The 144179-nt window shown below is 39.1% G+C and overlaps 2 protein-coding genes across 5 annotated transcripts; both read right to left on the reverse strand.

Annotated features, from left to right (window-relative positions):
- Nucleotides 1–12443: 12443 nt before the first annotated feature.
- Nucleotides 12444–20196, reverse strand: Faslg (Fas ligand). Its single transcript, XM_027935018.2, has 4 exons — nucleotides 19506–20196; nucleotides 18898–18943; nucleotides 14923–14979; nucleotides 12444–13731 (listed from the first exon to the last, which is right to left on the reverse strand). Exons 1-4 carry the CDS (start codon nucleotides 19839–19841, stop codon nucleotides 13337–13339), a joined length of 834 nt encoding a protein of 277 aa, XP_027790819.1. The 5' UTR covers nucleotides 19842–20196; the 3' UTR covers nucleotides 12444–13336.
- A 26523-nt stretch (nucleotides 20197–46719) lies between these two features.
- Suco (SUN domain containing ossification factor) lies at nucleotides 46720–116287 on the reverse strand. 4 transcript variants are annotated; one of them, XM_071600304.1, is made up of 24 exons: nucleotides 116142–116287; nucleotides 96410–96524; nucleotides 94339–94449; nucleotides 92022–92176; nucleotides 90094–90231; nucleotides 89717–89867; nucleotides 87459–87582; nucleotides 86630–86754; nucleotides 86034–86101; nucleotides 82569–82676; nucleotides 80566–80671; nucleotides 78487–78507; nucleotides 78234–78289; nucleotides 77322–77413; nucleotides 76593–76658; nucleotides 69784–69852; nucleotides 68928–69018; nucleotides 64972–66138; nucleotides 63616–63703; nucleotides 60637–60741; nucleotides 58823–58977; nucleotides 58229–58320; nucleotides 50967–51022; nucleotides 46720–49907 (listed from the first exon to the last, which is right to left on the reverse strand). In XM_071600304.1, the coding sequence occupies exons 1-24, from the start codon at nucleotides 116201–116203 to the stop codon at nucleotides 49464–49466; spliced, it is 3765 nt and encodes a 1254-aa protein (XP_071456405.1). In that variant the 5' UTR covers nucleotides 116204–116287; the 3' UTR covers nucleotides 46720–49463. The 4 variants fall into 4 exon arrangements, with proteins under 4 accessions (XP_071456405.1, XP_071456404.1, XP_071456406.1 ...); XM_071600303.1 differs by having other exon boundaries at nucleotides 86630–86766; XM_071600305.1 differs by lacking the exon at nucleotides 78487–78507.
- Between the last annotated feature and the right edge of the window lie 27892 nt (nucleotides 116288–144179).

Consider the following 144179-nt stretch of genomic DNA (forward strand, 5'->3'; position numbering starts at 1 on the left):
CCCCAGCGTGGCCACTATTATAAATGTTTCTCCTCTCCTCCCTCCTTACCACCCCTTCCTCCCTCCCCACTGCCACCTGAGCAGTCTCATCCCACCACATCTCTCTTGACTGGAAGTCTCCCAGTAGACCTACCTGTGCCACATGCTTTGAAGACTTTTGTAAAATTCATCTGATTTCTGATTTCAACAGACTTTTGAAGAGATGTGTATCAATCAGGTCCAACCAGGAGAAAGGACATCGTTCCAAGTGCTTAAAATAGCAAACATGTGCACAAGCGACAGAGCAGAGAAGGCAAGGTGATGGTGGGGCACAGCCCCAGTAGCCGGGTTGACAAAGGAAGGAGGGTCTCTTACTGAGGCCCAGTGGCCTCTGGTAGAGCAGAAACCCTGGCCGCCTCTCAGGCAGTAGTGGGTCATGGAGAAGATGCAGCTGCCAGTGGGCTGCTGTGTGAGCCACAGAGCAAAGGAGGGACCGCCTGGACTCCTTTCCTCTGCCCTCCCACCACCCACCACGCCTCCAGAAACCTGGGGAGCACAGCCTGTGGGCTGAGGGCAGAGCAGGGAAAGGCAAGGATACCATCTGAGGGCAGGGAGTAAGGAGTGAATTGCTGTTAACGGATCTGCCAGTTGCCAGCCAACACCTTACCTCACAGCTGATAGTTTATTGCACACACGTGGAGAAAAAGCAAGGCCCTCCGAGGAGTAGTGCTGGCTGGTTTAAAGTCAAAGAGATGGGAAGCAGCAATGCGTAGGAGAAGAAAAATCCAGGCATTTTAAATGTGGTGTATTTATAAGAGGTTGCAATAAAGTGGCCAAATATAAAACTATAAAGTATATATTAAGAAATACGCAAAACCTATGTAAAGAAAACTATTAGTTTTCTAGAGGAATTGTTATAGTTTGGATATATGTGTCCCCCAAAGCTCATGTATGAGACAGCATAAGAATATTCAGAGGCAGAGTGACCAGATTATGAGAGTTTTAACCTCATCGGTGGATTAACAGGGTGGTAACTGTAGGCAGGTGGGGTGCGGCTGGAGGAAGTGGTCATGGCGGGCGGGGGGGAGGGGGGGAGCAGGGTGGACCTACCTTTGAAGGGTATATTTTGTCCTTAGTGAGCAGAGCTTTCACTTTGCTTCCTGGTCACTGTATTCTGAGCTGCTGTCCTCTGTTCTGCCAGGCCCTTCCGCCATCATGTGCTGCCTTATCTCGGGCCCAGAGCAATGGAGTGGACCAATCTTCATGGAGTAAGGCCTCTGGAACCCTGAGCCAAAATAAGCCTTTCCCCCTTTAAGTTGTTCTTGGCAGCTCTTTTGGCCACAGCAGTGCAAAAGCTGACCGAATCAGGAGTGAAGGCAACCTAAATAAAAGCTGAGCCACATCGTGTTTTCCCTGAAAGGTGGATGCCATAGTTGTAAAGCAGTCAAGATTTTTACAAATTGAATTATAATAACTTCCATGTACTTCTACTCCAAAGTTCAATGGGCTTTAGCGGAGAAGCAGAGGGGAGAGAGGGATGATTGACAAGTTTGTTATAAAGTCTACGGGAAGAGCGACTACGCAAAAATTGCCAATGATACTTTGAAGAAAAAAAAATCCTTGAAGACAATTATTTAAAGGAGACATTAGTCCAATAATAAATAAAAAGATGAAAATAACGAAGAACCAAACCCAAGTTTAGTCCACAGTGCTTTTATTTCAATGAATAAAAAACTAAAAAATGGTGCTGCTCTTACCAATTACCTGTTTTCAAAAACTCAAGCTTACCACCCTTCTCACACTGCATAAAAACGGGTTTGTAAGGACATCGTGGAGCACAATGAAAACTTTGTGTTGGAAGAAAATGTTTGTGATCATGGATGAGGCCAGTGGTTGAGGACGAGAGGCTCTGAAGGAAACTATACACTTCTTTTAGAAAACAGCACTTTTACACGGAAAAGTGGACAGATGCCACCTGGGAGGAAACGTGTGTGAAGCATGTAACAGAGTCAGATCAATGTCATGTAAAGAACTGTCGTAACCACTCCAGAGGACAAGAGCTGAGTTTTAAAGAACAAATTATATTACGTAATTCACAGAAGAAGAATTGCGAATGGCAACAAATAAAAATGCAAATCTAACTTCCCAAATATTTTTTTAAAATTCAAGTTGAAATCAGAGATCATTTTTGCCTGCTGCTGTTACAAAATTTTTGTATAAGTGACAATATATGGAATAGTACTTACACTAAAGAGAAGACGCTCTCACGTGGTGCAGGTGAGAGTATACGTTTGTACAACTTTTGAGAAAGCAATTTGATAATGTACCTCAGAAGTGATAGTGCAGAGTTTATACCTAGTCCTTCCAATCCAACCTTCTGTCCTAAGAAATATTAGCAGGAAAGTATAGCCATGTACATAAACATAATTATTGCAACACTTTTCTGAAAGACTCAAAATTGAGAACCACCTAAATATCTCCCAGTAAGAAAAGTGACAGAAAACGTGATGCTCTCTGCACACGCCCCTGAAGAAGAACAGGGTAGCTCTGTGTGTGGGGTGAGAGGTGACCATGGGGTCCCAGGCAGGTGTCACTCAGCACATTCCATTTTGCACCAGAATAAATGTAGACGTGGATCCGACAGGAGAAACAGGCAAATAGGAAAGAGCAGCCTAGGAAACAATTGCAGCTCGTGCTGTGAAGGAAACCGAGAAATACAGTAGGCGTAATCCTTGATTCATCTCTTTTCCATGCACCTAACACCCGACAGCAGACCTGAAAACTCTACTGTCAAAATATATATCAAAACTTTCCACTTCCCCTCAGTTCCTCTGTGATGCTTTTCAGTAGCCTCCCCTGGTATGAACACCGAAACCTGCTCAGCGGCTTACCAAGCCCTGCCGCCCGCTTCTCCACCTCGGTCACCCCCGCCCGGCCCTGGCCACTGTTCCTGCTCCACACCAAGCTCATTCCTGTTTTAGAACCGTCGTCCAGTGGTTTTCAACAAGAAGGGAGGAGGACGAAGGCCCCAGAGGGAGTCTGGAAATGAGCAGGGGACGTGTTCGGCTGTCACACTGCGGGGAGACCCACTGTCATCTGGATCCTAGGAATGACAAGCACTTTCCATGGGCATGACTGTCCCCCAGTGGTGCTTTGCTTCATCCAAGCACAAGAGCAGCTCACCAAACCCTTCCCTCTGACTAACTGCTCGTTCCCTAGTAATGGCAGTGTGGCTTTTCTTATTTACCTGTTTCTTACTGTGCTGCTGGGGATCAAGCCCAGGGCCTCGGGCATGCTAGGGGAGAGCCCCACCACTGAGCTGCACGGCAGCCTGCACTGTTACTTCAAATGACCCTTCCTCGGAGAGGCCTCCCTCTAACATGTTCTCTAGTCTCTCTGTTCATCTTTTCTCCCATCTTATTATCTATGTAGCTTTATCATCATCTGATAACTTCCTAATTTATGTACTTACGTGCTTGTTTGTCTGTTTTTTCCACTTATCTCCTCACCCCAACTAGGACGTAAATTTAAGGATAGTAATGACTATTATCTATTTTATTCTTCATTCTATTCTGTAAGTGATGCTCGGTTCCTCACAGGGACTTAATAAACACTGCTGAATAGATGAAGAATAAGCATTTTTTTAAAATGAGGCAATATGATTAAACACACCTGGTCTTGAATCCTACTCTGTTGCTCTGACCTTGGGAAAGTCACTTAACCTATCTGACCTCCATCGGTTTTTTTTTGTTTGTTTGTTTTTGTTTTTTTTCACTTACAGAATGGAGTTACTAAAAGTTGACTTAGGGGATTGTTATAGGATTAGTAAGCACAGAGTTTGGTGCTTTATGTAACTCTTACAAATAGGAAGTCAATAAAGGACAAGTATCATTGCTGCTCAGATACTTCGTAAGTAGACTCGGGGCAAGAATAAGTCTTGTAGTAAGTGTCCCATTATTGTTAAATAAAACAATAACCATCTAGCATGCCATAATGTAAACTTGGCTGTAAGGCAGAAAAAGTGTACCCTACTCACATTCCTTTCAAAAGTGAATCCCAGCCAGGCATGGGGGCACACGTTTCCAATCCCAGTGACTTGGGAGGCTAAAGCAGGAGAATCACAAGTTCAAGACTGGCCTCAGCAATTTAATGAGACCCTGTTTCAAAATAAGAAGGTCTGAGAATGTGGCTTGGTGGCACAGCACCCCTGGGGTTCAATCCCTGGTACTAAAAAAAAGTGAATCTGCTGCTTGGCCATCTTCTCCATCGGCTACTCTCTCTTCCAAAGTGGAAGCAATCTTTCATGTTATTTGGGAAGGTAGGAAAAGCTAGTTGGCCATCCAGTCGACCACATCAGGGGGCTGAGAACAGAGTGACAAAGGAAGCACAAGCATCTCAGCCCCTGCAATTCTGGTCTCCTCATCACCCCCTCCTGAGCCGTGCCTGGGCCTCCAGAATTTCTTAGAAGCTGGAACATGGCCCACCCCAGTGATGCACAGAGGATGCTGAGGTTGAGGTTGGTGCCCTGTAGCTCACACTTGAGAGTTCTGTTTAACACCTCACTCTCTTTCTCACCACCTCGTCAGGGCGGTGTCTCCCCCATGAAGTTGGGGCCAGGAGAGCAAACACTTTTCATGGCCCATGAACCCCCATCTCTAGACTAGTTTCTGTTGTGAGGGTCTAGAATTTTAGGTCATTTATTCAAGGACAGAGACAAGCCTCTGTGTAGCTTTCAGAATCATCCATCAACCTTTTCCTCCAATCAAGAACAACTTGTAAAACTCTTTCTTCCAGGAAATGTATCAAGTTCCCTTCTGCAGCCTGAGGTGGTGAGGGAATGGTGTCAGGATGCCGTGTTAGCTCCGAAACAAAGGAACCTACCGGAATCTTGCCTAGAGATGCAACCAAGGTGCCAGCAGATACCTATCCAATTCTCTGGGCTCATGTGCAATGGCTCTGGTCTTGCACACAGGGTCTCACGTGTGTGCACACTTAAGAGTTGACAACAAAACTCACAATGTTTTTGAAGTGGTTTACCTACAGAAAGCTGGGCTGCCGCATGAGAACCAAGAGGTCCTGTCCCCTTGTGGCAAGCCAGGCTGGAGGAGGGGACACCCCTTCCCATCTTGCAGGATAACCCTGCATTGACTGTAAATAAGGATGGCATTGAGTTTAAGTGCTGTTTCCCTAGTCAAATGCTTAAATATCAAATGCTTAAAGTCAAATGCTTAATAGTATTTCAGGAATTAGAATAGCTATCAAAATGGTGAATCATACCAGGCTGTGACTAGGACAGAATATATTCAATAAGTTCAACTAACATTTATACAGAATCTGATGCAAGCCAGCTGAGGTTATGTGTATTATTTTGTATTTAGAAAAACATTGAGGGCAAGAGGCACAAGAGAAATGTTAAAAGGCTATGTTAATATAAAATAGTATTCATTTGTTTTTATACCACAGAGGATGGAATTTATCTGTTCTTCCTACTATTTTAATGGCTGGTGGGACCTTATGTGTGGCAGGATTATGGATAATCAATTTCATGGAAAACTAAACATTAGGATTTTTTCACCAATGACTACCAGGAGCAGTGTGAGGAGCCCACGGTCCTGCTGGCTTCCCCGCGACTTCCTGCACCAGAGTGCTCTCCGTGTACTTGGCATTAACGACGTGCCTGCCCAGCTGTGAGGACAGGAGTTGGCCTCCTCGCTTAACGCTGCCTCAAGGTGTACACATGCTGCCAAGGCCACTGCGGAGCTCGCGGAATTATGGAGGCTGGACTCGGGCCCAGGCCTCCTGACCCCAAGCTCAACCTCTTCCCTTCTCACTTTACTAGAAGCAGGAGGCCATCGTGGCAGAGGGGCAACAGGGCAATTCAGAGGGACAGTGAGCAAGAGACAGACGAGAGACCAGTAACTCAGGAAGAAACAGGAGAAGAAAATCTAAAAGCCGCTGTCACTGCCGAGACACTAGATCTCTATCTACAGCATCACCCTCTTGGTCAATTTTCGGTTCCTACAACAGGACACCAGACTTGGCGTGTGGGGGCTGTAAAAGGAACTTGTGTAGCTCCCAGTTCTGGAACTGGGGAGTCCCAGGGCATGGCGGTAATGTCTGACGGGGGCCTTCGTGCTCCCTTGTAGCTTGGCAGAAGGTGAAAGGGCAAGTGACGTGGAGAAAAGAAAGCACACATCAATCTGCTTTTGTAACCAGCTGCTCTGGTGGAAATTCCCCCAATCCTGGGACAATGACACTAGTCCCTTCACAAGGGCCCTGTCCTCATGAACCAACCATCTCTTGTTAGGCTCCATCTCCCAAAAGCAGCACATCGAGGATCAGGTTTCCAACATGAGAATTTGGGGGACACACTCAGACCATAGCAGTCATGAGACCATATATATCTTTATTTATGTATATAATACATACTTATGCAATGAACTTCACGTATATTTCTATATAATACAGAGTATGGATATTGGGCAAAGAGAGACTGAAATCAAAATGCAATTATAACATTCACCTCTCATAAGAAGTGTCGCTGGAAATTAATGGAATGAGGCTCACGGAGAGAGCACTGTCATGTAGGTTCTAGAAGTCTCTTTGCATATGGAAACCCTAAGTGTTAAGTTTAGGGGGAGATGGCTAGGATCAAGTCCCAGCTTCACCATCTATACACTCTGTCCCCTTGAGCAAGGCCCATAACTTTTCCGTTTCAGTTGCTTTCATGCATGAAACAAGGGTAACAATCTGCAAGACAGGGCTGTTGTGAAACCTGAACAAGATAAGGTACGAGAGAGCTTTGGGAGCCATGCATAGCACGGGGGCATCCAGCAGCAGGACGCCATGGCCAGTGTGTGGAACTTAAAAACAGAGGAGTTAAAACCTAAGAAAGAACTTTATAAAATGCGATATCATCCAGTGCAGAAACAGATTTGCTCAGTAAGGCCCTTCTGCAGGAAGCTTGGAGATGAGAGTATGTGGCCACCTGGAAATATGGCGGAAGCACTCCTGGCTTGGAGGGGAAAGTCCCCGTTACTATTTCTGAGATCACATCTGAACCCAAGGTCTGCAATGAGTGGCATTCAGCAACTGGAACAGCTTTTGGTTTTCCTGTGGTAATCCCAACATACAACGTTTTCCTTCCTTCTGGAGGCTGTTACAAAGTCCTGTCTATGAGCAGACTCATGCAAAACCCAGAGGCTGGCCGGCCTCTGCCTTCCACCAGCTGAGCCAGCCCCGTGGCACCAACTCAGCAACACAAAGGAGGAAACAGTCTTCTGCCTCCATTCCAGACTGTGCCTCCTACCAAGGTCAGCACCCACCTCTGCCAGCTACTCAGATCAAAAGTCAGAGAATGACCCCTTCTGTCACTCCTGAGCCAGTGAATATATTAGCTAACTCTAATGTCCTCGAGAGCTGTCAACAGCACAGTCAGCAGCCCCCTTGCTCACACTGCTGCTGTCCCCCATTGGGCTGCTCAGGCAGCCTTCTTACCATCTCCCAGGTCAGAGCTGGACTGGCCACAGCCTGTTCTCCATGAACAACTGGATGTTCCTTTTACATTACGTGTTATCACCTCCCAGCTGTCTAGTGACTTTCCATCACAATTAGAATAAAACCCACAGACCTTTCCACATTTTCCGGGCCCCACATCATCTCGTTCCTGGTTACTCCTCCAATTTGATTTCCTACCGGTTTCCCCTAGCTCACCTTAACCAGCCCCCTGGCCTCAGGTGCCCAAACAGCTCTGGGACCCAAGGCTGGGTGTGGCGCTGTCTCTGCTTGGTGGGCTCTGCCCAGGCTCGTCTCCTTCCTGTCAGGCACCCTTTCTCCCTGGTGCTCTGCTGCCTGACGTGCTTACTTTTTCTTCGTAGCACTTCCTACCACGTCACCTGAATATTGATCTGCTTTTTTTTTTTTTAATTGTCACCTTCTCTCCATTAACACTAACTCCACAGAGGTTTTGTTTTCCCTTGTTCCACAGCACCAAGCACGGTTTCTAGGACCCAGAGGACACTGGAAAAGCACTTGTTGAGGAATGAACAAATAAATAAAGTGCCCCCCTCACTTCAAATAGGAATGTGGGGTGGCGTCTTCAAGGAGACACTTGTGGAAGATGGGGGAGTGGTGGAGAGAGACAGCTCACACACATGTGCCATAAGGTGATCTTTCTCCATTACCCCAAACCTCCGGTGAACTCCGTCCACACACAGCAGCTCGTGGTAAGAAGGCCTTGAAGACAAGAGAAGTGTCCCCCAGAGGCAGTGGTAGGAGCCCTGAGCGAGTGGCCACTGCTAGAGTCCAAAGCAGAACCAGGAAACCGGCTGCCGTGGGGACTGCCCAAGAGAAGGAGGGTCTCTCCTGAGTGTCCAGGGGCCTGGAGAGAAGACTGCACTTCCCGCAGAAGGCGGGGTCAAAGGTCACATCATCCCATTGAGAATCAGAAGGAAGGATGGCCCCAAAGCCTGAGAGACTGGGTGGGTGGGGGAGAGAGACATCTACACTGCCTTTTCTGCCCTTTTCCCAGAAATGTGGAGAGGGGTCTAGCAGGAGGGGGAAGACTGGACCCACGTGGGCAGCCCTCCATTGAGGAGGTGCGTTCCACCCACTGGGTAGACGCTGGGGCCCAGCACCCACCAGGTCCTCAGGCTGGCTGCCTTCCAAGCAAATCGCAAAGGTCCCCAGCACTGTCCATAGGTCTATTGTTTCTGAACAGGACTCATTTCTGAGCTCTATTAATCCTATTAGTCCTAATAGGAATCATTAATAGAATCTCCTTAATCTGATTCTGGATGATCCAAAACCTTGGAAAGTTAAAAAAAAAAAAAAAGTAAAATCCATCTCTATTAACACCAGATTTTACTCAGATCCCTAAAGAATGTAAGTTAACATGCTGCTTCAAAAAGGGACCAGAGAGGTTGGGGTTGTAGCTCAGTGGTAGAGCGCTTGCCTCACATGTGTGAGGCACTGGGTTCAATTCTTAGCACCACATAAAAATAAATTAAATAAAGATAGATATAATATGTTTATCTTTAAAAAGGGGGGGGGGGGCAGAGAATGTCTAGGACTCAACCCACCACAGAGAGCCCAGGGTCTGGCTTTGAGGGGCCTGGCTTCTCCCTTCCACTTCCCTCTTCCGATAAGTTATCATTGCGAATTTGTCACCCTCACCATGATGCCCACAGCAGAGCTCTTTCCTGTTCAGCTGTGGTAAGTCAAAACCTACTTCAGAGAACACAAAGTCACCACTCTGAGGGGCTAAGAAAAGACACGGGTTTTGTGTGTTTTTAGTTGTTTGAAAAAACAAAGAAAGAAAGAAGAAACCTCGAACAACTGAACCAACAGAAGCCTTTTTTGTGTGAAACCTGTGTTCTGCTTTGGGGTTAGCTTTTCACAGAGGAGCAACGGCAGGTCCCACCTTCAAGGAACAAAGGTCCTGGGTTTCTGACATTCCCTACGTTCTGGGTTAGAGAAAAATAGCTCAGTGTTTCAAACGAATTGTTAACACCTCTTCCCTGGAACCAGTCCTGAAAGCACAGTAAGCTATAATCCTATCTTCAGAGGATCCCAAAGGTATCCTAGTGCAGCTGAGGCTTGGAGAGATCTTGGGCCAGTGGTGTCACCATTAGCTGATGGCACCAAGTCGTCTCAGGATGCCCAGCTCCATCCCCACTGCCTCTTGCTGTGATACAAGGTACTATTATCTAGAAGGTACCATTGACCAAAAAAATCATACATATACCAGAAAACTTTCCATGACCCCTGCAACTGGCACACTTGATGGCTGAAGTCAAAACAGAAGGGAAAAGACAAGGAGGATTTCATCATGGTGGCTGGAAATGCGGATCAGCAGCCCAGGTAAGGGCAAAACCTCTCTGTCTTCATGAGATGTCCAGTCAGGAACCTCATCCTCCAAAGTAGATGAGTGAAGTTTTAGGAAGATTAGATGACACCTTCCAACCTGGAATGTTGGTTTTGTTCTTTAATTTATTCAACAAATACTTATTGACTATCTTCTAAATGATAGTTTTACTGAAGCAATGGTAATTTCCTTCAGCCCTCTCCTAACTAAACTCCTGGCACTGCCAGAAACCAGCTACATCTTTCTTATTTTCCAGTGCTGTGAATTAGTATGATTTAGTATCTGGAACCTCAAACTCCCATTGGATAATCTACTCAAAGCTGGATTATTCACATGCTCAGGAGATTGCATAAACATGGATTCCCCAACTCCTAAATCATACATATCCAAAGCTGAGAGACCCTTGCCTTATAATTAAGGTTATTTAGTCAACAAATGTTTATTGAATGCTTAATATGTACCAGGTACTGGGTTAAGTGATTTGGATAGAGGAATAACAAGGAAGAAAAGGCTCTGCTTTGGGAATTTCTATTCCAACAATGGAACATTGGAAAGAGAATAGGCCCTAGTTAGGATGGTCTGAGAGAAGATGACATTTGAATTCCATGTGAAAAACCCAAGCAGAGCATCCTGGAGAAGGCAGCGGAGGCCTTGAGGTGTCCCACCTGCTCAGCTGTCTGTACCTACCTGGGAAATGGGAGGGAGACGGAGGGGAAAGAAAGGTTCAGGTGCAGATTCATTCTGTTTGGTCTGGGTTGGGTTGTCTGTTCTGAAAGGGCTGCTTTAACACGAGTACTTGCTGTTAGAAATGATTTCCTAGATGGGGCTGGTCTGGGGGTTAGGGGACAGAGAAAGATACTGTAAGTGGCAAAGAAGGAAAGAGGAAATGTAAGCCTAGTGGCAAATGGATCGTTCTCTTCCTGCAACCAGACCAAAGGAAGAGGGGGTGTCGATGCAGATGGAATTGAGTTTTGTGTGGAAGGAAGGTTGCGTGGTGGGAGGTGGGGATGTGGCTGCTGATGCAAGAGGGAAAATATGACAGAAATGACTCAAAAAACAAAAGCCCATCTCACTAGGGAACCGAAGTGTTGAAGGGCCACTGGAGACCTGTGACCATGAATGTAAAGCAGTGGCTTTCAACCAAGGGTAACTGTCCTCCTCTCACCCCCAGGGACAATGTCTGGAGGTAGTTTTGGGTTGTCACATGTTGGGTGGGCAGATGGGGGATGCTCCCGGCTTCTATCGAGCATCGGGCAGGGATGCGGCTAAGCACGGCACAACTCCCAGGATGGCCCTCAGCACAAAGGATTGCCCGCCGTGGGATATCAGCAGAGCCCAAACTGAGAAACCCCGACATAAAGTGGTGTCAGGGTTATGTACACACCATCTCTGGAAGGCTGCACAATGAGACGGAGATCTTCTATGAAAGTAGAAATGGGGCCGCAGGACAGAATGAGAAGAAGACTTTCATCCTATATCCTTGCGTTTTCTTTTAAACTTTGTACCTGTACACGTTGCCTATTCAAGTCAATCAAAAGATAGAAATAAGTCAGTAAGAAGTCAATAATGGATGGGCTGACTTAAATACACAATAAATAAAAATAAGATCAGCCATCCTGTTTGGGCAGTTTTTCTCCAGCAACATGTGGCTGCTGATATGTCAACCGAAAGAAATGGATCCTTATGAGCAGAACACAAGGGAAGAAGGAATCATTCTGGAATTAAGAGTCTTTCCAAGGCACTGATTCTAATGGAAGGATGAAGGAACTGGGCAGAGAGGGAAGTGAAGCTGGGGAAGGACCAGATGAACACTTTAGGAAAAAGATACAGTTTATTAATTAGAGATCTCAGTATTTTAAAAATATTTTAGAAAAGAAAATGTTGGAGTAATTGAACTAGAACCATACGTGATAATGTTGTGAACAGAAGACACCAAAAACCAAAATCCAGAGGATGAATTTTCAATGATAACAAAGTCAAGGGAAAGGCCATGATTGTGAGTAGCTGAAGAAAACAGCAAAAGGTCCTTGTGAGGAGTGGGAGGACACAAGTGACCAGGTGTCTGGAGGCACCGCCCCAAAAGAGCTTCTTCCCAAGAAGAAAGCACTTCTCTAAGAGAGTTTATGAGCAATCTTGGGTACCATTTCTTGATGTCCTACAGCATGTCAGATACTTTGTGCACATATTAGCTCTTTTTGGCCCAAGAAAGTTCTAGTGATCTGTCTAGAGCCTGTGAAGTCAGTAGGTGGAAGAACAAAGATTCAAATTCTGTTTTTTTAGTTCAAAGTCTGTGCCCTTTCCACCAGACCATGGCTCTGCCCCAGGAAGACACCTCGTCATCAAGTATCTAGAAAGCTGGGCAAGCTTAGCACCAGCAATTACATTGATAATGGAAACTCTGGTTCACAGAGGACAGAGACAGAAAAAGAGGGAAGAGCCTGGCACAGATGAAAGGATTTGCAGCACAGTTCTTCTCACCTTAAAAAATTCTTCTTAATGTGATCTGAAGTCACAATGAAGAAGCCATAGATTAAAAAAACAAAACTAACAAGCAAAAAACCCAAATCTTGGTGATTTCCAAAACTTACACTCACAATACTTTTGTAGATGCTAAAGTGGAGCTTTTATTACATGTCAACCATTCATTAAAAATGCAAAAAAATAAATATTGGTTATATTAAAGGAAAACAGCATCAAGAGCTGAATGTCGGTGGGTGACAAAAATTTTTGAAGACTATTACACTTGGTTGCCAAGAAGCATTCAAAACAGTTTTTCCTAAATACATACTTCATGATCTCACATTTGCTCTATGTATGTGACTCTTTAGACTGATTCACACTCTCTCTCTCTCTCTCTCTCACACACACACACACACACACACACACTCTCTCTCTCTCTCTCATAATTGCACTAGAGATGCATATGGTGTAGGAGTGGACCAAGTCCCCCAAACACTCCTTTCGCTTCTCTGATAGCATGGCCTGGTAGCCCAGGATATGCATTTAGAAGTAAAGATGCCACCAATGGGGTGCTGACCTCCTTGGGTCTCTTTAGCTTATCATGCGTGCCTGGTTCTCCTTCCCCATCCCTGTCCATCCATGTTATAACCATGGATCTGAAGACAGCTTTCCCTGAGGTAGCAATTAGACCCACCCTGGGAGTTGGGTTCGAAGGTGTCCTCCTTTTCCAAGTAAGTTGTTCTTGGCCACTTAACATGGGTCTAGAACTCCAGGCAGCGGCTTCTCTATGTCCTGCACCTTTGCGTGGCAGCCCAAAGCTCTGTGTTCTTCAGCCATATTCCTCTTCCTCTCTGGCTCATGGACCTTGGGTGAGATGAGGAACTGCAGACCTGCTGGACTCTGTGGTCTCAAGGTCTTTGTGGTTATGTCTTTGCACTTGAACTCAATAGGCTTAAGAAGACCTTCATTCAGGCCAATGTCCCCAGTGCCCGTAACAAGGAACCACAGGGAGAGAATCCTCAAGTGCTTCTCTTAGAGCTTATATAAGCCAAAAAATGTCTTAGATTCCTCAAAATTGACCAGAGAGAGCTCAGATACGTTGACATATAAATGGTCATTACTGGTGAAGTTGAACACAGCCCCCAGATAGCTGCTGCGGGCCCACATCTGGCCAGTAGTGCAGTAGTTCATCATCTTGCCCTCCATCAGCACCAGGTCCTGGGGATACTTAGAGTTCTTCATGTAGACCTTGTGGCTCAGGGGCTGGTTGTTGCAGGACTGACCCCGGAAGTATATTTTGGAATACACAAAGTACAGCCCAGTGTCATTGATCACAAGGCCACCCTTCTGATACTTCACTCCAGAGATCAGGGAAATTCCGTAGGTGTCTTCCCATTCCAGCGGGCTGGACCTTGAGTTGGGCTTACCTGAAGTCAATCAGAGAGGAGCCGTCAGCAAGGAAAGCTCATGCAGCCAACAAGCTAACTTCCCAGGCAAAACTATGGGCCTTTCCTTCAACAAATGTTCTATCCAGAGTGAGGTAGCTCCCACCGAATGGGCGGAGGGGTCAGAACTTGGCCCATCACTGAATTCTCTTTGTCAAATTGCCTGTATCAATCTTATCATCTACACAATAGGGACAATAACAAATGCCCCCAGTCGACTGCAGTAAAAATTACTGAGATAATTCCAGCTATCTAAAACAAAGATTTTATGATCTTCAGAACTAGAAGCAACACTGCTAAGCTTTGTGGTCCCTCCCTGAAAGGAAAAGCCAAATCCAGGGAATTTAAAGATGGGTAGGACCTACATGGGTAGGACCTAAGGGATCCTTGCTCCATCTTCTCACCACAGCCAGGATTCTTCCACCCCTCTATTTGGGCTGAAATTCTCTATCCCTCACACCTCCCCCCTATGTCCAAACCTTAATCAAAGAACTCGCTCCAGTACTGAACTTATGGCTGTGTGCCTGTATTTCCCTATTAGATGTCAAGCTCCTTTGGAGGCAGGAACCATGAGCTCTCTGTCTCCATGCCCTCAAAGCTTGGCACACAGCAGGTGCTCCTTAAGTGTTTGCTGGTCTACCTGAATCAACCTACAGCCTCTGCCTGAGAAACTGCAGAAGCAGTGGCACAGCACACAACCTTGTGTGACCTTTGTCTACTTCTCCTGTATTCGTGGTTTCCAGTGGGAGTGCCCATCCCATCCCGACAGCCACCATTTCACCGCCCATTGTAATCCCACGCTGAAGCCCCAGGGCCAGGGCTGAGGCTGCCTCTCACTCCTATTTCTCCTCTGGAAGCAGAATGAAACTTCCAGAAAATCAGAGAAGCACTAAAATAGTTCACCACTCACTCCCCACTCTTCTCTGTGGCAGGAACCCCTCAGGGTCTTTGAAATGTTTGAAAAGAGTGGGCTCCCTCGGGTCTCATTCACTCCATAGCTCCAGTATAGCACTCGCCCAGAGCAGGGGCATGCGACTGACCCCCTAGAAAGCTGTTTCTTGGGTTCCAAATACTGTTGCTGGAAAGCACTTGTCCCCAGAACTGGTCACGGAAACCATTCTGCGCTTTGCCAAAGGCTTTCCCAGCCCCCACCCGGGGCTTGCAGACACAGACCTGTTAAATGGGCCGCTCTCCTCAGTGCCTTTTTATCAGAGGGTGAACTGGGGTGGCCTGTATCACAGAGAGACAAAAGACGTACGTAAAAATGAGATGCCAGCTACTACCATGGTGGAACTCAATCCCATTTGAATAAAAGATTTTAAAAGCATAAGTGGCAATATTCTGAGAGATTCTCAACAACAGTCTGTGTTTCAGAAACAGGTTGAACAAAGTAAACCAAATTGAAATAGACATATATATTCATTGTAATGTCACACTGTGCATAAAACTGTTGTATCAGTTACTTCGTTTAGAACTTCCCATAGTATTGGAGGTAGGGATTATTGTCCTGACTTATAGTTGACAAAATGAGCTTGGAAAATGGATGACTAGTCCAAGAAGACTCAGCATTCAGAGTCACAGATGGGACCGATGCCCAGTCTCCTGCTCTAATCCAGGGCTCTGTCCACTCTGGCTGTGCTGCCCCAGGGTCACAGAGAAGAAGACTGCTAATGTGTCTCCTGGCTACCAGGTCTCTTCCTACTGGCATTGTACAATCTGCACCCACATCAATCATTCTAAGTCCTCAGCCACCCATGTCACTGAGACCTCAGAACCTCTGTGGCCCCACGTGATTTCAGCCTCACTTCCTCCTGCTCACTCCCACTGGACACTGCCCCTGGTCCTCTGCCTGGGCCTGCACTCACGCAGTGCTGTCTGCCTGGATGCTGTCCCAGAGAGATTTCTGTGCCAAACTTCAATCCATTCTCTAAGCTCTATCGAAAATGTCTCCTTCTTTGGGAAACCTTCCCAGATTTAAAGTCAACTATGTTCTTTCTCTCCTTTGAAACCTAAGACCCCTCCTTTTTTACTTCTCCTGTCAGTTCTGACTCCCCTTTTCTAAGGAGATGTCCCCAATCAATTGCATTGAAAAAATTTGAGATAAATTTAGCTCTCTGAAACAAAGATCTTATGATCTTTAAAACTTGAAAGTTTTAAACTTTGTTGTCCCTCCCTGAAAGGAAAAGCCAAATCCAAGAAATTCTAAAGTTGGATAGGACCTTAGGGATCCTTGCTTAATGTAAAAATTGTCTTATTTCTCCCCCCCTCAAATAAATAGCAAGTTCCTTACTATATGCTGACTTCATCAGAGTGAGTTCAGCCTGGTTCCTAACACGAAGCGTGCCTTCAGCAAATGCTCAGCATATTAAATCAAAGGAGTTGAAACTGATAATATTTTCCTAACCCAGACACTGTTTCTCCGACCTTTAATATGTTAGCCAAGGTAGAAAGTTGTCACTTAGCTAATTAACTCAGCTAACTAAGATATTCAGGAACAACTCACAGGAAAGATGCCTATCCATCTCAGGCTAGTGATTAGCCTATGAAAGTCCCCCAGGTATGAAAATGGCCCTGTCCCCTGTGAACATTACCTGAGCAGTCGTGATCTCTTAGCACCCAAGACAAACCACCTCGAAGGAGGTGTGAGTGAGCAGGAAAGGCAAAACTGAGTTTCCTCTACATTCCCGTACCACAGCCATCCGAGCAGCTCTGTTAGCACGTGGCCACAAACTAACAGGAAATGGAACCGAAAACCACATGTTCGCATCATGATATCCTTCAGAGCCTAGTATAACACTCTCCTCATACAAGGTACTCACTCTAAATATCTGCTGGATAAATATTAGAAAGGCATCCTAGACAGTGGTGGGGACTCCTTCCTACACCAGGGCTTTCTACATGCCACTGGAAGCACCTACTGGCTTGCTCTTGTCTACCTTCCCACTAGTTGAAAGTGCCATGCGGACAGAACTGCTTGCCTCTCCCATCCTTGATCACCCCAGCGCCCATCCTGACACCCAGGAGGCACCACAAGGCCACCTGTGGGTGATCTAGCTGAGGGAAAAATGGAAAACGATAAAAGGAAATGAAGTGTAAATAATCCATGATAGTATCTCCAGGGAAAGTCTCTGTTAACACGCTGGGTGTGAAATGGCTTAGTTCTTTTCTGAGAATGTAAAATATTCACATGTGCTTTAATAGTCAGTAGTAAACTAAACACATCCCTCAGCACACATCTCTTCTTCTAACAATATAGAGAAATGCCCTCTATCTCATCTGAGACCCCCGTGACATTAAGTGTTCTTCTGACACACGGTCATCAGTTGGTATGGATTATGTGCTCACCTGAATACACCATATGTTTTTAACTAATCTCTTAAGAGGCATTTAGGTTTCTTCTGAATGTTTCTTATAAACAGACTTATGAAAAGGTGATAAATATCCTTGTAAATAAATCTTTGAGCCTAAGTTTGATTATTTTCCTAAGATAAATTTTCAGTGATGGGACTGCAAGGTAAACTAACAGCTTCAAGTCTGTGATACATATATTCCAAACTGCTCTTCAGCAAAGTTCTGGTAACTTCCATGCATACTGGCTGAAACTAAAATTTAAGCGGGTCTTTTCCTCTTATGTCTTTCTTTGCATGTTTTATATCTCTTATTAGTAAAGTTACTAATTTGATTTCCATATGATCATTCACCAATTTCTGGTCCATCTGGGTAGATGTAGAGAAGATAATTCTTTACTGCGGTTGGTAGACCTGACTCATCTTTTCATTTGACTTCAAAACACTAAAATAACTCCAAGAAGTGGGTGAAAAATGAATAATTAGGTGCCCATCTCACAAGCCACATTCCACTGATTTTCAAAGTGATTGTACTTTAGAAATCCTCCAAGAGGGTTCAGTGTTCTATCAGTGCCCCCCCCCCCCCCGGCTTGTGTACGTCTGGGCTCTCTAACATTTAGGAACTTGGACACAGAACTTAGGCCCAGACATCCCAAAGATGCGGAGCTGCCCAGGGTCAACGGCAGTAGGCACATTCTGGGTCTCCACCAGCTGCACTGAAGTTGGCCAGGGTTTGCTGTTGCCAGGAAACTTTCTACTAAGTTTCTAAGGATAAGATTTGCCTATCATCTTCGCGGGGGTATCCTGCTTGGCATCTTTTCCCCATTCCATGGCTATTACAGAGACAGGAGTTTCTCTATTTCATGAGGCACCAGACCATGTCCTGGAAGGACCTATAGGTGACAAGCCATCAGGAGACTTTCATCTAGCCCCAGTTCCATGCTGATAGTCTTGGGCATATTATCTAATTCATCTGTTGTTTCTCTTCTAAAAAATAAGATATTTGGACCAGGGAAGCTCCCTTCTAATTCAAACCAAATCTAAAACTTCAGTGAATCTGTGTTTATGACAAATGAAGAGTATCCTAAACTTTATCTGTCTACAGCTTCCTAAACTCTGCCCTGAAATCTCATGAGGTCAGTGTTTCACATGTCTTCTTCTTCCTGTCCCAGATCCCAGGCAAAGGGTTTTCCTTTATTGTCAAAGGCAGTTCATGAGTCTTCTGTGGGTGAAGCTGAACTTCCTTTGAAGAACAGCTGAAGTGTACCCTTGGGTCCCCAGTGACTTCAAAAGAACCCCTACTGTGGGCAATCGATTGTCCACTTTTTGAAATCTTTGTCATGTCCTATAAAATACTTTAAAATAAAGCTTAGCTCTAATCATTTCTAGAGAGTTTAAAAGAGTGGAGGACATTCCCCCCAAACATCTCCCTTTTTCTCCCATGGAGTCACAGCCACTACCCACCTGTCCCAGAACCAGGACACGTGAGAAAGGGCCAGGCCTGGGTCAGTGGTCTGGAGCTGGGGGCAAAGGCCCAGGTCTATTTCTCTTTTCAAAGCGAAGTGGAAGTTAGTTTGAATTATGAACAGTGCTCAGCTACCTGATTCTGAGCAATTAAATTCACTTAATATTTTTAAATAGTTTAAGGAACCATATTGACCAGAGATTCAAAATTAGCCAGGATTCCTCTCATAGTATTCATAAACCTAAGAATGGGACAAAATTCAAGACATTCCACCAACTTTGTTCAGTTCTGAGGATCATCTTTGGGAACTCAGGGCTCTTGTATAAAAGGACTCACCTATTTGCTTCTCCAAAGATGGTTCTGTATTTCTTTGATTGATTGACTAGCAAAAGAGAAAGAGAAAAGTTGTATAATTAGTTATCAAAGCAGAATTGTCAACTAAAGCAAGTCCCAGAAAGATAATTCAGACACCTCAAATCCTTGCCTAACTTAGACTTTAGCCAAGCAATTGTGCCTCACTGTCCCTCAGTTTTGTGTTTTGGAATAGTACCGACATTTTAAAAATCTTTTCAAGGAAATTTAATTTGGTCTATGAGTCAATTCCTTCTAAGCAAGACTCCAAATTATTTCAATTCCTCGAATCCCTAGTTATGAGGTGGTAAATGGCTCAACCGACTGGCCTGATAACTGAGAAAGGAAGGACTGTTTGCCTTTGATTCTTTACAAGAAAATATTCCCTTCACTTGTGTGAGCCAACATTCCCTCGCCAACAGGAGGGTGACGACAGCCATTGGTCCGGAAGACAGGACAAGAAGGTCTGAGGAGCACCTCACAAGCAGGGCAGGGCTCCATCCATGTGGCTCACAGCTGCCGGCCACCCGCACTGTAGCAGAGCCGTCTTGCCCAGCGACTCCTGGGCACAGAAGCCCCCATACCAGCCTTACCTCGCGGAGTTCTGCCAGTTCCTTTTGCAGGTGGAAGAGCTGATACATTCCCAGGCCCAGTCCAACCAGGGCCACCAGCACCATAAAGAATATCACAAGGAGCCACAAGCCTGTGTTGTGGTCCCTGCTCTTCTTCAGAGGCGGTGGTGGCAATGGGGGCAGCGGAGGCAGTGGTGGAGGTGGCGGTGGAGGTGGGGGCGGGGGCCTCCGTTGACCCGGCCTTCTGGGCACAGAGGACGGACAGGCGAAAACGGACTCTGGAGGGGCCCAGGAAGAGCTGGCACTACTGTCCACCCAGTAGATCTGGGGATACGGGTAGTTCAAGGGCTGCTGCATGGCAGCCAGTGGCTCGGGTCAGCCGCAGGGAAGGGTTTTGTTTCTCTCAATCCTGCGGGAGGCTGAGGTGTCGAGGTCGGGACTCCTGTTGCTGACTGCTCACGAGAAGGGAACGCAGCTGTCTTTATAGTGTTTCCATAACTGAGGGAAACACCTCTCTCTCCCTCTCTCTCTCTCATTCTCTTTCTGTTTCTCTTGAAAGACACCCACTCGCTTTGTATCTGAATCTAAAAAGCCTCAAGAAGCTCAGAGTAAACCCCTGGAAGCTTCCGCCCACAAGTTTCTGATGAAAGCCTTCAAAGCTCTGCTTGCTGTCAGCACCCAAAGAGCTGGGAGGCAGTGCCCACCGTGCTCTGGTCCAACAGAGCAGTCGGCACTGGGTGCAGCCTGTGGGCATTAAATGGGACCCAGCTGCAGAGAGACGGACCAGTGGGGCGTGTGCAGACCCTGAGGGGCGAGACCCTGGAGTCATGGCCAGAGAAGCCACCTGCACATCCTACCTTTAGCATGAGGAAATCCCCCCCACACTCCCCACACACGCCTTTGGTTTCCCACACCCAAGTGTGATTTACCCCGACATTGCATACCATCATAACTGACAGGTTAACACCTGCCCTGTCCACTCCACAGACCAGCTCAGAGGTGGTCAGAGGTTGCAAACCAGCTGCCCATTGGCTTTGAGAAGCCTCAGAACTGCTTTGCTTACACTACACAATCTTTTTCTTTCATTAGTCACCCACTTTTAAAACTGATACTGTACACATTAAAAATATATGTTTCCATTCTGTTTTGAAATATTAGAATATTGGACACTCTCAAGGCTCTCTCTGCAAACCCAGTAAGCTACCCTAGGAATGAGACACAGGTGCTCCAGGTCGCCCAGGGCCACGCCACTACACAGCCTTCCCCAGGCAGTAGCTGTTCTGGTCCCTGCAGGCATTTCTGCTCATAGTCCCTATTACAACTCCCAGATGAAATTCATGGTGCCCAGTTAATTGAATTTCAGATAAATAATTTTTAGGACAAGAATATCCTGAACATTGCATGGAAATAGTAAAAATTATTCATTGTTTATCATAAATTCAAATTCAACTGTGTGTCCTCCGATTTCTTGCTTTTGACTGAAGCTGGCAACCCTACTTGGGTAAACCTCGCCCTTTCCTCTGGCCTCACATAACCTTTATATGCCAATAACTTCTAAGAACTCAGCTTTAGTTCCAACCATTCTCCCATAGAAACCACAAACCTCCTACAAATTCTTATTTTCTATTTTATTGGAGTGCTCTACTTTTCAAATTTGATCAGTTTTTATACGATCTGGGAATTCTATGTGCTCATTCTGGCTTTTTCCACCTGCAGCAAATCAACACAGGACATATTATTTCCCTGCTACGTTCTGCCCATCCCACCCCACTCCCAACACAACCCCCTTCTCTCGAGGTCACTCCCTCTGGTGACAACCCCAGCTCCCCTCTCTGCCTCTGCCCCAGCCTTTGACTGGTGTCCCAGGACTGCTGAGGCAGTTCCCGTCACCCACCCACTCCCATCTTGCCAACCGCTGTTGCCTCTACTTCAGGCTGGGACGTCTCTGGTTTTCTAGGTGCAACTTCCACAAAAACTTCCAGGACTCTAAGAACAACGCTATATTTCTCATCTTCCTCTGCCCTGTGCCTCCTCCTGATACATTCTGTGACAGAGGAAGCAGAAGCCCATAGCTCCCAAGCAGGAGCTGAACAAAGTGAAGAACAAGTAAAGACAAAGAGGGCAACTTTAAACACTGGCATCAGGCTTGGTAATGCCAGCGAACGTCACGTGTTGGCAAAATCATAGAATCAACACCTGTACAAACAATAACAGGGCCCCATCAGCTTTTTGGGATACCTAAACCTTATTAGGAGAAATAATTAAAGTATATCTTTAGCTCTGTGATTGCTGAATTTATAAGATTTGTCCTCAAGAGCTGGACTTAATAAATCAACCAAGTAATAAATCAACCAAGGCACCAACAGGCTGGCTCTGCCCACCGCATCCCACACCTGGGAAACTCAAACTGGGTTCTTCTCCCAGCCCTTTCCCCACTCTTATTTGCACCCGCATCTCTCATTGCAGAACCAGAGTTCCTTGAGGAAGGTAGGAGAAGGATTCAGAGCTGCCCATCTGTTTCAGGAGAAGGAGGAGGAGTAGGCTGACCAGTTGCAGACAGTCACAGGGAACAAATTTTAGTGTAGGACCAAATCAGACAGCCCTCCTTGTACGGGTTGTGATGACTTCCTAAGTACCTTTCACTAGATGAAAATTCAAATTGTTTTTCTTTCTTTCTTTTTTTTTTTTTTTGAGAGAGAGAGAGAGAGTTTTTTAATATTCATTTTTTTTTTTTAGTTTTTTGGCGGACACAACATCTTTGTTTATATCTGGTGCTGAGGATCGAACCCGGGCCGCACGCATGCCAGGCGAGCTTGAGCCACATCCCCAGCCCTCAAATTGTTTTTCACTGTGGTCCCTCTAACATTGTACCTTTTCCTTCAGCAATTGTCCTAACCCTCTAGAAACAGGGTTGAAACATGCTCCCAAAGCTTTATGTGAGTCACAGGGAGGCTGGAAGGTCAGAGCAGTGAAGAGAAAGGGCTGCTCTTTCTGTCTGTCCAGTCCTGCAGAAGCAGACCAGGGCTCCAGAAGTGACTGGGCTGTAGCAGAGTGGTCCATCGTCAGAGAGCCGCTGCAAACCCTCCCGGACCTAGAGAAGACTCCCAAGAGCAGCTGCCGAGTCAGTAGAAAGGCCAGGCCTTGCAGTCGTCTCAGAAGTGACCAAGGCCCGGGTGTGTTCTGAGCCGGAGTTCATTCACTCGCAAACGTGAACCCACATATTTAATTTCACTAGGTCCTTCCAGACACTCATCTGCATGGTCGACCCCTTGGCACCAGCAGTTGCCTGAGGACTATCCTTCCAGTCTTCCTTGGCTTCCTACTGTCCACCTTTCTAGTTTTTGCCAAGTGTCATGGCTACAAAGTCCTATCTCAAGGTCTCCTAAACTTCTTCTCTGTGGCTCCTTGTGAGTTTGAAAACCTGGCCATATATCTGTTGGACATTCAAGTTTCCCTTTTTTGTGGCTACTTCCAGTTCATACGCCATGCCCGTTTTTAAATTGGGGTTCTTTTCTCCTTCCTGCTGATTTGTGGAATCTCTTATACTTTGTATTTTGGATATAAATCCACAGTGACCTTCAGATACTGAAAACGTCTTGTCCGTGCCATTGCCCATTTCCTCTTTAGGTCCCTCTGGAGTTTGCTCTTGTTCGGGAGATGAGCAGGAGTCCTTGTGTATGATTTTCCACGTATGAACCGGTTTTCCCAGCACAGCCCATCTTTCCTCTGCTGGATTCCAGTGGAGCATTTATCACACACCAAGATTCCTCTTGTAGCTGAACCACTTTACGGACCCTTGTTTCTTCTGGTACCAGGAGCACATAGTTCTCATGATTATGGATTTAAAGAATGTCTTCAGAGCTGGTTTCACAAAATCTTCCATCTTTGCTCTTCTTCTTTTTTAAATTGACTTAGCTATGTGAGTATATTTAATCTCCAACATGTTAGAACAAAAAGCTAACCTACTCCTAAAATATTCTACTGGACTATTAAGTACCTACAGTCATTTGAGGGAAGCGTTGTCCTTGCAATGTTTGGCCCTGTCTATATCACATCTTTTTTTATGTGTGTGATCTTTAATTTTTTTTCTTCAAAGTGATCTCATACATTTTTTCTTAGAGTCACTGCTTCATATCCTATAATTTTGTTGTGATTATAACAAAATTATTTCTGTGGCAGGTACCTCCAAGATGACTCCCACAATCCCCCACCTGGTCTTGCCTGGGGGCTGGACCTACGGACTAGCTTCTAACTAAAAGAAAACAGCACAGTGTTGGGATGTGCTCCTGAGACTGAGATCCAGGTAGAGTTATAGCCTCCGCCTCTCCCCCATCCACGCGAGGGGAGGCAAGCCTCTGTGCTGGGAGCAGCGTGGCCTCGGTTTCTAAGATGAGTGTGTTCAAACTTCCAAGTGCAGTTATTGCTCCCTGTATTTAGCATTTGATCATTTACCTGTTTTGAGATTCACTCTTGGGCACACCTATGTGCACAATGTGAGTGTGATCACAAAATCAGGATGCTCAAGACCAGCCTGAGAGCAGCATCCCTGGTGAGAGCTGAGGGGCCAGCCTGCAGGGCAACGGGTTGTGGGGCACAGCTCAGACAACATCAGAAGGCTGGAAATGCATGGCTCTTGTGGGTGGCCCTTTCTGATGCTTGAAATGCTTCACTGCAAAAACACATGTCATGGTGAGTATGTGGGAAAGCAGATCCACCCGGGCTGACTTAAATGTCAAAGTCGTTGCTTTTGTCACCCACTGTTTCCTTTGGTGCCTAGCATATGTTGGGGCATGCGGCTGGATGCCTCGAGAGACTTCCGTTCCGGGGGTCCCATAAGAAGGCACCCTCTGAGTCTGAGGTGTGGCTTGCTGTCTGTCACAGACCTTGGGACCTCAGTTAGTGACTCAAGAGAGCCATAGCTCTTGTGCTCCGCTGTTATTTCACAAGAAGATCTCTCCCCAGAGCCTTATTTGCCAACCAGCTGCAGCTCTGCTGTGTTCCTCTGCTCGGCTGCCACGACAGACTGTGGGCTTAACAGCAGACTGTTTCCTTGCACTCGTGGAGGCTCCAAGTCTGAGATCAGGTGTCCGTGTGGTCGGTTCTCCTGAGGACTTCTCGCTGCGTGCTCATGTGGTGGGTCTCTCTCTCTCTCTCTCTCTCTCTCTCTCTAAGGAAAGTAGGCCTCAGATTCAGACCCCACCCTCGGGATCTCACCTCTCCTTAATTTAATCACCTCCTAAAAGTTCTTTTTCCAGGTACACCTTGAAAGTTAGGGCTTCCACGCATGAACCCGGGAGGGAGACAGTTCAGTCCACAGCCACCGTCTACCAGCCTTCTGAAAGCTGACAGAGCTCTAGAATCTTGACCCTAGAGTAACATGGAGATCACAGCACCACGGACGTCCAGCCCTCTCCCTTATTTCACAGTTGTGGGCACTGGGCTTCAGAGGGATGAGCGGGCCCTCCAGGATCACCAGTAGAAGAGCGAGGAGGAAGGCCTGGCCTGGCTCCTAGTGCTGCCCACCACATCCTAAGTGTGTGGGATTGAAACCCATGGGTTTGATCTTTGTTCAAGTCCGTCCCACGCATCTCTGGCACCTGATGTGCACAAGGCAGCGGAGGATGCAAGGATGTGACCGGGTCAGGCACGGCTCCTGGAGGAGCCTCGGCGGGTCCTGTCCCCATGTTGCCTTCATGGTCTTTAAAGTCCACTTGCACTTTCTGTCCCTCATAATCAAACACTGATTCAGTTTTCCTTTGGGATGGTGGGAAGGAAAGGGGGACAGAATGATGCGTCTATTGAGCACCTGCTGGATGCCAGGCACTGTGCATGGACGTTGTATACCTTACCTTATCTGGCTCTCGAGCAGCCTTCATGATTGTTCCCTTTTTTTAAAATTTATTTTCATGCGGCGCTGAGGATCAAACCCAGTGCCTCACACATGCTAGGCAAGCACCCTGCCCCTGAGCCCCAGCCCCAGCCCCATTATTGTTCCCTTTTTATAAGTGATCCAGAGAAGCTAGGAATCCATGAAGAAGCCGAGCTTGGATAGGAACCTGGATCTTTCCATCAGGCCACAAGGCCACTCTTGGAATCCTTCCCTCTTCTCACAGTGTCCTTTCCTCCTGCAGTTTCTCATGTGTCCTTGGGATGTCTTTGACAAGTAACACATAACATCAAAATCCCTACTTACCCTCCCAGAGAATATGAATTCCAAATCACAGTGTCTTTCCAACCTTTGACCTCCCTGCCCCTCGCATTCCCACCCACTACTCTTCCGCATCTCCTGCTGATATTAAAAAACAAAATCCAAAACCACTCTCTCAACCGCTAGCCATATTTACTGCGCTGAATCTACTGCATTCCAAGCACCAAGCTCCCCTCCCCAGCAACAAGACAGCCCGGTGGTGTTGTTGATTCCTCAGGAATCTCTGTCCCCAACAGGAAACTCAGGAGGAGACCGCGGGCCACCCTCAGGGTCGTGCTCCCAGATGTCACTGCACCACACTGAACGCCTCCCTTCCTAGTCCTTTCCATTTCCATGGGGTCCCGCCACTGTACAAGGCCAGTCCTTGGTTCCTCCCCTCCGCTCACAGTGACCCCTCTTTTATTTTTTTCTAGCTTCCTGGTTTGGACCCCATGGCTCCTCAAACCGAAGAGTCCCTTCCTCCTCCTGGCAGACTCTTTCTTTCTAAATCAGCTCCAACGTTACCTTCCCTGCACAGCCACTCAGGCACAGGGACTCCCTGCCCCCTCAGAGTGCTGGTTGCAGCACCTAACACCAAGTCACCAGACTCTCATCTGCTTCCTAAACTCGACCTCCTTCACGTGGACAATTTCTTGTTAATTCTGGAATTTGCCATCTCCAGCCCAAAGGCCTGCATACAGTAAGTGCTCAGTAGGAATTTCCTGAGGATTCTTGACCATGTAGACCTTCTGTAGAACTAGAACCCAACAGTAAAGGTTCAGCACCCCTGATCCAGAAAGAGACTTAATGCCATCCCATCCAACCTGGAATCAAATCCAACTGACAAAACCAACTCCTCACAGAAAATCCGTGAAACGCCCTCCTTGGCCTGCCCACCTGGGCCCGCCCCCTGTGCCGCAGACCCCTTAGCCCTGGAGTCAACACACCGGAGCATCAGGCTTCAAACAGCAAAACCTGCACGGGAAACCGACCCCTTTGTGGCGACCCATCTCTGCAGAGCCAACTGTCTTTCCCCAAAACCCACCACACACTACAGGAGGTACCACTGCAGACCCAGAGCCCAAGCCCTAGGACCATTAATCTCCCAGGCAGGGAGATTACCACTGGTCCTGGCCCAACTTCACACCCAGGTTCTCATCAATGGCAATCATCTGGTGCCCTGGAATGTTCACACGGTCACAGGAGTGCTGGTGTTTCCAATGCATCCATTATGTCTAGATACAGAATCACACCCTTCATATGGATCATCACATTAGTTGTTAAAACAATCCAGCGAGGCATGTGTTGTAAACAGCCTTCTTAGCAGAAGAGAAGACCAGCTCAGATAGGTGAAGCTATTTGTTCAAAATTACATATACAACTTTTAAGTGACAGAGCTTGGATTTGAACCCAGGCTGTCCAGCCTCAGGACCCCAAACATGCCGCCATCCTGGAAAGGACTCCTATTTTCCATCCATCTGGGTTTGCTGTCCCCCGTCCCCGTCCATCCCTCTGAGCCAGGACCTGCCTTCTCCTGCAGTCTTCCCGAGTCCTGTTCTGCCCTAGAAATCCCTTCTTATGCTACTCGAGTTCCCTGAGGCAGTTCCCTAGTGGATACGCTGTCCACCTCCCATACACCTTCCTGCTGTCCTCTGTCACCCGGCCTTGCCTGTGGAGGCAGCCTCCCTCTGTTTTGCCAGCTTGAGAGACCCACCCCACCACCTCTACAAAGTGAGCCTTTGCCTCTTGCTGTCAGCATCTGGTCCCCTCTCCTGTCCCTCTGCCTTGCACCCATCAAAAGTAATTGACTGTAAAGACAGGGAGGCCTCAGTCCTGGGCCCCAGGCACTCCTCTGATGCCCAAAGAGAGCACAGGTGCAGGGTTTCCTTCTCCCTGGATTAACCCTCTCTGGTGGCTCTGCGCTTTCCTTTGTCCCGCATGGCTAGCACTTCTCTCGCCTGTGTCGTGTGTGTGTGTGTGTGTGTGTGTGTGTGTGTGTCCCTGATACAGATTCCTGCTCAATCTCCCCATGCCCAATGACCAGCACTGTGTGCTGGGCAGAGGAGGGGGAGAGGATCAGCAGACGGAGAGCAAAGGCCTATATAAGGACCCAGTTTCATTTCCCTGACACTCATTCCGACACAATTCTGTTTCAGCTCCAACTCTGCAGAGTGGGGTGGGGTGGGGGGACACTGAGGAAGTGGTCAGAGGGGTGGCAGGAGGCACTTCCTTTCACAGAAATCTTTGGGGCAGAAGCTAAGGGTCATGACGTCTTCGTCCTGCAACATAGTCTGTTTCGTAGTCTACAGACACCTATATTCTGTGTTCTCTGTTTTTTCCTCACCTTTCTACGTAGACTTATGAACTGCTTTCCCTTCGGTGTTCGGAACTGGAAGCAGTCCCAGGACTCAGGCACGTGTCCACCCTCATTCACTTCCTCTCTCTGTATCTATCATGCTCCCCTGGGCCGGGCCTGGACCTTACTCAGCACAGCATCATCACCCACTCTAACTTTCTCACTGGCCAGGAAATCTGAGCAGCCATGACGTTCCCAAACCATTATAGATGGCGGCCTGTCACTCCCAACAATGAAATGTCTCAGAGCAAACAGGAAAAGATTAATATTAAACACGCTAAACGTAGAGGTTTCTGTACACAGGTGTGTTTCCTACCCACCTCATGTTCTCTGGGCTCCAGGAATTCAGAGGGTACTGGACCATGGCTGGTGGGCAGCTTCATGTCACAGGGTCAGCAGAATCTAAGCATGATCCACACTGGATCTGAAGCCATCATAATGTCCCAGCGACATCTCTTGTCCTGAAAAAAGGGTTAAATATTATTGTCACTCATAATCTCCTCCCTGAATCAAGTGGAAAGTTTTTTTTTTCTTTGTGAATTTTATTTAATCCGTATGTCACCTAAGCCTCCCCCACCTGTGGCTCATCTCTATTGCCATGGTAGAGATGAGCAAAGATGCAACTCAGATGATTATGAGTTTTGAGTGTCTGCTAAAGATCAAACTGTTTAGAAAGATCACAGACTACCCTGAAGAGAGAGTATTGAGATCAAAACTTAATAAATACTGGGGCTGGGGCTCAGCGGTAGCATACTTGCCTGGCATGTGTGAGGCACTGGGTTCGAACCTCAGCACCACATATAAATAAATAAAATAAAGATCCAACAACAACTAAAAAAAAAATATTAAAAAAACCTTAATACTGAAGATGAGAAAACTGAGACCTGGAGAAGAAAAGTAGATTCCTCAGACGCAGCCAGCCTGCCTGTGCCTTGCCAGCATTAGAAACCCACCCCATTACCACTTCTATGATCAGGTTGGGCATGGCAGGACGGGGTGAAAACCTCCAGTCCCCCAGCACTGGCAGAGGCCCAGCGCTCCCCACAGCAGCTCCAAGCCGGAGGTGGGCCCAAGCCACTTGGAAGCTTGTTTCCCTTCCGGTGAGTCTATAATGTTATCTTTTCCCCAGCTGATTAGCTCTAGAAACTTTAGGTCCGAGGAGCAGAGATTGGGCTTCTTGATTTTTCTGGACTGCGGGGAAAAATTAAGTCACATTTGTCCTCTTGATGATATCCATTGATGATTCTTCAATGTAAGACTACGAAACTGCTTTTGATGAGGTTTCACCTCTCTGACTCCCACTACGCTTTCCAGGTCCCCAGAATAAACTTTAAATGTGAAATGCCTGAAATTGCCCAGGAGCCCAGACTGCCAGTCCCTTCACCTATGTGGGAGTGTCCGCAGGTAGCAGAGATAAGAGACAGACGAAGGCGGGCTCTCGTGGATCTCATCTGGGCATCTGATTCTGACTGGGCCTTAATCTGGAAAGTACATCCCTACATTTCATAAATTGTGAAAGTCACATAATTTTTTTTTTCATTTTTTTCAGGGTAAACCTATTTGAGTTGGGTCTTCATTGTTTGCCAACCAAAAGAAACCCAATGTACACCCCCCAACGGGACGCTGAGTGGATGCCTAAAGAGAACAGGGTTTCAGTGAAAAAAGCAGGAACAGTACTTTGGGCAGCTGTGGTTCTGCTGGTTCCGGAGAAGAGGAGAGTGAACCCCACCCAAAGGGCCAGGGTGCTCTGGAGGCAGGAGAGGAGAGCTCATCCTGGCTGACGTCTAGTCCCCACCCACCTAACATTCCACTGAGTTTCAGTGTGAGAATGTGAAACTGCTTTTGATGAGGTTTCACCCCTCTGACTCCCACAATGCTTTCCAGGTCCCCAGAATAAGACTTAATTTAGAGGCACCCCAAAATGCCTGAAATTGGAGTTCCTCAGCCACCTTTCTCTATTGCTAAAATCTGAATTTCCTCCAACTGTAATGGACATATGGGGCTCAGAGTCCTCCCTTCCCTTCGACTACTGGAGCTAAGTTCTCACGTAACAGCAACTACACTACAAGACCAACTGTGGAAAACACTTAGGAAGCCTCCAAATTAGTACTGGGTTGAAGAGGAGAGAAAGCATATTTGGACTGAGGCTAGAGGAATGGACAGAGTTGGGAGCTGAGGAAGTGTTTCACGGACGAGGTGAACTTTGAGATTGGGCTTAGAGAATCATTATCTCTATTTATTTTAATTTTATATTTGAATAAAAAAAAAAGAGAGACTTTGGCCCATTCCATTGGGGGGAAAAATCATATGAAGCAAATAACCAGTTCAATAGAAGTTGTAAATCTGAAAAGTGACCTGGATCCTCCTTCTTAAGGTTGCTCAGAACCTCTGGGCATTCCCGCCAGCCTGGTTTAGCCCGCTCATGGGACTGTCACCCCCACCCCAGTCCTCCTCTCAGGAGGTAAGGCCCACAGGCGCCATGCCCCTTGCCTCACTTCTCCTGGGCCACCTTCCAGGGTACTTCCCGGGCACTTCCCTCTTGCCTGAGGTGGCTCCCCTCCTCAAGCAGGGTCAACCCTGGTCACTTTCTTTCAGGGAGCTCTGACACAGCTTGAAAGTCAGGGTTTCCAGAGATGAGACAGATCAGAGGCTGATCTGCCCACAGCACCCTGTGGTTGGCTCAAGAGCTCGGGCGTTCCATGCGCAGCGGAAACGTGTGCACTCCACAAGCAACAGAAAGTCAGCCTCATCTTGTTCCACAGGCCAGCGACACACAGGGCCACAGAGCCCAGCCCCGGGCCTTCTAGAAAACCATGCCGGGCTCTAGGCATACCCACTGGGGTCCTCAGCACGGCAGACAAGGTTTTAGCCACTGGAAACTCAGCAGCAGGAGCCAGACAGAACCACGGAGCTGGAAGTCAGACGCTGAGCCAAGACAGAGCCACCCCAGAGCAGCTTTCCTGTTTGCTGCTGTCGGTTATAAATCTGCACCCTGCTTACCGCCTCAGACACAGGGACACGGGGTTCACATGAGCATGTGTCTAGAAGGACTATACCACTGTCTCACAACCAGGCGAAGGTGGCCTGTCTGATATAAGACAATATTTCACACTCATGAAGAACCTGCCCCCAACCTGAAGGACACTCACAATGTCCCTCAGCTTGGTTTTCCAAATAACCTCATGCACAGTTCTGCATTTTGACAGGAGGGGAGAGAATCTTTCTTACTGCATAAAAGGAAGAAGAAAACTGCCCAGGAGAATTTTTCTCTCACCAAGCAGGCCCCTCCCCGAAGACCTTCCCAATGAGGATTTCCCTTTGATAAACAATGATTCCCAGGAAACAAGGAAAAGCAGAAGACCTTAAATTACTCGCTATCTCGTGACATGAACTTAGAGCATAGGTCTGTCCACATGGAAAGAGTAGGCACAAACACCTGGAAAGCAAGAAGAAGGGGCACAGCTTCCACACTGGGGGGAGGGGTGGGGCAAGAGGATATTTCAGAGGTTGTGACACTCAAGTCAAGCCCCAAGTGACAGGTAGGAGGCGGCTACCCTGAAAGGAGAGGGTCATTCAAGGCAGACAGAAGAGCATGGCAGAGCAGGGAACACCCTGCCACCTGCCACGCTGGAGCTCAGCCTGCGTTGACATTTTCTACAGTTATTCGATTATAGATTGTTTCCCCCAACTAGAATATAAATCCCCAGAGGTAGAGACTTTGTTTTGTTCTCTACTATATCTCCAGTACCTAGAACATTCTTGGCACAGAGGAACAGTCAATAAATACTTTCCAGATGTATGCCTGGTGAACAGGCCTGATAACTGAGGCTGGGTGGTCAGGCAGGATAGCCCCTGCTGGCCCCTGTGTGCTATGCTGATGAGCGAGGGCTTCATCTTGGAGATCTAGAGCAGTGCTCACAAACTGGCAGCCTGTGGGTCCTGCTTTAGACTTTCCTACTCATACCTTATCACCTGCCTGTTTCAAGTATGTATATGAGTTTGTGACCTGAAGCCTGCATTCAGAATGTCTGGCTTGAAAGTGATAGTGAGCCTCCAAAACACCCTCCTAATGAGTCAGGCCTTCCAGAATATATTTATATCCTCTCATGTGAAGCTGAGCTCTTTGTGGTCCCCACCTGCAAGGGAAGGGACAATGATAATTCACAAGAAGCCAACCATCACATAAGAAGTCTGACTGCTCTGGGACCTCCATGCTGTGGGGAGGCCCAAGCCAACCATGTGGAGAACCACATAGAGAAAGAACATGATGCCGGTCAGTTCCCAAGTGTCTGGCCATCTCGTCTGATGTCCCACATGTGAAGCCCATCTTGGACACCCAGGCCAGACTCCACCTAACTGCTGCCATATGCAGTTGTGGGAGGAGAGATTCCAAGAGAGACCTATTCAGCTGAGCCATTCAACCCACAGAACTATGATAAATAGTAAAAAATTGTTTTAAAGCACCGAATTTTGGGTGGCTTGTGATACAGCAGCTGATAACCAAAACACGTAAAGATTTGATACATTATGTAGTGTCTTTAAGCTTCAATTTCCTCACCTTTCAAATAAGGATAACAATAGGACTGATCACAGAGATTATTGAAATTCATATTAGATCCCGACTGGAATATACACCGCCTTGAAAGTGGAACAAGTACTATAGATAAATCCTAAGTGCTCAATAATGGCTAATCACCATTTCTCGATGGTTCTTATTATGATTGTGGTTGAAGCTGGCCCATTGGGTGTATCTCTCAAAACTAAGATGCATAAAAGGGAGAAGAGGAGAGAAAATTCCAGAGACATATGGAGGAGCAGATCAGGCTTAAGGGAGTGTACATGGAGAATTAGCTTCTCAATGGGGTGTGAACATTTCAATCTCCCAAGTTTGGGGGGCCAGGCAACTGGCTGTTTACTCCATCTCAGTGTTCTGCACTAAGAATTTTGGACGCTCCTCCCAATACACAATTTCTTATTTCATAAGTCACTCAAAATACGTATGGAGCACAGATTGCATATGGCAGGCATTGTTCTGGGTGCCAGAGACAAAGCAGCAAATAAAGGTCCCTGCCCTCAAAGCAGCCTCCATTCTACACCAGGGAAGAAAAAACAAATAATTAACATATATAGTCTGGTGGATGGTGATAAGTACGGTGGAAAAAATAAGCAAGGCTGATGGTGATTGTAGGGTGGAAGAAATGGGGTTGTGATTGTAAATAGGTCTAGGAATTCCTCTCTGACCCAGCAGAAAGGAAGAGGTACCTGAGTAGGAAGGACACGATAATGCACATAGGAGAATCTAAACAAAAAGGAAGTTGGTGCATCGACAGGGGCACATACTGTCTATCATTCTGTTGTATATTTTCTGTTTGCTTGGTTCCTTTTTTATCCTATTGTGCTCTATTTCTCTTTTAAAACTCCTTTACATTATTTTTGGAACAAGGCAAGACAAAGTATTAATCAGGTTAAACCATGTTAGGGAACAGTTGCAAAACCTCATCGGTTTAACCTAGCGATAGTGTACCTGTTGTTGACATGGGGTTCATGGTGGGTGGCCTTCACTCAGGGATCCTGGCTGCCTGTGACCTCCCCGTCCCTGGTGCCAGTCACTGAAGCAGGGAAGAGGAAGGGGGAAAGTCGGTACCAGCTCTTAAATGTTTCTGTTAGAAGGGGCACAAGTCATCATCTTTCCTAGTATTTCATGGGCTGAACAGGTGTATATGACCCTCCTCATTTCTGGAAGAAAGAGGAAGTAGACGTTGAGTAAGTTCATGTCCACCATGAGGAGGCAGGCGGACAAACAGAAATGATACTTAATAATAAATGATAGAAAATGGGCTGTAGAAAGACAGATAATGGGTTGGTGATAGGTGCTAGATACATGAATTGAGGCTTAGAAATAGTGTATAATTTTCCATTTAGCCAAGCCCATGTCAAAAATATTTGAAAAGAAAAATTGTGTGAACATCTGCAGATTTGGGGGAATCCTAGAATCAATCATCCACAGATTCTGAGGAATGACTGCACTTTTATTTATCAATTACTATACTAAAATATTCTAAAGGATGCATTACAACATTACTGGTGAACAGCCAGATGAAGTGGTTCAAAGCTGAGGCCAGAAAGAGTTCCCAGTGCAGAAGTTCCTGTCCCACGAGGTAGGAAGGCGTCCCCCTGGGGCATGTGGATGCTGTTGGCACTTGTCATTTGGGGGTTTAGTGGGTGCTGCATTACTTAGGCATGATTGACTACATCCTTGGCCATGAACTCCACCTCCAGCTCCCCTTCCTCCCCAGAGTTCCAGGGAAGGGCTGAAAGCTTCCACCTGCTGGTCAGGCCTTGGTGCTCCTGGCAAACAGCCCCCACCCTGAAGTCATCTCATCAGCTCCCAAGGGACACTCATCACTCTGGAGATGCCATGGGTTTCAGGAGTTGTGTGCCACAAACCAGGAAAAAAATCAAATATTTATTTTATTATATCACACTCACCTTTCTCAGGCTACTTTTATTCCAGAGTATCCAAAACTTTTAGCTCAATGTGGAAACAATGATTAAATTTCAAGAACTGGACACTAAAGGGAATATGAGACATCTGAAAGAAATACATGTCCTCAATGTTTTAGAAGTTGTTCAATTGAATTGATTCTGGACATCAATATCTGAATGATTTTTATAAAGTTTGCTTCTTTGTTTCATAGAGTTGAGAATTAAACCCAGGGCCCTGTACACACTGAGTAAACACTACTACTGACTTGCAACCCAAGCCCTGAATGATTTTTTAATAGGTGGTGTGTGCATGGTTTTACTTTGTGTGTTGTAGAGATCTGAATTATATATAAATACACAGATCTATGTATGTGCATACACAGATTATGTAATATATAATATATATCTGTAATCTCTCTTTCAAAAAAGATTTGAGTTTTTCATAACTCACTGAACAGCAAAACCCAAATTTATGTACAGTATTTAAATCAGGGTATTTACAGTATTTTTCCCACTAGCATAAATATTTACATAACAGTCCAAATGGGAATTTGGATGAAATATCAGTTTGATCATAGAGAGCTGATCCAGATTGGCAGTATTACACCATATGCAAGATAGATACAATAAACTGAATGTGTTCCCATCAAAATTCATATTTTGACGACCATCTTTAGTCATGAGATCAGAGCCCTCATGAAGGGATCAGAGGTCTACTAGCTTGCCTGCTTCTTTCAGTGTGAGAACACAGTAATAAATCAGCTTCTACAACCAAGGAGAGCCCTCCCTAGGAACCAACCCTGCTGGTGCAATGTCTGTCGACTGACTGGCAGAACTGTGAGAAGTAGATATTAGTTGTGTAAGCCCCCCAGTTTGTGGAATTTTGTTCCAGAAGTCTTAGCTAAGACATCACTTTGTGCATCAATCCAAACCCAGAAAGTGCAGAAGGAAAAAGGACTTTATTTGGGGTCTTGGGAATTGTAATTTGGAAGACACCAGTGCAGCGAGTTCTGAATTGGTTTTCCAAAGAAGACAGAGAAAGTGGAAGCTTAAGTAGAAAAGTGATTTATGGTAAAAATACCTTTGTAGGAAACTTCCATTGCAATGTTGAGGAAGAACAGTGTCTAGCTGGGTGCTGTGGCACACACCTGTAATCCCAGCTGCTTGAGAGGTTGAGGCAAGAGGATCACAAATTCAAAGCCAGCCTCAGCAACTAAGCAAGGCCCTAAGAAACTCAGAGAGACCCTGTTTCTAAGTAAATAAAAATTTTTTAAAAAGTGTGTGTGTGTGTGTGTTTGTGTGTGTGTGTGTGTCTGTGCTCGCTGGGGATGTGGCTCAGTGGTTAAATGCTGCTGGGTTCAATCCCTGGTACCAAAAAAACAAAAACAAACAAACAAAATGGTGTCTAATGACTGAAAGAAGACAAAAAATGTATAAATAAAATGGAAATGTCCATGAGCCAACTGAGAGTCTGAGAGCCTCTTGGCCTCTGGGCACACACAATTTGGTCAGTTTGATCTTTCCAGACAGCACCAGTAAAAGATTAGAGGTGACCAAAGCACCCTTCCAGGCAGCAGCTGGTGACTGCTTCCTCCATACCCTCCATTTTCAGAAGCTCTTTAAGCCTGCTTTTATCATGATTTTTCCTTTCATTTTCACATCCAGTCTGTGATGAAAACGTTTTTTAAAATTCTGAAACACATTCGGCCCCAGAGGCTTGAAGCAGGCATTGTGACCTAGATTTTTATCATCTTTCCTGCTGATAAAATTGTTCAGACATTGAGCGCTAGAGAGCCACCCCCACCCCTGGTAATGACGTTCTTCTTCCCTGCCAGTCTGAGATGGGGTGTGGTTATTCTTCCTCCTCTCTGTCAGTGAAGCTTCACTTTTCCCAAATGTCTTTCTCTCTCACTTGTTTATCTTCCTCTAGAGAGAAAGAGACCTTCTTAGTCACCTGGCAAGCACTGCCTCCTCTCCTCTCTCCTCTCGCCGCCGGCTGGCCTATAACACTCTCCTGTATGTGGACATAAAAGCTCCTGCCTCTGCGCGGGTTCTGTTTGCATTTGAGCTGAAGTGAAGTGTGGGCCTCCATAGGTGCTGTCTCTTCATTTCCTCCTCAGACAATCGGTGATTTATTGCCAGAGAGGTTGAGGCAAGGTTGAGAACAGTCAGATAAAAGTTCTGTCTTCCAGATGTCTCTTTAAGCACATGTCGTGCAACATCAAAGGGAGGTTTCCTGTGCCTGGTCCCCACAAAGGAAGCCAGGACTCACAATGTATCGTAATAAACTGAGAGTTTTAAACCTGTTTGGGAGTGACAGAGCCCTTTGTAAAATTAATGAAAGACTCTGGTGAGCATAAGATTCCTAGGAAAGACTCCAAGAAAAGTAAGAATAAATTCAAAATTTTGCATCTTATTTCAGGTTTCTCAGTGTTTCATCTGCCAAACATCATCCTGAACTTGTACTTCTCAAAGGGGCCCTGGGAGGTACAGCAGATCCTGGAAGCACATTGCACTTTCTACCTCTGGGCTTCTGAGGAAGAAAGTCCTCCCAACTCCTACCCTTCCCTGACAGTTCACAGGGTCATTGCCTGGTGAACTCCTATTCATCCTTCAAGACCCAGTTCAAAACACAATTCCTTTCCAGGAGAACCAAGCCCTCCTTGCTTCTTAGCCTTGAATCATGCCACTACTAGAATACTTAAGCATGACATTATATTAGTAGCTGTTTATTTGCATGTCTTTGTCCCTCCTCACCAGGCTATGGGGTTCCTGAGATTAGGAACTCTTTTATATTGTAATGTGACACTTCAACAGCTTGGCCTGAAGCATCTGCCTTGGTCTTGGGGAAATGCAGTGGTTTCCACACGGAGATCTTAACCAGGACACGTGGGTCAGAAGTTTTAGCTGAACTCTCACATCTTTTGGCATGATTCTTGGCCTTTGCTTTCTCAGGACCCTCACAGGACTAGTGGGGAGGGGGAGAGTTGGACCTATTAAAACAATCCAATTAAATGTTAGAATAGAGGCAGGATGGGAGGTGAAGAGGATCAGAACCACTTTCTTAAATGCGCTTTAGACAGTGTGAAAGTCATGGGATACTTTCTTGCAAGGCAAGCGTCCACGCACAGATGGGTGTCTGCAAGGACCTGTCTGAGCAATGCATGTGAAAGGGGAAAGCTGGCCCAGACTAAGGCCGTGGCAGGGAGCCTCTAGGACTCAGCTCGGGCTGCATCCTGAAGGAAAGCGGACCAGACCTGACCCACCCAGCCGGCCCCAAGCCCTCTTTACACTAGAACACTTATTTACACTTATTGCACACTGAAGACTTTGAAGGACAGGGTTGAGCAATGGTGGAAAAGTTTTGCAATGGGTCAGGAAATAAAAGGTTTGCTCTTGAGGCCTTTTTTGAACTTAGGGCAATGAGTCAGTGACTAACAGTCTACAATTATTATTAGATTCCATAGAGAAAGGCCCTGGGACCTACATGACACATAGAGAAAGTCACCAGATTACAGATTTGGGGGGAATTAACTCACCTAATTGGCAGCAGAAGTTTGTGCCCCTGAAATTCCTCTTAGAGTTATGAAATGCAGGAGCCATCGATGTTCCTCAGTGACCATCCTAGAGATGATAAATCATTTCATTAAGTTCCATTTGATGGATTCTCTTTTAGTTATACGTCTCCTTTCCATAAATATTGCAGAATGGAAATAAAAAATGCACAGCCACTTTTCAAACATGAAACAATGGGTGATTTTTTCATCAGAAATAACGATCTGTGAATCACTGTGTAGAGTCACCAGAGGATCCACTAAAAGTGGTTGAGTTAGCACTGGGCTCACTTCTGGAATCATGGGAAAAGGCTAAATTTTCAAAAATAGCCAGCAGAAATGGCTGTAAATGAATCTGTACAAAGTAAAGAAAATAAATTCTGTAACATGTCCAGTTGTATTTCATACATTAATTAGGGAGTCAACAATGTGCTAGACCCAGTCCAGGGTAGGCAATATGATGGTGTGGCTAATTTTTCAGTTATTTCTGAGCAATTTGATAAGCTCAGTTGCTCTGAGCACAGAGACAGGCCAGATTTAACGGAGCCCAGGTGGGCTCACAGGACCCTCGTGAATGGTGTTCTGGGGCTCTGGGGAGAGAACAGAGACTCTCGGCAGAGGAGAAGAGCCACAGCTTCCATTCTCTGCTGGTGCTGCCAGTTGTTTTTTTAAGGTACAGCCTCTTTGATCTGATGCATATTAGCATTTCATGCTCCCTCAAATCAATATTCTTTTTCATGTGGGGATTCTGAGTCATTTTTGTACTTCCTCTTCTAAAGTTCCATAAACCCCAATAAATAAGAATTCTGATTGCCTGCTCCTGGGGAGAGCAGACTTCACTGCTAGTATAAAAATTGCTCACTCTGGCTGCTGCCTGGTTCCTAGAATCTGATGGTGCAGAATTCCCAAGCCTTAAGATTAGGAGATGTGGCAGACCTGACCCACCAATCCTGCCCATGAAATAAATACCCACTCACTTCACTGGAAAAACACCCCTTTATTCTCACTGAAGGATTAGATTCCCCGCTCTACACACTTTTTTCTAAATTGGATGTTTTCTCCTTAAACACTTTCTTCAGACTCCCAATACCCCACACTAGACATTTATCTTCTTTTAGAATTTTCCATTAAGAATCTGTTTTCTCTATTGTGTGCATGTAGGACTATGTGAAGCAATTTCCATCCTTATGTACAACTATAATGCACTAATAAAAAATGTGGAAAAAAAAAAGAAATTTGGTTCCCATAATCTGTTCAGAGAGCATTTTTTTTTTCCCCAAAAAGCACTACTAGGAAATATAATTTTGGAACTTTTCTGATAATGAATTTTTAAAAAAATAATACTCAATGTAACTCTCTGCCCCAAGAAAGCATGGAGTATAAAGTTAGTGCATTTCTGAGTTCTAGCTCTCACTGGGGTCTTATTTTGAATACAAATTAAGAACTTTATGGGACAAGTTCCTCTGACCCAATGCCAGAAAGATGCTGTGAATGGTCCACCTGAGGAATTCAAGAATGCAGTCTGCTGGACTCTGAATACCACCCAGAACACTTTAAGTCCACAGAAAGGCTACTAACCACTCTGAGAGCGTGAGCAGAGCGCTTACCACATCAGTCAGGCCTGGGATGCATTCTCAGGGATTGTGGGCCAAAGATGGATGGTCTCTGGAGATGAAATATGGACCACACAGGAGAACCTTCTGCAGGGTTGGATCCAGAACACTCCAAGGAGCAGTCAGGACTCTTGCAAAAGCAGCTGGACCCTGGGAGCTGGGAAAGGAACAAAGGATTAGCCAGGTCTTTGTTTAGGGAAAACAGGTGAGCTTCCTGCAAAAAACCCCAACAGTATCCATGAAGAAAAAGGAACACAAATCATCTTTAACTGTCTGCCAGATTCAAAGAATCTGGAGCCTTCACAGGACAGCACCAGGCAAGGAAGAGTTTTGTCCTTTGCCTCTCTTCTCCCTACTCCAACTCTAGAGGTGTCTGAAGCTTAGTTAGCAAGTGAGGGGACCAGGACTGGAAAAGGAGCGAGAGGTGCCGGCCTGCTACCTGTCACCAGGCTCCTCAGTTCTCCCCTGGGAATAGAGTAGCTCAATGCAAAGGAAATGGAAGTTTTGCTTATTGTCTGGGACTAAGCATTCTAAATGGTAGCTTGGGACTGTCTGTAACCTAAAGAAGGCAGAGCAATAATGAAGCCTGCCTAACTTTTAATCTGGAAGCCACGGAAGAACTAGTCCCACTGAGGAACTAATAAACAAACTTGCTGTTTTGATTACACTTTTAGTCCTGCTTATTAAGTATTAACATAACTTAAACATAAGAATTCACAACTTTCATAAGAGATGGCAGCTGAGAACTTTTCAAAATTTCCTTCGGTTGCTTACTAGCGTTCACCTTTACTCCCAGAAAAGGGGTCGTTTGGTGAAGTTCAGGATTTAATTCCTTAAGAGCTAAGAAGGTGAGTGGCCTCCAGAGGATTGTCCCAGATGTAGCACTTCCCGACTTTTTACTAAAATACCTACAAAGTTATAGGAAAATGCATACAGATTTGTATCTCCCTGGATTCCAGCATCAGTTTATCTGCCATTCTCAGTAACAGATGTATATTATCTATATAGTGTCCCCTTACCACCATCTATATGGCTAGGAATCATTTAAACAGAGACTACATGGAAGAAAGGAATTAGTTGTAACATACCTTGTAACTCACCCATTTTCTATGGGCTCACATAGAGTCAGTGCTATTTGGCACCTTTGTCATGCAGGCTGCTTTTTGAGATTGCCAACCACCTTTACACATCTGTTAGAGCATAGAAAACATCTGGAAGGGAAGCATATGATACACTTCCTTCTGGGAGGTAGAGAGCAGCGCATAGTGGAATCAAAATTTTTCTCATACTACATTGATTCAGAATAATCAATTGACTTAGGCAATCCAATAAGGAAAAATACTGTTCAGAGGAAAGCATCAGTGGAAGAGTATTGGGAAAAGGTATAGGTCTGGGAGCTTAGCCACACTGTAATTGTAAAAAGAGAATTTGATACTAATAGACAAAAAGAAAGGCATAACAATATAAACACTCAAAATGTTAAAATAACTGATTCTGAGTATATCTTCTCTCTTAACAAGAGTTAAGAGGAGTGTTTAATGTTCTGCAGAGGAAGGTAAGGAAAGAGTATCATGAAGATGCAGATACAAAATACATCTGCAGAAATTAAGCCCCAAACAATGTCTCAGGAAATTGTGAAATACACACTGGCTTCCTACTGAAGCACCCCCGAGACAGAAAGGCTAATCGAAGAAGGACCCAAAAAATCTGTAGAGACAATGACGTGCTCACCACGCTCCTGAGCATGATGGAAGGCTGTTTTCCAGATTCTCTTGCATTTGGTCAGGACTGTGTCACTAACTTTAGCATTGAAATGTGAGTGTCAATAATGTGTCATTCCATACTTGAGGGAGTTACAGCAAGGGAGTCTTTCCTTGCCCTCTCTCCCTTTTCGGGTGGGTTTGTGAGTCCTTGTGTTCCAGATGGCATAATCTTAAGACTAATGAGAAGGGTCAGCTGCTGATATTAGACTTCACGCAAGTGAGAAATAGATTTCATTGTGATATTCCACCAAGGCTTTGGATTTGATTACTTATAGCCCACCTAAGCTGATTAATACAGAACCAAAAACAAAATAGCAGATTTTAAAACCGAGTTGATTTACTCAAAGAATGTGATTGAGGATGGTTGAATGTTAGACAATCTATCTGGTGCAACAATAACTCTTATGTATCATTACACAAGACAGATAATAGCAAAATTGCTAACTCAGTAGATGCTCAAAAAGCATTTGATAAAATATAACACAGATGCCAGACTAAGGAAAAAAGCTTTTAGTAAAATAATTAAAATATCTATCTTAAACTAACAGCGATTACTCTTAATAATGAACCATTATAATATTTCCTATATTTATAGTTACTAACAAGAAAAGGATGTCTGCTAATACCACTAATACTTGCCATTATGAGCAGTGGAATCCCTGGTAAATGTAAAAAGAGACGTGAATGGAACCAAGGGTTATTGAGGATAATAATAACAATAAATATGAGAAATAAACAACACAAATTACAGCGCCTCAAAGAAGAGGCTTTTAAAACTTCAAAAAGTGCCAACAATGGTACACACCTGCAATCCTAGCTACTTGGGAGGCTGAAACAGGAGAATAGCAAGTTTAAGGCCAGCCTCAGCAACTTAGTGACACCTTGTCGCAAAATAAAAAATAAAAAGAGCTGGAGGTATAACTCAGTGGTGGAGCATTCTTGGGTTCAATCCCCAGTGCCCTCCCAAAAAAGAAAAAAAAAAAAAGACCAGTAAGAGGAGACATACCATAATCCTGGATAAAAAGATTCAATATTGTTTAACATAAACATTCTCCACATACTGATTTATATATGTTCAAAAGTCCAAAGGAAATCCTGGGGAATTTAGACAAAGTATTTCTCAATATATTCATTCCGATAGCAACTCCATTGCAGGAGGATCCAATTAACATATTTGACTCCACTCTGTCTCTCCTTGGCCTGCCCCTTTCTAAGTTGATCTTTCCCTCAGTTTAATTCAAGGATCCGTAAGTCTGAAAGATAAATATCCTGCAACCCCAACCCCTAGCAGTAGCAACTTCCTTGGTGTCCAAAAGACTGTGACCAGACCCAGGACAATGTCCACCCAGATTTCCACCTGACTAGAATCTCTAGCTATACAAGCCCATTCAACTTTCATCTTGTCCTTCCAGGAGTAAACTCAAGGAAACTGCGGAGCCCACCAAGACAGTTCTTAGCTCTGTCTTCCCAGTTGTGGACAGAAGGCTGTGCCCTAATCTGAGAAGAGAGTTTCAGGCTATGCCAGTGCCTAAGTTACTGTATTTTGTAAAGCAGTAGTTTGCCAAAAGTGACTCCATTTTTAGAACAAATGCCATGGTACAATGACTCTATACTTTGTTAATTCAAGTAAACAGTCATCATCTTTCCAAGTACAACCATAAGGCACAAATTGATAAATAACTTTTTTGGGCCAACTTATCAAACTAAATCAGGAGCACCTGGACACATGGCAGTCCCACATCAGAAACACCAGACACAGGAACTTATAAATCTCCCCAACATAAACCCCTCATTTACGACCCATAAAAACAAGGACTAACCCTGCAAGATGGACATGGTAGCACTGTGACCCCATCATCTGGTCACTCCTCATGACCCTTGCCCAGGAAAATCACCACATCGAAAAACCCCCAGTTACCTGTCTCCTGGCTTCGGCTCAGTGTTGCTCTTTCTGTCCATGACGACATGCATAGCCTGCTCCAAACTGACACCTAAGCTCATACCCTGAAACTGCTATGTCTGAACCTTCGCCATGGCAACTCTGCAGAGCTGGCTGGTTTAAACTTTTATCTAACCACCTCTTGTTCTTGGCACAGCATCTTGTAAACCTGAGGCCACCTTAACCCAGCTATACCATTGTGTAAAGCATGTGTGACTTGAGTGTTAATAAAATTTAAGATTGCAATGGAAGAAAAGAACTTGAGATTTTCCAGTTTACGTCTATCAGATGACCCATGAATACTTGGTGAATAGTGACCAACGATCATGGTATAGCTTGGTGAATAGTGACCAACGATCATGGTGTAGCTTGTGAAGTCATTGCTATTCAATACATTCTGACATTGTGGAAAGACACAAATGTGTTTGGTCTGTTAGTATTGGTTATTAACACCAATGTGGCTGCAATGAGAATAAATTCCTTTCCTACCATCAATTTTTCCATCCTGCTTTCTTATAGGGCAAGTGGCCAAATCTAGTCTGTTGGGATCTCCAGAGTCAGGCCTCTGGCACAGAACTTGAGTAAAGTAAAACTTCGGTAACACCATTTTTAAGGGAGATAATTAAATGTAGACATTAAGAGTGAGCATTGGCTCAGAAAAAAATATCAATTGAATAAAAGAGAAAACCCTGAAACTGAGCTATAAAAATGGAGCAATCATCATAGAAGTGAGCCACGGAGAGCAGACTTCCTACAATTGAGTTTGGGCACATCCACATTATGCCCTCTTACATGATTGAGGATTTATTTTTTGAGATTTGCCCCAATTTGAAAAAACTCCCAGATGAATTGCATAGTCTGGAAATATGGGGGGGAAAAAAACTTAGGATGTCAGAAATGCATAACATGATTACAGATAGTAGTCTATCTTAAATCATTTATTGCCATAAAATATAGAAATACGTATTATAAAAAGTTAAAATTATCAAAACGCACACATGTACAAGCACAAACTGTAGTGCTACTAATAAGCTGAGAGAAACGTAGACAGATGTAAAGATGCTGCATTAAGTCATTCATAATGGCATAAAATGAACTGTAGAACATATTGTGCTACTGTAATAATTTTGTAGCCACCTCTGGCTGTATTAAAACACTGAGATGCTTAAATCATCTCCTGTGAGCAGGGAAGTAGGGAGATACAGGAATGAAACTGATCAAATTTTGTTATGTGCATGTGTGAATATGCTACAATGAAATTCATTATTCTGTGTAATTATTATGCACCAATAAAAAAGTGACCTCTAACAGTTCTCACATATATTTCACTATATATATATTACATAGGGTCAATAGTAGGCTATCAGTAGTTAAGTTTTGGGGAGAGTCCAAAGCTAGTGGTGGGCAGTTTAGTGCCCCAGTTCATGTTGCTCAGAGGTCAACTACATTGCACCACGGGAACAATCAGCTGAGTTCAATGCTGCTTATGGGCCAAGAGGAGAAGAGAGAACTATTTTCTGGTTTTGACAACATGAGATCACCAATGCCCTTCACAAGGACAATTTCAATATAGGAGAGATCAATTGCCTAATTGGAACGAGTTCAAGAAAGCTTGGTGAGAAACTGGAGATGGACAGGGTGCCCTGAAGTGGAACACTTAAACAGGCAGCTAGAGAGAATGGGGTCAGAAGGTGTATGATGGGAGGCAGCAATGGCATATTAGTATACTTTTGGGAGAGCTCTATTTGAAAGGGGAAATGATAAAGCGAGAGACAGAAAAAATGAAAGTTCTCCCTAAATTAAGAATGAAATCCAGCCCTTAAGTAGAGTTATTAGCTTTAAGGAACAGAAGCAAAAGCAGATCACAGAGACAAAGGCTAGGAGGTGGGAGCTTGTTTGAGGGTCTGGGGTAACATCTAAACTGTATTTAACCAGGGTTTTGCTTTGCTGAGGCTCATCAAAACAAGAGATGGGAAGAAAGTTGAAGGTGTACGAAAGGGAGCAATTTTAAGGGCTGAGCACAGAATTCAAGCTAGATAAGAAGAGGGGTAAGGTCTTCAAGGGAATGAGGAACAGTGCATAAGTGGTATGACCAATGGATTGGAGGCCTTGGTGGGAGGATGGCATTGTTGGAGTTACAGTGTAAGAAAGCACGAGCTAGGAGATAGTAGGAGGTATGAAGGAAGGACCGTGGATATTGGTCATGACCAAATTTGGACATCAGATAAGTGGCCACTTACAGTAAAAAATCATGTAAAATAGACATTGAAATCAAGAATGACAGAAACAGTATTGGAATGAGTGACCCCAAGAATGAGGGTTAGAGAAGAGAGGGGTTCCTTTGCAACAAGGAGCTAGGTGAGATAATTGGTTGCTTTATGATCCAAAGTGAATTATTTTTAGAGAAGCTCAATGGGATTTCAATTTGTCCAATGCCACATCCAGCAAGAGGTAGAGAGCAAAACTCAAAAGTAGGCAGTCTGACTTCTAAGTACATGCTCTTAAATGGTGTCAACAACCACATCCTAGGTAAATGACTTCTTTGAACCATTCTTGGGCTAAAACTTTTGTTTGGATTTTACTATTTAATCTACTTGTCAAAAAAGAAAAACGAAGATTTGGTAGTCCAGAGTATGTGATTTCAAACCAGAAGTGATATCAACTTGTTGCAAACAAATATTCTAGACTAATTTTGAAAGTAATGTTTTAAGTGGTGTATGATGTAGGCTATGAATATATGCCTCAACGGGATGTGGGTTGGGATAAAATCTATGGTGATGTCATCATACCTCATTCAGAAAAGCTGAGCGAAACTGAAATGGTTCAGATGAAACAAGTATGGCCCTTACACAAGGAAAATAAGACAATCAAGAAGCAGTCTACTTTTTGACTGAACCCTGGACCAAAAAAAAAAAAAAAAAAAAAAAAGTGTATAAGGGCTGGCAACTGGGGAAATTTGACTATGGACTGCATATCAGTTATTATATAATTATTAATTTTCTTAGGTGTGATACTGGTATTATGGTCATGTAGATGAAAGTCCTTTTCCTATAAGAAAATACACACTGAAGTATTTAGGGTATTAAGTCATGATGTTCTTTCAACTGGTTCACCCCTAAATGTACACTATATACACAATACATATTTATGTAATATACAGACATATGCACACATTTAGACATACATATATAAAAATACCCATGGAAAACAAAAATGTTAACTGGTGAGTCTGGGTTAAGGTACATGAGTGTTCAAACATTCTATGGATCTGAAATTTCTTAAGGTATGAAACTGGAGAAAAGTATGTGAAGTTTTTAATAACAATCCTTACAAAATGTAGTTTAAAAAGCCATATTACTTTAATATACAGTGATTTTAAGCAGATTTATTCAGCTAGGTTAGCAAATACAAGTTTGTATCTATTTAAAGTTTGTGCCTATGTATTCAAATTAGGCCCACATCTAAAACTGGAAAATTGATAAGCAGCATTAAAAAGGTAGCACAAGAATTAGAGATGCAGAATCCAAAGAGGCTGCTGCTAGGGAGCAGGAATGCTTGGTGGGGGGGGGGGGGCATGAGCAATGGGCAGCAGCAGAGTGAAGAAGTGCTGTTTCTCAGAACACACCTTGTAGAACTAATTCTTTGAATGGTCTGCACGTAGAACCTCTAAAACCCTCCATTAAAAGAACTTTTACTTTGTATCCTTGTCCTTTCTAATCCTTCAGTTTGGGAAATTTAATGTAGTTTTAATGCTTTACCTAACATTGAACTAGAAATAAAATGAGGTTGGCCACTGGGGGACACTGAAAACCCATTAAACACACACACACACACACACACACACACACACACACACACACACAGAGATAACCAGGTTGAGTACTCCTTACAAAAAGCTCAGGGCCAGAAATGATTCAGATATTAGAGATTTTCTGATTCTGGGAATATTTAAATGCTTACTGAGTGGACATCCCTAATCTGAAAATCCCAAAACCAAAAGCTCCAAAAATGGTATAGGGCTCCAAAGTTTTGGATTTTGGTTTAGTGATACTCAACCTGAATAGTTTTGCTTCTTGCCAGATACAAATCTACTAATGGTAAGAATTTTCCAATGTATAACTAATTAGAATAAATAAAAAAGTTTTCACTCAAGTTACTTTTTTCCCCTTCATGTAGTTATATTCTGAGATGAAAAAATAAACCCCAAATTACAAAATTTTCTACTCTATTTAGATATAGAAAAGTTAAAAATTAGTAGTTTGCACCTAATAAAAGCACACACATACATCCTACTGTAGATTCAAAGCTATCATTTTAGGGTTTGAAAAGTAAGACTGGGGCTGTATGGGAACAGATGCTTATGTGAAGAATAATCTGCAGGGGCTGCCACATGAGCAACAGTTAAAGGATGCTATTATAATTAGCTTCAAAAGTGTCAAAACCTTAAATCTATGTTCAGAGCTTAGTAATACATTTGAGCATTTTCTTTCAAAGGATGGAAGAGCCAGTAAAATTAATAAACACAAGTGTTCAGATTTATTTGGAAATTCACAGTTTCTAATGGCACTACAGCTCCGTAGTTACAAACTGAAAGTCCTCTTTCCACAACAGATGGTGTGACTTTCCACTCTGCCTCTGCTCTCATCTGGACCTTTTTTCAAGGGCTTCTTTACAATCTGGCCCTCTTGCTCTGAATGGCTAATTGTGCAGACTGGACAAAAACAATTTAATCTCCTAAAACATACTGTTAACCTAAAGCAGCAACTTAAAGAAACAAAAAAGGCTTTAAATAAGTCACATTACAAACAATACCCCAAGAAAGGTATCAAACAAGTTTAAAAACAGTTATTACTAAAAGTGCTCAATAAGTTATAACTTAAATCTCACAATACAAAAGGTCAATTCTCTCCCTTTCAAAAAGAAACGTGTTCCACTTTCACTTGTTATACAGGCACACACTATGAAATCACTTTATTCAAATACAGTCACTGCCAATTATTTTTTAAAAGAAAAAAACACAAATGAAGACAAACATATTGACGTAACACAAACATATCTCTGCACCTTGTGGCCAATACAAAGCAAATATCAAGGAATCACAATCCCCTAGACTTGACCAGCCAGATTTGTGGGACAAACCCACTGGCAGCTCTGTGTGTGTGCATAGGTGTGTGCACAGACAGTGACCATGCCTAAATGCACTTGAATTCAGCTGCCAAATCTGCAGTTTCTCATATATTTGTACAAATGGAAAACAGTGATGTGAAAGTTTGGAGGATTAGTGTTATTGTAATATCTAATGAAATCTTCACAAGTAGTTGTGTTTAAAGTCAAATTTATAAAAACATTTGCAAATACTAGTCGTTTGCATGAAAAGAACTTGTTGCTTTTTTCCCCCCTCATTGAGTTTAGTAACTATGGAAAAAGTAATCCAGTCCAAATAAGATAAATGAAAATAACGTCAAGAGCATCACTATTTACCTAAAAGAACAGACTTAAAGTTCCAGCAAGTGTTTATTTCCAGTGAGTTTGCACAACAGACCTAGCTGGCAAGTCTTTAGGCTCTTCACACTGTCTGACCCACCCTGCTGAGCTTCAGGCACAGACCACCCCAAAACCTTGTAGTGTTTGCAGCTTCAAAAACCTAAAAAGTTATAAAAGAAATCAAATGACAGAAAAAGTTCTCCCTCCTCTTCCAGTGGCATTATAAATAGACAAAAGGCACATAAATATGGGGGAAGGTGCAAGAAATAGGAACAAAGCTAGAGGAAGAGGTTTAGGCTTTCATTCCTATCCCACCCAAGGAACTGGGCTTCCAAATTAATTTGTCCCAGTAATTAATCTGTGAAAAAACATCTTTATAAAATGTTTACCATTGTCCTTGTAGGAAGCGATCAGCCTTGTAAAACTGTAGCTCATTAACGAAGATTGACACAATCCCATCTATTTTTTAAAAAGGCAGAAACCATAATTTCTGAATACTTTTCCCAATGTTTCCTCCCCCCAACCCTTCAAATACCACAGACTGTTCTTCAAAGAACAACAACAAAAAAAGTCTTCAGTATGAAAAGTTTGATTAATTTAGATATGTCCCGAAACTGCTGTAACCCCAAATGTTCCCACGGCGAGCTCCTTGTTTCCTTTGATTATGTCGTGTAGGCTGGGCAATGATCCTGACTTAGTCTGTATGAGAGTCTTTATCAATTTCCCTTGGTCTTGGACTTTAGACCGCCTTCGTTTTAAAGCCCTCTTCTCAGTTTTTGTCTTTTGGGACTGTCCATTGCACAGACTTGTACAAGCTGAAATGCCACAAAAATAGGACTCTTCTGACTGTGATGAAGTTTCTGAGCTTCCCTCAGAGGGAGGGCCCTTATAAGAAGAGTGATAAACTTCTCCCATATTAGAAAAATCTCTCTGGTTCGTAAAAGGCCTTCTTCCTTTTATGTCTCCATTGGCTATAGGGTGCAATGGATCTGCAGGTTTTATGGTCTCAATTTTTTCAGTTTTATACTTGCAGCGTTTCTTCTATAACACAAATGAAAGGATAGGAATTAGACCGCCAACAGTTACCTTATTAAACACTAGAAGAGCAAGCTAATGGAGGAAAGTGCCACCACCTGGTGAAAAGTAAAACAGTATTTTTTATGCACACACACACGTTGTGTATAGATACTATCATTACCTTCCCATTTTATAAATACTACTCAATCAAAAAATTTTAATTGCTTATCTGCCACCGGTGAATACAGATTTAGGGAGTGACAACTAACATCTGAATATCTACTATGTGCCAGATATTTCACATATATCTTACTTACTTGTTTATTCTTGGTTCCTAAATGAGAAAACCCAGGTTCAGAGATTTGACTCCTGCCCAAGTTACACAGTGATGCCTAAGCTGGAATTGAATCTTAAGCTATTTGATTCTAAAACCCAAGTTCTTTCACCCAGAGCCAATACTGCCAACCAAAATGAATAGATTTTCTAATCAAAAAATTCTAAATGCATTCTGAGTTTTGCCACCTATCTAAAGGGTCATTGAGAAATCAAAACCTCTTCAGTTTTGTTTTCTCAGAAGATGGGGATATTGGTCTGGGCACATAGCTCCATGGTAGTGCTTACTTAGCATGCTCAAGGCCCTGAGTTCAACCCAGGTTCAACCCAGTGGTATTACCAGCGTCAACTTTAAGCTGATGTGAGGATGAAGGCACAGTGACACAATGTGCCTGACAAGCCTCCAATGCTCAGGAAACAATGACCACACAGGGAGTAGCCAACTTTTCCTGTAAAGTTTTAAGCTTTGCAAGACTCATACCATCACTCTTGCATATTCTTTTTTTATTTTATAGTCCTTTAAAAATAAGAAAATGCTTCTTGGCTCCCCACTTCAGGCCACAATGGCCTGAAGCACATTCAAACCATAGATAGTTTGCTGACCTCTGTAAACATTTATTTACACTATTACCATAAATGAAAATAAACAGTAAGTTAGGGACCACCTAAAGGCTATGTTAAACCTTTCAATCTATTTCTTCATTTACTATCACAAAAATCATCAATAAACTTCAAAAGAAACAATATTACCTTTTTTTCTGGAGAGAACTTGAGGGGCTCTACAATGTACAAATCATTTGGGTCCACTATAAGTAAGAAAAGAAAAGCAGTTATGAAATTAAAAAGTGGGTCATGCTATGATTAAACCCTAAAAAATATATCATTCCTTAGTGATTACTTTATTAAAAAGAACCAGTGGATTTATATTTAAACCAGGCTAACTATATATTTATGCATTTAAAAAGTCAAAAGAAGCAAGGTAGGAGAAGGTATCATTCTTATTATGGATGTGGTCAAAGTTATTTGAAGGTAACAGCCTTCAAATTAAGTTTTTAATTAATAACTGGCTATCAATCAGCAAAGAAAGGATACTTCTCTGGGGCCAGCCCCTCTTACCTGATAAAAAATATAACATAAGTGGTAAGCTAATACCAAACCAACAGAATGTTTTAAATTTTCCTGAAAAGACTAAACTATACTATGTCACAAAGGTGGGTTAAAAATGTGCAACAAGCATTGTGATCATGTATAGAAGCTAGTTAGAGGAACCTATATACAAAAAGAGATTCAAGAAATATTGTTCTAATTATCACTATGATTAAAACTATTAACTCCAAAATCTAACAGCTTGAACATGCATCACATATATATATATATGAATATGTGAGTGTGTGTGTGTGTGTGTGTGTGTGTGTATCTCCAAGCAATGGATAAACACTTCTAAGTTTATAGTAAATAAATTAGATCTAACTTTTAGATTGAAGTTTCTAAAATTTCATTATTCAAAGCACATTCAAGTTACTCTTAATTCACCTCTATAGTGATAAGCATACATATAAGGTAAGTCCTATTCAATCAGTTAAACCAATTTAGGACCTGACAGAGACAACTAATTTATAAGAAACAAATTCACTGTAAATCTTCTACTGATTGATGTCTAATAATGGTCATTATATATTCCTAAGATCAAACTCTCCACTGAATGCAAGTAAATATGACGGGCAAAACAAACAAACAAAACCACTAAAAGCAATGAATAGCTGCCAAGACAGTAAATACTACCTCTGGGCCAAAAGTAAAGGAAAACTAAGGGCCCAGATAGCCAAGTGGAATACAAGTCATTTTTGTCCTGAGGGCATTTGCCAATACACAAATACATGAACTTTGGTTCTGATGGTATCACAAACAAATGGAACAGAAATCGGATCCCTGGGCCAAATGGAAGTAGTAGTCATGGGGTACTCTCTCCTACTGAGTAGTAAGGTGGGAATAAAAAGGACCATATCTTCAGTTAAAGAATGAATTTGCAGTTTGGATGGGAAGTTCTCAATACCTGGTAGCCCAACAAACTTCAAGCCATGAATATAAAGCAAATACAAACACGTTACCTCTTAAATTAGCCTGACAAATCATTTTTCAAATTGGAGTAGCACACCAAAGACAACCAAATTCATGAACACATGTGATCAAGAGCCTACAAAGACAATTTAATGAACAGATTCTCAAATATTTAATGTTAGAATTGGCACAAACAGATGGTAAAGAAGCTTATGCTTACTATATTTAAATTAAAAAAGCCTGAAAACATCCACTGGAAATATAAAAGAAGAAAAAAAACTAAGATATTTTTAATGAAGCACTAAAAGAACTCCTAGAAAAATGAAAATGTAGTAACAGAAATTAAAAATTCAATGAATGAATGTAATAACAGACTAGATACAACTAAAGATTGTGTGGCCTGCAGGACAGATCAGGAAAAGAAAACAAAAGACAAGTAAAAACAAAATCCAGCTAGAAAGGCAAAAAGATGGAAAGTTTACATGACAAGACAAGATGTGGGGAGAAGTGCTAATACATTTGATTAAAAATCTGAGGAGAAAAGAGAATGGGATAGACATAATATTTGGGGGCGGGAGGATGACTGAGAACTTCCCAGTACTGATAAAGGACAACAGTTCAGAGAAACAAAGAGCCCACTAAGTCTCAAATACGATTAAAGGGGAAAAATGGAGATTAGTATTTCAGAGGTTTAAGGGGGAAATGATGATAAATGGAAGACCTTAGGGAAAAAGGAGTGAAGTCCAAAGAACTTAGTATGTAAATTTAAATAAATATTAAATGTAAAGCGCACCCAAAACAATGGAATTAAAATACACAAAACAAACATAAATCAAGCTGGAGAAAAGTAAGTTTTACAATCTTTGTACTTCAGAATGAGGTAAAGATATTAATTATAGACTTTGGTATCTGTCATTTCTAGGGTAATCAATAAAGAACAAAAACTACAATTTCCAACCTAATGGCAGAAAAAGGGAAACAGCCTGCTTCTTTCTCAACACGATACCATAATGAAGGAAGAAGGGGGAGCGGAAAGAACAGGAAACAGACAAAAAGGGGAGCACCTCCATACTAATGCATTCTCATGTTTAGAATAAATGAACAGATTCTTGAAATTTGTAATTTAAAATGATGAGGAAAAACCTCACTCCTATACACTGAGCTAAAGGTCCAAAACTCTTCTTACAAAGAAAATTCTATCTTCTCCAAAAAAAGAGAGAAAATTCTAGAACCACATAACTTTACTGATTCAAAAAGAAATACTTTTAATCTTAAACTCTTTCTGAGAATAGTCTTACCCATCTAATGTTTACAAGCCTTACATACCAAAACCACACACTTTAAATACATATCAAAAGAAAGCAAGAATAAATTTCAGACAGACCAGACTTTTTAAAAAATAATGTTTTTAGTTGTCAATAGACCTTTATTTAATTAATTTACTTACATATTGTATGTGGTGCTGAAGATTGAACCCAGTGCCTCACAATGCTAGGCAAGTGCTCTATCACTAAGCTACAGTCCCAGCGCCTAGAGCAGACTTTAGATAAAAGTAATGCATTCTTTCTCAGGAATAAAGAAGAGCATTACATAATGATAAAGGGGTCAAAATTCTAAGAGAGAAAGATCCTTTGTGTGTATGCACTTAATGACAGTATCAAAAGACGTGAGGCAAAAATGGTAGAAATGCAAAGATAAATGAAGAAATCCACTATTATAGAGAGACAGAGAGACTTTACACCACACCTTTATCAGAAATAGATCTGGCAGACATAAATTTAGTAAGGACATAATGGAACTCAACTGCACCAAAATCTTTTATTTCTACCTACCTGCAAAGCACATATAGCTACAGATACCAACAGAGATGTACTGTTCCTTCCCAAAGTAATCTGTAGAGTCAAAGTAACCTTAACCAAAAGCTTAATACTGTCTTTTTAATGAAAACAATCGGTGATTCCCACCCCCACCCCCCCACCCCCGCCCTGGGGATTGAACTTAGGGGCCTTCAAACACTGAGCTACAACCCCAGCCCTTTTTTGTTTTTTATTTAGAGACAGGTTCTCGATAAGTTGCTGAGGCTGGCTTTGAACTCATGATCCTCCTGCCTCAGCATCTGGAGCTATTAGGATGACAGGCATGTGCCACTGTGCCTGGCTTAAATGGTGATTCTAAATTTCATGGAAATTCAGAGAGCCATTAATGGCCAAGAAACCTGAGCTAACTGAATTCCATGTAAAATTGGTACCACTACACCAAACACAAAATATCAATTTCAGGCAAATTAAAGATCTAAAAATCAAAGATAAATATTTAGAACCTTAAGACTACCATCCATAAACGTGAAGTTAAAAAAAAAAGTTTAAGAGATAAAGAAGTTAGTACCATAAGGTAAAAAAATTCAGATTTGATTATAATAAAACTTTAAGAGCTTCCCTGTCTCATTTAATATAACAAGAGTTAAAAAAAAAAATAAGTGGCACATGCTTGTAATCCCAGCTACTTGGGTGGATGAGGCAAAAGTATCACAAGTTTGAGGCCAGCAATTTAGGCCCTGTCTCAAAATCCAAACCAAGGTAGGGCGGGAACAAGATAAGTCTCAGAGTAAAATATGATACCTACTACATATCTGACTGACCAACACAGAGAATCCAAATCCTAAAAATAAATAAAAGCCAGTCAGAAAAAGGCAAACAATCCAGTAAAAGAATTGGTAAAAATTTTAAAAGACCCAAGAAAACCAAATAATCAAAAGGCTTAAGATGCTCAATTTCTTCAGTGATCAGGTAAATACAAATTACAACTGCAATGAAGTTAACAAACACTTTAAAACTTAACAATTTCAAGTGTTAGTAAGAATGTAAAACAACAAAAATTCTCAGTACTGGTAAAAGCATAATCTAATAGGATCACTTTGGAAAAATTTGCCATTATCTCATAATTTGCCAAGAAACATACAGTACAACCCACAATTTTATATCTATGTAGTATTCCTAGGGAAACTCAAGTCACTGCATTTTTTTTTTCTGGGTCAGAAAACACACTCAGGCTTTATTTAATATAGTTGTTAACATATGTGTCTGCCTGATACCCTTTCTCCTCCTCCTTTTTTTACATGAGCTCTCTTCTTCTTCTTATTATTTTTTAACCCAGTGCCTCACAATGCTAGGCAAGCGCTCTATCACTAAACCACAGTCCCAGCACCTAGAATCTATGTAGTATTCCTAGGGAAACTCAAGCAACTGCATTCTTTTTTTTTTTTTTTCCCCTGGGTCAGAACACATTCTCAGGCTTAATATAGGTTAACATTTGTGTCTGCCTGATACCCTTTCTCCTCCTCTTTTTATTTTATTTTTCCCACAAGCTCTCTTATTATTTTGACCCAGTAACTCACAATGCTAGGCAAGTGCTCTATCACTAAGCCATAGTCCCAGCGCCTAGAGCAGACTTTAGATAAAGGTGTATTAAGAATTGTAAAGCAACTTCATTCTAATATGCAAACATAGAAAGGTTTATAGCAGCATTATCTATAATAGCCCAAACCATACAAAATAGTAGAATGGATACCCTGTGATTTAATCAGTTACTGAAATACTAAATAACACCGGAAATGGAATGTAATCATATATGAACTGTACAAATACAATGTAGAATGAAGGGGACCCCCCCCCAAAAAAAGTACACTTGATATAACTCCATTTATCAAAAGTGCTAGGGCTGGGGACATAGCTCAGTGGCAGAGTGCTTTCTTAGACAATTTGAGGCCTTGGACTTGATCCCCAGTAGTGGAAGAAAAAAAAGCAAAAACCTCAAAGCCAGGCAAAGATCAAATTAATTGTTGAGGAATCCAAATGCTGATGATAAAGCTATTAAGAAAATGAAAAATATGATTATTTCAAAAGTCAAGAAACTAGTTACCTCTGGGAGAAGGAATCTCAAGGATGCTAGCTAGCTATGTGCTATTTCTTGATCAGGGTAATAGTCACACTTTATAATGTTCACTTTATAATCATTCAATGCGTTGTACATGTTAGTTTTACAAACTTTTATGTATTTCTCATACTTCCCAATAAAAATGTGGTTTGAAATAAAAATAACTTTGGTTGCTAAGGCTGGGTCAACAAAAGAAATAGTTAAATATCAAAGTGTTGGGGCTGGGGCTATGGCTCAGTGGTAGAGCACTTGCCTAGCACAGGTGAGGCACTGGGCTCAATCCTCATCACCACATAAAAAATACATAAAATAAAGTTATAAAAAATATATTTTTTAAAAATCAAAAATATAAATTTGAGGAAGACAAAAGAAGGACACTAAAAGGTTTCATTCAAACAGGTGAAGTAATATGTGAATTAACTAGTTAATAGCAGATTCAGGATTAAAGTCAATCTCCTACCTACTGGATTCAACTTTTTTTAAGCCAAGATAACATCATTGCTTAAAATAGAAGTAATTCTATTATCAGAAGCAAAGGCTCCTCTATTTGGCTTTAAGAATTAGACACACACACAGAAAAAAAAAAAAAGCCAGAGTTTCACTTAAGACTTTACAAAAAAGGAAAATAGCACACTATATTTCCTAACTGCATGAATACACCTAAAATTTGCATAAATTCCCACCAGAATGGCTACAAGACACAAAATACTAAACATTTACTGGAATGTGGAACAAGGGGACTGGCAGACGGAAGGAAAAATTCACAAAGCACTCTGGAAGACCGTGGAAGTATTTACTAAAGCTGAAAACATGCACACCCTGCTTCCCACCACTCCATTTCCATGCATATATACAGCAGAAATGCACACATGTGTTTGCCAAAAGAGAGCTCAAAATGTAAATGAAAAATGTGTGGTCAATTTGTATAATAGAAAACCTCACAGCAATGAGAATAAACAACTATACTCAATGGCACAGTGGAGCAAATACTAGAAGTCAAATACTAGCTACCTAGGGAGGAAAAACACAAAGAAGGTTTTGAGGTGCTGAATAATGCTCTGCCTCTTAATCTCATATAATTTACACAACACAAGTGTGTTGAGTTTGTGAAAATAGATTAAGCTTTACACATGATTATACCTTATATACTTAAAAAAAAAATAAAAAAGACATATTAACCAAAAGAAAAAAAGGTGGGGAGGAGAGGGAAGCAAGCATGAAGAAAAAAGAGATTTACTGGCCCTAAGTAAATACACACATAATAGTTAAGCCTGGAAAGCTTTATCATAATAATAAACTAATAAAGCTCATGAATGAGTACTTGAACAAGTCAATCAACTAAAACATGCTGCTCAGTTACTAAAATCCTAACGAGAGGCAGAACAGCCAATGATTAAGAAAGCACTCCTAACTGTAATATATAATTAATTGGTTATTTTAATATTGGTATGAAGACAAGTTTCTAAGTTTCTTAATAAGCACTAATTATGAAGTAATAAAACAGGAAAACAGCCACTCAATATGCATCCATTCACTTAAATATAAGTATTTACTGAATGTTAGATAGAACCCAATTATAGACTCAGGCTATAAAGACAAGAGATCAGCTTTTCTTTTAGAAAGTGCCTCGTAGTCCTAAACTAGAGACAAAAGGGGTCCTACCTGTACAGGAAGAGAGGCAGATAAGCACAGGATGCTATGGGAGCACATTCTGGTTTCCATATCTGTTGAACTTTCTCAAACATCCCTTTCTAAAAAGAAATACTTCTAAACAGGAGCATGTGCAAACAAAACTACCAGTTGCTAATTAAATAAACCAGGCCCCCCCTCCCCACCCTTTGGGTTTTTAAAGAACAAAGAGATATGTGAAAGTGATAAAGTGGTTTTGACACAGCACAAACACAAAGGTTACTTGTATTCATTTTTGGTTGCAGGTGGTCATGAACACACTGACATTATATATGCCAGAAGCAGCTAGTCTCATATTTACATATACATATTACATAGTCACAACAATCTACCTTCTTTGCCAGTTAACTGTAAAGACTTGGATCTGATGAGTGGAAATGAAGTTCTTCTTTTCAAATTCATATCATCGTAGGAAGAGAAACACCTAACACATTAAGAAAAATTAATATTGGGCACAATGAGTACACTACAGACATAATTTTCTTTGTATTTGAGGTTAAATAGAAGCTACTGAGAACTGCACATACTACATGGGACTAAGTCTAAATTAATATACCAATTATTGCTTAGGTTAAAAAATTCTTGTCTAAAAGTTATTATATTAAAAAAAATAGTAAAGTTTAAAAAAAAGTTATTATATTGAAATATCTATTCTCCTCCTCCTTTGAATTCCATATCTGAGCACCCTTCTCAACCAAAATATTTCAAGGGTTTTATGCATTTACTATTAGTGTTTTCCTCCATTATAAGTCTATAAAGCTATCCAGGCACAGGACCATCTCAATGCCCTCAATGAGGTTTTCAACATTTTGGTTTTACATAATCATATGGAGAAAGAAATTACCTTAGGGTCCCTTCATTTGCTGAAAATTTTTCAAAAATATAAAAAATACAATGAAAATTGTGAAATATAATGCTGGTATTACCTTTTAGGGCTTGGATATTGATTACTTTTAGGAAGTTTTGACATATAATCTCCATCAAATTGAGAAGTGTTTCGACAACGTTGCATACAAAGCATCAGTCCCAATACAACACAGAGAACCAAAGATATGACAAGATAGCTTTGTCGATCTGAAACCTGAGATGAGAAGAGGGTTAAAGAATAATAATTATAATAATAAATCATATTATGAAAAATATAGTGTAAAACTCAAAGAAGAAATCATTTGTTTTTCAATGTGCTTCCAAACTATGAATGCAGGGTGTTCTCTGAAAATGAACTATTAAAATAATGGTTGTTTGTTTTCTGCTTTCTCCCCATCCAATTCTTTGTCTGAAAACCGTAAACTTAGGGAATAGTTTTAAAAACAGTACAATGAAAGTATTATGTCTTTCATCTGTGTTCAACTATCATTAACATTTTGTTACAATTGGTTTATCCTTTCATTTGCACTACCTCTTTCTCAGGGAAGCGGGGGGACCAACCAACATGTGTGTGTTTGTTTGTTTGTTTTTTTAATCCAGTCTTTCCCATCATATAAAACAGAATCACTAGTCATCCAGGTATTTAAGCCCAAAACCTGGAGATCATCCTTAGTTCCTTGTCCCCACATATCAATATTTTAGCAAGGTTTATTACTTTTCCACATCTTAAATATACCCTGAATTCACACTCTTCTCTACTTCAAGACAACATTACCTCACTCAAATTACTGTAACTAGCTCTTAACTGGTTTCCTTCCTGTTCTGCCCTTGCTGTTCCTCAATGGGCAATTCTCCATACTGCAACAAGTGGGGAGTTTCTTCCACATGTCAAACAATAATCCATACCATTTCTTTACTTACCATTTTCCAATGAATTGCAATGATAAGAATAAATTTCAAACTCTAACTTACCTACAAGTCTCACACAACCAACAAGCAGGTTCCTGCCAACATCCTGAATCCATTTCTTAGCCTCACTTTTCTCACACTGCTCCAGCCACCAGCTTTCTTTCTGACCTCAAATACATCACACACTGTTTATAATAATAAACCATATTATGGGTTCTTTGCCCTAGTTCTACTAGTACAGACTGCTAAATATTTTGAGCTCTCAGTTCTAAGGCCACTTTCTTAGATAAGACTTCCAAGAACAGCCTAGCTAAAACAGCATGCTCTGTAACTATCACCACCCTACACGCCTACATTTCATTCTTTTCACAGCCCCCATCACAGAGATTTATCATCTGTTCACATATTTACCATTTGTATTCTACTCCTTCACCAGAAAGTAAACCCTGTGAGGCCAGGAAGTACTGCACCAACACAGCACTGTGCAGCTAATGCTGTTTACATACATTGATCATTCAATAAATAGTTGTTAAATCAACCAAGTTTCTGCTTTATTGAACAACTTTATAAACCTTTTTGAATTGAAGTATGTGTTTTGACCATGTTGAAAAGTGTTTGAGAAGTGTTTCAACAATGCTGCATACAAAGCATCAGTCCCAACACAACAGAGAACCAAAGATATGACAAGATCACTTTGTCAATCTGTTACTCTCATTTTTATAAAAGGCCTGCGAGAATAGTCCTATTACTGATAGTATCTAAATCACAAAAGCCATGTTTTACAAAAATTTTGATAATTGATGTATTCCCAAAACTCTGAATGCTCTATTTTGATGTCTGAAAAAGTTCTGCATGACAGTTTTGTTTGGTTAAAGTTTTTAGTTCTCATGTTCATGTTTATAAGCCTGTATTTATAATATCCACATGGTGTACTGTGTCCTACAAGAGCAGCAATAATAATTACCTCCCGTTTTAATTCTGCTACTGTTGTTGATAAGTTTGAAACAAGTTGTGTCATGTTGGTCAGTTGTGCCTGTAGCAACTGGATGGCTTCAGTTTGCCGCTGATCCTATAATAAAATATTAAGTATTATTTTTCCTAGTTTGTAATTAAGTAATTATAAATTCAAATAAAACTTATAATCTGGAAAAATGCCAAGTTCTTCTAAAAAAACATACTAATAAGGTCTTAATAGATATTATAAACTTTGACCAAAGAACACTTCAAGAATCTGGGACTGTGTTCAACCATCTCCCTCAAAAACACTTTTTGTCAACTCACTGCTGCAATGTCAACTACTGTGTGACATTAACAAATCACTTTTCAACACATGTGGGCTCCATATGTATAAAGCAGCATGTAATACAAACTATCAATGTCAAATGTGTTTTTAAAGCAAAATGGTAGCAGAATGATATGCTGAAGTATCTATGAAGAATGTTTCTGGATACAAAGTAAACTCAAAGAGATTTTAAAATTTCCTTATATCACACCAATGAAAAAAATTCATCAGGGGCTGGGGATGTGGCTCAAGCGGTATCGCGCTCGCCTGGCATGCGTGCGGCCCGGGTTCGATCCTCAGCACATACAAACAACGATGTTGTGTCCGCCAAAAACTGAAAAATAAAATATTTAAATTCTCTCTCCTCTCTCTCTAAAAAAAAAAAAAAAGAAAGAAAGAAAAAAATTCATCAAAATTACCTATCTTTCCATTTTTTAGATAGTTCTGAATTTCAGAAACTTTCATCATTAACAAGTATGTTTTCAATAAAATAACGTTTGCAACCATATTTTAGGAAATTATGTATCACATAGTTATGAATCTTTGCTAGGTAGACTGTATAGAAAATTTGAAGCTATTAAGAATATGGGGAGGAGGAAAAGAAGGCAGGAAGAAATCAAGGAAATCTAAAACTCTAATTTATGCCTAATGCATCTACATAACCAGACATTATTCTAGACCTAAGTTTTTCAAATTAGTTTTAAGTCTTAGCTGTATATGTGGGGGAGAAGAAGGTATAAATAACAGGTTTCACATTCTTTGCTGTGATCCACTGTGGTAACTTCTATCCCATTTTTTTTTTAATGCTAAGGTGATTCATTAAATCATTTATTTTGAATTCTGACTCATATATGACACTGATAAGTTCAAGACAGTTATAAACATGTAAAGGCCAAACTCTTAAATTTAATAAGATAGTTAATAGTTCAAAGCAAGATTTACTTCCAATGGTTTTAAACAGTAAAATCACTGAAAAGTACTTATGTAAGTTTGTGAGATGCAAGATATAGCTGTTACAAATTAAGCAAAAAGAAAATGGCAGAGGAGAAATCACTGTATTAAAATTAATGAATTCCTAGGGACATACTATGTTCATGGGTCAGAAAACTTAAATGTTAACATGTCAATTCACCAGCTGGATGCAGAGGGAAGCTGAGAAAAGGAAGATTACAAGTTCTAGGCAAGCCTCAGCAACTTAGTAAGGCCCTCAAAAACTTTTTTTCTCAAAAAATAAAAGGGCTGGGGATGCAGCTTAGTGGTAAAGTACCCCTGGGTTAAATTTTCAGTATGTCTTTAAAAAAAGTCAATTCTCTTAAGTTAATCTATAAATTCAACACATTTTCAGTCAAGATACAAAGAGTTTGTTTTGACTTTCAAAACAATCTAAGAGAAAAAAACTTGGTGGTATAAGCATAAAGACAGATAACATATCAATAGAATAGGAATAAAAACCAGAAAGTGACCCAAATATATATGGTGAATTGATTTTTATCAAAAGTGCAGAGAATATTCAGTATAGAAAGGATAGACTTTTCAGCAAATGCTGCTAGAACAAATGGATATTCCATTCCATCCCTTTTCCCAAAAGAACTTTGATCTATATCCACATAAAGTTTAACTAAAATGAATCATAAACACAATGTAAAACTAAAAGTTATCAAACTTCTAAATGGAAAGAAAACTATCGTGCCTCTGCCTTGGGCAAAGATTTCATAGAATAACATGAAAACTGATAAATTAGGCTTCAACAAATCAAAACTTCTGCTCCTCAAACCATGCTGTGGAAAATGAGAAAATTAGTAATGGACTTGGAGAAGATATTTGAAAGCATATCTCTGACAAATAACTTGTATTAAGATGTAAAAAACTCTCAAATTTCAAAAAACCAATAAGGGAAGAATCACAATTACAATGTGCTGTGAACAGAAGGCAAGAGGCAATTGACTGAACAGCAGCTTGCATTCTCCTTGCCTCACCACCCCTTAAAAAACCCAAATATCCTTGGAAGTAAGTTTTCCAAGTACAACACTTCTTTATTGTGATAACATACTCACACATCATACTTGAAGGTACAACACTGTATCCCCTTAAAATCAACAGTATAGGAGAGTGACCACTATCATCAGTCCTACTCTATTACTACATAGCTCTAGCCAAGAAAGAAAAAAATAAAATGGTGTAAAAATTAAAACAAGAAATTAACCTGTTCTTATCTGTAGTCAATAAGATTATCTACATAGAAAACCATGAAAGGGGACTGGGGTTGTGGCTCAGTGGTAATGCGCTTGCATAGCATGCGTGAGGCACTGGATTAAATTCTCAGTACACATACAAATTAAAAATAAATAAATAAATAAAGGTCCATCAACAACTAAAAAATATTTAAAAGAAAAAAAAATAGAAAGAAAAGAAAACCATGAAAGATTTTAGGGTTTCACACAGTTGCAGAAAAGCTCACCAGACACACAAAATATAATATATTATGCTTAAGAACATTTTCTCCATAAGAGATAATGATTCTAATGGCTAGATACCTCCCCAAATGCTACATCACATCCAGGCTTAAAAGGGGAAAAATGAACCAACCTACTTATGCTTTTCACCTGTTATAGGCTATACAATTCAATGGGTATTTGTACAGGATGAAGGAAAAAAACCAACCTGTTCCTCTGCTATTCTTGAAGTATTCTGAAGTTTTACTATTGTTTTATTGAAAGCCTTCTGCATTTCTTCCATCTGTTTTCGGTACCTACAGAGTAAGAACTGGTTTAAGTTTAATTTCTTCTTCATTTATTACTGGAAGGGTGCTTCTAATTTTGATATATGACATAAATCCATTTTTCGTAAAACAACTCTTATTCAAGCTTATGCAATACAGGAAAACTTACAAAGATATAAAAAAGAGGTTTTTGAGGTACTGACTGGCTCCCTAAACATCAAGTCTATATGCATCTCATTGCTATATAATATTTAATGATTACTGTGGTTTCCTTGGGGTGCAGCAGGCATGAAGTAACTAAGTGGGTAGGCACACACACAACACACAATTTGTCTATCAATTATATGTATAAATTAGGGAGAATCCCCCTTTAGGATACAAGGACCACTTTACTGACATATCATCAGTAGCATTTCAACGTAATAGGAGCAAGAAAATGTGGTATTTTAAGAACTCTGGACCCCTGGTGCCTAGGTGATTGCATGATGTTAGAGGAGAAGCCCTGAGAACATTGAACAATGAAGGGATTAAAAAAAGAAAACAGGACTGGGTTATAGTTCAGCTGGGTTTGATTCTCAGCACCACATACAAGTAAAGGTCCATCAACAACTAAGAAATATTGGGGGGGGGAGGGAGGGAAAGAGAAAACAAGGAGAACCGTGCCCGAGTCTTAATCACTGTGTAAGTATATTGGCACTGCCTCTGACACTTAGGAGTAACAAGGGCATAAATTGTTACAATTAGAACTGGGATTCTATGACCTGTATAAAAGAGTACAGATTGCAAATGTTGCCTAATCATCCAGTTCAGTCCATTTTTGTGTTATGTATGTATCATCTTAAACGATACCTGGTCACGTCCCACTAAGAGGTTTAAGGCCTATATATTTTTTCCCATGTACTCTCTGGAAATCAAACAGTAAAAGAGGCTGAAGTTAAGCAGTGGGAGAAGAAAGGAGAAAGTGAACTTAGGTGTAGTGATGTGTGACTGTAGTTCCAGCTACTCAGGAGGTTAAGGCTAAAGAATCACTTTAGCTCAGGAGTTTTCAGATTAGCATAGCAACACAGTAAGACTCATAAAAAAGGAAAAGAAAGAAATAAGAAAAGAGTACATATATATAATGGAAAAACTGAACATAGGTGACACAAACTTGTTACAAGCCTAATAATAAAGGTGTGTGTCACTGAGTAGTACTTCTAAAACTTAATAAAATAAATTAAGCCACTGTTCAGCACCCACAGATCAAACTCTGCTACTAAATTTACCATGTGAAATGGGTTAATTCACAATAAACTTACCTTTGGCTAAGCTCCTCCAGATAGCGACCACTAAGAGACATGTTAACTTCTAAGGCTTTAATACGATTATTAAGTCTCATAAATACTGACTCCTTTTGGTTTGATCCATGTACAAGATTTCCATTAGCATATCCTAGATCTGTAGAGTTTTGTAATTCAGCATAGAAATCTGTAGCTGTCCTCTGTAACCCTTTCAAAAGGGCATCTTCTGGAGACTGTTCTTCCTCTTTTACTTCAGGCAATGAAGAAGAATCTATAACAGGAGTCAAAGTTTGCTTTGGTGTGTCGGCTGTGTTCATTTTGGTTTCCCCATCTTCACTCTCAGGCACAATGGCTGTGTTTATAGGTGGAACTACTGTTTCAGATAGCTTTGTAATAATTGGCAAGGAGGCCATATCTTCTTTTACAATATTATCCATAACCTCATTAACTTTATTTGTTTCATAGCTAAGAGATGGCTTTTCTATGTTACTAAAGCTCTCAGACTTCTTTTCTGATTCATCATCAACCTCAATAGAACTCTCTTGGGGAATCACTTGTGATGGTGTGTGCCCTGCCTCATGTTTAACAGATTCAGACATTTCCATTTTAGATAATGAATTGATTTCTGGAGTAATATCTAAGAAAAGAGACTGAGAATGAGTTTGAGGATGGCTTGGTTCAAGTTCAATCACACCCATAGTGTGATTCATCAAATCACCTTGTTGCATACTACTTAAGTCATCAAGAACAGCAGTTTCAGCTTCCCTTTCCATACTACTCTTGGTGTCCAATTCTCCACTTGGAGGCTGCAATACTGAAACATCTACTGATTCTTCAGGAAGCAGGAAGGATGGTGGAGCTGACATAAGATAATCTTTTTCTCTGCTCACTGCAGTTCTGCTGCGCTGCCGATAAAGCGCAATTCCAACTGAACACCATTTATATACATATTCCGAAAAACTAGAAATACAACAAATTGTGGTCAGTTCACTGCAAAATATTTGTGTCTCTGACTCAAACCAGGGTGATGATTCATCTTCTTGTTCGCCACTGCCCAGAAGGGTCACTGTGGATGGACCTGACTCCTCTTCTTCCTCTTGAACTAGCTGTACAATGGGACTCTCTTTTGGAGTTTCAGGTGTTGAAGACTCTGTGTCATATACATGTACTTCAGTGGTTACATACCTAAAATATATATATAGAAGAATTACAAATCACTTTAATTAGAAATCTAAAGCTAAAATATGTTTAAGGAATATAGATGTAACAGACATAATGTAAAGGGAGGTCTGGAAGTATAGAAGAAATTAAAACATTTGGATTATATTTTCTCCATCAAATAATTTCATTATAAAAAATATTGCTCAGGGGGGGTTGGGGATATAGCTCAGTTGGTAGAGTGCCTGCCTCGCATGCATAAGGCCCTGGGTTCAATTCCCAGCACCACACACACACACACACACACACACACACACACACACACATATCTTAGAAATGGTAGCAGAAAGTCTACTTGATCAGCCAGGTGACTCAAACCATCATATTACACTGGACTTTTTATGTCTATGAGCACCTTCCATTCCCTGAATGTACAGTGTACCTTTCTTTCCATAAAAGCTGACTAAATCTTTATAAGCTTTACTACCCTTTACAGATGAGAAATTAAGCTACTGAAGAGCTAAAACTATAACCCAGAATTCTTAATATTTATAAATGCACTTTGGGCTTATCTTCAAAAGACAAATTTCTCACAGACAAATAAATTTTCTATAGATAAGGAATTTCAACTCATACACAAAATTATCTGCTTTAGGGAGAATAAATACTTCTAGGCAAAATGATAATAATACCATCTGGGCCAATTTTTTATTATTAAAAGCCAAAAGGCAAATAATCGCTTAATAAAAATCCTGGCTTATCATACACTAATACAGTACCACTAACTTATGTTCTTCATTGAGCTGTGGTGTGGACAGCAGAAAGATAATTTTGGTGAGAACAGGGTTATAAATTATAATGCCTATGGTTCCTTCCAAGATAAAAACAAGTATTTTCTGGAGGTAGCCTTACAATACAAATGGCACATCCTGAAAAAAAAATAAAGTAACCTGAACACCACATTAAAAAAAACAAAACTAAAAAACCCAGTTACTTTCACACACAGATTTTCCTACTTTAAAAAATTATTACCAAACTTCAAATAAAGACTAATATCCTAATAGCAAAGGTACTAAAATACCTAAAAAGTGGATTTTCATTTTGTTGACAGTGAAACAGTAAATGGAAATGGAAAAAATGAAAACATCATTATGCCAGGCTTCTCTAAATAGAAAGATGTTTACAGTCAAACACACATGCACAGAGTTACTAATAACATTTTTTACATATTCATGTGGTACACTGCCTATTATCTACAAAATAAATTGTGACAGAAGGAGGAATTTCTGAAGGAAGAAGAAAACTGAAGTGAATCTGGTAAAAATATGTTGCTATATACTACTATATACTCTTATTTAGAGCTATACTTAAAAAAAAAAAAAAAAAAACTCAGAAATTCTGTGAGTCAGTTTTTCCTAACAACTCAATAGTAACATCCTATCATGGATTCTTACATTTTCATCAAAGAATTGCCATATAATCATTAAAAACAATTTAAGTTATAGAAAATGAGGAAATATTTTTTTAAAAATTAGGCAAAGATATCTATTAGAAAACTCTGTAAAATAAAGTGAAACTGCTACATTAGCCCAATGTGATTACATTTTCAAAAAACATTCTATATGTGTGTGTATAAACTTAGATTTAGTTTTGAAAAATAAGACATGCATGTGTTTATTAATTAAAGAAGGCTAGTTACAAAATCAAGAATAGCAATCTCAGGGCTGGGTTTGTGGCTCAGTGGTGAAGCGCTTGCCTAGCATGTATGAGGCATTGGGTTTGATTCTCATCACCACATATAAATAAATAAAATAAAGGTCCATTGACAACTAAAAAAAATTTTTTTTTTAAATAATAAAAAGAATTGCAATCATAGCTCGACATAATTAGAAATACCAAGAAAGTCTCCCTCCCTGGTAGATTCCTTAGGTTCTTCTAGGAATCAATAACACATATGCTATGTTTTCTTTCTAATCACCCAATAAGCATCTTCAATTGTTTACAGGAGTGACATAGGAGAAAGTAAATTTCTCACTATGCTCTTTAAAGCACAAAAATCTTATTTCTGAATCAGTGTAGTACTTAGGAGTTCAAAGCACACCCCGTGCAGTTCTCATTACCTACTACCTTGAACTATTTCAAGTTCAAATCTTTTCTTAAGTAGAGATCCAAAGAGTAAAGGACTTTCAAAGTTTTATAGGGAGTATAAAGAAATATACATAAATTAAATCTACAATAACCACACAAAATTATCCAAATCAATATAATATCACTACCTATTACAGATAAGTATAATTATCAAAAATGTTATCATATCTGATAAAAAATTAAAATTGAGTATATTATGTTACCTCTATATACATCCCTGACCAAAGTGCTCCACCACAACTTGGGGAAAGACCTATATAACTGAATTTGTGCAACAAATACATAATTCAAGAACCATTGCTCTAGGTAATTTATAGCTTTCTAAGGATACCACATATACATAATCATTGCTTTTAATAAAAACGGGCCTTCAAAATTTATCCTCAAGTTTACATTTGCACAATTATTCACAATAACGAAGTACTATTTTCTCAATAAAGACTCAAGTTGTGAATAATATATCCAAGTAAAAAGCATATGGTCTGGAATGAAGTGTATTCCTAGTACACACATACACTAAGACAAGAAGGAACGTAACATGCAAAGTTCTAAGTGGCTGCAGAACATCTGTTCTATGACCCACTTCACACACAAATCACAAGCTGCTGTACCAGTTCACTTAGCTCTCCATTTTAACAGAACTCTATTAATGTTGCAAGAGAACTTACTCAGGTGATGGAACAGGAGCTGAAACAGGAACTGAGTCAGGCATTTTAGGTGCAGCTGTGGCAGTGGCATTCTCAGATATACTTTTATTTCCTATTTTAAGAAAGATACCCATGTTGAGTTCAATTTTTAAAAGCTGTACCAAGAAAATATTTTACTTTAACAAATAAAGAACTTTAGTTTCTTGGGGGAGAAGGAAAAGAAGTCAAATACGTTTGCTACTGCAGACTTTTTAAAAAATCTCTTTTAGAAAGAAATGATCATACAAGATCACAACTATAAGCAAAGCATATCATTTAACTTCTGGTAATTAAAGCAAATCTGATTATTATAAATTTTACATGATCTTGATTAATATGCCTTCTGACATCTAAAAGAATTATTAAAGGCAATGAAAGGAAATAAATGGGCTATTTTTAGTATTTGGAGCTAACAATTTTTTAAAAAACATGAAAGCATGTTTGCTTCTTCTTGCTAATAATATTCTTACTTACTATTCCATAAGGAAAAAAATGTCTTTCTATATATGTTATACTCAAGAAAAGCAAACCTGAACTGCTAACAGGGCATCAAAATCTCAGCGAAGAGATGGGATAAAACCACAGCTCAGACATTAAAAACAAACAAACAAACAAAAAAACCCCACCAATTGATGAATTCTGTACAGATGAGATTCTTTTGTAAAAAAAGAATTTGCGACATTCAAATAAACAATATACAAGATTTTTAAGTTCCTTAGGGTCATTTCTATATTTCTATAGGAAAATTCGAGATTTCTTGGCTTATCCCTGGATTTTCCTAACTAGAAGGAACCATAAAGTGCCAACTATTTTAAAGACCCATAAGATGATTAGGTACCTTCTGTCATGTCTTCAGTTTTTGCTCCCAGAATATTAGCAGCAATATTCACCATATTTAGAATGGCATCTAAAACAAAGTTCAATCAGAAAAAAATACCAATAAACCTACGTATTCCCATATAAATTAATATCAGATAATTAAAGAACTATTATAATGGTCTTTTGCTTTCTTTCTTTCTTGACTAGTTACCTTTTTATTTACTGTTTAAGTCCAATGTAGGACCCAAATAAATTTCAGCCAAAAGCATACACATAAATTTGAATTTTGATATTCAGGAAGAATTTTAAACTTAAATTGTTATAAAGCCACCTCAAACTTTTTACCAAAACACTTAAAACACTTCTTTGGCACATTACAAAATTCAAGTATGATCCAATATACAGTCTATATTGAGACAGGGAGGAAATGTGATCAAATTCATATTTCAAAATTCAAAATTTGTTTTCTTTAAATGGGTTCTATACTTTTAAACAAAAGCAAACAAACAAACAAAAAAAACTTAAAGAAACTAAAGCTTTTCCTGAATGGGTGGCTATCATAGGTAAAAATGAAATGGGGAGATTATTATCCAAAGCAAAGTGGAAAAAGTTTTAGTATTTTTAACTATGCATACAGTAGCTATTTATAATATGGTTAAATTCCAAATTGACACTTTATAAAATTCAAATTTCTTTCATGATTTTAAAATTCATTGGCCAAAATAACAATGTTTCATATATAATTTAAAGCACACCAAGTTTTTTTTGTAATTAGGATGGGGCAAATTAATTAAAATCAAAGTCATAAAACTGAGTATAGCAGGTGAACCAATTTGCATAGTTGGTAATTCTGTTTTTTTCCAGGGGGATATTAAGATAATGACATTTAGAAAACTCTGTAACATAAAGTTACTGCTACAGTAGCCCAATGCGATTACATTTTCAATAAATATTCTATATGTGGAACAAACTTCCATTTTAATATATTTAAATATGAAGACCACAAAACGGCAGAACTCCATAACAAGCTGATACTGTAAACAGGAGGCTTCCTTGCAGTAATGTGACCTAACTTCAAGGAAAATAAACTTCTACCCCAATCCTTGAAGTTCTTTTAGAAGTTAATTCTTCAGTATCAGGTACTTCTCTCCTATTAAAATACTAAGATTTGGCAGGGGCTATTTATCAAGCCTCGTAGTTACTTCCATCTTATTTAGTCTTCTTTCCTAGATGAGATTCATAAGGTTTTCAACACTTTCAAAGAAAACCAGAGATGTCACTCTCCTGTAATCCTAGCTACTGAGAAGACTTCTTTCTCAAAACAGAAAATAAAAAGGGTTGGGGATGTGGCTCAGTAGTAGAGCACACCTGGGTTCAATCCCCAGTATATCCGCAACAACAAAAACGGCAAAGATGTGAAAAGTAGGAAAGGATATAAAGGAAGAAATCTAGCACATTAAGAAGGCTGGGAGCAGGCTGGGTGTGGCTCAGTGATATAGTGCTCAACTGGCATGCGTGAGGCACTGGGTTCAATCCTCAGCACCACATAGAAATAAATAAATAAATGTACTGTGTCCATCTACAACTAAAAAAAAAGAAAATTATATATAAATATAAAAGAAGGCTGGGAGCAATCTCCTCACTGTCACATGATCTGATGATTCTGTAAATACATTTATGCTATAAGAGAAAAGTAGAAGAGATCTTAAAGACTTTAATAAAAGATGATTACTATTTATTAGTTTTGATCTTAACATAACTAGGATTCTACAGTCAACAAAGTAGTGATACTTGTTTCCAATTATTAGTATAACACAAAAGCTTGACATTTGCCATTTTTAAATGCTTAAATGGCATTTTTTAAAAAAATATTTTTTTTAGTTGTTGATGGACCTTTATTTTGTTTATTTATAGTATGTGGTGCTGAGAATTGAACCAGTGCCTCACACATGCTAGGCAGGCGCTCCACCTGTATGAGCTACAACCCCAGCCCTTAATGGCATTTTTATATATCTTTGCCCTTCAAGCTGGCAAACTGAACAGAAAAGCAGCCCTAGTCCTTACTTGGGCTGAGGAGATGCCTTAGCGTAAGTAAGATAATGATAGGAATGAAAACTCCACATCTCCTCACAGAGCAAGATAGTAAAGAGTGGGAGCTTACTCCCTTGTAAATCCACTTTTTTCCCCATATTTTTTCTTTTTCTTTTTAGATTTACATGACAGTAGAGTGTATTTTGACATATTACACATACATGGAGTATAACTTCCTAATGTTGTGGATAAGCATTCTGATTCGTTTTATTGTCTTTCCCATTCCCTCCCTTCCCTTTGTCTGATCCAATGAACTTCTCTTCTCCAACCCACCCCCGTATTGTATGTTAGCATCTAGCCTATCAGAACTTCTGCTTTTGGTATAAACCCACTTTTAATGCCGATCAATACTGTACTACTAGATATGATCCCCTACTCATACTAAGGCGTGAAGTTCTGTCAAAGCTGAATGTTTCATAAAACCAAATTTTGAAATCAGTCTGTGCTCACTCTCTTGTGCTTCCCTAAGATTTCAAATTTTGGGGCTTGTATTATTTAAAAATTTAATAAAAGAACACAGGTTTTAATCTGTATAAAGAAATTAGCTTTGGAGTATTATTTTTAATATAAATTTTAATACTCGCCCTATAATAAAAAATATTTACACTATCCACCCTATAGAATATTATTTATCACCATCATTTCAGGGTATCAGAAACAAAACAAAAATTTGGCAAATTTCTACTTTCTCAGTCCACTTAACCAAAGAAATAATTTACCTGTGTTCACAGAATACTGCCTAACAGTCTTTTTGTTGGTTTGTTTTGTCTTTTTTGAAAGAAGCAGCATTGTGAATATTCTATTCTGATCATTATCAACTTGGAGCCAAATGCACAACAGCTTGTCATCAAAGTCTTTAGAGTAGATTACAGTAGTAACTTCAGACTGTTAAATTGGATAACTTCCCCTAATTTCTCTTGGATTGGTCAACTCCACTCACTTATTCATCCCAACTTACTCATCCCATCTCTTTCCTACAGGAATAAAATACTCCTAGAAATGTTTGTAGCTTAACTATTACTCAGTTTCCAGCATACAAAGACTCTTTTTGATAGAGAAAACAAAATTCCTGTCCAAGATGCTGAAGAGTTTATTTGCTACAGCACAAGCCAAACCAACAACAACAACAAAAATCTAATATGTGTAGTTATTTGGGTTTTTTTTTAATATTTATTTTTTAGTTGTAGTTGGACACAATACCTTTTTTTTATGTGGTGCTGAGGATCGAACCTAGAGCCTTGCTTGTGCTAGGCGAGTGCTCTACCACTGAGCCCCAGCCCCAGCCCCATGTGTAGTTATTATTTGTACTCATCTTCCCTAAAGCCTAGTTCCATTTCTTCTTTTTCTTCTAGAATTCTCTATATGTAGTTCTAGAATATATGTGAATTCCTGGGGAGGGGGGGAACCCATATATATGCATTCATAAAAAAATACTTAAAAATTCCTTGACTTGAAGCAAAAACTACATTTTATCTTAATCTTATACCTGGAAATTTCTATTTTTAGTAGAATTGGCAATTTTAACAAAATGCAGACCACATATCTATAGAAAAGGCAGACTTTCATCAAAGTAGAAGCCATCTGGCAAACCACATGACAAAGCACAAAGAAAGAAGAGTAATATGTAGAATTCTTATCGACGTAAAAGATTTAAATATTTTAGTTCAAGAATGCAAACAAAAGAATCAGACAGAGAAGGTGACAGAATTGCATATACACAAGCCAAGAATGCTTGCTCTAAGACAGTAGTTACTCCATTTTTAGCAGTTAAATAAAAAACATGATATCCACACTATCTAAATATGCAGTATGTATACTTTTTTATAACCATGTCTCATCAGAATCAAAAGTTCTAACTACAGATTAAGCATCCCTAATTCAAAAATCTGAAACCCCAAATCCAAAATAATCCAAAATTTTTGAGTGCTGACAGGATACCACAAACAGAAAACTTCACATGACCTCAAGTGCTGGGTCTCGGTCAAAACATGGGCACCCTACAGATACTCTATATAAATACCTTCACGAAACAAATGTATTTTGGGTTTAAATTTGGATCCCATCTCCAAGACATCTCATTATACATATGTAAATATTCCAAAATCTAAATCTGAAACACTTTCTAGCTCCATGCAGGGATACTTAAGCTCCTAAACTTACAACAGAAGGAAAAAGGAGTTTCTAAATGTGGTATATTACACAATTGAATATTACTCAGCCATCAAGAAGAATGAAATTATGGCATTTGCCAGTAAATAGATGGAACTGGAGACTATTATGCTAAGTGAAATAAGCCAATCTGGAAAAAAACCAAAGGTGGAATGTTCTGATAGGAAGATGCTAATACAATGGGGGGGAGGGAATAGAAGTTCACTGGATTAGACAAGGAAATGAAAGGAAGGGGGTGGGAACAGGATGGACAATAGAATGAATTGGACATAAGTTTCCTATGTTCATATATGAATACACAACCAGTGTAACTCCACACTGTGTACAACCACAAGAATGGGAAGTTATATTCCATGTATGTGTAATATGTCAAAATACGTTCTAAAAATTTTAAAAAAGAAAAGAAAAAAAAGGAGTTTCTATTAAGATTAAAATCATAGAATTCTATCTTGTATAGAAATCAAGTACATGTTAAAAACAAGAAGAAATAAATTAGTTTCAAAACAGTCCCATTTAAAACTAACACAGCAATATTGAACTTGGACACCTTAGTGCCAGAGACAAGCCCACTAGCCTAAGTCCATGCTCATTATTTACTTCTTAAGTGACATAACCTAGGAGGCTGTATGTAGTTAAGTCTCTCAGAACAGTTTCAAGTTCTTCAGAGAATACTACAAAGACACAAGTGTAGAAGGCAGCAGTGCTGGATTAGGTGTGACAGTTTCATGAAAACATAGTCTTAATTCTCAAATTCCTGTTGCCTCTCTTGCTCTGAACCTTTAAGAGATAGAGATCATTTTAAATCCCATTTTTCATGCTTATGCTCAGCTAACCACCTTCCACCCATCTGTCTCACTACACAAATGCGCTCAACCATAGCACACTGGGAGGTAAATGAACTGACTTTTCAGAGATCCATTAAGAAAAAAAAAGGGTAATCAAGAAACACACTAGTAAAGAGAAAGATCTAAAAAGTAGAATCTCAGTAAGATTCTGTTTAATAATTAAAATAATACATTGGTCAGAGAAATAATTACAAATAGGGCAATGTCTTCTACTGACATACAGTTAGGTGTTAATAACATACAGGATTCAATCTCTCATAGGAAAAAAAGAAAATTTAAAACCCAGAATATCAACATATTTTTGGAATGTGACCCACATCTACCTTAGGGAGGTTAAGTAATTCTAAGGTACTCTCACCTGTCTGGTAACCACCAGAAGCTACAAATCTTTTAGATTGGAGCTATTTTGTAACTCATTTAAAAAATGATAATTACTTAGGTGACTACTTTAGCATCAGTAATTTACTCAAGTGACAGAAAAATGACTATTATGACAAATATAACAAATTTAAGAATGCAAAAAAAAAAAAAATGAATGTCCAGACAGATAATATAGTTTTTCACTCCTAAAAACACTATATAGCAATAAATAAGACACTTATTTAAGTAATTACTAAGATCTAAAAAGTCAGAATACTAAAAATAAAGTAAAAATATACTGATAGATTTGAAATAAAGTTAAATATTACATGAAAGCCTTCACCTCCTGTAAGTATTTTTAACACTGCTATCTCCATGCCTAAACAAATTCTAATGAAGTCCACAACCCTCTATGGAGACGAGAAGAAGAGATGGGAAGAAAAGGAAAGAAGATGAAAAGAAAGAAAAGGGACTCTAACTAGATACACACAGCTGTGTAAAATGTCTACCCACATATATGCACTAGTGACTGAATATCCAAAAAAGCTTTAAAGTCAGTATTGACACCAAGATGAGTATTCAAGCCATTCAGTTCACTAATGAGTAAAAAGGAGCTAGTCCTGTATCTTACTAAAACTTACTTTTATTAAATTTGGTTATTAATATCCAATAGAAAACTCCTTCCAGTTAGTTTTATATTCTTCAACAATAATCAAAACTAATATTAGAATATACCTACCCACATCCTAACAATAATACAATATTATTATTTGCCTTTCCAGTAATCTCCTTAGGTGGCCTATCACTAGATCCACATACCACTTTGGAATGAAAACAGTCTAAACGACTAGGTATTTTAGTCATTTCTTTGATTTACAAAGAATAATTACTGCACTTGTTGGTGTGTGTGTGTGTATAAAATTATCATTATACCATAGCTCATTATTAATATGAATAGGAATAGACTTTATATTTTGTGATTAAATAGGAAACTAACCATACCCATAAAAACAAGTCCTCCTCATTCACTAGAACCTCACTGATGTGCTACACCACTTTAATAATTCTTCCCCCCTCCAGTAAATTCATAGCCCTTTCTCCACTGTAAAAATCTTCCCCAAAATGAGTGCTTGAGTAGAAGAAACACCTTTATTTTGCTTGCATTTTAAAATCTCCCCTTTTTTCACCCATTCCTATTTCATTTTCCTTAAAACTACTTTTCAAAAGCTAGTACCTTTGATTTCAACTCAAAAGTTCAAAATTCAGAATAGAATAACCCTAAACTATACCAGAAAAATCTGTCAGAATGAAAAAAAAAATAATAAGAAACACTTTAATAGAATGAATACCCAAAAATACTCACTTGTAGCAGAACCAAGAAGATTTTTTGAAGATTTATCTTCCACGGTATTATAATCCAATGGGTAATCTGTTAAGGAGAAAACAAAGTAATTATGCTAAGAACTAGTTACAATATGTTTAAAAACTCATATCCTGTTAAACAGACATTTAAAACATCCCATTATATGCTGATTATATATCTAAAACATATTTACAAAACAAAGATGAGATTCAGAAGCCATTTAACAATGTCAGCCAAGGAAAACAGTAGTAATGCTTACCAAATTTTCATTCTTTATAAGACTTCATCTGCGTTTTCAATATACTTTACTAACCCTTAGCCAATACCTTAATTTCTTTTATGGGAAAATGATAGAAGACAAGATTTAGATTATTCAAGCTATGTGTCTTCTTCTAGGCTCAGGGCAAATCAAAGAAATTAATGCTCATCTGAACTGTTTCAATCACCTGGTGTGTTTAGCATCTTTTGGGCCTGGCATAATGATATAATCATAATTTATAGCACTGATATGCTGCAAGGGAATTCCAGTAACAACTGACTGAAACTTGGAAAACAACATGATTTATAAAGCAATCATATTAGAAGTTTATGAAAAAAATTACTAGGGATAAAAACAATAAAAGAAACTAGTGACACCAGTCATTGATTTAAGTAACATCACCTATTACTATTAGATTTTATAAAAGTAAAAAGATAATCCTAATAGTTACCTATTTAAAAATCACCTACCATAGTCCTCATCAAATAGTTCTTGACGTTCTGACTGATACTGGGAATCAGCAATTTCTTCATATTCTTCCACCATGCTAGTGCCAAATACCCTAATAACAATTTCGTTAAAAATTTTCATTAAAACAAGAGTTATTAAGACTCATCTCTTCAAAATCTATGATAAATAGCAACTCTAGTAATGTTTTACTTCTGGACTTCAAAATATTGGCTATTTCTTGCATTTCAGTCATCAACTACTTCCATTAAAATATAAATCTGAGGGCTGGGGATGTGGCTAAAGCGGTAGCGTGCTCGCCTGGCATGCGTGCGGCCCGGGTTCCATCCTCAGCGCCACATACAAACAAAGATGTTGAGTCCGCCGAAAACTAAAAAATAAATATTAAAAAATTCTCTCTCTCTCCCTCTCTCTTTAAAAAAAAAAAAAAAATCTCTCTCTCTCTAAAAAGAAAAAAAAAAAGGTAAATCTGAAGGGATGGGGCTGTAGCTCAGTGGTCAAGTGCTTGCCTAGCATGTATGAGGCACTGGGTTCGATCCTCAGCACCACATTTAAAAAAAAAAAAAAAAAAAAGATACTGTATGTTCATCTACAAATAAATATTTTTTAAAAAATATAAATCTGATACATTTTAGGTACTTAGAAACACAGTGACAAAGCTTTTCATTGTGGTAAAATTTCAAGTAAGTTAAATCAAACATGTAAATAAAGTTTATTCTTTAACAGAATATTTTTTACATTTTTCCAAAACACATTCAAGATAAAGGTTAACTGCATCTATTTTTATGATAACTTACACGTGAGAGAAAATTATTTCTTCACTTTTAAATATATTAAGATTTTTATGTATTACTAAAACAACAACAACAAAAAAAAAAAAAAACACTAAGTAAATGCATTTTGTTCTGCCTTACCTTATAAGGCTTAATGGACAAAAGTGCTCTGACCCAAAATGTGATACCAATTCAACCTAAAAAATAAAAGCACATGAAATGGGAAGCCAGCAAAGTGCTTGTAAGAGTAACAATATCCTCAGTTTTTTCATTATAAAATTTCTAAAAATAAAGTCCTCATTTCCCCAAAATCAATACTTTCAAAGTATTTTTTAATAATGTATTAACATGTAATGCCCTGTTATTCAATATCGCAAAAGAGAAGGTTGCTAACCTTTATGTACTTGATGAACATCTGAAGCAAGAGAAAGGAAAAGAAAAAGAAATCAGTTCCAAAGTCTAGATAACATGCTATAAGCAATTGCAAGTATTTGTAAATCATACTGTATAATTAAAGTACAGAAAGCAATGTACCGTGATGGATAACATTGTAGTACTCTTAATTCTTTGCAGAAATCAAAGCAATGATTTAAAATTTTACCATTACAACTAGAAAGTATAATCTATGTAGCAATAAAATTAACTTTAGCTTAATAAGTTGAATAACCTAAATCCATTGCTGCTGTTTTGTTAAAAGCATTCTGAAATCAATTAATACTCTAAAAAGTCTTATATTACTTCAAATATCATCTTATATCACTTTAAATATTATAGCTATGTATCATGTATATAGCTACGGATAAATTTGCATATCAATACACAGATTTTTTAGTATATTATAAAATATTATTTACACTTGTCTGATAGTGTATGCAATATGTTTCAGGGCAAAAGCATTAGATAGTCTGTTATTTCAAGTATAACTTACAGAAGCAGAAGATATGTATCAATTCACTTTTAAAATATAAGTTATTAAAAATAATTTGTAAATTTGGATTTAACTCTTTTAGGATAAGGGGAAAATTAGATAAACATATATAACTACATAATGAAAACCAGAGTCAATTCTGATTGCCTGAACCTTTCTATCAACTTTTTTTTAATAAAATGAATCATCAAAATGCTCTATAGTCTCTTACCATACAAAGGATAAGGCAGGGATTTATCATACAACTTTTAATGCTGCCAATAAATTCTTCTATTATTAATAAGTAGATATTATACAGAATGATCCTCAGACAACTTGGTAACATTTTTACTTCCAAAATTAAATATAATTCTATCACCTGGCAAATGATTTTTCACAGCATAGAAAGCGTGTTATATAAGAAGATCTTTAAATAATCATTTCAGTACTCATTTTAAAAGGAACTGAAGGTGTTCATTTTTCTGAACTCTTGATTATTAACTGGAAATATCAATTATTTTCAAAATAGAATTTAGCAACTTTTATACTAAAACTAGGAATACTACAAGTTTACCCATTTTATAGAATTCAACTTAATACATGCTTTAAAAAGAGACAGTAAAATCCCAGAAGACAAAATTAACTATAAGTTCTCAAATTTAAAGAAGAAAGGACAGGAATTAGAACTTCTGCCATTTAAAGATCACATTATTAACACAATGGTATTTTAAAGTGTGCCATTTTTAAAGGAAAGCGGGGCAGGAAGGAAAGGAGTAGAAATATCCCCTATTTCATCCAAATCCAGTTTAAGAGTGATAATTCTACTTGATCATTTGGTGAAGGAAGCAGAGGGAACACTGAATATCAAGTTATCTTTATTTGAAACTGGTGTCTGCACACAGACTGTTTCACATGAATACACAAAAAATACAAAAGCCAAAATAGTGTCAAATAATTGGTTATTAAAATCGAAACAATCTAAGAATCATATTTCAAAAAGATTTAAAATTTGCTTTAAAGACTTTAGTGACAGCAATAATTGCCAGGCATGGTGGCACATGCTTGTAATCCCGGAGGCTTGAGGCAGTAGGATTGAGAGTTCAAAACCAACCTCAGCAAAAGGGAGGTGCTAAGCAACTCAGTGAGACCCTGTCTCTAAATAAAATACATATTAGGGCTGGAAAGGTGGCTCAGTGGTTAAGTGCCCCTGAGCTCAATCTATAGTACCAAAAAAAAAGACTAGTGACAGAAATCGATGTGAGCTTCTAAATAGAATACTCTGAAGATGACATTTTTATATAAAGTCAAAAGAAATTAAGAGCTACAATTTAGAATTTTTTTTTTCAGAATCACAAATAAAAAGTTGGTCTGGGTTTCCAGTAATACAAAAGGAAAGTAGCAGCATTTGACTCATAAAACAAAACATCCAAGTAAAAACTATTTTATTAAAGGGTATGCTGCAGTATATGTCCTCTTAAGAGTTTTCTGATTTCTAAATGGGTAAAGTGAATAAAATATGACTAATATTTTCATTATAGAACACGGCCTTATATACATAAACATTACCTTCACATATTTTGCATACATCTGTTCATCTAAAGGGAAACTCTGGACATTCCGCTCATCTCTACCATGGAAAGTACCCAGCTTAATCCATTTATTTGTGGGATATCTAGAAAACACAAAAATAAATGTCCTGTTCATTTTCTTCCTCTCTAGGTGATATATACAAACTTAATAGAGTTTAATAATAAATAAATAAATAATCCTACTAACAAATAGAAAGAAAGACAAGGAAAAGACAAAAGCAGGACAATCACTGCTTCTTAGGGTTCAGAAGGACTGTTGAGGTTTTAAAACAGAAAGGAGCCAAGAGTTTGTCTTGGAAGGCGGAGGTTGCCTCAACTTCCCAAGTAGCTGGGATTACAGGCATGTTACATTGCACCCAGCTGAAACATTTTTTTATACTGGTGATTAAAAGAAGTAACATAATATAAAGAATTGGGAAAAGAACAGCATTCCCGCACAAGCATTCTCTTTACATACTGACAATTGTGTGATGAAATACTGATGACAGAAAGCAAATCAGGAAGGAAAAAAAAATCTTTTAATATCATACATAGCTGAACCTTTTTTTTAAAAAAATTTTTTTTGTAGTTGTAGATAGAATGTCTTTATTTTATTTGCTTATTTTTGTGTGGTGCTGAGAATCGAACCCAGTGCTTCACACATGCTCTGCAAATGCTCTGCCACTGAGCTACAGCCCCAGCTCCACATAGCTTAACCTTTTAAAGGAAATCTAACATAAAATAAAAATACATTTTTAGTTTTTATTTATTTTTATTTTTTATTGTGTAGATGGACACAATACCTTTATTTATTTTTTATGTGGTGCTGAGGATGGAAGCTCATGTGTGCGAAGCAAGTGCTCTACCCCCCTCAAAATAATGATTTCTCTTTTCTCACCTTTAGAAAGAACATACTTTGTAAGAGCTAGATATATCCATCTGACATATAATAAAACTGCAGCTTAGAGAAAAGGAAGTGATGTGAGCAAGGTTAAGAACAGAAAAACAGATGGAATTCTCAAAAAGTTTTGAGGACTGATTTCAAAAACTGTATACACGCAATGCTGACTGTAAGGTAAGAGAAGAAATGCCATGGAAAATCTTTAATGATCAATGACAGAAGAATAAATGATAGCATCTTACCTGACATATCATGGGCACTCAAATGTATTTATGGAATACTACCTCCACTGAGGGGGAAATACTAGTATTCATTAAAAATGGTATGTTTAAAAGAAAAGGTATTCTCAGGATATAAGAAGTAATAAGTAAATATATTTTCTAGTAGAATAAATAAATGCATAGGAAAGACTGAAAAGAATGTAAAAAATGCTAACAATGGTTATCTCTGCTTATGAAGGAATGCCATTCTTTTCCAAACTCTTTATATTATGCTCCTTCTTTCAATCATACAAGTATAAAAAAGGTTTTAGCTGGGTACAATGTAACATGCCTGTAATCTCAGCTACCTGGGAAGTTGAGGCAAGAGGACCAAAAAGTCCAAGGCCAGCCTGGGAAACACAATGAGGCATTGGCCTAGAACGTACAAGGAGCTGGGTTCGATCCCCAGTATTCACCCCCAACCCCACATATAAAAAATATTCTTCACAAAAAATATACCTCATGATATGAAATGAAACATACTTTCTAAAAACTTTTAAAGAAATGCTTGAAAGCAATGGAGCATAATGATTAAAAGTAAAGACTTTAAAAAGTCACATAATCCTAGGTTTGCATCTTGGTTTTCCAATCAACAAGTCATGCGGCCTGGGCAAGCTACTCAAAACTCCCCTAATTCTGTTTCCTAACTTTATAAGGGAATAATTTGGCTGTGATGTACTATATATGAGTTAATAAAAGGAAAGTGATTAAGAAAAGTCTACAACTATTATTACAAACTGACATTAAAAACAAAATGACTAAAGTCAAAAGTGACCCATTTTAAAATTTTTACTCCAAAGATCCAACATAGACCCTATAGAAACCAGCTCTAGAACTTACCTGTCGCTGATAGAAACCAAAAAGTCTTTAGGAGTAGAAGAAAATAATTCATAATTTGCGATATCAAGCTGTTTTACTTGAATTGGCTCACAAAGTTCAATAACAAACCTTCAAAAAGAACAAGACAATTATTTAAATGGTTAAAATATTAGTTCATATTAAACATGGCATAACATTTTGTATAAACCAGATATCCATTAAAAATTACTATACCTTAATGGAGGAGGAGGATTTATAATTCAAGTTATCTGTAAGGGAATGCCTCTTTCACAAAGAATATCAGTAGTGAGGAAAAAAAAAAACTATAAAAATAAGATATTGACTTTGTCCCATCATATTTTTTAAGAAAAGATATTTTTTTAATGACAAAGCACATTGCCAGAGAAAGAATGACTTCACTAAGAATTGTCAGTGATTGTATAAACTGACTAGTTTAGAGGATAACTTGACATATATTGTCTTAAAAGTATCAAAGCCTTTGATTTAGCAATACCCTCTTAAAATCTTAATGCATTAAGTTTTCAATTCTGTGAATATGTCAATGAAATTGACACAGGTACTTTAAAATAGGTTGGAAATCATAACCTAGAGCTTACATACTCTTTTATATATTTTCTTGTATACATATGTAGTACAATACATATATTTCCAAGTGCTCTAATTATTTACCTAAGTTATCATAGGTGACATATTTGTTGCTCAACTTAAGTTTTTATGTGTTCCAGATCTGGGAAGATGAAACCTAATAGGTTAAGAAGGATGTCTGCCCTTATATTTACATTTTGCTTTATCAAAATGCAGTGTATAAAAGCAATGGTGATGGGGGGTGGGGGTGTCAGTTAATCTATTTGACTCCCAAACCTGAATTTCCCACAGCACCATAATATTACAGGATGGCTTCATTGATAACATAAATTAACATAAATGATGGTCCACCCAGACAAAAAAATAGCCAGTATCCAATAAGACCAGCTATAAATTACACATAACAGAAGCCTGGCCTATAACTGTTATAGGGAAAGATGGTTTGAGAGGGAGAAATTATTAAAAAGTGCAAGAAAACTTTTGGGAGTAATGAATATGTTCATTATCTTTTTTTTAATTTTTAATTTTTATTTTTTGTAGTTGTACACAATAACTTTATTTTATCCATTTATTGTTGTGGTGCTGAGGACTGAACCCAGGGCCTTGTATGCGCGAGGCGAGTACTCTACCACTGAGCCATAACCCCAGCCCAGTATGTTCATTATCTTTACTGTGGTGATATTTTCACAGATGTATAAATGTATAAAACTATACAATTTGACATGCTGCACTTTATTGTATGTCAACTAAACCTCAATTATGCTGTTTTTTTAAAAAATAAAGTTAGTATAACTTAGTCTCAGAGCATGTGCTTAGAATACGCAAGGCCCTAGGTTCAATTCCCAGCACTGAATGATGCTAGAGATTGATTGTTTGACATGGAAAGATGCCATAAGTATTGCCACTAGGAAAAAAGTACAAGTATAACTCTATGTGCATAGAATACAATTGTATGTAGCATGGTACTTGGGGAAGAGAAATGCTTGTGACACTTAGTATTCTAATTTGCTTTAACAAACTATATATTTTGGTTCCAAAACCTGAACATTTTCTACAGCACCAATCACATGATGAAGGGAAGAACTAAAGGAAATCAGACTCAGACTTTTATTATTTACTTTGGATAAAATAAATCTATGAGTACTGAGAAGAAAACAAAAAGCTAATTGCCCTTTACTCCTTTTTTTTTTTTTAACATACAATGTTCCTCATCTCTAAGAAGACATAACTTACATTAATATCAGATAAAATAAGCTTTCAGATAGATACATCACCAAGTATACAATGCTGATTCACTTGGAACACATAAGAATTCTAAAATTTGTATGTAACTGATAAATCGCTTCAAAATATGTAAAATACTAATATAAAACTAATTACTCTGCATTAAAATTTATTTTAAAATGCCTTTCAATATCTTTCTGCCTCATCTCTCATGTTTTCTTAGAAACACAGAATACAGTATGAAATTAGTAGAACTTTGTATAAAATCAATAAGTTAAACAATTTCAATTATACTTAACTATTTACGACTCAGTTTTAAAAGATTACATTAAAGTTACAGAGCTGAATATTAACAAGTAGCTTCATAAAACACCATGAATCAAAATTTAGGATAAAATTAAGAAAATTTATAACCTTAAATATGTACATTAGAAATTTTTTTAAAAATTGAAGTTCAACAGACTAAACTTAAACAATGTAGAGAAATGAAAGTTTTATGCAGAAATTCATGAAAGAGAGAACAAAGATATAATGAAGTGAATTGATAAAGCCAAAACAGATACATTTCTGTGGAGATTAAAGGAGGTGGCATTAAAAAAAATTAGGAATTTTTTAAACACAAAAAATCTCTAATGCAGAAGAGATTTTAAATAATAAGAGAATTCTGAAAACAACTTTATTTCAAAACTTTGAAAATAGAAAACAAATTTATACAAAAATATAATTTACCAAAAATAGCACAAAAGGAAAGAAAATAAAGTCTTATTTCTTTTAAATCATTTTAAAAATCTTCCCAAATTTTCAAACAATTAAGATAGTGCATGCACAAGCTTACTAATACTTGCAAAAAGATCATAAACAACACAAACATCCAATAAGTGAGGCCCAGTTAAATATCACTCAAACCATAAAAAAGACTACTGATGTATTATAATTTTATATAATAGTGGGAGTCACTGTTACATATTCGCACACACACAATATATATATATATATATAAAAATAAAATTTGGTCAATTTTGTTCTCTAGTACCTCCCAGCTTTCTCTTCTCTTCCCCTGTCCCCTTCCTCTACTGATCTTCCTTCTATTTTAATGAGAGCTGCCCCGCACCTTGTTTTTTTCTAGCTTTTTTATCTTTATTTTCCATGTGAAACAAAAACAACCCTTGACTTTCTGAGTAAGGCTCATTTTCCTACTTGAGGAAAATCGCCACCATAATTCTGATCTACTAGAATGAATGAACTAATTAATTGTGTGTGTGTATATATTTAACTTAAGGAGACACTTCTCAAACTCTGAAGATTGTGACTACATAGACACAGAATACTAAGAAAAAAATATGCTACTTTTAAAGCACTGTGACTCCTTCACCTGCCATTTCCTATGAATCCTTCCTTTTCTAAGAAGCTCCCTTGCAGTTATACATCTTCTAATACCCTTTCAGCAATACATTTTATATCATTTCATAACTGTTTAACAGAATCTGTCACTGGTTTTCTTTTACCTCCTTAAAAGGAAAGGCATTTTGTCCTCAATTTTGCATGGTACCAACATTAATCATAAATACTTATTAAATGATTATAAGTCAATCTAAACTTTTGATATAAAAGATTAACATATATAGAATGTACTTTTAAAAATTTTGTATTCCTTACCAAATTTTAGTGCTGCAAGGATTCAACATATAAAGGTCCATGTTTTCTATGAGAATAGCAGATGTACTCTATTTCAAAACAAGGAAATGGAATCTATTACTTATGGAAAAATAATTTTTAAAAAGTATTTCAATTCTGAAGTGTTCTAAATGTTTCTGTATTTTTAGATCTTACAATATACGTAAGACTGAAACATACACTTGGGAAGGAAAAACATAAAAGGGACTAAAATCTACTAGATAAGACTACAGTTAAATTATCTTTGAAACAACCCATTTTAAAATTCAATGTCTATTACTGTAAAGGAAATAAATTTCTATTAGCTATTTTCTTTTAAAATTTCTTTTTCATACTCAGGATTGAACTCAGGGGTGCTTAACCACTGAGCCACATCCCCAGTCCTTTTTTATATTTTATTTAGAGTTAGGGTCTTGCTGAGTTGCTAAGTGCCTCACTAAATTGCTGAGGCTGGCTTTGAACTCACAATCCTCCTGCTTCAGTCTCCCAAATAGTCCCCAGCATACTAATGCCTATATTTTATTAATAAAGTGAGTAGTCTTCTATACTTATAAAAAAGAAAATTTATTCTTAAGTACCTTGGCTTCTGGATTAGCTGCCAAAATTTTGGCACCACATTCTACTGAGGCATAATTATTTCGATTTTTCTGGACTTTTTTGGTGGCATGTGGCCCTCCATTGGAAGATGGATGCAATGACTGACCTACAGACAAACCTTATTAGAAATATATGATGATTATAATTGAAAACACCCCCAGCAAAACAATGATCTCAAAAGCAACAGACTGTCTTCTAGAGAAGGACAGGTTTTAATGCTTAAAATAATATTTTAAAAATCTGTAAGAAATTCAAAATAGCTTTAAAATACCCCAATAGCTTTAAAACAATACCAGTAAACAAAGTAACTACAAAAATGCAAGTGTTACTTGATTTATACCTAAATACTAAAGTCAGAAAATGAAGTATGTCCATTACAATAAAAGCTTTTGGCATATATATATTATTCTACCTAAGGATGAATGTTATCTTTCTGTGTGTAACAATTTTTAACTGAGATTCAATCTACAAAAGCGAGGGGGAAAATAGTAAAAGTAATACTTTGCATACATGGTTTAAAGTTTTCTGACTCTGAACTTTCTATGCCTCAATTTTCCTCTTGAAAACTGAGATAAAAATCACTGCTGTTTTCCTTATTGATCCTCAGCTAATAATTTACACGAATGGCTTTTAATTAAGATTAAAACTGTTTATAATTGTAAATGGCATGGTAGCAGCAATTTTGTAAATTTCTCTTTTAAAATGTTTTCTAAAATAAGTTTTGTTTTGCCAATTAAAAAAGAGAAAAGCTATGTAAACCACTCAATTAAATTTAAAAAAATTAATAAAAGAATATCAGTGCTTCCTTACTTTTTTCTTTTTCTACTTCCATAACTTTCTTCTTCCATTCATCAAATGTTGGTATATCTTCTGGATCTTTGGGATTTGCTACAGATGTAGGGTCAGTTTCTCCTGGTTTTGTAATATCAGCACTCTGTAAGAAATACCAAAAAAATAAACAGACTTCAACCTTCAAAGACTAGATTAATAAATAATAAAAGTAAAAACAAATGTTTCTGTCAAAAGTCTAACTTTGTAATGAATAACATTAATAGAAAAGTTTCAATTTATTTAAAAGCTGAATTTCTCTTAAAAGAACTGTAATCATTTCTATCTATGTACCACAACACCACAAGATATTTTCCTTCACATGTTAGTGATATAAGCATAGGTTGTTTTATAAAAACTGTAATATATCCTGAGCAAACATTACTCATATACAAAGTGTAGAAATTAATAAATTTATACCTATAGTGCATATATGTTAAAATCTAAATTAAAAAACATTTATTAAAGGAAACTAATTTTAGATGGATTATATATAGTTTCTACAAAATTCATAACAAGCACTTTCTATTCAAAAATTGAAACTTAGATTTAAAAATCTAAATATTTAAAAAACTATTTCACAATTTAAAAGTAGAAAAAATATCTTTATGACTCAGGGTGGTAAAAAGATTAACAAATACAGAATGCATTTTTAAAAAGCTGACACATTTGACTAGATTAAAAATTTAAGAATTTAAAACATCTTAAGACCATAAATTACATGAAAATAATAAGCCAAAGACTGAGAGAAGTATGTGCAACACATTTAGCCAACAAAGGATTACTGCCAACTCCTAAGAATGCTTACAAATCAATATGAGGGAACACAATAAAAGCAATAAATTCAGCAAGAAAAATACAATCAGAGTAATAACAACTGAATGCAAATGAAAACCAGAGATACATAAATTATACCAATCATATGGAGAAAAAAGTGAGTTATTGTGTGGGAAGTCATGGCTTGTCTATCGAATCATGGGAAATCTATCAGAATGCTGAAGTGATTAGAAACAATTCAAATATGCATCAAATGAAGAATGGACAAATTATAGTAGTAGAATAGCTGTAAAAAAGTACTGAAAGCAATGAATCTCAAGAATAATGTTGAATAAAATGCTACTTAAGGCAAGAATTCATATTTCAAAATATGCCAAATTAATAGTATGTACTGTTTATGGCTAACTAGAAAGCTCTAAAATAAAATTTCAAAAATCCAACAAATTGAAGATAATTCTTCTATCTGATGAGGAGGGAAGGGTATACAATCTGTGACTTATTTTTTTAAACTGAATAATATGTATATAGCTGTTTGTTATTAAATCGTTTTTATATTCCTAAGACTATGCTTAATGTGTTTATCAGTGGTCCTAAAACTGAAACTCTTCAGCCTGAAGTATAGTTAAGTGTAAATGCAAATTCACTGAAAATTTATGAAAAGAGAAAGAGAAAAAAGAACATCTGAAATTAAAAGGGAATGAATGCAGATGGGGTGTGCTACAGTTTGAATTGTTCTTTAACTGCACTTGTTTATCATCCCCAATCCCTTTTTATTTTTGAGACAGGATCTTACTAAATTGGGCTTAGGGCAAGTTTCTAAGTTGCTGAGGCTGGTCTCGATCTTGCTAGTCTCAATCTTACAGTCCTCTTGCCTCAGCCTCCTGAGTTGTTGGGATTACAGGCGTATGCCAGCACACCTGGCTGAAGATTCTTAAATTTAATAGTCATAACTTCTACATAGTTGAGAAACTGCTTAAATAAAGTCTTTCCGTATGTGGCAACAAATAGTTGATGGTGGCAGAAAACTCATTAAATTATATATAACCAAAGAGTCTACACATAGAACAATGTACATACAAATACTGTACTGGAACCAGGCATGGTGGCACAAGCCTATAATCGGAGCTACTCAGGAAGCTGGGAGTTGATGATTTCAAATTTGAGGCTAGCATGAGCAACTTAGCTAAAAAAAAAAAAAGGGCGAGGGACATGGCTCAATGGTAGCATGCCCCTGAGTTCAATCCCCAGAACTGCAAAACAAAACAAAACACAATTATATTGGAAGTAATACCATGAAATAACCACTTGCTCTCAGGAAGCACAGTTCATGTCAGTTCCACAACTGTCATTAACTACTTTATCGCCCTAATTTTGAGACAAATATGGTTAGCAAATTATAAGAGTAGCTAATAAAAGAATGCACTTTATAATAAAGTAAGAGATAGTGAAAGTTGTATACCAACCTCATTTTTTAAATGATCTGAAGCACTCAATGGAGATTTTGGATCATTGCTACCTTGTTCATTTGGTGAAACTTTTGATTCAAATTCTGATTTTGTTATCTTTCCTTTGCCATGTGAAGATGACACATTTTCTATATGTTGGCCAACAAGGCTATTTGAAACCAATAAATAAATAAATAAATAAAACAAATTATAGCTGGATAACAAAGTTTTAAACAATCTAAATGCCATAATTATTGCATTCAAACCAAGCAAAGAACAAAGATATCACCTCTCTCTCAATCATAAAGTCAAATTAAGTATGCACCAAAGTCCATTCAGACACATCACTGTCATCACTATGGTCATTCCAAGGACAAACAACTGTTCCCACGTACCTTTCAGGTGGACTGACAAAGGAAGGCTGTTCCACTGTTGCATCTGCATCCAGGGCCTCACCAACTTCACAGTCAGTTTCAGATTGCTCAGTTTCACTTGCCTTGGCTATTGGGATAGTACCAGCTTTATCTATTTCACTACAAGAAACAACAAAGACAATTTAGTAACTTAGTGGACCTAATGAAGCTAAGTTAAAAAGAAAAAAACCTATCAGTGAACTCCAAAACATAATGAAAAAATAACTTTACAATTCTCCAGAATGTGTTTTTAAGAATTCACTTAAGTCATGTAATGTCAACTACTAATAAATGTTCCTAGCAAAACATTATAGGTAAGTATTTGGTGTTATAAAAAATAAGATTTTTAAGCTGGGCGCAGTGGCACATGCCTATAATCCCAGCAGCTCGGGAGGCTGAGTCAGGAAGATCCTGAGAGTTCAAAGCCAGTCTCAGCAAAAGCGAGGTGGTAAGGAACTGTCTCTAAGTATACAAAATAGGGCTGAGGATGTGGCTCAGTGGCCAAGTGCCCCTGAATTTAATCCCCAGTACCCACCTCAAAAAAAAAATTTTTTAATTATTTATTCTAAATGTATCCTCTTTAAAGTTAAATTTGCCTGTTATATATACTAATTCTACTAACATTTCCTGTTAGTATATTAATACTACTAACATTAGTTGTTATCTATACCATCAAAATCATCTGTTATCTCAAGATATATCACTGAAGTTCTGAGGCATTTTTAGAATTTCCCTTTAAAAATATACACCCTAATATTTCCCTTGCCTCACCTATTTCACTGAAGTCATGGCTAATATATTGGAAAAATAGGATGTACTGTTCAGGAATACAATATCTAGCCTAAAGTTGTTTCTGAAATAATAATTTAAATTTCTTTATTTTATAATTTATGTAAATAATGTCATTATTTCTCAATACGTTTTCTGTTCCCTTGTGCCTTACTGGGGAAAATCCCTAAACAATAATTGTAACATCTCTGTGTACAACTCCCTGGGCCTGTCCCTTGCATTCCTGAGGAAGACAGATTTTTTTTTTTTAAATACCAGGGATTAAACCCAGGGGCACTCAATCACTGAGCCACATCTCCAGCCATTTTTGTAGTTTATTTAGTGACACAGTCTTGCTGAGTTGCTTAGGGCCTTGCTAAGTTGCTTAGGGCCTTGCTAAGTTACTGGCTTTGAACTTGCAATCCTCTTGCCTCAGCTGCTGGGATTACAGGTGTGCATCACCGTGCCAAGCCAGAAGACAGGTATTTAAAAAGTGCCTGCAATGAAAACTAGTAGTGAGGCTACTGATGATGATGATGATGATGATGATATTAGCTGAAATATGTATTCTTACTATGTATCAGACATTCCTCAATATCAACCGATTTAATAAAGAAAATGTTTAATATGGTATAAAGAGAATTGTTTTGTTTTTTGGAATACTGCTGGAAAGAGTCAGAAGGAATACATAACTGATGTTCTAAATTAAAGATCACTTATTCTTAAATATTCTGGTATTTAATATTAAATTTCAAAAAGGCAGCTCTTCACACACCAACAAAACTATAAATGGAATGCCAGGGATTCTTAAATAGAAACTAATAACTGATACGAGTTTTGGATAATTATAGGGAATTTTATACAAATAAACACTATGTTTCCTAAGTAGAACCTCACTTGGCCTACACTAGGCAGAGCTTCATGGCTGGGATCTAATCCACTTCACTGTATAAAGCAGCCAAATAAACAAATTCATTATAAGATAATTACATTCAAAACAAACACAAAATGCAGGTATCAAAAATTAGTTCTGCTAAATAGTTGAAATTTCAAACTGGAGCATCAAGTTGCCATATCCTATTAAATGATTTTTCCAAATTAACTAAGGAGATTTTTTTTTCTTCTTCTTTATAATGACTTACTCAAGCTTTGAGACTGGAGTGATTTCTGAGGTAGATGAGCTGGAAATATTTTCAGCATCTTCACTGTTCCCAACTGCACTGGAAGTATCTTCATGCAAATCAACTGCAGGGAGTGTCTCAACCACAGGTGGATTTAACTTTCCTGACTCTGTATGCTGTTTAAAAAGCCAGTTACATTTAATGTTGAGATAAACAAATTATCTCTTTTGCTGAGCAAGAGTTTACAAAAACAGAAAGCTAAAAAACAACCATAAAAGAATGTCCACTAAAGCACTTGTATAAAAATCCTGTCTTCCAACATTACAACCCTAAGGAATATATTTTATATTAAAATACAGGCACAACAACACACATTTTTCATAAATTTGCATAAAGCTCTTATCTCTTTCTCCCTTCCTACTTCCGATTTTGTATTAGGGCCTATAACAGGCTGGGGATATAGCTCAGTTGGTAGAGTGCTTGCCTTGCATGCACAAGGCCCTGGGTTCAATCCCCAGCATCACACACACTCACACTAAAAAAACGCCAAAGTGTATTAGGACCTACAAATATTTCCTCTTACTACAATTAATGAATGCTAGCAACAACTAAGAAATATATTTAAATATACAAAACAGTAAAACAAAAAGTACTTGTCCCCAAGCAGTTTAGGGGCTAGTGTCTGTCAATACAACAACAATATGGCTGTACAAAGCTACACATGATTCTTGCTGTTCCTTCATAGTCCTAAATGCCCTAGGTCACACACCTCTCAAAAACATAATCCGAAATATACCTGATCATATTTGAAAATTTCTATAGCACCCCTTGCCTTACCATAATCCTAAAAAGAATTAGCTTGCTCCATGCCACCATTGTTTCCTGTAGAGTCTTTATCACAGTATCTAAAAGATCTCAAATGCCATTATTTATTTTCCCCCTCCCTGAACTATACTGTGCCTGCGTAAGGACTATATTCACTCGATTACTGACAATTCTAATATCTAGCATTAAAGTATCTAGCATACAGTTTGCATTCAAATGCTCAATAAGTGATCAACAAATGAGAAATTCATACTCAATTCAAGGAAAAGAAACTATGAACTACTAAGGATTGAAAGAGATAGGTCTTAAAGAAAAGGAAGGTCAGTACAGGAGCAAAAACAAAACACAAGGCACAGAATCAGGAGAATATAAACTATAATCATTTGAATAATTACAAGGAAAAATTCACAAAGGAATATAAATGATTTGCATAATTATTGTTGAGAAAAGAACTATTACATTAATATCAAACACTGCATTATCATATCAACGTGCATCAATATTTTAAAAAAATGAGCTAGTTCATGTTTTTTTAAACCTAAACTCAATGTGTATTTTATGCTTCAGTAAATCAGTATGAACTAGCCACATTCCAAGCACTCAACAGCCACATGTGGGTAACAACTATTCTACTATATTATAGCACAGGTACAGAAGATGTAAACATTGCTAAGTATCTGAGCAAGAGCACACCAGAAAACAAATAATGGCAAGACTGTTGAAGCCAGTCATATAATTGGAAGGGTTACAGGTAACACTTTCCTACTCCTTTTCACAAAACTTTGGCAAATGTCTTCCAAAATTAAATAAAGTGAAACTCACTTTATCTCCTTTATATAACCCGGTAAATTTAAAGAGTACTGGCTATATTAACAAAAAGGAATTTTTCCTAATTCTGAGCTGAAAATATATTTTTTTAAATTAAGAGACAGTTTTTCCTTCGTCCCTCTGCCTCTGTTCCTACAACCATTACTGATATTAAATGATTTCCAGTTGCCTCAAAATTCTGATAGGCCTACAGTGTGCTCATTCCAGTTTTTTAATCTTTCATAAAGTTTGATGGAATGAAATACCCAATGAGATAAAAAGAAAAATACATTCTAGAATATTATGCTAGTTCATATTCCACATAAAATGGAAATATGGGTGTCAAAATACTCTTGTTCTACACACAATTACTTTCTTTTGTTGTAAATAAAGCAGTTTAGAAATAAAATCTTCTATATGAAAATCTGAAGAGACATTGTAGACATTATAATGAACCAATATAGAACCTAAGAAGAAATAAGGAATTACATTCAAACTTTTACTTCAAAGAGACTAGTCATATTTATTAAATCTGTAAACTTTATTTTATCAAAAGCAGTACTATTAGCAGATAACTAACATTAAGTTCCATTACATGGTACTTCAAAATTAAAAAATAACAATACAAATATGGTGAACAGAGGTATGCTATCTTCTGAAGTAGTTGAAAAGGCAAATTATTAAAAATCAAAGCAACATAGCTTACTTGTACATCCACAATACAGTCATCTTTTAATTTATTTTCTTCTGGAGGAATGGGCAAATTTGAACCCAATTTTCCCAATAATTCTGCATTAGTAGGTCCCTCTCTTTCATCCTATAGTACAACAAAGAAAAAAAGACTGATAAAATTGCTTCATATAACACTTAATAAAGACCACTGCTTTCTATATGCTAAAACCAAAAAACTGACCTTTATACATTTGACTCTACTTACTTTTATTTGTTTGCATACTTACTGTGTACTTTCCTATATCTCCTTTCTCATCAATACACTTAAAATGTACAATACACAAAAAACCTCATTTGATTGCTTAATAAGCACTTTACACCTACCACCCAGTGGTAAAACACAGTAAACTGTGATAAATATCCGACAAATGAAGGCACCCATAGTTTTTTTGTCTTTTTTACTCACATTCAAGTTAGAACTTCTAATACCTTTGTGTCTTTAAATATACCTTCTAGAGTATAAATACCTGAGTCAATCTGGCACAAATATCTAAATGTTTGCTGAAAGAGTAGTTTCCCTCCTCAGTACCTTTTCAGTGTATATATACTTTTTTTTTTTTCTTTCCTTTGGTACCAGGGATTAAATTCAGGGGCACTCGCCATTGAGCCACATCTTAAGCCCTATTATGTATTTTATTTAGAGACAGGGTTCTCACTGAACTCCTTAGCACCTTGCTTTTCTGAGGCTGGCTTTGAACTCAGGATCCTCCTGCCTCAGCTTCCTCGGCCACTGGGATTATAGGCATGCAACACCATGCCCAGCTCAGTTGACTAAATTCATTTTTATATTTTGTCTCCAAATATCCCATCAGAGATTAGACTTAAGTCTTATAAGACTGTGGGGAAAAGGATAAAATTATAGTTTCTTTTGAGAAGTATTTAGCAAGTCTTCAAAATTTTAAATATTCCATCCAGAAATATATTTCACATAACTTAAAAACTTAGTCTGTTTCAACTATCAAGCAAAAAAAAAAAAAAAAACTCTAGTCATGTAAACGTAATCATAAATCTGTGTGTTGACACACACAAGCACTGTGCATATTGCGTGCACACATACAGCTGAGAAACACTGCAGAAGCCCATTAGTAAGGAAATGATTAATAGAGTATGGTTTATCTGTGTGATGGAATGAAAATGCAGTCATTTAGAAGAACAAGTCAACGTGAAAAGGTGACATGTGAAGGAGGATGCTAGTCAATTTGCAGAATATTTATGTGACACTTAATGGAAATAAAATATTAGTTGTATGCATATATAAAGGTATATCTATACAAACAGAAAAAAAATCTGAACATGTTCATGAGAAACAGTAAACTGTAGTTCCTTTGGGGAGAATGATATATAAACACGAATATTCTGTAAACAATATAAATTTAAAATATGCTGAAGTTGGAGGCAAAAGCAAATAGTCAATATTTATCTTTTATCATATAAAATGGTGAAACGTGAGATCATATTGGTTTCTTTGGATTCTATCTATTCACTGTACGTATCTACAGAAAAGAAACTACAGTTGCCAACTACAAATTATCCTTGTTATACTCATTTCTGACAGTTTTTCATTTATAAGATTGGGGTACCTTTAGAAACCCTTTAAGTATTTAGGCAATAAAAAGAGAGCACTAGGGCTGGGGCTGTAGCTCAGTGGTAGAGCACTTGCCTCACAAGTGGGAAGCACTAGGTTCAACCCTCAGCACCACATAAAAATAAACTAATAAACAAAGATATTTTGTCCACCTACAACTAAAAAAAATTTTTAAAAAAAGATAGCACTAGTTTTTAGTTCTCTGAACATACACTCTTTTTTCTCCTTACTATAGGACCAAGAATGATCATGAAATTCCAAATACAAGCAACAAGTATCTATAAATCTCTGAGCTACCTTAATCCAAAAACCTGAGCAACTTCCCTATATTAAAGCAAGAAAAAATATAAATTTCCACCAAAAATTGTGGCAAAATATTTTTGAAGTGACTTTTATTCTAAATGTTTGGAGACAGTCTTAGAAAGCTGAGTACACAAATTATAATGTCAACTTAAAGTACCTTTTTCTGAAATTGTATGTCTTCATTTTCTAGCGCACAGTTGTCATCTTGAGAGTAATATGATGAAGCTGAAGCTGAAGAACTCTCTTTACAACATACACGCCAGCTGGGAAGCCTGGAAAACATCCATGGAAAACAACAACAAAGAGAGAGAGAGAGAGAGAGAGAGAGAGAGAGAGAGAAATTAAGTCAACATAGTCCCTATATGGGCTAAATTTGAGGTAATAAACAGGCTCCCATTCCAACACCCTTAAAAACTTAACAATTTAAAGATGAAGAATGCCCTAAGAAAAGTATAAACATGAGATCATATTGGTTTCTTTGTAAGATGCCATTATCAACATTCCAAGTAAGATGCCATTGAATCCTACAAAGGTACAAAAGAAAAGACTCCGGGCTGGGGTTGTAGCTCAGTAGAGCACTCGCCTAGCACATGCGAAGCCCTGGGTTTGATCCTCAGCACCACATAAAAATAAATGAATAAAATAAAGGTATTGTGCCAACTACAACTAAAAAATAAATATTAAAAAAAAAAAACAACTTCACAGAAACAGTACGTAGTAATTATCATCCTATCAAGGAAGGAAAGTCAAAGAGTTAACCTACTCAGAAAGTTCAAGATGCCAATAATATTCTAAATTTTGCCAGATATTTAAGAACAAATAACTCCAAAAGTTATCTAACATGTTTCAAAGCATAGAAGCAAAGCTTACAAATTATTCTTACATAGAGAACAGTGTATAAAAATTTAACAAATAGTGCAAGTTAACATTACCTATGAAATAAAATGCAAAACTTCTAAAGAAAACAATTAAAAAGTCTCTGGGAATATACCAAGGAGAAATATACCACTGCTGGATTAAGTAGTTTACCTCTGATATTCAAAACTGGTTTTATATAATAAAATCTATTTCTTTAGTTTGCTATGCATATCAAGAAAAATGTCTTATGATTAGTCCACTAAAAGACATCTGATTATATATCCATCAAGCATCTTTAAATCAATAATAAAGTATGTGTATATTTAGTATGGGAAACATACATAATACACAATCCTAAAAGTTAATATAATATTTAGTGAAGAAACCTAAAAACACACCTATATAGGTCTGAAACAAAACAAAAATATTCATATAATATTACATAGTATAAGGATAAAGAAGATGGCAAATGGAAAAGTTACAAAGTAAAATTATTGAGTTACAAATAATGAGTTTACCTGCATTAATTGCAGATAACGAGTTAATAGAAGTGGAAAATTCCAAAGAATTGCCTACATAAGGAAGTTCTACATGTAAAATTTAAGTCCTAGATATAGAATTAATACACTAACAGACTCTCAGTAGAAACAACACCAACAATTATAAATGTGATATTAGAAGAGTCTCCATTTACAATAGAAAAATAAAATACCAAGAAACAAATAGCAAGAAATCTTCTACTACAAAGAACTGTTTGAAATGGCTGGTATTTGATAGTTGTTTTACTTGAAAAGAATGTCAATTTCACACAATTCAAAATGGTACTATATAAGGAACATTTGGAAAACCACATACTGAAGATATAAAAAGGGCAACTTTTTATGTAAAAAGCAAGCCAGAAACTGTCAAAAAGATTCTGATATGAGGGAACTAGACCTACATGAAACAATAATAACAGCAATATGGTACTGAGATGAGAGAGAAAGAAAGGGAAAGCCCAGGGGGCTCTAGAAAGAGAAATCCCAGAGTGACAGCTGTAAACAAGGAATGCAGGGCAACCAGTCTAGATGGGAGCTACCAGAAGCTCTGTAAGAGCCTTGCTGCTTTAAAAAGATGCAAATGACAGCACTACTGAGAGATCTTTCAAAGTCTAGAATATATACTGGATGATATTCTTTATTATATGTTTTAATTAAATAGAAAACAAACAATAAAACAAGTAAAATATTAGTTCCAGGAAAAGTAAAAAAAAAAAAAGTGTAGAAAAGGAAAAATGATTATAGGTTCTACTACCTGGCTCAACTGTAAACAGCAAGTACTTACCTAAATCAAATTAGGATAGAACTCTATAGCAGCATATAGTTAATAGAATCACCTGTAGCACTTAGGTAAATACCAAAAAAATCAGCTAGGAAATGAAAGCAGTTTCGTTGAAAACACAAAATGAGGAAAAGGGGAACAGCTTCATGGTTGTATAGGGAAAAAGTAGGGGGCTTAGAACCAGACCTTTTACTTTTAGAACTGTTGACTTTTTTTTTTTTTAAATTTGTGGATCATTTTAATACTGATTTTTAATGAAATGAACACAAGTCAGGACATTTGAACTTTGGCTATAAAATTAACAATTTTATAATGCTTCCTAACAGGTCAGACAGGCAGGCAGACACACACACACACACATCATTTAACAGGAAAACAGTAATGACGCCTTAAAAATATGAAAAAACAACTTTAAGTGTAAATCCAAAAATAAATCAAATGCAATGTTTTAAACTCCATAATTATCCCAAATGAACTTATCTACTGATGAGGGTTCACTGTTTGCTTTTTAAGCCTCGAGCTGGTTGGCCCCAAAATGGTATAAAGGACATCCCTTGTGGACTGGAGGAAGGAGACCTAGATGTGTACACTGGTTCTGTGGTATGATCAGGACAGGCTGTCATCTGAAACAAAGTTTCACCCTCTCTCCTGCTCCAATAATCTACCATATCCTTCCAAGCTTCATAAAACTCCAATCTACAAATCAAAGGGGAGCTCTGGAGTTGTACTTCAAAGTTTTCACCAAAGAAGCTCACAATCCAGTAAAGAGGCCTCAACGCCTGTGCTCTTTTTGTCATGCCTGTTTTGGATCAACTGGCAAGAGACTCCAAACTATAGACTGAAGAAAACGAATAGTAAAAACTGACTTGACTGTCTAACCATGTGCCTGCAAATTCCAGTGGCAAGAGGAAAGTAAAAAGAGAAGAACAATTATACACATGGTGGAATATTATTCAGCCATAAAAGGGTGAAATCCTGTCATTTGTGGCACGTGGATGGAACTGGAGGACATCACGTCAAGAGAAACAAGCCAGGGACAGAAAGACAAATGGTATATATTCTTACTCACATGCGGATGCTAAAGAATGTTTTTATAGAATTATAGAGTAAAACTGGTGTTACCAGAGGCAGGAGGGAAATAGGTTTGGGATAGATTGCTCAATAGGTAAAAAGGTAGGTAGATGGAATAAGTAAAACCATGACTTTTTAAACTATGAATACATTAAAACTAAAAATAACAAAGGGAAAGAGCAAGCTACATATTAATATAGTGAAATGCTACCATGTGTACAAGTTTCTCTGGAAGAATCTTTTTTAAAAAATAACACCTTGGTCGGGCTCAGTAGCACCAGAAACTACATCAAGATCATGGCAATCTGTGAGCCCTGACGTCTTCCTTTGACTCAAAATAAGTGGCCACTCCTATATAACTTACTATTCTTAAGGTGATTTGTTCATATATATTTTTTCTTGTACTTAGAAAGTAAATTCCTCAAGAACCAATTCATAATAACTGTATCACTCCCTAAATAAATCAAAACTTGCAAAGATAACGTGCTTAATAAATACGAAATAAATAAAGAGTTTTCTGTGGGGAACTGTCCTGTAGCACAGAGCAGAGAGGAAATATAGCCATCTTTTTTCCTCTCCCATCACTATCACCACCACTACCATTACTACTCTCCCTCCACACCATACCCCTGCCACAAGCACATAAATTAAAAAAGAAAAAGAATCTGGAAGCTAGGAGAATATTTATCCTTTTCACCAATTCTTCCTCATAAACGTGGCATGAACTCACCATTCATACAGAAAGGTGTTAACTTACAGAATATTTGTAACAAAAGATCTTATTTTAAAACTCACATTTGAGTACCATTTAGGATACCAAAATTTCACACTTTTGGGTTGAAATAAGTCACTTTCCACCAGGATCATAATTATAGAGATAAGGCAAAGACCTAAGGAGGTGTTTGACATTACAAGAAAATATATTCAATCATGACAATTTACTAATAGGCCTAGCAAGAGAATTAAAAGAACAAGGACTAGAGTTACACAGTCTGTACAATCTTAGCCAATTTCTTAAACAAATATTTCTGTGTGTCTATTTCTTCACAATAATATTGGCTACTTCATGGAACTGTTTTGAGAATTTGATGAGCAGCTTAAATTTGCTTAGAACTGTGGACAGCACACTGTAAACACAAGACATTAGTCATTATAATGTTTATTGAAAAGAAAAACATTTTTGGATTTTAAGAGAAGGGAAGAAAATAGGTGATACTTTTTCCTGAGAACACAGTGACAAAAAACTAACAAACTAAACATGCGTACAGTGGGAATAATCAACTGAAGTAGACTGCTTTGAGTTAAAATACACTATTTTCTGCAGCAGTTTTAGGCTCACAGCAAAATTGTATACAAGGTAAAGATAGTTCCCAGATTCCCTCTGCCCCTATATATGTGTGGCCTTCCCCATGATCAATATTCCCTACCAGAGTAGTATATCCATTACAAGTGATGAACATACATGGATACATCATTATCCCCAAGCATCCATAGTTCACAGGGTTCTCTCTTAGTGGTGTACATTCCTATGGATTTGAAGAATGTAAAATGATATGTATTTACCATCACAGTATTATACATAATAGTTTAACTGCCCTAAAAATCCTCTGTGCTACAACCATTAATCTTTTTACTGTCTAAATAGTTTTGCCTTTCCAGATTGTCAAAAGATTAGAATCAAATACATGTAGTATTCTCAAATTCTATTTTTCACTTAGTAACACACATTTACACTTCTTCCATGTCTTTTCATGGCTTGACAGCTCACTTCTATTTAGCCCCAAATAATATTCCATTGTCTGATATACTTAAAAATGAAGTTTTACTTCTAAACTACAACACTGAATAAATGGTTCATTTAAAAATCCCTTTTAGAAGATTTCTATCTATTTGTACATGACTACTACATCAGTTGATTATCTTTGTTCAAAACTGGCTTTTTGCTTTGACATGAACAGAAATACACTAAGGAATTTAAGTCAGTTAGGTAGTTAGGACAGTACCCCGAACATGGAATTGGCTGTTTCTCTCCTCCCTCCCCTGCTTTCTGGGCTACCAGGAATAAGCAGCTTTCCTTCTTCATGCTCCTCCACCATGATTTTCTGCCTCATCTCAGACCCAGAGCAACGAAACTAGCCAACTATGGACTGAACTTCTAAAACCATGTTTTAAAATCATGCATCCTAAATAAACTTCCTTTAAGCTGTACTTGTCAGGTATTTTGGTCAGTGACAAAAAGCTAACAAACCAAACATACCACTTATGATATTTTAGTTATCAACTTCAGTAAATGTTACATTGACACAATATTTTATTATACCTTTTCTATGGCGATTTTGTCAAATAATCCAATTGTGTTGGATTATTTGACAAAATAGAATCCTCTTTCCTCCAGTGTGTCTCTTCAGCATCCTTTACGTTGGAATAGTACATGGCTTATTTTATGTGACCCCCACATTTTTCAAAGATACAGTCCCTTTTCTTATTAAATAGTAATGGTCCTAACATGCAGATTGTCTGATGTTTCACCAGGACCAGAATAAAGTTATCTACTCTGGGCCAGAGTCCTTCTGTAAGTAATGTGTTTTTCTCAGGTCATTACACCCAAAATCATATGATATCCATCTCAGCAGTTCTAATTTACTTTTAGGTACTTCTCAAGAAAAATGAAAACTGCCCATAAAATGTTTGTGTAAGAATATTCCCAGCAGTTCGTATTCTAATAGCCAAAAAATAGAGAAGGCAGTATATAAACAAACTGAAGTATATTCATAGAATCTATCACTGCTTGGTAATAAAAAGAAACTAACTAATGGCAAAGGAAATGAGAATAAATCTCAGAAACATTACAATGAATAGAAGAAGTCAGATGCATGAATAAAGACCATATTTAATTTAGATGTAGTTCCAAAACTGGCAAAACTAATCCACGGTGATAAAAATCAGATCAATGGCTGCCTTTAGGAGATTGTTGGAAAAGGGACATAAAAGAACATACTTGGGTGATAAAAATGTTCTATATCTTGATGGCATGTAGGTTACATTCCTCTGCATTTTCAAAATGGATCAACCTTCTGATGAACATGTGGGCATTACACTGTATGCAAATTATCTAAATTTAAATATACAGGAAACAAAAGTCAATATTCACCAGTAATTTTCAAATAGAAAATAGACTATTAGCAACAACGGGGCTGGGATTGTGGCTCAGCAGTAGAGCGCTTGCCTGGCACATGCAAGGCCCTGGGTTCAATCCTCAGCACCACATAAAAATAATAAACAAAATAAAGGTATTGTATCCAACTACAACTAAAAAATAAATATTTTTTAAAAAGTAACAATGAAGGCTACAAAATAATTTAGAAATTAACCTAAGAAAATACATAACCATGAACAAAAATTTTAATACTTGTAAGATTATTAAAAGAAGACAAATAAATGAAAGATATATTATGTTCATGGGTGGGTTGATGTAACAAAAATGTAAGACATCAATTCTCCCCAAAGTACTTCATCATCTCAAATATCACTGTCAAAATACATGCAGCAGCCTACTGGTATAAATATTATATGGAAAAAAAATGGTCCAAGAATACCTAAATGAAAAACAACAACAATAAAGGCATGTGATCCACCTTGCTAGATAATCAAGATTAAAAAACCATTGTAATTAGACTATCATAACAGGATAGCAAAAGACAGGCAGCTGGAACACAGTACTTCCAACTGAAAATTGGCAAAGAGACTTTCCTTAGAGGTAGCCTACCAGACTCAGCAAAACTTACTGAATGGATGGATGGATGGATGGATGGATGATTATCAAGCCTTTCTGAAGGCATCCGACACCTCATTAACTGTTTAGAATTCAGTTTGACAATTATTTTAGAAACTAAGTAAAAAATATGTGAAGTGGAAGAAAGGAGAAAGAATGAAATTAACAGTTTATAGCAGTCATCTCTCCTTAAGAACAATTTGCTTTCCATGGTTTGTTACCCAAGGTCTGAAAATACTAAATGAAAAATTCCAGAAATAAACAATTCATAAATTGTTGTTCATCATTCTGAATTAGCATGATGAAATCAACCACTGTCTCTTCTCTGTTTTGAATAGAAAAGAATCACTCCATGTGCAGAGTATAAGAGTTATCAGATCCAATGTGGTAGGATCTCAGTGCTCCTGTTCAAATAACTTTGGGTTTACTTAACAATGGCCCCAAGTGCTATTTTGGATATGCCAAAGAGAAGCTATGAAGTGCTACTTTTAAGTGAATAAGTGAAAGTTCTTAAAAGGAAAGAAAAAAATTAACTTGCTAAGATCTACAGTAAGAATAAAATCTTCTAACTATGAAACTGTAAAGCAAAAAGAATTGTTTGCTAATTATGCTGTTGCATCTCAAACTGCAAATATTGCAGCCATATAGTAGTATAAGTTCTTAGTTAAGATGGAAAAGTCACTCAATTATATGGTTCAGCACTATCAGAAGTTTTTCAGGCTTCTACCGGAGTCTTAGAACTTATCACCACAGACAAGGGAGGACTACTGTAAATTTATGTAAAACTGAAAACATATAAACAAAACATTACTATTTCCAAAGAACACACATCTAAATAAATGCACAGAAGGCTGACTGGAAGAACAGTATATAACCAAGTTATAACTAAATGCCAAGGATAAGGGTAGAAGAGTAAGATTGACGATAGGAAGATAAGAGTGGTTAACAGAAAACAGCAAAAGAAGGAATCCACACAGAAGGTAGCATGGTCTACTTTTACAAATAAGGAAACTAAAGCTCAGAAGTAACTTGCCCCAAATCACTGTTTTTGACTGTACACTTAGATTTTTCTCTTTCCAAAGCCTATGATCTTTCTGTATTGCTATATTTCATGCTTAATAATTTTTCAACAGATAAAAGCTAAGAAAACAACACTAATCCATTCACTAGAGAATTGGTGGTATTAGTGAAGGCCATTTACAGCGTAAGACAAAATTACAAGAACTATTCTCACAAAGGAAGAACAGTGATGTACAAAAATCAAAGTAGTGCTTTACGGTTATGATAGTCAAAGTGATAAATACAATGGCTGTATAGTAGTAGCTAGAGGAATAGACTCCAGAGTCAAAAAGACTCAAGGTTTATCTTCAGGTCCCCCTCTTATTATTTATATGGTCTTGATCTAGTTATATGATCTTGGAAAAGTTATAAGGTCTATATGCCACAATACTAACACTGTAAAATGGAGTTACTATGAGGAATTAAAATAAATGCATGTGCTCTGCTTAGCCTGACACAGAATATGCACTCAAATGTTAGTTGTTTTCATCCATGACCCCCCTTCTATTTACTTTCACTTACCAAATTTCAGAGCAGTATATACTTACAGGCTCAACTTCTTTTTCTACTTAGTGCTCAACCTGATGAAATCTCACTTCTGCCCTCATGATTATGAAGAAAGGTATATGGTGGGGCAAAATGTACCTTTGACTACTGCTTCCACTTGAAATCACCTCCTTCTTTGGCATGTCAAATAATATACCTCTGCTTTCATCTCTCTGACTCTGCTGCTTTCTACTCACTATTTAAACTCTGACGTTCCTGGGTTCTGTTCTGAGTCTTGCCTTTATAATCGACTTGAGAGATCCAGCTCTCACAGTTCTTAGCTGATGGCTATTAAAGATAGCCCTTATTATCTTCTCCAGAGTGATCCACTTCTTCAAACCCTTTGTTGAAAGCCTATATCCATGTTGAGAATGAATAAATCTCATATAAAGGTTGGATTTCTCTTTCTTCATGTTCCAAAACATTTCAAAAATCTCAAAGACAATCAAATCCAAAGTTGAACACATAATCTTGTTTTTTCCAATTCTCCTCCTCCAATATTCTTGAGCCCACCATGTGGTACTGCTACCCATTCAGTTCTCAAATTAGAAATCTGAAAAACATCTGTGACTTCTCCTTTTTCTTCAACTCATTTACTTCAAATTTCTTTTCTCAAACTTCATTATGGCCACCTTAACTCAAACCCTCACTTTTTATCTACAGCAACCTTCTAATAGATCTCCCTAATTCCTATCTTATATCTCTTCAAATCAATCCTTCACACCATTGCCAAAAATCTAACACTGAATTATCAGACTGTCATTCCCCTGCTTAAGAACTTTTATACACTTTTATACATCTATACTTGACAAAATTGAAGCTTCTCTCCCCATGATATTTAAAACTCTCTAAACTTCTGCAACCATGTTAAGCTTTGTATTTCCTGCCCCTCCGTGTCCTTACTGTATGTATCAATGATGCAGAACCATCAGTACCTGCATCTTGAACACAAACCACAACATCTTTGCTTCCAAATCTTTGGCTCGTGCTGTTCCTTCTTCCAAGAACATTCTGCCCCTGCTCCAGTTCCCCACCATTCAAAACCTGGTTAAATTCTTATCATTCTTTTCTTTGAAGGCAAGTACTAGGTTAGGGACAAACTTTCCTAATTTCAACAAGCTGTGGTTTGGTGGCCCCACATCCAAAGTGTCATAGCTCTTGGGCTTTCTCTATCTGAGCACTTACTACATACACTTTATTTTTCTCTCTCACACAAGATTGAGCACCTTTAAGGCAGGGATTTTCTGTCCTCTTCTCAGCAGTGATCCATGGCTCTTACTCTGATTATGGACTGGAAAAACTTCTGTAACAGCTTAGAGAAGAGCCCAGTAATCAGAGAATTTATGGTCAAGGAACTAAACTGGGCAATGAAGTATTGCTTCTTAAGTCTAAATTCAGATCTAAGCCCTGATACAGAAACAGTGTCAACCATTCAATTTAGGGAAGTGTAGCTAAAGAAATTATAGTTTTTTGAACATTATTGATTAGAAATTTGAAAAAAAAACTTAACAGTAATTCTACAGAGATATGAAGAGACTTATGAGAAATAGGTGAAAAACAGAAAGCCACTTTGATCAAACATGTGTAATAAAGCAAGACCAAGAGATGACTGGGCCTCCAGTGCCTTTGCTTAATAACCACGTTTTTTCTTTCAATTACAATGTTTTGGTTTTTTTTAAAGAAGATATTCTTAATCTAGTAACAGTTGCACTGAGGATTAAACCTAGGGATGCTCTACTACTCAGCTATATTTCTGTCCCTTTTTAATTTTTATCGGAGACAGGCTCTTGCTAAGTTGCCAAGGCCACCTTGATCTTACGATTCTCTTGCCTCAGACTCCCAAGTCACTGGGATTACAGGTATGGGCCATCATGCCTGGCAGTTTGGGGGCTCTTTTAAAATTATTTCTCTTCTGCTTATCTACCTGCTACTAGGAAAGAGGACTGAGGGTCCCCTTCTCCTTTCAGTTTTTATTCTATTATACTGCCTCAGCAATCTAGAGTTAAATCACATGGAACTATACAGTTAAGCTGAAAAAAGCTCTTTAATATTTGCTTCTAAGGAAACCTTTGAATTTCAGTAATTCTGATCCTTAATATTCATTCTGATGTGGGACTGGTCTTGGATTTTTTTTTGGGGGGGGGGGGGGGTACCAGGGATTGAACGCGAGAGTGCTCAACCGCTGAGCCACGTTCCCAGCCCTTTTTTGTATTTTATTTAGAGATGTGGTCTTGCTGAGTTGCTGAGGCTGGCTTTGAACTTGTGATCCTCCTGTCTCAGTCTCCTGAGCCACTGTGATTGCAGGTGTGCGTCACTGTGCCCAGTTTGGTCTTGGATTCTCAGTTTAAATACCCTATGTACCAAATTGTATTAGAAGACTGATTACTAAATTGGCCTATAATTTCAATGACCCAAACTGGGGGAAGCACTTGCTGAACACTGAAGTATGCTCAGTTTTTAATAACTTACCCTACGATTAAAATCTGGTAAATACAACTTGTCCCAAAGCTACTAGAAATAATCACATACTAAACTTTCTTGAAATAGTGTATTTCAATAAATTGTGTAAGGTGTATTTATTCTATAAAACTTAAGTCACTTTTGCTATGTTAATTTTTGATTCAAAACTGCAAAGACAGTCTCCAAATAAATTAGTACCAGGCTGACAGGTTAGCCAGGCTAAAGCAGGAAGTCTGCATAAGGAAAAGTGGAATATATAGCTATAAAACTAGGTATGAACCACACTGCAGGCCTTTAACATCAGGGTTTAAATTTTCATCCTTTAGGCAAAAGGGAGCATTTGAAAAATGCTTATCTGGTACTGACATAATCAAAGTTGACTGTTAATAAGACAAATCTTGTAGCACTGTATACAAGTATGAAGCTTGAAATATGCAAGCATGAGGCCACTTACCATTTTTAAATTCAAGTACTCTTTTTCTTTCCATACAAATGTGTGAGAACTCATGCCTACCAGCTCTCCAAATACCTTTTATTTCCACTCTCAATCAACAACTTCCCTTTGTTGAACACAAGATTATTTTACACAGTTTTCAAGCTCTTCAGCCTTAGCTAAGACCTTTTTATACTGATGACATTCAAATGACCTCCTTCAACCTCTGTCCATCTTTGTTTTTCAACTTCCTCCTTCCTTTCAGGGTTTTACTTTGCTTGGCACTTTATTTCAATTATCTGCAGAAGCTCAATGTTCTATCTCAGAAGTAAAACATTCTATTTCAAAAATGATACGCTCTATAAAGACAACTCCAACCCAAATCGTATCTGCACAGAGGCCTGCATTTGTCTTTATCTTTATGATGTCTCCAGTCGGATATTCCACTCACCTCCCACTAACAGATCTTCCCATCTCAAATCCTTTGCCAACTCTTTCAATTCTTTTTTGAATACTATCAATTCTTCTAGTTGTATGAGTAAAAAACAGACTTTTATTCTTAAACTTATTTCATACATTCCTAATTTTAGATTCTAGAATTGAGTATTTCAACTATAGTACACTCCAAGAAAGCAAGTACTTTTTCTATTGTCAACCAGAATCCTGCATAGGATGCAACACACAGAATTTCAGTAAAAATCCCTTGACACTGAGTTGAATGACAGTAGGTGCTGAACAAGGGCTAGTTAGAGGCAAACTAAAACCCAGTTCTTTTGAATTCTAGCCCAATGCCTTATCTATTGTACCACATTCCCAGCTTGCCAATCTATCACCAAACCAAGATTATTTACTTCCTTAAAATCTGTTTGATGCACCCTCTTCATTCCTACTGCCAAGTCCTTGTTACAACAAATCTCAATTACTGCTTTTAAATCAACATGCCTTATATACAGAGATATGATAAATGGTGGTATAAAGGTGTATTAAGAATTATATGCAAAAAAAAAGAGAGCTCATGTATAATAATTTGGCATGAACATACTTTATATACAGACTTACAAAAAACTGTGCTGTGAATGGATAATCATGAATATAATGCACTCCACTATTGTCATGTATATAAGAAATAAATTTTAAAAAAAAGAAAAAATAATAACAATTCCTAAAAACAAACTGACTTAAACTAACATAAAAAGGAATTGAAAATCTGAAGATACCTATAATAAGAGAGTGAACAAGTAATCAAAAAGTCAATAACTAATAAATGACATCTAGTCGAGAAGTTAAGAAGTGAAACTATATTAGTAGAAAATATCGCTTTCTGTGTAGAAATCTATAGAACTTTTACAATAAAAATACTGCACCATGTTTTCAGGATACAAGAACAATAAATGTAAAGTAATTTCAAAAAATAAATAAATAAATATCATTCCTGCAATTCTTCTCTGAAATACCTCTGGCACAATGATGTTAAAACACTACTTCTCTTGCTGGATCTTGATCACCCAGTTCTATGACTTACCTTAAGAATCCATCATAACATCCAAAATACATTTTTCCTCAGGCTTGTCTGCTTACTACTACTCCCACCCACATCAAGTACATTATTTCTTATTCAGAACTTACTTTTTCATTGACAATTAAGTGCCATCTACCCAATGCAGGCAGGTGCACACACACAGAGAAGTACCTGTTATTTATATTAGCAGCACCAGTACATCTTATTTTAGCTCACAAACTCTGCTCCCACAGAAGCAGAGTTTATGAATCACATACATAATTTTCCTTAAAACCAAGTCCAGCTCTAATTTTTCCTTTCTTTAAATACCTATCATACAATTCAGCTTTTTGTATTGTTCCCAAACATCCTAATTAGATCTTTTAGAATGATGTATAAAAAGGTCTGAGTTCATTTAATAACATATGAATTTATGGATTCATATTTCTCAATTCTGATGCCTAAGCCATCCTACTTCTACAACAAACTGCCAAAGTACCCAGAGTGAACGAATAATAAGACTTTATATAACAGTACTTGCTATAAGCAAGGCATCATTCTAAGCACTTTATATATTTCCTCTCAGTATATTTCAAACACTACATAACAATACAAAATTAGCTTAGGACCAATGAGCAATGTTAATGCTCTAAAACATTTTCTAACAAAGCTGTATCAGTTTTATATAAAATGTGAAATTGTTTTAAAAAATTAGCAAATAAAGTCCTGGGACTGGAGGTGTATGTAGTTCAGTGATAGAGCACTTGGCTCAAATGTGGGAGGCCCTGGGGTCAAATGCCAGGAAAGAGAGAGAAGGGAAGGGAAGAAGGAAGGAAAAACGAAGGAAGGAAAGAAAGAGGAGGAAAGTCCTAAAAGAAAACAAAACCTTCTTTCAAAAAAAAAAATCATGTCTTTATGAAGCATATCCCATGGGATTAACATTCTTACACAGCAAATACTCAAAACAACTTCCAATTCCCTTGTGACACGTGCAATTTTACTTTCTGAAATTACTTTAAAATATTATCTTGAAGAACAAAACAAGCAACATACAACAGGCACTAAAGAGCAATCTAAAAAAAGATATAAATAATTAAATTTCAATACACAGCACTTTGTTTCTTTCCAGCTGTATATAAACCACTAAAAAGAGTTTAGGATATACATGTTTCTACCTGAAGACAAGTTTCTCCTCTTTGCATCACAAGTACAAAAATATTAGTTATAAACATCAACTAATCTTTCTACCCAAATTGAGAAAAGTGAAAGAACAATTTATGCATCATGAGCCGCCAAAAGATTAAATAACCAATTCTCAAAAGTAAGTTAAGGGCTGGGGATGTGGCTCAAGCGGTAGTGCGCTCGCCTGGCATGTGTGGGGCGGTGGGTTTGATCCTCAGCACCACATAAAAATAAAATAAAGATGTTGTGTCTACAAAAACTAAAAAATAAATATTTAAAAATTATCTCTCTCTCTTTAAAAAAAAAAAGTAAGTAAAGAACTGAATCTTTTTTCTTTTTCATTATCTGCTAATCCTATACCTACTTTCATTCCAACATATCTTCAAATGTTTAATAACTTAAAGGAGCAATATGGACTGCATCCAGCTCTTTTAAAAATAATTCAAAGGTTATTATAAAGAACTGTCACTCTATTTTTTGGATAAGAGTGCAAAAGCTTTACAGGAAGATGTTCTGTGTTTCAGAGACTGTTTCTTATAAAGGCAGTCTGGCTTCATCTAACTTATCTGAAGAGATCTGACACCCTTATCTGTGACCCAACATCTCTTGTAAGTACCAAATGCTTTCTTTGGAATGTATATCTTGGAGCAAAGATAAACTTTCCCCAAGGTCTTTCAACATTAAGTTTTCCAAAAAAAGAAAGAGAAAGAGACCAATTACATAAAAAAGTCATCAAATGATTTGAAAGGGTTATTTTATTCTTTTTAACAGTTATTATTTTATTCAGAAAATAGGTTCTCTTAAAAGCAAAATATTTCTCCAGATTAAAGACAGAATAAGAATTTTAAAATTTTCTATTCATCCTCTCAAGAAAAAAATCAGCTTACAATAACTACTAGTTTCTTATTTTTCTGCTAAGTATGCATATTAACAAAAGAACAAGAAACCAGCAAAATTATCTGAGGAATAAAGGGGTACCAAACTATAATTAAAACTAAGAAATAAACCTCTTTAGTCAGCAGTCAAAAGAAAACATACTTCTAAGGTCAGAAAGGTCAACACATTGATCTAAACATCTGTCAACCCTCTCCTGGTATGACCACTTCCTAGAGTTAGTTACCTGCCCTCAAAAATCTGTCCCTTCCAATCCATTCTACCCTCCATAGCAATCCAATTAAATAATCAGTGTGTCCCTCATTCTCTTCCTCTCCTATTTTAACTACTTCACTCTGTTCATCAGCTGCCAGGTTAAAATCAGAGTTCATCTATAAGATAAACAAATCCCTTCAATACCAAACTGTAGGGCAGGGGTTGTAGCTCAGTGGTACAGCACTAGCCTGGCATGTGTGAGGCACTGGGTTTGATTCTCAGAACCGAATATTATAAATAAATAAAATAAAGATCCATTGACAACTAAAAAAATTTTTTAGAAACCCCAAAACCTAATTGTGGCCTCCTTTCCATCTCTCTCCAGAGCTACACTCCAGATAACATACCAATAGGAATATTCTCTCTTCATGAAACAATATTCTCCCATTTTGAACTATCCATCCTGATAACCATTTATGGATGAGAATTAAGGCTCACAGAAGTCCCTTGCACAAAGGCATACAAATAGTGATAAAACCATAGCTAGAGTACAAATTCTTCCTTTGTTATCTCTAAAGTCCTTGTAAAAGTACTTCTATTATATTTTTCAAATGCGAACTGTTTAAATGTCTAGCTCTTCCCATCAGTACAAGTATGAATTTCTCAAAGATGATCCTTAGGGTGCAAGAAAAGATTCATTTAGTCTAAAAAAAATTAAACTTTACTGAGATGAGTATAAAGATTCATACTTGGTCTCAGCTGCACACACATTAGAAACACCAGGAAAGAGTAGAAGCTTCACAAGCTAATGGGTTTACTTGTAGCATGCCAAAATATACTATAATTTGTGTGCGCTCATGTAAGTAGACATAGGGATCATTTAGTTTTAACCAAACTGACCCTCATAATTCTCTGCAAGGGTTACAAAGATAAAATAATACAAGTATAAGCCAACAAGAAATGACAAGGCTAGATGCCTAGCCTGTATAAGTTATTCCTCATCTACATTATGAATGTAGGTCAATCACATAGCACTCACTAAAAATTATTTCTACTTTGGGTTTAGGGATGTAGCTCAGTGGTACAGCACTTGCCTGCCACCTGTGAGTCCCTAGGTGTAATCCCCAGCCACACACACAAGTCACAACTTTAATGAAAACAAAAGGTACTATTAACAGAAGGTATAAATTATTTTCTCTCTCATCTTTCTTAAAACATCTAACTTGTGTAGTTTATCATGTATGCTAACATACTAATGTCATATTAACACATGTATGTAATTTATAAACAATTAAGCACATTAAAGTTACACGTACAAGGTTTTACTAACTAGGGAACACACTCAGAATACCCACTGATTAAAGTACAGATCACATCCTTATCTTCTTCATGGTCATGATAAACCTTTCTAGTCTTTCCAAGAATGAGAGGGTATGATGAATAATGGCCCCCAAAGATATTTGCATCCCAATCCCTAAACATATAATAAAATACATATACAGTAAATACATAATACAGTAAAAGAGACTTTGCAGATGTCATTAAATTAAGGATTTTTGAAATGGGGAGCTCAATCTGGATTGTCTGGGTGGACCCAATGTTATCATAAGAGTCATGATAATAAGAGGGAAGGAGAGGTGGATCATCAGTCATTAAACATGAGGACTGAAGCAATAGGTTGAAGTCGTGTAAGGAAAGAGACAAGAATGCAGCCAGCTCCAGAGGCTGAAAAAGTCAAAGAAATTCTCTTCTCAGAGTTTCCAGAATGAGCCAGCCCTCCCAACAACTTAACTTTAACCTGGTGAAACTGAATTTGGACTTCTGACCCCAGAACTATAAAATAATATGTATGTGTTGTTTTGAGTCTCTAAATTTATAGTAATTTGTTACAGCAGTAATAGAAAACTAATGGAGGACTCTTGGAATATGGGACTTTCTGTATTTAAAAAAAAAACAAAACTGGTCATCTATCTTTAGGTTTTTCAATGCTCATAAACATTTGGTACACAATAAGCATGAAAAAAATCTCTTTGTTGAATGATTTTATAATGAAATATATAGATAAGATATTCTCACTGTTTTACAAAAAATCTGTCATATGTGTTATTTCATTTCCTTCCCTGTGTAGTATGAATGGCATTCTGAGAACATAAAAACTAAGGTTTAAAGGAGTTATTGTAATGTGTCCAAGAACACGTATCTAGTAAGTGATGGCACCATATCTTCAACATAGGCCTTCTGATTTATGGTCAAAAGATCACAGTAATCAGGAGCCTATATTATGAGTCAGGCTGCTTAGATTCAAATCTAAACTACAAAATGTAATAGCTAACCCTAACCAAGTTACTTAACCTCTCTACTTACTCATCTGTAAAATGCAAAATGAAGTTAATAATACCTACCTTATAGGGTTACTAAGATTAAAGATGCTAAAATGTATAAAGTATACATTACATGCCGGACACAGAGATAGCTGACTATCATTCCTCTGTGCTGCAGCTACAGTGCATTTATATCTAGAATACTCTACTCATAATTAGGAATCACACCAAGTATACAAAAGAAAAAATAGCAACAGGAATGAATAATGAGACCGAAGTATGATGTTTCTATGGAGGCAATTTAAGATGAATAGACAAACGCAGAAGGGACACATAAACAAGATCTATACAATTAGGACATAAATAAAAATAACAAGATACAGCAAAAGTGATAGAGAAGAAACCTTAGAAACTAGAGTATTATAGTATAAACTTGCAACACTACACTCAATCTATAAAAGAGAAATAATTCACAAAATTTGAGGACAATTTCTGAATGATAAAAATGGCTACTAAGAAGAGCTCACCAACTTTTATCTAATCTTTCAAAGGTTTTATTTAGGTACCTATTTCTGTTAGGGAGGATATGGATGTAGGGAAATGACAAACCAGATCAAGACTGTTAGACCTCTGTTTAAGTCAGTGATATCATTTCGATTTTCCAAGGAAAAAGGGTTTGAAAAGAATAAAATAGACATACACCACTCCTCTTACTCAATCTCATTCTTCATCACCATTCCAAATAACTCAAGCCTAAATATTCTATTTCAATGCCTTTTAACAGTTTTGCTAAAAAAAAAAAAAAAATTAAAATGTACTTAGATTGGCAGTTCAAACAAATCCCAAAATATTAACCCAAGTGTTTCTTCAGCTAAATTTTTCACTCTTTACTTGAACCCTCAACATATGCTTTTCATTTTGTGAGTCAACAAACTTAATAGATCTGACTACTAGGCTACCTGATCTTTTCCACTGACAGGTAGGTCATGACCTCCTCACTACTGCTGATGAAAATAAGAGGAAAAAATGCATGGGATTAAACTAAATAGCACAGTCCCCAACAATAGAAACATGACTAATTTCAAATTTACAAATGATTTCAAGAACCACATTCTAATGTTTGATTTCATTTCCACCACTGAACTGGAAAAAAACCAGTGATACTGGTGCCTATTAAATTCAAATGAAAAGTGTACCCTCTACTTTTATCAGTTATTTCAGGAAGTGCTGGTGAAGTAAAACCTGGTCTAAAGATGGGCATGATCAAGGAGAAAGCTGTTTGCAGAAACAACTAAGCAATCCCCAGAAAGAGGTGAAAATAAGCACAAGGTTTCAGTATCTCACCCACTAATTTAAAATTTGTAAGTGGATTCATCTTTTAGAGACCCTTCTTGGTATCCAACATAATACTAAAAATAGAAAAACGGGGAAAATGGCACTGGCTTTATTAAAGAGGTTCAAAATGAAAGATGAGGTCAACCTTTTTGTTCTCTAAAACTTCTATCATCCTTCTAACCCAAACTCGGGCAGTTGTTCTCAGGAGAGCAACAACTACCCCTCCGAGCTCTGGGCTCCGCCAGGCACCCATAGACGTGAAAACACTGCTGGTGCTAGTTTCCGGGGATTTTAATAAGAAAGAGCAAATTCCTATGACCGAGAAAACACCTTTTCGCTCACAAAATGTCACACTTCCCTTTTAAAGGAAAGAAAAGTCCCTGGAAGAATTTCTTCAGAGAAGAATGACTTTTCCAAGCCTACTGATGGCAGCACCCTTGGACCCACAGCTCCCGGGGCTCCCCCTAAAAATGCCCCACGTTGTTGGAGACGTACGGAGCGCTGCGGAGCTGCGGGGACAAAGCCGTCCTCCCGCTGGCAACACGGCCCTCGCCCTCCCGCGGCCGAAAGCCACCGCACGCACTCCGTCCGCGCAGCCTGCCCCGAGCCAACCGAGCGAGCGCCCCAAGTTTCCGAGCGGCGGCCCCACGTGCGACCGGCCAGGAGAAGGCAGGTGCGGACGCCGGTGCGCGCCGCACGGGCCTGGGGACCCCGCACATCCGCCACTCCGCACACCTGAGGCGCCCGCTCCGCCCACCGGGCCTCCCCGCTCCGTTCCACCGAGGCTCCACGCCCAGCGCTGCCCGCCGCGCGGGGCGGGCGCAGACCTCGGTCTGTCCCCAGCCGCGGGCTCCGGAGACCCGCACCCCGAGAGCCTGCGTGACCCGGGGGTGTGACTGAGCCGCCCCCTCCCCACCAGAGCTCCGCGCGGCCGCCGCTCCTCACCAGACCAGGGAGCACAGGGAGAGGCAGGAGGCCAGGGCCAAGGCCCGCTGGTACTTCTTCATCTTCTCCTCCTTCTTCCCCCTGCCAGAAGGCGGCACATCCTCCCGGCAGCCGCCACTGCCGAGGCCAAGATGGAGGAGCCGGAGCAGCAGCGCGAGCAAGGGCGCGAGAGCGCGAAGGGCCGCGGCGCCGGGGGAGCCGCTGAGTGGCGGCTCGAGTCCCCTCCGCGGGGCCCACGGCGGCGCCAACAGGCGCGCTTCACAGGCGGACTCCAGGGACTGCCGCTGCTGCTGCTGCTGCGGCCGACGGTTCGCCAGCGCCCGCCCTCTCCAGCCGCCGCCGCCGCCACTGCCGCCCCATAGCCCCCCCGCCCGCCCCGGCCTGCGCTCCGTGCTGCCGGCGACCAACGGCCGCCGCGTAGTCGCCGCTCAACAGCCAATCGCTGGCGGGGCCGCGACACCTCACACTCCGCTGAGCTGGAAGGAGACGCGTCACCCGCGTCCCGCGGAGCCCGCACCCCCACCAGCCTCCGCGCGGGCCACGCCCCCTAGCCGGCCCGGCCGCGCAGCCTGAAGAACAGGACACAAAGCTGAGTCGCCGCCCCGCCACCAGGTCTCGCCCACTCGCTGGCGCGCGTTCTGGAAGTCCCGTGACGCCCGGCCTTCCGCCGCGCGGCGCCCGCCCCCTCGCACTCTCTCCCCTAGTCCGCGCAAGGCCTCCTGGGAGTTGTAGTCGGCATTCCAGAACCCTCTGTCCCTGTCGCTCCTGGAATCCACGATTTCAATATAGGAATCTATAGTTTAGCTTCTCACAGCTTTGGAATTGTTACACTCGGTTTTCCTCTTTGGGGCACATTTTTGTGATCAGCCTAGAACGCCTCGGGGACGGGCAGAAGAAAGCGGCACTAATGAAATTTAAAAGGCAGTTTTCCGAAGTCAAGGGGCCGGCCCCCAAGTCAGATGCTGATTGGCAGATGGAAAGGGGCGTGCCGAGATCTTCTCTCATCTGATTGGCCGGGATGGAGAATCTGGCTTTTCCTCCAAGCCTGGATGAAAATTTACCTCCCGCCAGATGCGGCAGATAGGGCTGCTGGGGTGGTCTTCGTTTCGTTGGTTTCGAGCTGTGGGCTCGCTGCTGTGGGGTCAAGGGCAGCTGCTGTCCCTGTCAGGGGAGTGAGTCACTTTCACACGCTCCAGATTCTGGGGTTCACCCAAGGCCGTCAGGTCTACCTACCGACTGCTGTAGTCTGGGGCAAAAAAGTGAGCGCCGCTCCACACTGAGTAACCTGCAGCGTGTCCACCCCGGCTCTCAGAAGCTAGACTTTGAGTCCGAAACTCCAAGATCTGGACCGCTTCTCTTCCCCAGCTTACATAGCTTTCTTTTCCTGGAAGGTCGCTAACGTAGAGTCGGGGGCACGACCTTTCACTCTATGGAGAAACCACTTGGCCTCTCCTTTGGAAGCAATGGCACTCTTTACAAACTCTCACTAGGAGAAAGTTGGTCGTTACTGAGACATATTTCTTTCATTAGGTATATACAAGTATAACTCTGTGTGTTTCCCTTTTCGTCTTTGTTGTTGGAAGACTTAGAACTACCCTCCCTAGGTCATTTCCAGACAACTTGGGGGGAAGGATACAAACTGGAGGTGTGAGGCAGAGGCTACAGTTATTTGTGCCTTGAAACATGCCATAATGTTTAGTGTGAAAAATTTCTAACGAGGTGTTCCTTGTTCGTGAAAAAAACCTTCCTTAAAATGCCAGATTAACATATAGTTTTGAGCCATGGAATTTCTTCGTGAACCTTATGTGTAGCTGTTACTATAAGCCCAGGGAACTTAAGGGTTGAACCTACTCTATAATTCTTGGAAATAACTCAATTGGTTGCTAGAGCAATTCTACCAAGTATGGTAATTTGGGTTTTAGAGGAGTTCACCCTACTTATTTTTTCTGGCAATGATTAGATAACAGTTCCAATTATCTTTGATGTCATTCTTACTATATGACAGTAAAAACCTTCCATCTCTAGTCCCCACTGTAGGAAGCAAGTATTTACCTAAAGAGCAGTATCAAATGATTAACATGCAAGTTAAAAAGCAGGTAGAAGTAATAGAGGGATGAGAATTATTAGACGTTCGCTGTTATGTTGAGCACACTTTTCTTCCAACTCTAGGAACTGTGCTGTTCAGAATAGGGAACAGGTGAGTCCCAGCCAATCCTTAATAATTCACAGCCAAAGAAGTTTTATTAGAATTCATGTGCATCTCAAGCCTGGAAAGTTCCTCTCCCATCTCCTATCCTCATCCCAAACTCAGCCCATCAACTTTTAAAAATATATATTTTTACTTTTAATTGACACATGGTAATTGTACATATTTACGGGATACATTATGGCATTTCAATACATGCATACAACGTGTAATGATCAGATTGGGGTAACTAGCATATCTATCATCTTGGAACTTTATCATTTCTTGGTGTTGGGAACATTCAAAATCCTCTCTACTAGCTAATGTTCAATTAATTATTGTCAACCATGATTATCCTATTGTGGAAAACAAGTAATTCCTCGAATCCGATTATATTCTCCTCCTCCATCCCTCCTTCCATCATACCCTTCGCAGGCTCTAGTAACCACTATTCTAAACTGAGTTAGTTATTTTGACTTTCACATATAAATGAGAAGAACATGTGGTATTTGTCTGTCCTGTGTCTGATTTATTTCACTTAACATAATGTCCTTCAGGTCCATTGATGTTGCTGCAGATGATAGAATTTCATTCTTTTGTGTGGCTGAGTGACACTCCATTGTGTGTGAGAGTGTGTGTGTGTGTGTGTGTGTGTGTATTACATTTTCTTTATCCACTTATCTCGCTGTTAGACACCTACATTGATTCTCTGTCTTGGCCATCATGAATAGAGCTGCAATAAACCTGCAAATTCAAATGTTTCTTCAACATACTGATTTCAATTCCTTTGGATATATGATCAGTAGGGGATTGCTGAATCATATAGTAGTTTTATTTCTAGTTTTTAAGGAAGCCACACACTATTTTCCTACCAACAGTGTATTACAGGTTCCCTTTCTCTAGATCCTCACCCGTATTTTTCACTTTTTTTGATAATAGTCATTTTAACTGGAGTTAGAGTGTGAATTATTGTAGTTTTGGTTTGCATTTCCCTGATGATTCATTGTATTGAGCATTTTTTTTCATACACTTGTTGTACAGTTGTATATCCTTTTTTGAGAAATGTTTATCCAGGTCTTTTGCACATTTTTAATTGGATTACTTGGGGATTTTGTTTTTGCTGTTGCATTGTTTGAGCTCTTTATATGTTCTAGAAATTAATCCCTTGACAGATAAATAGTTTGCAAATATTTTTTCCCATTCTGTAGGTTGTCTCTTAATCAACTCTGTTGATTGTTTCTTTTGCTGTACAGAAGCTATTTAGCTTGATGTAATTCTATTTGTCAATTTTTGCTTTTGTTGCTATTGCTTTTAGGGTTGTATCTTTAAAGAAAAAAAAATCTTTGCCCAGACCAATGACCTGAAGCATTTATATTTTTCCAGTACTTTCAGGTGTTTGACCCATTTTGAATAGCCTACTCCCTTCTATTCCACCAAGTCCCTGCAATGATCTTTTGGATCATACAACTAATAGATAAATTTTCATTTATTTTTTTCCTCCTTTCTTCATTTTTTTCTGTAATTAGAGGATTTTGTTGCTGTTTGCAAATGGAGCTTTATTAACACCCTTGTGTTAATAAATTTTAGCTCTATTTCAATCAGTAAATATCCTTTTTTTTTCCTTTTTGCTAGTTTCATGTTCATGGTTTCATATTAAGGCTTAATCCTTCAGTCCTATAAACTTTTTCATTTTTCTCTTTGGTAATGTCAGTTCTCAACTCTGCTGTTGGTTCCCAGGTCTATATTACACTTCTTTTCAAGTAATTTCTGAACATATCACTTATTCTACTATCACTTGCAACTTTACCTGCATAAAATAAAACTCCCCTGTAAATTAGTTTCTTCACCTAGCTTTCTATTGTTTTCATTCTTCCTTGTTCTAAGACCTCACATAGAGAGAATAAGAGAAGTTCCATTTCAAAACTGGTAGAAAAATATATTTTTTCTACATGGCTGGTAAATGTGTAGGAAAAAATAAAGAGAAAAAATGTGTTATAATTCAACAGATATAGAGAAATACCACCATACTTAAAAGTAAAACACATGCCAAAGAATGGCAAGAAAGAATGTAGAAAAATCAAAACGTGCATAATCTTCCAGACTGAGGCTAAGTAACCACAATCTACCACCTCTTAACTGTTCTACAATGATCCTCAACTTGGGGCAGTGTGTCCTCCAGGCTTCAGACACTAGTAGTGTCTGAAAAGTTTTGATTGTCTCACCTGGGCAGTGTCTCTGGCATCTAGTGGGTGGAGACAATTAAGCAATTATCCACAGTGACAAAAAAAAACCATTTGATCCCAAAAGCCAAAAGTGCCAAGGTAGAGAGACTCTGCCATAATGGAATCTCTCAAATCAATAAAATCTACAACCACTGACCACACACATGATAATTCATGTTCCTGCAGATCCTTGGACTATTCTGGTGTTCACAAAGAACTCACCTGCATAATGAACATGAGTCCTCCCATTCCTTAAAGGGTTAACTACACAGAAACTCTGGGTAGCTCAAGTCTCTTCCTGATAAAGATCAGAAACTCGTTTTCTGATGGTGAAAAAGAACAAGCAGATCTCACAGAAGGAGCCAATACCTTCTGGCCATCTCCTTTATCCTTCATCTCATATACAAATCACAGTTAAGAAACCCCCCAAAAAGAACTCTTTCATGGGTAAGGTGGTGGTATTTATTAAGCAAGGTTTGGTATATTTTGATTTAGTTGAAAAATTATCTGTTCTGTTCAAAATTACAAAATACTGAGATAGTATGAATATAAGAAGGATCTTAGAAATAGCTGTTGCCCAGTGACACGAGATGTTTCCAAAGCAAAAGCCAGTTAGAACAGAAATATCCTGGAAATCAGTAGGGGTGGTGGGAATGTCATGGAATTGAGAATAGATTAATAGACAAAAAGGGGAAATGTGACAGCACTAAAATTTTTTACTACACATAAATATAGTCTAAATAGAACTTTTCTATTTTTCCCCACCTCATTTTTTCTCTATGCTACGTAAGTATGTGTATAGAATAGATACTCCCTTTCTTGAAGCAGTCTAAATTACCTTGCCAGGCTGTGAACATAGTCCCTTAAGGTCAGAGACTTCACAGAGTACCATGCTGGCTTGTACATTTCTATTTACATTGCAAATAACAAAAGGTAGGATTTCTGCTTAACAATGTATTTAGTAATCCAAAATCTAATCTTCTCTCATGGGGTTAGCATGCAAGTGTTTTGAAGATGCCCAAATTTAGTTGGAATCAACTAGACGAAAGGAATGATCGCCTATGAATGATGGCGAAGGAAAAATCAAAGATGGTCCAATTTTGAGACATATATCCTTACATGAATAACAAAGTCCGGAGTTCCAGGTATCTTGGATCATTTTGTGCTACTGTGACAATACCTAAGACTGGGTATTTTTATAAATTAATTTACTTTTTATGGTTCTAGAGGCTCCGAAGCCTGAGGTTGAGGGGTACATTCCCTTGCTGTGTCATAACATGGTAGAAGAAATTACATGGAGGGAGGGAGGGAAAAAGAGGGAGGCCAAACTCATACTCTTATCAGGAACCCACTTTTGCAATCACCTTTCAAAGGTCCCATACTTCAATATTGTTTCACCAGGGATTAATTTCCAACACATGAACCTTAAACCATATAGCACTTGGTTTGCAGGAAAGAAGATTAGTTTGATTTTAGAAACACAGTATTAAGTTTCTGGTGGACATTCCTCTCAAGAATTTACAAATATAAGATTCCAAATAGGGAGAGAAAGGTAGCAATTGAAGATAACATATGGGGGCTCTAATTGTTATATCCTTTTAACCTTGGGCCCTCTGTACAGTGGTTTCAGATAAAGCTTCCTCACATATTACCTTTATCTTGTCCTTGCTTTGATGCAGAAATCTCCTGTGCATCTTAAACATCGGTGGAATAAAGTCCTGCCCCCTTGGCCTGGCACTCAAAGTTTCCATCCTGCAACCCAGCTGATGGTTCAAGCATTAGCCACCATTTTTTCCTTTCACGACTCAACCTTCTCATCAGAACACATTGCTTGCCATGTCCTGAAATATCTATGCCCTTCTGCTACTATTTTCACTTAATGTTAATTTGTCTATGTTCTGTTTCCCCGAGCAGGGTATAAATTCCTTATGAGAAAGGTCATGTGTTTTATATGTAACATAGTGATTTTTTTTTCATTACAGGGCCCCCAAGAAATTATTTTTTAACTTAACTATTTGTTTGATTTGTCTAATCATACTGAACTAGAATCTGCTTTATAACTTAAATTCCTAGGAATAGCAAGCCCTTAAGTTGGGGCAAGTATATGCCACTGACTAGTTTCAACCCACTAGTCAGGTGTCACTTCCTCACAAATTGCCAGTTTCACTTTTTAGCACAACACTGTTTGATTTGTGTCTGACTGGATTTTTCTGGGTTCCAGTTGCTCTTATATAACTTGGAGAAATAAAAGTATTCAACGGATATTTATTGAAACTTTCTTGTATGTGAGGTACTAAGTCAAATATTTCCCTCCAAGAAATTTTCAATGTTTCAATCTTCCAGACTGTACCCTTTTAGTGGTTTAGCAAAGCCTGAGGATTTCTTCCCAGAATGTTTATAAAAGTAGAAAACCAATTATATTGAAATACAGTTATTAAAATTTTTCAAAGCAAATCTGTAATATAGTAATTGTGCTTTTTTTAATGAATGCATAAATAACAGAGTCCAGTATCAAGTCTGATAACTTCAATTATTTCAAAGTAGTGATGCTTATAAAATATATTTCAGGATATCTACAATATGCTTAAAGTGAAATGAAAATATCTGCTATTTCTATTGGAAACAAAGTTATAGTAGTACTGCTAGTACTAACACAGTTTGTTACCTACATTCATAATAAAGTGAAACCCTAAATTTCAGTAGAGGTTAATGAAGATAAAGATGTAACTGTTTTTTCAGCCAAGTTCATGGGCCAGTAAATTATCTCCATTGATCCCAGATTAAGAAACTCTGCACTAGAGCAATTGTTTTTAACCTGAGGGTCAAGAGATTAGTTTTAAGGGAGTCTAGCAGCACTTTTTAAAATGAAAAGGACTCTGGACACAGTGGCACATGCCTGTCATATAGCCACTCAGGAGATTGAGGCAGGAGGATCCCAAGTTCCAGGGCAACCTCAACAACTTAGTGAGGCCCTCTCTCAAAACATAAAAAGGGCTGGGGGTGTAGTTCAGTGGTAAAGTGATCCTGGGGTTAAATCCCCAATACCAAAAATTAATAAAAGGTAAAAACCATCATTTTAAAAACATTAAATTATGTGTCAGTAAGGGGAAGTATTTATTTCCTGTTTCTCTTATTTCAGAGAGAAAAGGAAAGGGTGTTGGGGGGAGAATATTATATATGTACAAGCAACTGGGTTTCAGTGTATAATATCTTTCACAATGTGAGTTGGACTCAAAGTAATTTGAAAGCCATTGCACTAGGAGAAATGAGATACATCAGACATATGAAATAAATGTATCAAAGATATAAATAGTGGATGTCAAAATTTTAAAGGAAATTAATTTTAAAGGAAAAGGAAATTATTTTGTTTTAGAAAATTATCAGGAAATATTTCTAAAGGTGGAAATATATTTCAGGTGGACTTTCAAAGATGAACATGATTTTCAGAGACAGGAGGAAAAGCTTCCTTAGGTACAGGGAACATACACTTTAGGTCTAATTCAGACTTGTTTTAACGATCCATACCACATGACTTCTAATTTTAGTTTACCTGATACTTCTCTGGTATTCTGTGTTTTAAATAAACAATGATGTTGTATTCTAATCAAATAGACAGGTATTTTTGAGTACTTACATAAAATACTTTACCTTAGGTCATGGGAATATTTGAAAGTCTTAGAGATTCCATCTTCTATGAAGCAAGGCACTCAAGGACCTTAAAATAACATATGTACAAGCACAAAGCAATCACGGCACGATAAAAATAATTAAATTTGGATGATGATAATACATTCATTTGACATGTGCAATTGCTTTTACTCACAAACCCATAAAACAACAGGAAAGTGTTGTGGGTATTTTTAAAATTTTTTTTAAGGATGGAAGATCAGATGTGGAACTATAATAAAGGAATCTGTCAAGAACAATAACAATGACAAAAAAAGATTTCTTGAGCTATGAAAGCAGAAATTTAAAATCTCAATAGAAGAATTAGAATATAAAGTAGAAGAAATTATCCATAAAGGACCAATCCAGGAGGCCCACTGTACTTAAACTAGAAAGAGAAAACGGGTGAGGGAATGGATGTCTTTCAAAACATCTTTCTAGAGTTGGACGATACAAGTTCCTAAATTAAAAATGTCCTTGCCTAAATGCCAGCACAGTGGATAAAGAATGACTGACCCTGTGGTAGGTACATGACTGTAAAATGTGAGAACACAAAGACAAGATCACAGACTAATTTTAGAGTCAGGAAAAATATTAAAACATACCCAAATATCAGGAATCAGAACAGTTTCAGACTTCTCAACATTCACACAGGAAACTGAAAGACAGTGGAGCAACCTCTCCCAAACCCTGAAGGAAGATTATGTCTAACCAAGAACTCTGTGTTCAACCAAACTATCATCAAATGTCAGGAACAGTGACATTGTCAGACAGGTAAGACCTCAAGAATTTTACCTGCTGTGGACCATCCCTCATGAAAGGACATTTTGCCCTATCAAAGCAAGGGAGAAAATCAAAAAAGAGGAAGCTGTGTGATACAGGAAATAGGAAGTCCAACACAGGAAAGAGGTAAAGGAAGTACCTAGTGTTCAGCGGAGTCCCAGCCAGCTTGAGGAGTCATTTAGAGAACTGGGAAGAGTTAGTAGAACTACTGAAAAGCACTGTCTTAGTTGAGCTGCTAAAACAAAATACCATAAGCCTGGTGGCTTATGAATAGTGAAAATTCTTCGGCATCTTCTTGCTGTGTCTTCACATGGCAGAAGAAATGGTCTGTCTTGGGCCTCTTATAAGGGCACAAATCCCAGGTGTGGGGGCTCTGCCTCATGACCTAATTACCTCCCAATGACCCAACTCCAAATATTATCCTCTTGAAGAGTAGGAGTTTAAAATATAATTTATATTAAATTTAAATGTAAATTTGGGAGAGACACAAGCATTCATTCCATAACAGAAACACTTAGAGAAAAAAATTTTTGGAAACAGCTATGCAGGAAAGGTTCATCTGTGAAAAGCATTTATATAATCTTATAAATCCTCATATAATATAGAAAGGATTCTAGGTGTCTATTGGAGGCATCGGTCAGGGGAAAGGAAAAAGAACAATTCCTCAGCTTCCGTTGCAGGAAGTCAGTAATGCCTAAAATGTGAAAAGTTAAAACAAGGAACAATAATGCATGCTTTTAGAACAGAAGTAAATATCAAAATAATTGACTAAGAGGTGGAAGCAGTCATTTTTTAAACAGAGAGCAATGAAAGGACAATGGTAGGGAGCTTTTTCATAACCTTGTTAGAATCATTTGATTCTTACGTGTGCATAGAACTTTGAACTTGAACTTTTCATTTAAAATGGTACATTTGTCAAGATGCTTTTGATCCGTGGCATAATAATTCATACTTTTCACAGTTTTTCCCAATTCATTCTGTACTTTGATAGAGAATATGTGGAGCAAGAAAACTATCTGCTATGATGTATGGATTTTGCAATTCTTCCATTCAGTCCCTAGACTTCAAAATCTGAAGAGAATGTAATAATATACAGCCTTTTGAAAAAGAAGTAGAGATGTGAAGGAAATGGAGAACATTTTGCTAAAGATTATTTTCTATTTTAGAATATCAAAGTGTTATTAGGATACTCCCTGCAGTACCTACATTCAGAACCATTTATTTAACGTTTAAAATGTAAAATTGCCTAAAAATTTCTCCTTCCCTCTGTTATTTATATGTCTATGTCAGAACCATATAATGGTTCTACAAAGTTAAGCATTTACCTGGCTAATTGAGGAAAATTTACTTTGCCTTAGTTATTCAGTCATTATCCTGGCTTGAGGCCTGAGCCGTGAAGATTACTATATGGATCAAGTAATTTCTTCTCTTCATTTCGCATGGGAGATAATGTGATATTAAAGGCTGTCAATCTATAAATTTTTAAAGAATCCGTGTGAGTGGATATTCAAGGTCAACTGGTATGACGGGCCACTGCAGTTTTCTTCCATTATACAACTTTCATTTAGTTACACTTAAATGACTCAGGCAGTGGAGTTGAACTCATCGGGAAAGCTGTTCCACAGGAAAACATTAAGCATTAATTATCTCACATCACCAAATAATTAAAAGGAGTAACAACAATGCCCCTGGGAGGTGGGTCAGTGGCTGTGGAAAATAAAGCAATTTTCTAGAAAGTTTTTGCAGGCCAGCTCAAAAGGCACTTCCTCCACTGAGTCTTTCCTCGTAGCAGCGCCTCCCCAAGAAGCCCTTCACTTTGTGAACTTCTATAATATGGTTTATCACATTCTAGCATGATAGTTAGTGTGTCCTGATAGGATGGGAAATGTGCCTTATTTCATCTCCACATCCCACACAGCACTTAGCATTGTTCCTGGTGGGAAGGGGGCATTCAATCAAGCCTAACCGTGAGGAGGATATTGATAATGATGATGGTGATGTATGAAGTGGCATGTTTCAGTTTCTTGAGCATCTTCTGTAGGTGGAGTTAGGGCTTTTATGTGCATTCTTTCAGTTTAAACTTAAAAAAAGATACCACAAGTAAGCAATACAATCTTCATGATGTTATTTGTGAGATAGAGCATTAAAATGCACGTTTTGAAACATTTTGGCCTTCATTAAGACCATCAATAGTTATAGTTCCATTTTCCAAGATAAAATTGAAAAGCAAAATTGCACTCTAGTTTGGAAGAAAAATAAAATACTTATTTTTCAAGAATAGGGAAGGGAAAGAAAGTAATTTGTAGTATCTCTAGGCAGAATTTAATATTTGAATTCCAGATTATCTTTAAAATAATTTTGATTAATTTTAAACATTGCATGTTTTTAATTTTACCTTTTTCCAGAGCCTAATTATGGGCTGAAAATGTAATACAATGCATTTGTCTGAATAATTGCAATTAACTATGTCCACTTTTCACTCATAGGCTCCCATTTGCTGGAAACATCTTGATAAATAGGCAGAATATTTTGAATTAATTTATTTTTTATTGTATTTATCTGCAATGTTGCCAAAGTAGATTTAATGTGTTGATTTATCTAATCATCTGTGCTTACTGTTTTTTCCTTTTATGGTACAAGTAATCTTGAGTGTTTTCATTCCTCCTTTGTTAATTACAAATTTTCCTAAATTTCCCCAAATTTGCCTTAAAATAGAATCCCCTATAAAACAGTTTTCTAAGAACCCCTAGAACCAAAGGATCAGTATCTCCAGGAGAATGACTCTGAAACCTATAATTAAAGTAGCTTTTTAAAAAACACATTTTTTAGTTGTAGATGGACACAGTGCCTTGTTTTATTTATTTTTATGTGGTGCTATGGATCAAACCCAGTGCCTCACATGCGCTAGGTGAGTGCTCTACCACTGAGCTACAACCCCAGCCCTAGCAGTGGCTTTTATTATTGGGTACATTTGGAAACTATTCTACAACACTCTTCCATAGCTCCATTTATATTACAGGGCTTGGTCCTCAGCTTAGCACTATTGGAAGGCAGTGGAAATCTTGAAGAGGTTGAGTCTTGTGAGAGATCTTAGGTCATAGTGTGGGGGGTGTCCTTCCAGTGGATATTGGAACCCTGGGCCCTCTTCTTCCTTTCTCTTTGCTTCGTAGCTCTCAGGAGGTGAGCACCTTGCCTCCATCATGCACTCCTTGCCATGACATTCTGCCTCTCCACAGGCCCCAAAGATATAAGGCCTACAAACTGTGGATGGAGATGTTGGAAACCATGAGCCCAAAGAAACCCTTTAATTTTTGAGTCTCTGAGGTAGTTTGTTATAGTAATGGAAAGCTGACTGACAGCAGTGGCCATTCTAGCATTTTGGGTGTAGATTTCTCTAAATTGAAAAAAAAAATGTCTTTAAAATATTGAATTAGAGCTTGTGAGGTCTTGGCAAGTTTCAACAACACTAACAGCTGCAGGATAAATGCCAAATAGAGTGAGAGCCAATCAGCATTTAAGAAAATGAGTGAAAATGGGCTTCTCTAAGATATGTGATCAGGACTGGAAGGTGACATCTCATTTTCATCTCTTCTCTCCAGTTACTCTCTCCGTATATGCCACCTCTTCTCCAGCCCCGCTCAGACATGCAGACTCTGTTCGGCCTCTTCACCGAGACACGCACGCGCACATGATACTTTTTCAAAGTCTGCTAAATTTTATCAGGAGCATCATATCTGATTTCAGTGCTGATGTGTTTTCATGGTGGAAATGAACTCTTGCCTGACGAGAGGCAAGTGCTACGGGTGTTCAGAGGACAAGGGGAGGAATGGGAAAAGCTGAGCTGCTTAAAGGTGGGCCTAGGACTGGATCTTAAAGGATAGCATGTTCTCCCTACCAGAGGGGACTCATGGTGCTCGTGGCAGGCTCCCAAACCATTGTGAAGTGAGCCCCGTTGACTGAGAATAGAAAGAAAATCAATTTGCCTTGAGAAGAGGTGACACATGTGTCAGGGGGTTGTAGGGGCAAGGCTGAAGAACGTAATTGGGGCAGGTTTACAGAAGGCCTTGAAAGCCCTGCTAGGCTCCTCTGCTCTGCCCCGTCCTCACCCCCACTAGTACCCCTCTCCTCCTTGTGCTGGGACAACACTCCCTGGACTGGTTACAACAAGGAATCAGTCCAAATTCTCAGCTTGAATCTTGAGAAAAACACCTAATTCATCTCCCACCTCCCGAAGACTAATGGGTGGTGAGTGCGCTGCAGAGGTGCTGATTTGCCTGACAGACGAACAGTCGACTCTTGGAGAAGAAATTAGTCATCAGAGAACCAGAAAACCCCCAGGAGCCTTCCTCTGAGGTGGTCAGAGCACTCAGATGTCATGCTTTCCGTCTTAATATCCTCATGACATTAGGAATCCTGTCCAGGTGAAAGGATCCGGGTGGAGAGGGAAGGAGGGAGAATATGAACAAGGGATGAAACGGAAAATGCACCATCAGGTAGCAGACCCTGGGCTCTTCCTTTTGCACCAGAAATGACTGGGGAGAGCTGAGGCTAGAGAGAAATGCCTCTTTCTTAGCACAAGTGCTCTGTTCTTCATGTGTTTCTCTCAACATCCCAACATCATTCAGGAGAGCATAAAAGGACAAATGCACCAAGCAATAACACGATGGAGGGCTACGGTCAGCAAGAGAAAGGGCCAGGTCTGCACTCTAACTCTTAGAAACCTCACTGGCCAGAAGAGACCTGAGTGATGGACTCTAAAGACACTGATGTCCCCAGGAAGGGAACACACAAAAGTGAACTTAGCTCTATTATTTGGGCAATGTGTTTAGAGATGATGGATTTTTATTTTGCTCTTTAATAATTTACTTGATACTTCTACTTGATTAAAAATACCAATGGGTTTCCATCCTACCGTAATAAACCTTGAAAGAACTCTCCACTGAGGAAAAGGATATTTCAGAGGGAGTTGTCAAGTAGCCTGCTGATCAGGACAGGCTGTGCAGAAGAGACCTTTATCTTTAGGTTGCACATGGCTACATGATCCTCTGGTATCACCAGCACACAGAGCTTCTCCAAAACACAGCTGCCTTCAAACATGCTATTTAGGGCTTTCAGTGAGCAAATAAAATTCCTAGGGCAGGGAGCCAACCCACAGCTACAGACCCTGCAATTGAAACCTGCTGCGTCTTTACCTTTCAGAAATGCAGTGATCTTGCTTACACTGCAAAAGTCAAACATACACACGTGCACAGACACACCAATATGGAAGAAGCAGGAGGTTTGCTTTATTCTCTATTCCTTCTATGCAAAGTACTTAATTTTTGTTCATGAAATTAGAATTAACAAAGAAATAACATTTTTCTTCCCAGACTCAACCCCATCTCTAAATGTCGATGCTGCTCATTGATGGATGCAGTGGAAGGAACACAGCCCATGGTGTCAGGAAAGAGCTGGGCTGGAATGCCAGAAGCCAGCTCCAGTCTCCTCTGATGTGATCTTAGTAAGGCTCTTAATCCCTCAAGTCTGCAAATGAGAATGGTGACAGTTCTCTGGAGATGAAGTGAGGCCCAAATGAGGTAAAAGCAGCATCTAGCAGAGGCCTGGACACAAAGTAGGCTTCTAGTGAGCCAGAGTTAAACCAGTGGGCAAGAAGAGAGCAAGGGAACACTTGAAAAATATCCACGAGGACTATTGTTAGTCCTTAAAGCAGTTCTGCTCATTGAAGAACATGTTTGGTGTTGTACCTGTTATTCTGAAGGTTGATAGTAAGTTCCCTTGTACGTTTTTCTCAACAATGAACATTTTCGATATTCCTGACTGAAATCTGCACACAACATTAGATATGACTATTATTGTTTAAGTCCACATTTCCTTCCTTTCATGTACACATTTTCCAAGACCTCTTCCTATAATATACCTTCTGATTTACTCCTAAGCATTCAGTAATTACTTTTTCAGATTTCATTAATGAGGAGAGAAATGTGCTTCAGTTGTATGAACTAGGGCCATACCTTTAAAATACTTCAAGAAGAGAGAGAACAATTGAACCTATGATGCTTATGTTTTAGAATGTCTAAGTGTCTAAATTCTCCTTGGGGCATTAGAGGAAGCAAGCACTCACTTCATGTTAACCATGAAAGATGAGCTGAAAGTGCAGAGGCAGGTTAGGGCCCAGGTGGAGCTGACGTTTCCTCCTGCTCAGCCCACTCACTATGACTCTGCAGGTGGGGTTCTCACTGAGGTCACCATGAATCACCCGGATGAAGATACACCCGCGGCGAGCAGAGTCTTCCTGGCCTGAGTATCTTCCTACTGCTGTATGTGAAGAAGGGAGAAGCTGAATCTTGAAGATATGCCCACAGGTTCTCTTGAGGATGTGCTCAGAAGTATGAGCTTCTTGTGACATAGTTCTTTCTGTCTACAAAGAAGGAAACTGGAGAACAGCAATAATCACACCTAAAGTCAAATCCAATTTTTAACACAGAAGCCATAACAATTTAGCACTGAAACTGGGGAAAGGGTCTATGTCTATTATCAGCTCTGATTCCAGATACATGAGTCAGTTTTCTAATACCTGTGTACTTCACTTCCCCATATGCAAAAGAGTGGCAATGCTTATGAAGTAGGCTTTTATTATTTGTTTCTGTCCATCACCAGTTCTTCCAGGACTGGTGACCCCGCACGCTTCCTGGGGTGTGTCTGTTTTTTTAGTTTTTACCTAAACTAGTTCAAGTTAAGATTCTGACCCTTGAAATTAAAGAACCCTGGTTTATAACAGACGACTAATCCCTCTTGTGAATGGCGCACCATGGATATTTTATACAATAGAGTTGGATAAATTGTTTTATTTATTTAATCAGCTTCTAGAAAATTAGAAATGACAGCAATGCAGTTGTTGACTCAACTTGACAGGCTGCATAAGCTCATGAAAGGAATAACTGACTCTTTGTTAGCAACTGACTTCCCATGTGAAATCTAAGTTTTAAAGTTATTACGGACATAATTATTTCCTAGTCATCAAACCCAGTGACCATTTTCTTCCTTTTCTTGGGTTGCAAGTTAATTTCCCCTGCCTTGTTTGTAATGAGAGCCCTTTCTGTTCCTTGGGAGATTTTATCCCATCAATTAGAACTCATCTTTTGTATCTTCACCCTCCATCTCCTCAGCTGTCTTCCATCTGCTCACACAATATCCCTTTTTCTTCCTTGTATAATAGGAAAAAGAGTGGGCGGAAAGCTCCCTCACACCTCATTCTCCTCATGAAACTAAGATAAACTATATCCATCCTCTGAAATGAACCTCTGAAAAGAAAGAGAGGCTCAATAACAGCCGTCAAGAACAGAGCTGATAGAGCTTTATCAGTTCCAGTGATACAATGTTGTGAAGTAATTTATTGTCCAGTTTGTGCTGTAACTTGCTCCTCTGTAAAATGGGAAAATAACACTCCTACTTAAAATGACCCTTGTGAGGAGATTATATGTGCCTGTGTTTAGCAGAACTTCAGATACCCAGCTGACCTTATTACCACCCTCTCCACTTCTTGTCTATCTTTTTCCTCCATATACTGGGCTCTGTCTCTTCTCATCTCACTGTGCAACTCACCAATTCTAACAGTAAACCTCATCCTTCTTAGTTCTCCGAGGCCTGCCTTCAGCATCTGGCTTAGTAGTTCACCATCTCCGTTTTGAATCTCCCTCTTCCTTTGGCTTTCCTGGGTCTTTTTCCAGCTCTCCTTGCCTGGTGACTAGCTCTTTTTCTTCTTCCATGGGAGGCTTTAGTGCAGCTGACTCAATTTTCTTCCTCAGTGGAAAGCAGGGGCATGAAACAATGGAATCCAGAACCCAAGTGTGGATGGTGTATATTGGGCAGGGTTAGGTCTGGGCCACAGTTCTCACCAAAGAAGCCAGCTTCTGCTTGGTGCTCGAGGATGCCATGGAGTCAAGGGCTAAAAGAGGTTGCAGAAGAAGGACAAGGATAAGTCTTCCCCCATTCAATAGCCAATATTATCAGACTTACTCTTGGGTCAAATTACAATGAAATGTTATAAAGATTTGAATTTCATCATCTGTCCACTAAAATCTCAGATGCACCTAAGCGTTAGACTTGTATAATCTTTTCTTTAGGTTACTTTGACACCATAGTATTTAGTAACATAATTGCTGCAAAGTGAATACACACCTTATTTCTTGAGTCTGTGCCATGATCTGCCATCCTTCTTGCATTACAAATTGCCCTTCTGTTGCCCATTGTTTCTGTTATTTTCCAGAGTTCTCTCTGTAATTTCATTTTCCTATATATTTTATCACAATCTTGATGATTATCTCCCTAAAATCCCTTGAAAATCAGAACATGTAAAACCTCACATCTGTGAGAGCATATCCAGAGCAGGCAAGGATCTCCATTCTTGTGGGTGGTCTGTTGTTTGACTCTGAGGAACAAGGCCTGAAGCATCTTGTCAGGTGATTAGACTAATTATTCAGCCTTTGTTCAAACTTGCCTTCTCCTGTTTCTGAATTAATGTCGATCCTGATATAGTTAACTAATAAAGATCTCCTTGCCTCCTTGGTCTTTGGTGTGAACTTTTTCTTCCTGAAACATCTTCTAAGGGGTTGGTGGTCTGCTTTCTGCAATCTCCCTTGAGATATGCCTTTTTCATCTTTGAAGCCCAATGTCTTTCTTGAGGTAGATACTTAATAAGGGTTGGATGTTCCAGGCAGAAGCAGGGAAACATGCTATGGGATTCTGGAAGGGAAAAAATAAAACAAAAGCCTGCTCCTATTGTAACCAAGACTAGTGGTCTACTGAGAGTCAGACGTAGGGGGATTGTGAGTAAAAAACCCCTGAGTAATCTCTTCTTCCTCTTCTTTACAGCAGTTCAGCAGAGCAAAGCATCTCCTTCTCATCACTTCCCTCTCCCAGCCCAGGTGCTCTGTGCGTTGAATACGAGAAAGAGACAGTGTCTACATTTTCAATTCTCATATCTCATTTGAACATTTATACCACCGAGTGAGACAGCTAAATTAGATATAACCCCATTTCAAAACAAAACATATTAAAAATGTAAACAGGTCACCAAAATTCCGCAAGATTATTTTTTGGTAGTAGTTGAAAACTGGGTCTCCAGATTCATATCCAATCATGTGAAATTGCCACTATCATAGATTTTTAGGGTGTTACTCTACATTAGGTGTATCCATAGATTCCAGGCCACCAACTCTACTGCTAAGGAGAAAACTTTCTAGTAAGTAGACGGCCTTACCTGGTGTATTTATTCTACATCTCAATAATTGCCTTATGAGCCAATAATAATAATAATAATAATTGCCTTATGATTTTCCTAAAAATTTTAGGTTAACCTGTCTTAATAAAGTGTGTGCATCCAAACCCCACAGCAGCAATTCAATCCCCCAAATAGGTAACCTCATGGTTGGATGTATTCTGGTTTGGAATTCCTACCTGAAAAACATAGACCTCTCTAGTAGACTACACATAGCCCCTTGTGGGTAGAGAAATGTCTTCTGAGTCTATATCCTTAGCTCCCTTGCACTCTCCCTGGCACATGCTATATTTCAATGATGATTTCAGTCTTTTGCTGAGATCTGTTCTCTAGAGACCCATCTGCCAACTACCTAAGCAACTCTAAGCTTGGAGTTTTATTATTGCCTATAATCCTGGAGCCCAAATATAAGATAATCATAATTTAACACAGAAGAACCCAAGAGAGATTCAGTGGCAAATTTGGGGGCATTAGAGTAGAACATCAAGAAAAGTTTAATGTCTAGCAAAGATCATGGCCACAGATACCTTAGGCCCAACTCTGACTAGACAACATGAAATACATCTAAAGCCACAGTAATCTAGGGAAGTGCCCGCTGATAGGGAAGTATGAAAGAAAAGACAGGCCTATGGCAACCGGCAGCCTCTGAGATTGCTACGTATTTTTCTTCCCAAAAGGAAATCGGAAGCTTAGAGAAGATTCTGGTTCCTTGGAGTCTGTCCTCTAACGTGAGAACCACTGCTTGGGAGGCAAGGAGAACTCTGAATTGGCAGCATGTAGTCCAGATTCTACCCCAAAAGCTTGTGGCCAGGGACGGGTTAATAGCCTCTTCTCAGGTTTAACATTTTCATCAAAAGCATCCTGTTCTTTCCTCTTACCTCAGCAGAGAGACTGCTTCCTACTTGTCCTGAGTCCAGACCTGCTTTGCTGCGATCCCTGCCTGTCTGGGAAGCTTAGCTCAGACTGAGACCACTTGTTTATGGTACAAACAAGGCCAAGCTATTTGTCCAAACAAGCCTAGTGGAATGGGCAACTCTGTTAAGCCCTTGGGTGGGGGGTTGTTACTTGGGAAAAATGCAATTTATCTACGTCCATTTCTTCAATGGATGTTTGACCTGTTTATGTAGCTATTTCACCCAGTAATTCAGTCTAGTCTAATCATGACTACTATAGTTACAGCCAAGGTATGGAATATTCTCTTGCAGTTGCCTTGAATTGTCTTTTTACTTCAGGCTGAACTAATCTTCTCAGATGGACATTTAGAACCAAGAAAGAGATACAGAGATTATTGTGACTAGGTTAAATCTGGTTGGGATGGCTTCATGGCCATCCACTTATTGATTTATCAAACACATTGTTGTGTACCTACTAGCAGCCCCCACATGCTAGGCACTATAGTAGACAAGGGATTCAGAGTTGAAGGTGTGGCTGCCGCCTTTGGGGTGTACAGCTTGTGGGAGGCTGCAGGAGGCAGTGGTAAGAACCACAGACTAGACTTTCACTCTGCCCCTGCTCTGCACAAACATGTGCAAACACCAAGTTTCATTTTCCATATCTACAAATGGAAATGAGAGTCCTACTTCCCAAAGATGGCATGAGAATTAATAAGGTATAGTACCTGGGACGTGGTGAGTGCTTAATAGAGGGCATCTCTTTCTGTTGTCATCATTGTCCTGGGGACAGCCAAGTGAGTCAGTGTGACAGTACTAGATGTGATATGTGAGGGTAGAGGAGGAATTACAAGAGCACAGACTGGGGTGGCGAGGAGGAGGAGGATTTACAGGAGGAAGGATGGATACCAAATTGGCCCAAGAAAAGCAGCCAGAAGTCAGAATTGGGATGAGCATTGTAGAAAGAGAAAAATCGCAGGTGCAAAAGTCAAGGGTGAGAACCAACAGACACTGAAGAAGATGCAGGTAGTTCAGTATGTCTGGGTCTTGGGACACTTGTGGGGAAGCAATGAGAGAGCTAGAGGAAGGGAGGGACTGTGCTATCATCCATGCAGTGGCCACAGGCCCTGTCCTGCTGCACCTGACCACTGCCCTCCCCATCTAAGTATCCGAGGGTCCCATGGTCCTTAGGGACCATCTCTAAGATCAGCCTTAGGTTTTAGAGATATTAGCTGGTTTTTCTGCTTCTTCTCCTGCCAGCCACTGTAGATGTGCAAAGAGAGGACCATGACTCTGAGGTCATCTTCAGGAGTCTCCCTGAGAAATGTGACCCATCTCCACCAGAAGGCTAGTGTGTAAGCTGATTCAATTCCAGAGATTGTTACTATGGGTAGAAGGAGGTCCACAGCCAAGGGTGAACTAGAAGAGGAAAGGAAGCATCCTTTAGTGTTCAACTATTGCAGGACCATCCCTGTAGGCCAGTGTCTTCTGTCTGTCTGTCTGTCTATCTCTCTTTCTCTGTAATGGCTTTGGCCTATTTTGGAAGGAGAAGCTTTAAGCTTGCTGCTGTGTCCTATAGGCAGTTTCAATTAAATCAAAGTTGGTAAATGCTGCCAGGTACAGTGGCACACACCTGGAATTCCAGTGACATGGGAGGCTGAGGCAGGAGGATCACAAGTTTGAAGCCAACCTCAGAAACTTAGCAAGAATCTGTCTCAAAATTAATAAAAAATAAAAAGGGCTGGGCATAGTGGTAGAGTGGTAGAGTGTTCCTGGGTTCAATCCCCAGTACCAAAAAATAATAATAATAATTAAAGTTGGTAGGTACTTTTTGAACATGTATTTGTGTTAACAACTGAAAACCATGGACCACAGGGTGCATGCTTTTTCTGGTACATGTCCTTTTGGTATTAGGCCTGGCCAATGTGGGTCAGAAAAGTCCATGTCACGGGTGAGCATGATGTCATTCCACTTGTGAACTTAATTCACATGAGTCTTATCAATGGGAGGAATATTGATTGGCCTTGAAAGCTTAGAGAGGTACAGTATGACCAGGTATTGCGTGGCAAGCTCAGCTAATGCTGAAGGGGTCAAAGTTTAGGCAGCCATTCAACTTAGTTCTGGGCATATCAGGAAAACCCTGATCTTCCCTCTGAGTAGGTAAAATGGTCTTCTCGAAGCTCTTGGGAAGGAGACACTGTCTGCCACACAGACTGTGAAGAGCCAAAGGCAATAGCTAGGATTTGGGGTGTTTGCAGGCCCTCTGTTTTTCTTTCACGAGATTTACCAGTCAGTGTCTGCGATTCTGTGTCATGTCATATTGGTGTTAAGAACGGGGTGAACACGGCACAGAGAAAAATCAGTGGAATTCCAAGCCAGAAGATTTCAGTAGATTGATACCTAAAAATTCACTTTAAGATCCATGTCTCATTTGGCTCTGTTACCTTTAGACAAAGATTTCATTTTAGACACCAGTGAGAAAAATCTATAACACTAAAAGAAGACATTACCAGTCCACCTTACCAAGACATGAGGTGGAAAAGTGGTTTAAACCCAGTCACATTAGCTGCCTGGAAGAGACAGGCATCTACAGAGTTCCACAGCCTGAGAACTGGACGCTCCGTATACATAAACAAGGAGCATTCACCCAGAAGAGGAAGCCAAAATGGACTTGGGTTAACCACCCCTGCCATGAAACGGAGATGCCGCTGCTTCCCTGTACCTGCCTCACAGAATTTCTGAGATGATGCAAACTACAGCCTTTTAACATGCTTCAAGACCTTTGAAGGATGCCTGCAAGTGCAGGGTACAGTTTTATCATTATTATTGGCTTACCACCTTGTCTTTACAGGAAAATTGTGCTGAGAGAAGTTTTCTGGTTGTTTTGACATTCACCTCTGGTCAGGCTCTCATTCCTTCGTTTCTTCCCATGTGGACAGGTGTTAAGCCAATCTAGCCATGCGCTCGCTCTCCCTAGTGTGGCCTGAGCATCCTGACATTTGATTCTGCTCATGTTACGCCCCTGCGGGCCTTGGCTCTTTCCCTTCTTCCCCACTTCTCCAAATCTGACCCTTTTGTAAGGCCTAACTCGGGCTTCCCCTCGCCTGTGAGGTGATTGGCTCTCTTTCCTACCTGGCGCCCACCACATCAACAATGTCTGTTGAGATCCTACGTAGTATAGGCAGGCACTGTGGATACAGCCCTGGAAAAGGACTCTGTCCCAGTTTTGAGAAGAACATGGTCTAGTTCAGCAGCTTTCATAATTCCTTGGTGGTGATAAAGTAAGAAATGCACTCTATGTCACCATCCACTACACAATACATTTGTGTGTACATGTTTAAAATTACATATGTGTAAAAGTTTCATGATATCTTCCTTTTCATTGTAAACTATGCCGGTGTGACTCATTGCTATGATTTCACAGTCCATGCTGAGTCTTGACTTACAACTTAAAATACTGATCTTGCTGAGATGGACAGGGAACAGTTTGCACTATTGTGTTAGAAGCAGATACTGTTCTTCCCTCCATTGTCCCCACTGTATCTGTGGGGCTCGGGTACCCAGCCAGTGAAAGGCTCCCTGACCTGTATGTCTTCGAACCTTTCTCTGACCCTCATCCTTGATATAGGACCCTCCACAGAGAATTAAATAAATATGTTATTGTTGATGATAGCAACGTGTAACTGTCAATGATTGTGCTGTGTCAGGTGCTCCGAGATCTGTGGAAGGATTAGATGTGTGAGAGATTTACTGGGGTCAATGTCTGTGAAGGACAAAGCGGGCTGGAACACTAGGAGGTGGGGAGGACTCCAGACCATGATGCAGGCCTGAGGAGCCAGGGGAGGAGAGAGAGGTTAGGAAGAACCTTGGGCTGCAGCACAGTTGCCAACCTGATAGGATGTCCTCAAACCAAAGTCACCTATTGGAAGTGTCCCTGTCTTACAGGAATGTCCCTGCCTTAATAATCCCTCCACAGTTCATCAGCAGCTGGGAGCAGCCTGTAGGAAGTGTGGCCTCAGCATGAACATGATGGGGATTCAGAAGGGCAGCAGCTGGACTGTCCATCAAAACAGCTCCCTGAAGAGGTCTGGTGATTCATGTTCAAGGCCACCACCCAAACTAAGTAATAGTGCTGTTGTAGGCTCGGTTTTCCTTTCAACTAGAAACAAGTATTAAAATATAATAAAATTCTAGATGTGTAAGTCATTTTCCTGTTGTACCACGGTGGGTTCTTCCCTGGTGGCCTCTGAGGCTGTAGGGATCAGGTCCTCTCTCTCGCTGTCCTGCCATGGGAGGAGCTTTGGGAGTTCTTCTGGTATCATTATTCCAGGGGAAGAGGTTCATGCTCAAGAAAGTAGGTGAAGAATGACCCTTTGTGGAGGACCAGGGAGTCCTCCACAAAGTGCTCTCGTTTGACATCCCCCAGAAAGTGAGGTATCGGGAAGTGGTGGAAATCTTAAGAGGCGAGGATTATTGAGAGATCTTTAAGTTACTGGAGTCGTACTTCTGAAGGAGAGAGGAGTGGGACCCCAGCTCCCCACTCCCACTCTCTATCTTTTGCTTCTTGGCAATTAGATGAGCACTTTGGCTCTACCATGTTCCCCCACCCTACTGTGCTGTGGGACCGTCAATCAGGAACTGGAACCTCTGTGAGCTCAAACAAGTTGACTGTCAAGTTTTAAGTTGATTGTCTTAAATATTTATTATAGTAATAGAAGGCTGACTGATACAAAGAAGTTAGACAACCCCATACCCAGAGATGTAAAATGGATTATTTTCTATTAGTGACTCAGTTTTCTTCCTTCTCCTCCCTCCCCCGTCTTTTACGTCTACTGAAGTCCCAGCCCACCAGTAATAAGACCTCTTAATGATCTGAACTTAAATATGGCATAGTTTATATACTCCTCCTCAGTATGTATCCAAAAGAATTAAAGCCAGCATACTTTAGAGATATATGCGTACCCATGTTTATCACAGCATCATTCACAACAGCCAAGTTCTGAACCAGCCCTGGTGCCTGTCAACAGGTGAATGGATAAAGAAAATGTGGCACATATACAGTGGAGTCTTATTCAGTCATAAACAATGAAATCTGTCTTTTGCAGGAAAATGGATGGAACTGAAGAGCATCGTGTTAAGCTGATAAGCCAGACTCAGAAAGGGAAGCACTGTATGTTTTCCCTCATGTGTGGAATCTAAACAAAAAAAAAAAAAAAAAAAAAAAGTATGTATGCCTTAAAAGTCAAAGGGAGGCCACTAAAGTAAAGGAAGGGGACCAGTGGGAGGGAGCATGGGAAGGCAAGGGAAGTGCTTGGAAGTAAAATGGATCAAATTATGTCATATGCATGTGTGACTATGCCACAGTGAAACCCACTCTTCTGCATAATTAATAGACACCAATGAAAATTGCAAGAGGGCACATGGCATAGCTGATTCCTGAAGGTCAAAGCAGACTGGCGGGATCTCCACCTATGACTGCTCTTGTAGGGCAAAGGAGACCTTTGCCTTCTGTGACTGGTTGGCTCACAGCTCTTCCCCATTCAGGCCTGGTTCTCATGACATTGCTCGTTATGAATAGCGTTGAGTTGTCAGGTTACGTAATAATGACACTCAGTGTTCCATATTCCACTTAGCGGAAACTTTTGAGCCCTGAACAAGCATAATACCAGTATCTCTCACTACAGTCCTTGAAAAGAGTTGACATATGTTTGGACACAAACTCTCCTCGTCTGGCTAGTATGGAGAAAGATGACTCCTGCAAACAAGACTCAATCGCTCCATCACATGGTGATCCATTGCTAGTTTCATGTAGCACCTGAGAAAGCAGAGGTAGGGGCTTGGAGTGCATCCACTCAGGCTCAGTCTGGCTGGCAATTGCTAGACTTTGCCTTGGGTATTTTCCAAGATCATCAAACTGAAATATAACCCATACACCCTTCAACTTGCTTTTGATAAAGGATTACTTCCTCTGTCTTGCTATCTCTGTGCACGAGTCAGAATTGAAATTGCATATAACATGTGCATAATTCTAGTCATAATGGGTGGCTTTGGGGACATCAGACTACAGAAGAATGGCTGATCTTTTGGATATGGGTAAAAACTGCTTCAGTGGAGAGGTTGCCTGAAACACCTTCTTTTTGGCCAATACTCTGGTTCACAGTAACTCAAAAAGTCTGCAAGATCTGTTTTAGTTCAATATGACTAAACATCAACTTGGATGTATGGGAAATAAAAGGATTTAACATTACTGGGATAAAAGGCTCTATTTGTTCTTTCCTTAAAGTTAGCTTTCCAGTTAATAGTCATTGACTTCCTAAAAAACAAAAAATCCCCAGATTTCTAGGAGACCCTTCTCTGCTTCCCAGCAGCACACCCCAGGGCCCCTGAGCCTGCGCTCCCTGTTGTCACACTGTCCTCTGGGGATTTGTTCCTTGGTTCAGGCTCCGGATGGGGAACTCTCTTTGGCTTTGCCCACCTGTCAGTGAAGCTTCTGCAGCCCGTCCCCCTGCCTTCGCCCTTCTTCCCCAGCCTTGGGGGACCAGCATGGCTGGTGATCTGGTCTCAGATTGTATTTGGAGGTAGGCGGTATGGCTGTTTCAGTCACCTTCGAGAAGAAGGTGAGCTTTTACGTTTGTGTCCAGACATTGTCCTGAAAGGTGCCTCACACGTGTCTGTCCCATGCAGAGGAAGCCTTGAGCCCTTACCTAGAAGTGCCGAGAAGAGTTCACTTGAGCCCACGTAGTATCAAGGACAGATACAAGTGCTGTTGTGTTGGGGAGCATCAGGAGGTCAGTGGGTCCTTCCCTCCTAGGAAGCAGTCCTCTGAAGAGACAGACATCAGGACATGTGAACCAAGTTTGGGCCTTATGGCCGCATTCTACAGAGGCCATGGTTTTCTGAGATGGAAAGCATAGATTTGGCTCCTGGATTTTGGGGGTGGTTACTGCCTCTCCTCCTCCTCCTCCCTTCTCTGCCAAAAGTGGAGTTTAAGGGCCAGAGAGAATAATGAGAAAGTAACCAAGTGGATCTGCCCTTTGGGAGGACACCCCTGGGGGTGGGTGGGCTGAGGTGGGCCAAGGCCACTCTAGCTCTAGAAACAGGGGGAGGGGGGAGGTGGCCACAATGTCAGCAAACCACCCTGTGGTTTCATAAAGATAGCTAAAAAATAATAGAATTTCCTCAAGAAAAAGGAAGGGGAAGCTGTGGCCCATGGATGTTAACGGAAACGGCTGAACAACTTTCTTTAGCAACTTAACATTCCGTGATGTTTCTACCCGGCTCAGCCTGCAACTTCAGAGAGCTGTGAGGAGCAGGATGGTAAGCAGTACCACGATGCCTTTCTGCCTCTTCAGCAGTTTGTGTCCCAGGAAAACAAAGAGTGTCCGGAAGAGAATGATCAGAAACACAAGGGCTTCAGTTGACCCCGGGGCTGGACTGACCCCCCAGCCCTGCCTCAGCCAGGCACTGCCACCTCAGTCTTCTGGACTGGAGTTTGGCACCTCCTGCTTGCTCACTTATCAGGTGACAGTGATACATTCAGGCCTATCCTGACACAGGTACCAAAGTCCAGGCCTCCAGCAGGGCCAACCCTGCCGGAGACCACAGCTCAGAGGCCGCCTACTTCCTGCACAGCTTCCCTGGCCGCCTCTCCACCTCGTGCTAAGCCCTTTGAACATCTGTCGCCAACGTGCATGAGGGGTGGGTGAAGAATGTCATGGTGGAAGAACGTGGGAGCCAAGTTCATGTGGAGCCTCAGGGGACCAGAGGAAAGGAGAGCTGAAAGTCCACACCGCGGCTTCCAGTGACCAGTGTGCCTCAGAGTCACCTGATTTCACGCCAGAGTTGCCACTTCAGGAGATCCAGGATGGGGTCCAGAGACATGTATGTCCAACAAGTTCCTAGGAAATGCCACGGATGTTGTGCTAGGAACACACTGTGAGAACCACCCGTCCACACAAACCAGGGGACCCCTGCCTTCTCTCTAGCACCCGGCCACTGCTCCCTGTTCCTCTGCAATTCTTTTTGGAGTAGAGCAGCTGGGCAGCTGAGGCACTACGGGGCGTACCCGCAGTCAGTCCCTGGGCTGGACCCTTCACCTCATTTTATGGCTATGTAGTCTTGGCCAAATTACTTGACCTCTCTGCCCAGAGTTTCCACCATAACAAATACTAACATTTTCTGAGAGTTCACTCTGTAGTAGTTACCATTTATTTGTTGGTTCCTACAAGATTATGGGGTAGGTATTATTAGCCCCAATTTACAGATGAGGAAATTGAGGCACAGAGAGAAACAATAATGGGAAATACTTTATAAGCTCATTGTGGGGATTAAATGAGATAATCGACACTAAACATTAGTTTGAGCATCTAAGTGTCATTTGCTCTTTCTGTGAGAACAAGAACCTATAGAAGGCCTTCTCCTTTCTATTGAGACTTTTAAGGCTTTGCTTAAAAGGACGAACCATGCTTACTTCTGAGTCCTTTGGAGTGGGGGTAGGGGGGGTGGGGGGATCATGTCACTTACTTAAGCCCTACAAGCCAGGAAGGGTGATGGTCCATGCCTATGATCTCAGCTACTGGGTAGGCTGAGGTAGGAAGATCACAAGTTCAAGGCCAGCCTTGGCACCTTAATGAGACCTTGTCTTAAAATAGAAAATAAAAACAGGGGCTATAGCTCAGTGGTAGAGCACCACTGGGTTCAATCCCAGTATTTAAAAAAAAAAAAAAAAAAAAAAGTCCTCCTACAAGAGATGGTCTCCTCTCTTGCAGACTTTCTGTCTCCAAAGAGTTGCTGCAAGTTCTAGAGGTGAGAATGGGGGAGGTGTGGGGAGGCAGACTGTCTAATGGCCATGCTGTGCATGCGCTTGGTTAAGCAGGGCATCCTGTATGAGACCTGACGGGCAGCTCCAGAGAATGCAGGCAGTTTGCAAGCTCACCAGACCAAAAGAGGAAAGGGAGAGAGCTGAGAGAATGCCCCCCAACCCCCGAGCCACGCCAGCACATTCCAGCTTGATTG

Source organism: Marmota flaviventris, chromosome 12, assembly GCF_047511675.1.
Source record: "Marmota flaviventris isolate mMarFla1 chromosome 12, mMarFla1.hap1, whole genome shotgun sequence".
Taxonomy (NCBI): domain Eukaryota; kingdom Metazoa; phylum Chordata; class Mammalia; order Rodentia; family Sciuridae; genus Marmota; species Marmota flaviventris.

Excerpts from the sequence above, each read along its gene's own strand:
- Faslg (XM_027935018.2), bottom strand. The coding sequence starts at position 19,841 with ATGCAGCAGCCCTTGAACTACCCGTATCCCCAGATCTACTGGGTGGAC. Across the intron at positions 14,980-18,897 it reads ATCTTTGGAGAAGCAAATAG|GCCACCCCAGTTCACCCTCT; the intron begins GTGAGTCCTTTT and ends TCTGTGATACAG. Across the intron at positions 13,732-14,922 it reads GAGAGCGGCCCATTTAACAG|GTAAGCCCAACTCAAGGTCC; the intron begins GTCTGTGTCTGC and ends GATTGACTTCAG.
- Suco (XM_071600303.1), bottom strand. The coding sequence starts at position 116,203 with ATGAAGAAGTACCAGCGGGCCTTGGCCCTGGCCTCCTGCCTCTCCCTG. Across the intron at positions 60,742-63,615 it reads CAAGAATAGCAGAGGAACAG|GATCAGCGGCAAACTGAAGC; the intron begins GTTGGTTTTTTT and ends ATTTTATTATAG. Across the intron at positions 58,978-60,636 it reads TAGCAGAATTAAAACGGGAG|GTTTCAGATCGACAAAGCTA; the intron begins GTAATTATTATT and ends TTCTCATCTCAG.